The sequence below is a fragment of the Oryctolagus cuniculus genome, chromosome 14 (assembly GCF_051225735.1).
Source record: "Oryctolagus cuniculus isolate XC-2025 breed Fujian yellow rabbit chromosome 14, ASM5122573v1, whole genome shotgun sequence".
Lineage (NCBI taxonomy): Eukaryota > Metazoa > Chordata > Mammalia > Lagomorpha > Leporidae > Oryctolagus > Oryctolagus cuniculus.
Genome location: NC_142880.1, coordinates 22833101 through 22977279, shown reverse-complemented (window position 1 = coordinate 22977279; position 144179 = coordinate 22833101). Strand labels below are relative to the sequence as shown.

The 144179-nt window shown below is 38.7% G+C and overlaps 1 protein-coding gene and 1 long non-coding RNA gene across 4 annotated transcripts; one reads left to right on the top strand and one right to left on the bottom strand.

The window, feature by feature from the left end:
- Positions 1 to 25127: 25127 nt before the first annotated feature.
- Positions 25128 to 119355, top strand: LOC127492774 (uncharacterized). 3 transcript variants are annotated; one of them, XR_007922531.3, is made up of 4 exons: positions 25190 to 25296; positions 41082 to 41182; positions 76887 to 77001; positions 104260 to 105396. It is a non-coding gene; the product is annotated as an uncharacterized LOC127492774 (long non-coding RNA). The 3 variants fall into 3 exon arrangements; XR_007922529.3 differs by lacking the exon at positions 41082 to 41182 and having other exon boundaries at positions 25128 to 25296; XR_016220556.1 differs by lacking the exons at positions 41082 to 41182; positions 104260 to 105396 and adding an exon at positions 118978 to 119355 and having other exon boundaries at positions 25162 to 25296.
- Positions 49254 to 76861, bottom strand: LOC149122262 (uncharacterized). The gene is made up of 3 exons (XM_089313346.1): positions 76841 to 76861; positions 49569 to 50597; positions 49254 to 49494 (listed from the first exon to the last, which is right to left on the bottom strand). Exons 1-2 carry the CDS (start codon positions 76859 to 76861, stop codon positions 49743 to 49745), a joined length of 876 nt encoding a protein of 291 aa, XP_089169472.1. The 3' UTR covers positions 49254 to 49494; positions 49569 to 49742.
- Positions 119356 to 144179: the final 24824 nt, after the last annotated feature.

The window sequence follows — 144179 nt, the reverse complement described above, 5'->3', positions numbered from 1 at the left end:
CATAATACAGACCAAATTTGATCATTGTTACAAGGTGATTATTCAAATGTTTGAAAATAAGCACATATTTAAATAACCCACAGCTCTTAATAAAAACTCAGCTGTTTTAAGCAATTAGAATTTAACTGAGACATCAAGAGAACATAATAGATTATTTTACATCATTGCTTTAACAGAAAATCAGATTCTACTTCTATGTCAAAGAGAAATAGATTAGTATACTTGTGATGTTTTCCATCTGCCAGTGTCTTTGATTTACATTTTGAAATAACCTGTTTAAAAATCTCCAAATTAAGATAACATTTCTAAATAAGTAACACATCAAATTTCAGCCTGAGTTACTTTAAGCAGTGTTGAACTATTTTTCATAGTTTATGAAAACATATTCATTAAACCAACCCAAATAGTTTCCTATAGACTATAGCATGCTGAGTACCAAAGTTTACATTTAGATGCATTTATCTCATTTGCCTTTACCCAATTTAAATTAGCAGTTACACCTAAGTGACTTAAGAGGCTTATATTACATTATATCTCTTTGTGAGATCTTCCTAGATTTGAGAGAGAAATTCCTTCAAACTCAATGTCTAGTTACAGTTGCGTTTTTCTTAAGAACACCTTAGGCCCATGACATCATAGTCAACACTCAGCCTCGTGGGGCTGCTTCTGAAACAAAAGTTCAGACAGCTGCCAAACAGTTCCCAAAGGTGACAATGGGCCAGAGTTCAAGGCACCAAGGACAAGAAGTGGAGGTCAGAAGAACTGATTTTCCTGTCTGGCTTAAAGTGAGCATTTCTTGATTCAATGAACATGGGGAGATTAGAATATCTAAGGAAATGGACTAGTTCATTAGAAATAATAATGTTTAAAACAGCTAAATTTATGGAAATGAACTTGTCATTTATTTGTTAAAGTGTCATTTGTCCTACAAAATTACCCAAATTCTGGATTTTGCTGATTACTTCTTCATGATGGCAATTTGTTTGTTTCTCCACCCCTGATGTTTCCTATAAAATGGTATTTAGATTTAGATCTTTCATATCTGGCAATGCTAAGATCAAACAGTGGGTTCTGATGTTAATCTGGTTTAACCATCATAAATTCACAATTGACCTTTCGCATATGGTTTTAGCATTTGTCATTGACAGTTAAGACCATTTTATATAACTCTGTCTAATTATACACGTCCTTTTAATACATTTGCAGACATTTTTCAAAATTATTTCAATTGGCAAGTAATAATTCTATACTTGTATGTATTATGTGGTACAATATAATGTTTAAATAGATGTATACAGATGATCCTTTCTGGGGTTACAACTCAACAAACTCATAACAAGTTGAAAATCTTATAAGCCAAGTATTTAACACACTTAACCTACTGAACAAAACTTAGCCTAATCTGCCTTAAATGTGTTAAAAACATTCACATTACTTTTTGGAACATTTATTTATTTTTATTTATTTGAAAGGCAGAGTGACACAGAGACAGAGACAGAGTTCTTCCATCTGCTGTTTCACTCCATCAGCCCTATCAGGGTCTCCCACATAAGTGCCAGTGACCCAGGTACTTCAACTGTCATCTGCTGCTTCCAAGGCCCATCAGCAGAGAGCTGGATCAGAAGTGGAGCAGCTGAGACTTGAACTAGCACCCCGTTATTGGAAATCATTGTCTCAACTGGGACTTAACCCATCGAGCCACAATGTACCTACCTATTTGCATGGGTTTTCAGTTAGGCAAACTAATCTTTTTTTTTTTTTTTTTTTTTTGACAGGAAGAGTGGACAGTGAGAGAGAGACAGAGAGACAGAGAGAAAGGTCTTCCTTTTCCATTGGTTCACACCCCAGTGGCCACTGTGGTCAGTGCACTGCGCTGATCCGAAGCCAGGAGCCAGGTAATTCTCCTGGTCTCCCATTCGGGTGCAGGGCCCAAGCACTTGGGCCATCCTCCACTGCACTCCCGGGCCATAGCAGAGGGCTGGCCTGGCAGAGGGGTAACCGGGACAGAATCCGGATCCCGGACTTGGACAAGAACCCTGTGTGCCTGTGCCACAAGTCGGAGGATTAGCCTATTGAGCCATGGCTATGGCTTTTATTTTTTAGCTTTGTCCCTTATCCAATATGATTTGTAAATGCCTATTATAATTTTGGAGTTTTCTATTTAGTCTATGAGTAGCTTTCTTTGCTGTATAAAAGGTTTTAGGTTGACACAATTTCAATTGTCTATTTTTGGTTTTGTTGTCTGTACTTATGGGGTCATATGCTAAAATTCTCAGCCCAAATCAAAGAGCATTTCTTGCAGGCAGCACTGTGGTGTAGTGGGTAAAGCAGCCACCTGTAATGCCAGCATCCCATATGGGTGTCAGTTAGAGTCCCTGCTGCTCCACTTCTGATCCAGCTCTCTGCTATGGAGTGGGAAAGCAGTAGAAAATGTCCCAAGTCCTTAGGGCCCTGTACTCATTTCGGGGACCTGGAAGAAACTCCAGGCTGCTGGCTTCGGATGGGCCCAACTCCAGCCATTGTGACCTTTTGGGAGAGTGGACCAGCAGAGAGAAGCCCTCTCTTTCTTTCTTTCTCTCTCTGCCTCCCACTTCTCTGTAACTCTGCCTTTCAAATAAATAAATAAATCTTGGGGCTGGTGCTGTGACGCAGTGGGTTAACACCCTGGCATGAAGTGCCGGCATCCCATATGGGCGTCGGTTCTAGTCCTGGCTGCTCCTCTTCTGATGGAGCTCTCTGCTAAGGCCTGTGAAAGCAGTAGAAGATGGCCGAAGTCCTTGGGCCCTTGCACCCATGTGGGAGACCCGGAAGAAGCTCCTGACTCCTGGCTTCAGATCAGCGCAGCTCTGGCAGTTGTGACCATCTGGGGAGTGAACCAGTGGATGCAAGACCTCTCTCTCTGTCTCTATCTCTCTCTGTAACTCTGTCTTTAAAATCTTAAAAATAAATAAAGAAATATTTAAAAAGAGCATTTCTTTTGAGTTGATTCTTCTATAAGGGTTAATATGAAGATCTGATTTCATTGTACCACATTTCAATAGATAATTTCTCCTTTAAGGATGTACTACATTTTGATAAACAGTTTGTTCAATGCAACTTATTGAAAAGACTGTTTTCTCCTTGGTGTGTTCTTGGCACTTTTTTCAGAAGTCAACTCACTGTAGACGTCTGGGTTTATTTCTGGGTTTTCTATCCTATTCCACTGATCAGTGCATCTGGTTCTACGCCAGCAGTATGCTTTTCTGATTCTGTATCCTCAAACTTTACTCAATTGTTAAATCAATGTGTGCTCATTGATCTCTTCTTTATAATTTTCTGTATTCGAATTACTTTCTAAATTTTAATTTTAATTAGTTATTTAGCAGTTTCAATGTGATTTGTAGATACAGTTCAAAGAACATAATGATATTCCCTTCCTCCCTCCATAACTCCTACTCTCTTTCCCTATCCCTTTCTCTCTGTCTTTTCTAAGTTTTTGAGATAACATATTTTAAATTGACATTTCAGTAAAAAGGCTTAATACTTCATCAGATAAGAAGTTTAACAAGTGAAAAGCAAAAAGACCCTATTTTAGTAGGAATACAGACAATGACTATAAATAATAACTGAATAAAAAATGACCGTTTCAACCATATAAGGTAAATTTTAAAGTAATCACAGGTCATTAAAACTAAAGTAGTATAACTTTCTTAACCATTGGTTTGACAAAGGTATAAAACAAAGTCCTACAACATTTTATTTACACACATATATATATATATAACATAAATAAGGAAGAACATGCAGTATTTGTCTTTCTGTGTCAAGCTTTTTTGACTCAACATGATGTCCTCCAGCTGTGTCCATTTTGCTGCAAATGGTAGAACCTCATTCTTTTTTATAGCTGAATTTGCCCATTTCTCTGGGTTTTCCCATTTTTGGCATGTTTGTAGTATTCTCTGACTTAATCAAGATTGTAACATAAATAGGTAATCATGGAAGAAAGGTCTTACGAGGAATCGGGTGTATAGTCATCTACTTTGTAATGTCTTTGTCTTCTTTACTACTGTGAAAGAAATTGGCTCAGGTTGCCGCTCAGGAAAAGACTAAACTCTTTGATGACTTAGAGTTATTGTTTAGGCAAATTTTAAATGGTAAGTGGATAAGTCCAGATATCATTTTTTTTTACTGTGTTCTTCTTTGTGTACCTTGAATTTAGTCATGTTTCACAATCCCTGTGTGTGTGTAGCCTTTTTTTTTTTCTTTCTTCCTTTCCTTTTTTTGTTATTGTTGATTCTGTATTAGTAGAAGCTTTTATTGGTTAATCATCATAAGCAGGTGCAGCATAAACGTATTCATTGGTAATTTGTTCTTGGGCTCACAGGGTAGTTAAAATCTTACTGAAATGCTGCTGTGGAGAAACGTATTTCTAATGTGTGTGTGTGTTTCTGTCTGAAGAGGATCACTAATGCAGTGCTTGCCTTACTTTGCTCAGAGCTCTTCTGATCTGCCTCAGCTAACATATTGGGTGAAGGTGAATGCAGATCACAGAAAGTCTAGCAGCCTTAGTTGGTGAATTTGGTTTTTTGTGCTGTTAGTTCTCCCAAAGCTGCAAGGGAAGGAGGATAAGTACTATAAATATTCAATTTTTTTCTTCACATGTCTAAATGTTACTTATGAAAACTCATGTTGAGTTATGAATATAAGGAGACATATGGGTATGAAGAAATGTACCTCTTTAAAACCCTAAGATTTAGCCATTAAAGTTAAGGTTCATTTGCATGTATATAAATAGAACATTCATTTTATTACAAATATAATAAAGGTACACAAACCACCAAAAAAATCCATCACACTTCAGTGTTATCATTGTAAGGTTTCCGCTTTCATTCTTATTGTTAATTAGAGTCTTCTGTTTTTACACTAACAAAGCATTTTTAAATTTTGCTTAGGTTTTAAAAAAACAAACTCTTAGTTTTGCTCATCATCTCTATTGTTTTTCTTTTTCTTTTTTTTAATTTATTTTATTTACTTGAAAGAGTTACAGACAGAGGTAGAGATAGAGAGGTCTTCCATGTGCTAAGTAACTCCCCAAATGGCTGTAATGGCAGGAGCTGAGCTGATCTGAAGCCAGGAGCCAGGAGCTTCTGTCGGGTCTCCTACTTGGGTACAGGGGCCCAAGGACTTGGGTCATGTTCTACTGCGTTCCTGGACACGTTGGCAGGGAGTTGGATCAGAAAAGGAGGAGCTGGGACTTACAACAGCATCTATATGGGATGCCAGCACAGCAGACCAGGGCTTTGACCCGATGCGCCACAGTGACACCCCCTCCATATTGTTTTCTTAGTCTCTGTTAATTTCTTTCTGTTCTGATCTTGCATCTATGTATATTCTTTCATACTGCTAAACCCTCCCCCATTTTTGGGTCTTTTTTCCCCTAGTTTCCTGAGGTGTAATATTAAGTTGTTTCTTTAAGATTTTCTTCTCTTTTGATGCAGGCTTTAATGTTACATACTGCCCTGTTAGAACTGCTTTTCCTGAGTTCCCTAGATTTTGGTATGTTGTGTTTTCATTTTCATTTGCCTCATGATTTTTTTAAATTAATTTATTTATTTGACAGGCAGAGTTACAGAAAGGCAGAGGAAGAGAGAGAGAGAGGTCTTCCATCCAATGGTTCATTCCCCAATTGGCTGCAACTGCCTGAGCTTCACCTAACCAAAGCCAGGAGCCTGGAGCTTCCTCTGGGTCTCCTATGCAGGAGCAGGTGCCCAAGGACTTGAACCATCGTCTACTGCTTTCCCAGGCCATAGCAGAGAGCTGCAATGGAAATGGAGCAGCTGGGACTCAAATGGTCGCCCATATGGGATGCCGGCACTGCGGGCGGGGGCTTTACCTGCTATACCACAGTGCCGGCCCAGCCCCTCATGATGTATTTTTAAAATTTCTTGGGGCCATCGCTTTGGTGCAGTGGGTTAACACCCTGGCCTGAGGCGCCTGCATCCCATATGGGTGCCGGTTTGAGACCCGGCTGCTCCACTTCCTATCCAGCTCTCTGCTATGGCCTGGGAAAGCAGAAGATGGCCCAAGTCCTTGGGCCTCTGCACCTGTATGGGAGACCCAGAAGAAGTTCCTGGCTCCTAGCTTCGGATCCACGCAGCTCCGGCCGTTGCTGCCAATTGGGCAATGAACCAGCGGATGGAAGACCTCTCTCTCTCTCTCTCTCTCTCTCTCTCTGCCTCTCCTCTCTCTGCGTAACTCTGACTTTCAAATAAATAAATGTATTTTTTTTTTAATTTCTCTTAATGTCTTCTATGATCTAAAGTTATTTAGGAAAATATTTTTTAATTTTATTTATTTTAAAGGGAGAGCTACAGAGAGAGATAGAGGGAGAGACAGAGAGATCTTCCATCTGCCAGTTCACTTTCCAAATGGCTACAATGTCTGGATCTGGGCTGGTCTGAAATGAGGAGACAGGACCTTCTTCCATATCTCCTGTGTGTAAGTGGCAGGAGCCCAAGGATCTCCCGCTGCTTTCCTAGGCATGTCTGCAGGGAGCTGGATCTGAAGTGGAGAAGCTGGTACTTGAACCCGTGCATATTCAGAATGCTGGCATCGCAGGCGGTGACTTTACCCACTACACCACAACACTGGCCTCAGGAACATATTATTTAGTTTCTACATATTTGTGAACTTTGCTTGGTTCTTCCTGTTATTATTTCTAGTTTTGTACCATCATGGTTTAAAAGAATAGTTGAGGGGACGGCGCTGTGGCTCACTTGGCTAATCCTCCGCCTGCAGTGTCGGCATCCCATATGGGAGCTGGGTTCTAGTCCTGGTTGCTCCTCTCCCAGGCCAGCTCTCTGCTGTGACCCGGGAAGGCAGTGGAGGATGGCCCAAGTGCTTGAGCCCCTGCACCTACATGGGAGACCTGGATGAAGCTCCTGGCTTCTGGCTTTGGATCGGCACAGCTCCGGCCGTTCTGGCCATTTGGAGAATAAACCAACAGAAGGAAGACCTTTCTCTCTGTCTCTCTCTCTCTCCCTCTGTCTCTCTCTCTCTCTCTCTCACTGTCTATAACTCTACCTGTCAAAATCAAATAAATAAATAAATAAATAGAATAGAATAGTTGATATGATTTCAGTCTTCCTAAATTTGTTAAAACTAGCTTTTCTCTCTCTCTCTTATTTTTTAAGACTTGCTCATTTGAAAAACAGAGAGAGGAAGAAGGAGAAGGAAAGGGAGAGAGAGCGCTTCCATCTGTTGGTTCACTCCACCAATGACAGCAAGGGCCAAAACTGCACCTATCTGAAGGTAGAGACAGGGCTCCCACGTGGGTACTGGGGTCCAAGCACTTGTGTCATCCTCCACTGCTTTCCCAGGCACAGTAGCAGGGAGCTTGGGATAGAAGTGGAGCATATGCAATGCTGGTGCCACAAGTAGTGGCTTTACCTGCTATGCCACAGTGCTGGCCCCTTTACGTAGTTTTGTAGCCCAACACATGATGTTAGGATGGGATATTTTACATATATTTATCAGATCCATTTGTCCAAAATGTGGGTCATGTTCTAAATTTCCTTACTGGTTTTCTACCTAGATGACCTGGCTTTTGTTGTTGTTGAAAGTGGAACATGGATGGCTGGTGCCACGGCTCAGTAGGCTAATCCTCTGCCTGCGGCACCAGCACACCGGGTTCTAGTCCTGGTCGGGGCGCCGGATTCTGTCCCGGTTGCTCCTCTTCCAGTCCAGCTCTCTGCTGTGGCCTGGGAGTGCAGTGGAGGATGGCCCAAGTCCTTGGGCCCTGCACCCGCATGGAAGACCAGGATAAGTACCTGGCTCCTGCCACAGCAGCCATTGGAAGGTGAACCAATAGTAAAGGAAGACCTTTCTCTCTGTCTCTCTCTGTCTCACTGTCCACTCTGTCTGTCAAAAAAAAAATAAATAAATAAAATAAAATAAAATAAAATAAAATAAAAAAGAAAGTGGAACATGGAAATTCCCCACTAATATTTTGTTAGTGTATTATTCCCTTCAAATCTCTGAATGTTTGCTTTAAATATTTAGGTGCTCAGATATTGGTTGCACATAATTATTGTATCCTCTTGATAAATTGGTCATTTAACCACTTTGGTAATGACCTTGTTTTCTTTTTACTTTTTGACCTAAAGTCTATTTTGTCTAAGCATACCTGTTCTGCTCTCTTTTGGTTTTTACTTCTGTAAAATATGTTTTCCTTCCCATCACTTTCAGACTGTGAATGCCTTTTATGTAAAATGAGTCTCTTCATAATTTATAGCTTGTTTTTTAATTTACCCAGCCACTCTTTATCTTTTAAATAAATAATTTAATCAATCAACATTAAAAATGAGTATCAATAGGTAGGGGCTTCCTAGTGCCATACTGTTCATTGATTTCTGATTGTTTTGAAGAACCTTGACTGTTTATCCTCTTCTATTTTTCTCCCTTTGTCATTTAAGAAGTTTTGGTAGTGGTTTTCCTTAAATCTTTTATTTTTATCTCCTTTGTAGGGATTATAGGGTTTTGTCTTGTGGTAACACTGAGATATACATAACAAATATTGCTTGAGGTATATTCAAAAAGTTAATTTGAAAGTGAATAGTATATATAAACTGTGCATGCATTTCAAAGTTTTTGAAACTACCTCTTAATTCCATTTTCTATAAACTTTTTAAATTACCTTCATACTTACAACAAGTGATTTTAACCTAATAACACTTGATTTCGATTCATACACAAATTGGACTTTTAGTCTCCTTTACTCCATGTTATTTTTTTGTCATAATTTACATTTTAATAATTTGTATCCCTTGACAATTGTAAAAGCTGTTGTTTTAATCAATATATCTTTTAACCTCTATACTATACATATGATTTACCAGTAACCATTACTGTCTTAGTGTTTGAATTTAAAAATGAACTTACTTTAACCAAAGAGTTTTGTTTTTTCATATGTTTTTATTTTATTAATTAGCTCCTTTGCCTTAAGTTTGAAGAACTCCCTTTAGCATGTTTTAAGGCAGGTCTAGTAATGACTCCTTTAAGTTTTGTTTATCTAAGAAAGTGTCTCCCTTTACTTTGTGAAAGACAAAATTGCTGGGCAGGAGTTTGAAGGGATTTTTGTTTTTTTTTTTTGTTTTTTTTTTTTTTTTTTTTTTTTTTAAGCTTCTGCATATTTTAACCCATTTCTGGCCTGCAATATTTCTCTTGAAAAAGGATCACATGATGTCATGGGAGTTTCTTTGTACATAACAAATTGTTTTTTTCATTCCTACTTTCAAAATTCTCTCTTTGTGTTTCACATTTGACTATTTGGTTATGATGTGCTTTGGTGTGGGTCTCTGGATGTATCTTATTTGATTCTATGTTACCTTCAAGTGCAGTGGGATGGAACACATGTGGTTTGCAAATCCATATCTCTTTGTTTCACTTTTATGCTACATTAAAAGTTGAGATCTTAGTGTACCCTGTGTTACTCTTCTGGGAACACAGGAAAATCAAGACATAAATAGGAGTGGGGGGATGCTTCATCTACGACTAACTGCAAGAACCAGCCTAAGATTGGGCTTGTGCCCTCTTTTCTACCCAACCTGTTTCTAACATTTTGGGCAACTGAGTTTGTGATAATTTATTAAGTGACAATAGCAATTTAATATACCAGATTTCTATATTTTGTGTTTTATTTTCAGATACTATTAGTGTTGTCACAAAATAGTGCTATGTTAATAAACAGACACAATGTAATGCAAATTTAATGTCATATTAAACTTACACTAATTATTCTAATCCCATGTGGGTTCATTTGCATTATAGAACCATGTAATACTGGAGAAGATCCTGATCTCAATATTGATATTTAAAAATATCACTAATTAAAAATCACCTGAAAAATATTAAGCAAATAGAAAAGGCAAGATAGATGAATTATAGAGAGAAGGTTGAGCCATCTAGAGTGGCTTGGAAAGAAGGGACTTAGTGTGATACGGGTAGACAATTGTGTCAGTGTGCGCATTCATGCTGCACTTCTTATCTGCTCCCTGCTAATGCTCCTGGAAAAGCAGAGGAGCTCCTGACTCCTGGCTTCAGTCTGGCCCAGCTCCAGCCATTGCAGCCTTTTGGGCAGTGAACTAGCAGGTGGAGGATCTCTCTCTATCTCTGCTTCTGTCTTTAACTCTGCCTAGCAAGTAAATTAAATAAATCATTTTCTAAAGTTATATATATAAAATATTTTCTAAAATTGTTTATTAATTAAGTAGAAATACTTCAATTTAGATATTTGATGTGTTTCATTTTACTTCAAAACTATCTTATTTGACTTACAGTATATATATATGACATTTTAAAATCATGGAAATGAGTACTAGATTTTCTTGATAAACATCTCCTGTTATATAAACATTTCAAAATATTTAATATCTATATATAATTGGTTGATTCATTTTATTTTAATTAGCTCACTGACCGTTGCTTAGATTTCTGTATGTTTAATGAAGTGTTTCTGCATGTAAAAATTTAATCGTAACAGCAGAAACTATTAATCGTCTTGTAATATATTGTGATATGAAGGAATAAACAAATGTGTTCAAACTTGCTTATTGTAAGGGATGCCATTGTGGAAATTAGGTGAGCAGAGGAGTAGGCTCACATGTCCCTCTACACATGTGTCTCAGTAACAGTGATGCTAAAGGGTGCCTGATACTGAAAGACTTTTCACTCGTGACTGCAAGCTACATCTTGTTTTCAATTTGAATTGTTTCCAATCATTGTAATATTTTAAGATTCTAAGAATGATACTCCAAAATTCTAATAACTTAAACTTTTATATCATTTTTATTAAGTTTCCTTTTTTCCATGTACTTATAATTTAGATCTTTGTAATCTTTATTCTGTAAGCTAAATTTTAATTTAAACGTAATAGAGCATGTTTACAGACTTATGAACTACTTAGGTTTTAATCAGTTACCTTATTGACTGTGGTAGTTAGAAGAAAAATCAGTAAGAAAAGTATCCACATTCCTTAGAATTGCCACAAGTATTTATGTGAATATTTCATAAACATAAAATTCTTCTAACAAAATGAGATGGTAAATGTGAATAAATTTACTCTGAGGTTTATATCACAAACTTATAGATGACAATTAATAATACTATGTATGCCAACATGGAGCAATGGATGGCAACCTATTTAAACACAGTAAACAGGGAGATTTCTCTCTCTTTCATGCAAATGATCAAAATATTCTTCCACATGTCAGCTACAATATGGGTCCAAAAATGGGTAATAAAATTGGTGCGATATTCCAAATGAGGATTGCTAAAACCATACACAGATGAGCAATGAAGTGTCTTTTCACCAAATGTATATGAAGCTCATCTGACTCGTGGTGGCTGTTTTTTAAAGACAAATAAAATCCTGTGTTTAATCTGGATGATTTTATTTTCCATCTTCCTCTTTCCTGCATCCAAATTTATAGTTTCATTATATTGTGCTATTCTAAATTAAACACAATACATAAAGCAAACTTTCCGACATAGTTACCTCATGAAAATATATTCCTTTAACAGTAGAATGAAGGTAAATAACAGTAACACTCTCGGTTGAATTCCAAAGAGCAAAATATCCCAGAAGCTGTGAATGATTACAGAATATTTCTATTCATGGCATTCTATGTGATATCATATTACTGTGAATTTCCTAAGGTTGCTTTTGAAAAAAGAAGGAACTGCAGTCTTTCATTTTGTAACCACCAAAATATGTCAGGTTTGCCATTTTAAATGGTGAATAGAAGCCATATATAAAGGCAGAAAGATGATGTTGAGTTTGTGTACTTTATATGTAATGACAATTTTAGTCAAGAACAAGGCCCTCTGTATTTATATCATATAAATGGAGTATTTGTTTCAAAATCAAAAGTATCCTCTCAAGTCATATTTAAGGGAGCAAAGGTTTATAGCCATATGAAGTCACTAGGTTTAAAACAGATGTTTTTCAAAGTTCTCGTACAGTTTTATGATACAGTCATGAATACATTTTCCTGTGTTCTCAGTGTTAGAATTTGTGTTGAGTTGCTCAGTAGAGTGTGACAAAGAACTAAAGATACAAAATAATAACGTGAATTACCTATTTCAATGGAGAGTCATTTTGAAATTATAGGATTCCAGAATCCATTTAACTATTTCATTTCCTCCTTCTACGCCACTCAAAACAAAAACTAGAATAACATCCATGAAAGAGAAAAGGATTTTTAGTGAAAACCATCTAGGCTTGAGCTAGCCTTTGTTTATCACAGGTTTGTTATTTTTGACAAATGCTTTCCTACTTCTGAGTTCCATTTATTATGTCTGTAAAGTGGGGATAATGCTAGTGTGTCATGGTTGGGAAACAATTCTCCACAATTATTTTTTTAATGTATGTGCATGGTCTAAGCTTGCTGAGAAATGCTCTGAAGCTATTTATTTATTTATTTATTTATTTGACAGGTAGAGTTAGACCCTGAGAGAGAGAGACAGAGAGAAAGATCTTCCTTCTGTTGGTTCACTCCCCAAATGGCTGCTACAGCCGGCACTGCACCCATCTGAAGTCAGGAGCCAGGTGCCCCTTCCTGGTCTCCCATGCGGGTACAGGGGCTCAAGCACTTGGGACATCCTCCACTGCCCTCCCAGGCCACAACAGAGAGATGGACTGGAAGAGGGGCAACTGGGACTAGAACCCAGCGCCCACATGGGATGCCGACGCTGCAGGTGGAGATTAACCAAGTGAGCCACGGCACCAACCCCTCTGGAGCTATTTAGACTGATCCCTTTGAGCCTGTTGCTGACATTGCTGCATTAACAAGCCTAATACCTGCCCCTGCTGTCCCAAGCACAGATTCCTTTGCCTTGCAGCAGGAAGGCCTCTCTCTCCAGGCAGAGGAGGGAGGGACAGATGTATCAAGGACTGTTTACACCTCTGACTCTTCCTAAATCCGAGGTTTCTCTTCGGTGGTGAAACCCCGCTGCAAGTCAGAGTAATGTCAGGTTGTCACTTGTCACCCACTGGATGGGAGCTTGGGGAATTAGGTTTGAGATGACTGTGCACATATCATGATCTGTTCATGAACCTGGAGAACTTGTATACCCTGTCAGAACAAATATAAATTTGAAGTCTAAACAGCCATTTACCATCTTTCTTTGAGATGAGGACTCAGAATTTGTTCAGCAGCAATGTGTCCACCTCCAGAAGGTAAAGAAGATTTGCAGGGTCAGAACAGCCTTAGATAGACCGGTCCCCTTTTCCAATGGTCAATTTAAAGATAGGCCAAACATGGCCAAAGCCACTAAAAGAGTGGACTGCCAAGTCAGTAATATTTCTATGAAATATTTTGCTTCTGTGTGAGAGCGTCATGTTAAGGGAATCATTTTTCCTTCCCAGTTCTTTGTACTTCGGAACTTGTTCTATGAGGATGCAGTGAATGAATTAGCAGCAGAAGTGTTGTAAACATTAAGAGGAAGTCTGAAGAGGCAAGAAACATGCTGAGAAGTGGGAGGGCAGAGAATGGCAGAGGAGAACGGTACTGCTGACATTTTTCAGTTGCTAAATGAACCCTGACTCATTGCTCTGAATCTACTTTTGTGTATGCAATAACTACTCCCTACAATCTAAGAAACCCTTTAAGTTTTAATTTACTTAGGACTAAAAGCATTCTAAGGCAAGAATCTGCCTGAATGAATTCTTATGAAGATTAAATGAATTGAGAGATAAATTGACCATAGCAATCTAGATGATGCTCAAATAGGAAAAAAAAAATTGGATATATTTTTGCTTCTGCTGCTGATAGTGCAGATGGTGTCAGTCCAACTACTTGTTGGTTTATTGCTTAACTATAAGAGCTCCCATTGGGGGAAGTTTGTGAGGGTTTGTGAATAGAGGTTTATTCAAGCACCAGGGCAGATAGGATGGTGTATTATTCAGACTTGCATAGCTACAAGGAAATGCCTAAGACAAGCCACTCAAGAGGGAAGGAGATTGATTCTGGTTCATGGTTTTAGTGGCTGACAGTCCAAGATCAGTTAGCCCCATGGTTTTAGCCATCAAGTGAGAGTGACAGATGGCCAAAACATACTGTATGTGTGGAGGAAGGATCACAGTGAGCCAGGAAAAGAGAGAACCTGTGGGCTCAACCCAAGCCTTTCAAGAGGGCCTTCCAGTGAGCTAAGAACCTCCCATTTAGGCCCATCCCTGGACACCATAACTGGTTTAAGTGTCCACTCTCTTAGTACCATTAACTTATTATGAATTTGGGGTTTAACCATCTTCATTAATTTGGGTGCCATAGCCTATTAAACTATAGCAGATGGAATCTATGAGTTAATGATAGGACCATTAGGATAAAATAAAAATAGGTAAAAATTTAGTTAGAACAAGTATTCTCATAGGGAAATTCTTTATACTCTTAACAATTTGTAGATTTCTGAAGAGCTTTGCTTAGGTGAGTTATCTACATCAATGTTTACTGCACTGTATTTTTTAAATATTTATTTTGAAAAAACAAAAATAAGTAAATAAAAGAAAGTCAGAGTTATGGAGAGAGGAGAGACAGAGAGGGAGAGAGAGATCCCATCCACAGGTTACTCCCCAAATGGCCATGACAGCTAGGGCTCGGCCAAGCTGAAGCCAGGAGCCAGGAGATTCATCCAAGTCTCCCACGTGTGTGGCAGGGGCCCACGCACTTGGGCTATCTTCTGCTGCTTTTCCTAAGCCGTTAGGATGGAGCTGGATTGGTAGTGGCGCATCCAGGGCATGACCGGCGCTCATATGGGTGGCCTGTGTCACCGGAGTCAGCTCTATCTGCTATGCCAAAATGTCAGCCCATGCATTAGAATTTAAAACTCAGAAAATTTGAAATACTTGATTACTTAATTTTAACATAATTTATTTGAAATTATATTTTAACATATCTTAATTTTTTTCCAAAATTAAAAAATATTGAAGAAAATGGAAGTGTTTATGCTTTATGCATATCACTTGAATGTCTGGATTCCCATATCTACACCTGCAGTCAAAGTGGTCTGATGGAAGCCTTAGGAAGAAGTTTTGGTTTTACACAGGTATGTAGTTAGAAAAGGGAGGAGTCTTAGAGTCACATTTTGAAATAATTGTGATATTTTTTAACTACATGATGCGATCATTTACAATTTCTTTTTTGAAGTTTTTATTTTATTTACTTGAAAAGTTGAGAGAGACAGAGGAAGAGAGAGAGAGAGAGAGACAAAGAGACACACAAAGTAGAAGAGATAAAGGGAGACAGAAGGAGAGAGGGAGCACCTTAAAAATGCCAGCAGCAGTCAAGCCTGGAACATGTCGATCCAGGAGTCAGGAACTCAGTCCAGGTCTCCTGCAGGGGAGACAGGTACCTACTGTTTGGGCTGTTACTTGCTGCTTCGCAGCATGTGCATTGGTGGGAAGCTGAAACAGGTAGCCAGAGGAAGGAATTGAAGCTAAGAACTTCAGTCTGGGATGCAGGCGTCTCAAGAGACGTTTTAACTCTGCCAAAGGGCCAATCCTTATGATTTCTTTAAAACTGATTGCAAGGTACAAACTTAATCCACAACAACAAATATTTAATATAAATATGATTTCTGTTAATGTTTCATGCTTGAATTATTTTCACTCATTCATAATTTGGTAGCATCATCTATTGATTATTTGAAAAATATTGGTTGAGTCATGCCTATCTTGCACATATTGAAATATATCATTACCACATTTGCTATCTTCGCTGATGTTCTCATCAGAATGTTATTTAAATATCCAGAAATTGCCAAGTTTGTGGTAGCAGACATATATTTTCCAAAATTCTAATTTTTGAAAGCTTGAAATTTATCATTTTAACAAATGCTGTCAGTTGTTTTCCTTGAGATGACAGTTTCGCTTCGTTAATTTTTGACACGATGTCTATCAAATCTGTCTGAATAATTATAGTATATCTGTCAGTTGTGTTTTTGGGTAAGAATGGAGTTCTACTAAAAAAAGATACACACACACCTAATTAGGTTTGCCTATTAATAATTACATTAGTGTTTTACTCTAGACAGCCATCACACTTAAGAATATATCATAAATGTTTAATGGGCTTTTCCCATTCTTTATACAGACTTTTAAAAAGATACATATGCAAAGCTCAAAATTTAATCAACTTGGGGCCCAGCACTGTGGTGTAGCAGGTTAAGCCACTGCCTGCAGAGCCAGCATCCCATGTGGGTTTCAGTTTGAAAGATGGCCCAAGCCCGTGGATCCCTGCCACTCACATGAGAGACTTGGAAAAAGTCTATGGCTCCTGGCTCCTGGCTTCAGCCTGACCCAGCCCTGGTCATTGTGGCCATTTGGGAAGTTAATCACTGGATGGAAGATCTCTTTTCTTCTTTGTTTCTTCCTCTCTCTCTCTGTATCTCTGCCTTCCAAATAAATAAATATATCAACAATTTTTTTAATTATATTAATCTCTTCACTGCTTTTTTCAAGGACTGTGCTGTAAAAATTTGGATATTTTATTTTATTGAATTATGAGTATTTTAAAAAGAAATGCAATGACTGTTGGAATCATGGCATTATTCAATGCTGCTTCCTTGGTTCATGTTAAGGTGACAGCAGTTTTGCTGTCATTGCTTTTGCACCATTAATGTATATGTCAACTCAGTGAAAAGGGTAAATTATCCAGGCATCAGTTGATGGACATTTGGGTTGATTCTATATCAGCTATTGTGAATTGAGTTGCAATGAACATGGGAGTACAGATAACTCATAAGATTAACCCTACAGTAAGTAAAGAGTTCAACAAATATTGTGAGGGAAAAACACCAAAAAAAAAAAAAAAAAAACACCACTTTTCCTCAACAGTAAAGACAAGAGCTATAAACAGTCATCAAATCTCAAAAAAGGTCAATTACACTCCTATACATTACATTTTTGATGGAAAACATATGGCATTTGTCTTTTGGGGACTGGCTAATTTCCAGTTGCATCCATCTGGTTGCAAAAGACAGGATTTTTGTTTTACCACTGAGTAGTATCCTATGGTGTGTATATTCCACAGAGTATAAAGTAAATTGAAAATAGATCTTTGTAAAAATTAAGAGTGGGAATAGGAGAGAGAGGAGGAAGAAGGGTAGGAGCGTGGATGGAGAGGATATGGTGAGATGAATCACTGTGTTCCTAAATCTGAGTATATTAAATGCATGAAATTTGTATACCTTAAATAAAATTAAAAAATAAAAGGGTAAATTATGTGCTAGTGTTATTGAAAAAATAATATTGACCTCAATGACACCTTGAAAAATCTTTAGGGCTGTTTGGAATCCACCTACCACTCCTTGATAATGAGTAAGTCAAGGAACAAAGGGGTAGAGGGACATGTAACAAAATATCACAAATATCTCTAATTACTGATATATGCTAACAAAAGGAAGGCTTCACAGCACTCTCACCAAAAGAAAGAACTTTATTTGGCTTCACGAACCATCTATTGAAATAGCCTCCATTCTTGATCCCAAAGGTAGATACTGTTATGATATGACACTTTGAAAAGTCTTTTTCCATTTGGGTGGGTATTGTTGGAGTGGTTGAGGGTTGTGAATCTTTAGTCATAGGTTAATTGTATCTGGGTCTCCTGAGGTAGTTGATTGGGGAAACCAAGATGCTGTTGGCTTTCTTCCAGAGTATTTACTGCAGCAGATTAAGGCTACGACTGTGGGGGGGGGTTCGTCTTTTCCTTGTGTTATCATTGCTTCTCTGTTTTCAGATTCAGAGTTTGGGTGCCTATTTGTCCTCCACCAAGACTGTTATGTTAGAAGCAAGCAGGCTTATTTTTGTATAATTCTCATGTAACACCTGCTATATGAGACAGGGAATAATTCTTGTTGACTCAACTATTTTATCTTGCTTAGTGAGATAAAGTTTAGTAATAGCTAAAGCTAAAACATTTTTGTGGTCAGCAGTTACCGGCTGGTACAAGGTTACTACTTTTATTTACTTATCACAGTACTTTCAGTTCATGAACTGCTGACATTTCCTGTCCTTATCCAAAGCTGTGAAAATCACATGCAAAGCTGTAAGACCTCTGCTTGATATAGCACGGAAGGTTAGGATGCATTTTTAGGGGCTAGAGAATGTACATTTATCCAAAGCATAATGGTATCCACTGATATATTCCAACATCATTTTTTAAAGATTTTTTTTTTTAATTTGAAAGGCAAAATGACAGCAAAAATGAGACAGAGAAACACATCTTCTATCCACTGGCTCACCCACAAATGACCGCAATGGCCGGGTCTGTTCCAGGCCAAAACCAGGTGCCAGGAACTCCAGGTGGGTCTCCCACGTGTTTGGCAGGGACCCACGTACATTGGACCATCTTCTGCTGTCTTCCCAGGTGCATTAACAGGGAGCTGGATTGGAAGCAGTGTAGCCAAGACTTAAACTGTTGTCTAATATGGGATGTTGCTGTCACAGGAGGTGGCTTAACCTACTGTGTCACAACACCACCCTCCCCCCAACACGTTTTGTGAATGTTAATAATGTGGTATTAATTTTTATGCTGGTTTAAATATTTATTTCATTTTTGCATATCTGTTTTTCTTCTTATCTACTATTATTTAATGCTATCTTATTATACTTTATTGACACTTATAAGCCATTGTGCATTATTTTTAAAGAAGATATCATTTAATAAATACATACACAAAAAGCAAATGAATAAATACAGTGTGATCTCACAATTACTTCTCATATGGTAGTCTCCCCAGATTTTCATTTGAGCTGAACTTTTTCTTTGAATGGGGATTTTCAGTGGCACAAAGTATTTAGGGTTGCATCTCTAATAGCTTAAATATAAAGATTCATGTACAAGACCATGAGGCTCATAGTTGTGTGGGATCGCTGAAACTAAAACAGACAGTAGCCTATGGAGGATAATTTATTGGGCAGGCCATGATAATATGAAATAGAACTACGAGGAATCCTCCAGGAAATTAACCCATGGAGCATGAAATTCTAGTCACCATTCACATAAACTTTTTCTTTCATGTGAGAATAAGCAGAGAACACTAATAACGTTTAGAAAATTAGTCTCAAGCAATGTATGTTGGAGGTATTGAAAAGGACATCTCCCTTTTCTACCAAGGTACATTTGTGATGCTTTTAAGAATTACATATTTCTTTGGAGTTGCAAATATCTGAATATAAGATTTCAGAGTTCAGTGGCACTCTCCTTGTATAAGACTGAATTTTAATTTAAAAAATGCCTCCCAAATGTTGCACAGTTTAAGCAAATTCTGAAGTAATTTTGAACTAAGGATTAGACATCCTTACATTGGGATGTGGCAAGTATAGGCTGTAGCACAGGGAAATATATTTAGCCTCCTTTCATGTATTTCTTATGTCCTCCATACTGCTGGTCTCACACAGCTAATGCTTTCTAGAATGTAGTAACTGGAGGATGAAACATAATTTGGGAGAGGGAAATAGCATCATAAAAAAATCTCTCCAACGTGTGTGAAGAGCCTTCTCTAGGTGGTCATTCATATGGGAAGAACATATTTGAGGAACCTAGGTACAAATCTGGAAATCTCTGAAGGGTACAGGATCCACAGAGTGGAGTCTTTCCCTTTGTTCATCTTTCTGGGAACCAGTAACTGAAACGTGATGTTAGCCAAATATGCTTGTTCTTCATTTTTAAGGAATGATACACAGAGAAAAAAACTAACCATTTATAAGATATAATGATTCTCATATTAAAATGGGAATCCAATAATTCTTTCAGATATTTCCCATTATTGCTGCTATTATACAAAATGACTTAAGATATGTAAATGAGAGATATAGAATAAATATTTTGTAAAGAAGTCATTGCTTTCTAATTATTAGAATAAAACAATTCTCAGGATTTTTCTTGGTAAATGCTGCTTTGCTCTTCAAGTAGGATAAGTATAACTTTCTGACACTATGACAACTTATGCTGTCTTCTGCTTATAGTAGGTAAGGAGAGAAGCTCATTTTTGCTATTTGCTGTATTTCTGTGTAGCACTCCGACTTTATTCTGAACCTATCTGTAATTTGTAGGGAAAAAGTCATGCTACTACCCTCAAAAGTGGATAGAGGAGTGCAGAGAGCCCAACACGATGTGGTTATTATATCTACCATTCTTTGTCTATAAAAGCTGAGTTGAGATTATTTGTGAATAGCCTTACCCGATGACCTTATTGAGATGACTCCCTGGCCAGATCTATGACAACTGCACAAACATAAAATTGAGGTCCTATATCTGGATAATTCTAACTCTTTGCTGTCTAAATTTCTGCTCAACATTATTCTGACTATGCCCCAAATAATACAGGGGCATGTGAATATTTCCAAGAGTGAAATTGCCATTTCATTTATGTATTTTGATGCCTGTAGCTATACCAGAAATATTAACCGAATATTTGCAACAGGAGTTTGAATCATTTTTCATCAGATTTTTTTAGATGTATTTCAAATGTTATCCCTTTGGTCCTAAAATGGCCTAAGGTTATCACATGTAGGGATATTTGCCCTAATGTTGATAACCATATAGTAGAATGGACAACAGTTTTGTGATTTCTCTTTCTACTATCCCAAGATAATAGCTACTGGACCTGGTCTTCCATTACAAAAAAACTGAAAAACTGGAAAAAATATTAAATAGCTTCCAGACATTGCATAATATGTACCAAGCCTCTGAACACTGACAGAAAGGAGATAATGTGCATTAGCCACATGATTGCTCTGGTTTTCTGCCTGAATGCTTGTTACTGACGACAGTTCAAGGAGAAAAGCCCAACACTGATCACACTAAGCAGAAGAGTAAAGGCTTGGAGTGTGAGGCTATTGAGGTGGGTGGACTTTTCAGAGCAGAGTATCAAAGAGAAGCTACCTGTAAGTTGCCTTGGATCTTTGCTAACTGAACATGTGCAAGTTGAGACTTCCAGAGGCCAGATAAAGAATGACTACCAGAGATAGCACAAGCATTAGGGAGCTATGAGCTAAAAAAAACAGCAGCAAAGAACAAATGGTTTGATTCCAACCAGATTCTATCATTTAGTACAATAAGTAGCAGGGAGGCAGATCTTTATGGTAGGTCCATTCTAGTCTTCAAGTGAATTCTTTCCTTTGTCAAGGAAAACAGCAAATCTCAACAATCAAGATAACATTCATAATGCCCATTATATAGTGAAAAATAGACATGCAGGAAGTAAAGAGACCCATAATTAGGAGAAATATCAATCAGTAATGAGAATGTCAGAGATATGAGAATTGTCAAATGATTTAACAGCTATTAAAATTAGTTCAAGTTTTAAAGCACAACTCAATCATAATGAGGAAAAAGGGAATCTCTATAGAGAAATAAGAACTATTCCACAAAATGGAAAAGTCTAGAATGGGAAGAACAGATTATCTAAAAAAAAAAAAAAAGAACGTTATACCAGAGTAGACACTTAAGAGGAAAAGAACAGTGAAGCTGAAACAAGTAAAAAGAAACCACATAAATGGGAAAACAGAAAAATGAATGCTGAAGAAAATTAGAACAAGCTTTATTGACATGTGATACAGTATTAGGAGGTTAATTATATGCATAATTGGAGTACTAGGAGATATGAAAAATTGGGTCAGCAAAAAACAAAAGAAAACAAAAAATAATTGAAGAAATGTTAAACATGTATTGATTAAACATATTCCTGGGTTCATTAAATAAATAAAGGTACAAATCTAAGCATTTTAATTAATCCAAGAAGAATCAACATCACTGTATAATATATATTTATAAATGTATATGCATATATTTTCTTCCTTTATGAGGTGTCTGCTAAAATCTTTTGCCTAATTTAAAAATTTTTTCTTACTTGAGATTTTAGTTTTTTTATATAACCTTGATACATATTCTTTTTTCACATGAAATATGTGATATAAAAATATTTTGTTTCTATCAATGGCTTCTTCTTTTATTATGTTAAATACTTTTCAAAGAGAAAAATATATTAATGTAAATGAAATGCAGCTTATTTATTTTTATTTTTTAAAATATTTATTTATTTGAAAGGCAGAGTTAGAGAGAGGCATAGAGAGAGAGAGAGAGAGGTTCACTGCCCAAATGGTTGCAATGGCTAGACCTGCACTTATCCAAAGCCAGGAGCCAGGAGCTTCTTCTGGGTCTCCCATGTGGGTGCAGGGGCCCAAGGACTTGGGCCATTTTCCACTGCTTTCCCAGGCTGTAGCAGGGAGCTGGATCAGAAGTGGGACAGCCAGAACTTGAACGGGCACCCATATGCAATGCCAACACAGCAGGCGGTGGCTTTACCAATTCACAGCGCCAGCCCCATTCTTTTATTTTTTATTGGACCAAAACTGTGCTGTAGTATTTAAGAAATTGACTAAAGTCACAAGGATGATTTTCTTCTTTAACTTAAGAGTTTACTTACATAATTCATTTTCAGAAGGTCAATTTCTGTGTTATTTAAATCAACATACAAGTTTCTTGACAGATTGTTGATGTGTCAGATTCACTTTTTTTTTTTTTTTTTTTTTTGACAGGCAGAGTGGACAGTGAGAGAAGAGACAGAGAGAAAGGTCTTCCTTTTTCTGCTGGTTCACCCTCCAATGGCTGCCACGGCCCGCGCGCTGCGGCCGGCGCACCACGCTGATCTGATGGCAGGAGCCAGGTACTTATCCTGGTCTCCCATGGGGTGCAGGGCCCAAGCACTTGGGCCATCCTCCACTGCACTCCCTGGCCACAGCAGAGAGCTGGCCTGAAAGAGGGGCAACCGGGACAGAATCCGGCGCCCCGACCGGGACTAGAACCAGGTGTGCCGGCGCCACAAGGCGGAGGATTAGCCTAGTGAGCCGTGGCACCGGCCCAGATTCACTCTTTCTTTAATTGTACTTTAATAATTACTAGGGACTTTTGCTGTGTTTTATGCTGCTTTTGGTGTTAGAGACTGGATAGAAAGCATACTAGCTATATTACAGATGGAGAAAAGGGTGTAATAGTGACACTGAATTCCAGGTTTATTTACTGAATTAATCTCTGTGTGTATGCTAGGAGGACAGTGAAATAATACGAATGGCGTGGGTGGAGCAGTCATCTCAGGGTCATGAGCTCTGGGTATGTGCAAAGTGGGAGGTAGGAGACTGCTGCTTCCTTAGCTGCTATGTTGGCCTCATGCCTCATCAGTGTTCGTGTTATAGGACTGAGATTTATTCTCTGCTTGCAGTTCTACATAAGATTAAAAACAATGAATTCACAATATAAGCAAATAATTTTATCTGGAACATATTTGAATAAAATGTGATCAGAAGCAGTAATGGGCAATGAGAGAATTTTCAAGGTCAATTTTGACTTTAAAATTTAACCTTCCATATGCGATGAAACTGTTGTGAAACTCATGTTAAATAAGTAGCTGGCAAATATAAATAAACAGCTCACACCCACATACACAAAAATATTTTTGGCTAATAGGTGAACATTTGAATATTCTAGATAGGAGAAATGTCAGAGGGTAGAGAGCCAATCGACCTGTTCTGTAAGATTGGTTTTATGGGTGGTGAATTTGAAATTGAAGCATTAGATGACTATTAAAGAGCCATTTGACATGGATTTTGAAACTAGGCTAATGGTTGATTTAGCTGCAGCCAAGGAGTACAGATCAAATGATTGCCACTCAAGGCTCAGAGTCACCACTCTAGGACAGGACATAACCATTTTCAACAGTGCATTAAAACAAATGTCCTATGTATGTTTCTGTATTATTTTTCAATATATTAGGAGGGAGTGCCAACCATTTCGATCTTAACACTGATTCCACTTTGAAGCACACATTTTACTATTACACTTTTAACAATCACATATTTAAAGTTAATTAAAATATCTTGAAATTTCAAGTTATATATATAGCTGCTTATCTAATTGAGTCAGGATTTCACCTATGCTGTGCAACAAAAACAAAACAAAGTTAGATGTTGGGTTCATGTGCAATAGCAACTGTCCTTTGATCATCTATGTTTTCAAAGTTTTTTGTTTATGTAATCATCTTCAATTGTTTCACTGATTGAAATTATAATAAATAGGTTTTTAATAAATTTATTCTAACCAGTGGCCACATTTACATGCAGAGTTCATGTAATGTTTATTTAGAAAAAAAGTGTTAATTCGTTGTAGGTATTGGTTGAAGAGAAAACCTAGAAAAGAGAGGTAGCACTGACAATGGCTAGTAATTCTCTGCCAATTTGTCTAATTTTATACATTTAGAATGTGATACAATAATATTAACTTATATTGTAAAATAGGTTTACAAGTTTACATTATTGGTTCTCAATAAATGTGGATTTAGAAGCTGGCATTGTGGTACAGAAGGTTAAGTCTCTGCCTGTGATGCAGGCATCCCACATGAGCACTGGTTCCACTGCGAATCCAGCTCCCTGCTAATGCACCTGGAAAAGCAGCAGAAGATGGCTCAAATATTTTGACCACCGTCACCCGTGTCGGAGATCTAGTTGAAGTTCCTGAGTCCTGGGTCCGGGCTTTGGCCTGGACCAGCCCCAGCCTTTGCAGCTACTTGGTTAATGAACCATAGGATGGAAGCTATCTCTTCCTCTCTCTCTCTCTCTCTCTCTCTCTGTGTGTGTGTGTGTGTCACTGTCTCTTTTCACTCTATCATGCTTTCAAATAAATAAATCTTTTTAAATGAGTGGATATAGAAGACTGTTCCAAAGAAGTAAGACAGAAAAATAACAGGCAAGTCTTACAGTCTTTTCCCAATAAAAAAAAAGGAGAAATTACAAAGTATATGCATATTGAAAAATTTATCTCATAAAATCCAATTTGTAAATACAGTTTTATTAACATATTTTTCATTCATCTGAAATTTGAATATAATTAACACAAATATGTACTGTTTTGAAAACCCCAGTACAATGTGCCATTGTTTTTCTTCCCATTAAGAAATGATTCTATTTCTTTAGCCCTTTGAATCTGGCTTTAACAAACAGAATTTGGCAGAAAATGTGGTGTACAACGTCTGAGCCAAAGGGTAAGAAGATCTTGCACTCTCTTACAAGGCAGAGCAGATGGGAGGAAGCCCAGCCTACATCTAGTTTCCTGTAAAATAAGACACCCATGTAAAAGGCTCAGACATCCTGTAGATTACAGCTGAACTTAACCTCAGCCAATCCCTGTGTGGACGTAGCAGTATGAAGGAGCACAAGTGAAAATAGCAGAGGACTCAAGCAACTGGACCCAACATTTATGAGAACTGGTAAATTGTGATTTTAATATACTATACTTCAGAGTAGCAACATGTGAAGGACACTGTGGGCAAGGCAGGCTCTTTGTGTTGTCCATGCCACTTAATTCAGATTCACACATGTCATAACCACAACTCTGTGGTTTGATGAATAATTCATTAATGTTCAGCTTTTCTAGGGTATTTGCAATTAGCAGAAAAACTAACGGCTATTCACTCCCTTTCTGTATAAATGCATATTATTTGACATTACTCAGTTTAGGGATCAACTCAATTTTCTGGTAGAAAGAACACATGATTTAAGATATAGGAACCAATTTACAGCATTTTAAGAATAATTCACTAACTGCATGATTGGGTGATTTTGGTCAAGTTATTTTACCCTTTGTGATCTTTATTTCCTCATTTGGTTAAAAAGAATTTGACGATTGATAAGTTCTGAGTTTTTGAATATATATTCATTCTTTTTTTTTTTTTGCCTGTTTCCAAAGTTATAGCTCCGTAGCTTTCCTTGGAAATTGTTGCCAGTATTTTATTTTGTATTTAACATAATGTATGGTTTAATCTAAATTACAAACAGATTACTACATAACTATTTCCAAATGTTTTACCAGAGAATATTTTGATGATTGGAACAAGTGTCACAACAGGTTACCTGTTTCAATAGTAATTTATAATGGCAGTTTATTCACATTAATATTAATAGAAATATAATCTGAAAATTAAATAAATGAAACTAATATGATCTCTGTGACACTGAAATCCACTAACTAATGCTGTGAATGAGTAAATAGATGAAGGCAAGAGAAAAATATAAAGCATTTATTTGCATTTGTTAAATAATAGCGTATTAATTGTGGTAAAAAATCTCTGCAACAGACTTCTGGCTGTCACATTTTTATTCACTTATTGCTGGCATGTTGATCAATCATATTTTGACATACATGGTAAGTCACATGTGGTAGAAAATAAAATGTCCTAAGATACTTAAATTATACACATGTAAGAAGATTTGTTCACAAATGAATGATACCAGATCTTAATATTGACAATTTGATGAATTATCATATATCATTCATAAACTCTGATTTTTCTCTAATTTTAGTCATTAAAATGTTTAATGTCATTAAAATGGTTAATGTGTAATTCAATTTGTATGACAAAAACATTTATACAGTACATGTAGTATATTCTAAGTTCTCACACATTAGTTTCGAATTTTTATTGGAAAATTCAGAGAATAAAGAACTTTAAAATAATGAAAGTAGCAGTTTATGCTGCTTTTGGAACACAATTATGGTCTCCCTAAACTACTTCTGAATGAATTCTAAAGTATTATCAATCTAGGATTGCTTTTGTTTTCTTATACCATTTGAGGTATTTGGAGATATTTTAAAGTATTTTAAAACTATGGTTGTCAACTAGTGACAAAGGATAATAAATTAAAATAACTTTTTAAAAAATATATGTCAAGGATTTTTTGCTAAAAGCAATTGAGATTGATAATAGTAAGGAGTTGAATAGAAACAATTAGTCTCAAAATAATCCAGTTTTTTTAATAAGGCTCATTTTTCATCTCTTAATTAACTATGTTAGTCATATGCATCAACTTCAATCTGATTATATTGAAATCGTGGAATTCATTTTCGTATATGCATTGGTATTTCTCACTTAAGTCTACAAAAAATAACTGAAGAGAAAATAGAAGTTTACTCTTAATTCCCTGACACATTTTCTAATATTCCCAGGTTACTATATGTTTGTAAATTTTTTCTACAAATTTATTTAGTAAAAAGATTTCTTCACTGGAAACCACCATTTCTAGAGAGTTATGAGCATATTTTTCTCTTAATAAGGTTTGCTAATATTTGGGAAACTTTTCTTACATTAGATTAGAAAAATAGATCACTCAGTTTAATCAATAGTTTTCATTCTTAAGGTCAATGAGATTATAGTCAATCAATGATATGGGCTAGTTTATAAATCACATGTACATTTAATATATTCCTTTATCAATTATTAAAACCTGATTGGATAGAATAAAAGAGTAGAAAAATCCCTCCAAACCATGGAGAGTATTCATGGGACGTTAGGCAACAGCTCCCTGATTAGGACAGGGCCCACTGCTGTGAGATTCATCACCTAAGAAAGCCCAAAGACTGCTACCCTCAAGCCAGTGTTTACCAACGGAGCATCTATATTTGCTCCGGCATCAGGTGGAGACCCCCAATCTGGGAGAAGTGGATTCATTATTGCATGGATAACCACCACCTTCAAATGAGTCTAGCACAGTGCATGGTGACAGTGATGGCCAGGGGTGATCCAGCTTAGAGGCAGTCAGGGTGGCAAAGAGGCTGCCTTATCACCCCTCCGTGAACCTTGGGCAGACAGCAGAGGACCACAGCTCTGTGTTTGGGGATTCAGTGACAAGTTGGTAAAATTCAACAGCTGACAGACCTTAATGGTTCATATTCCTAGGTCAGTATCTGTATGTGGAACTTCTAGATTTGCCCTAGCATCAGGTGGAGGCCTGTACCATGATGGGATGAACTTGTTTCGGTAGGTATCACTGCCAGCCCACAAGGGCTTTGCATGGCACCCCAAGATTGTGCAAGAATGAGTGACAGAAACCCAGGTATGATCCAGCAAGCTATTGGAACTGTGATTTAGGAGTTGATGCTGCACTAGAAAAACCCAGCTGTGGATATATCATAACAGTCTTTGTCTGTAGGCCAGTGTCTGTGGAAGGAGCCTCTGGGCCTGCTCCAGTGCCAGGTAGATTCCCATGACCCCAGATGAGCATCTTTAAATTGCAGAAAGCATCACTGGTGGCTGGTAGCAACAGCCTTGGGCTGGAAGTACACCTCAGCCACAGAGAGAGCTTCAATCATATCCATCCTGATCGAGTAATGTGGTATTGGTAAAGGACTAGGCATTGAGACCTATTGCATTCATAGGAGGAGACTTTTGGAACAGAGTGATCATTTTAAAATATTTTCCTAATTCATTCTGATCAACACATCAACTGCAGGTTTGCGATGATTCTGAGATTGGGGCGTTTTCTAGAATTGAAGCATTGAAAACACACCAACACTGGATTTGCAGCAAACCTTGACTTAGGGCACCTTCTGGTGATGAAGTGGGAGATGTATAGGATCAGAGAAAATAGGCAAAGTGCTTAGAATTCCCAGGACAGACACAAATGAAGCCAGATTACTATAGCTGATCTTTTCCTTCCTTCCTTCCTTCCTTATTGACTGCAATGGCTGGAGCTGTGCCGATTCGAAGCCAGTAGCAAAGAGCTTTTTCTGGGTCTCCCATGCGTGTGCAGGGGTCCAAGGACTTGGGCCATCTTCTACTGCTTTCCCAGGCCATAGCAGAGAGCTGGATCGGAAGTGGGGCAGCCAGACCTCGAACCCGCATCCACATGGGATGCCAGTGCCTCAGGCCAGGGTGTTAACCCGCTGTGCCACAGTTATGGCCCACATAGCTGATCTTTCAATTCACAGATTATGTCATACACTAATAAAATAAAAATTTTCAGGAAAGCTTGAGCTCAGCTAAAGAAAAAGTAAGGGCCCAGAAACCAACCACTTAGGAAGTGGAACTTTTCTATGCTGAAAAGCAGTCAAAATAGCTGTTTTAAGGAAACCCAACAAGCTCCAGGAGGACGCAGAGAAATAATTTAATATTCTAGCAAGAAACTTCAGAGACAGAAGGAAGTAATAACAAAGAGAATTGTTTCAAAGAGTAAGCTAAGCCAAATAAAAAGTATGATAGACATTATTAATAAAATAATAGTTTAAAACAAAGGAAGAGTAAGTGAGTTCAAAACAGGCTATCTGAAAACACTGCATGAGAGAAGTATAAAAAAAAAAAAAAAAGATTTGTGTAAGAGATAACCTCAGTGACTCAAATAACCAGGGCAGGATTAAAACACAATGGGATCACCTAAGCTTCAAACAATGATGGCTAACTTATAAAGCATGCATCAATCTCCAAGATTTCTTGATTGAACAGATTCCATTATCTTGATAAAAAGGCCTGATTCTACTTTTTAAAACACTTGAATACAGCATTCAAGTGAATTTATTGTAAGGTGTAGTTTAAAGAAAGCTACAAGGAAAGCCTGAATTGTAAACAAAAGTTTAAAGTTTATAAGCCTGGGCATTTGTCACAGCTGTTAGCATGCCTGTATCTCATATCAACCTGAATTCAAGTCACACCTCTGCTTCTAATCTAGCTTCCTACTAATGCACATGCTGGCAGGCAGTAGGTGATTACTTAACTAAGCTTGCCACCCACATGAGATGTGTCCCAGGGTCTTGGGTTTGGTGTGGCCAAACCCCAGATTTTAGAGGTATTTGCGGAGGGACCACTGGATGGAAGATCTCTGTCTCTCTGCTTTTCAAATTAAGAGAAAGAAAGCAAAACCAAAATATTTTCAAAATAAGTGAAGCTTAACTATGAATTAGAGAAAATAATTTCTCAAAACTAGTGAGCCATGGAAGAAGGAGCGTTCTTTTTTGAGGAATACTTTGATAAAGGTGATTTATTTCATTCTCTACATAATGCAACAGAAACAATGATAGGAATTAAACTTCTGTTGAAAAATAAGTCCCTTTTTTTCAGGGACCAAAAAAAATTAATATTTTAAAGAACTAGTGAAAAAGGAAATTTTCTAACCTATAAATATGCATGCAGAAAAAATATCCGTCAAAAATGAAGTAATAATATCAATTTTTTTTTTTGTTTATTTGAGAGACAAAGAGAGAAAAAGCCCTCATCTGCTGGTTCACTCCCCAAATATGTGCAATGGTCTGGTCAAAGCCAGAGCTGAGAACTCAATCTAGGCCTATCACACGGGTTGAAAGAACTTGATTATTTGAGCCATCATTGCTTCCTTTCAGGGTCTGCATTCATTGGAAGCCTGAGCTACACACCAGAGGGGGTCATGATTCCCAGGGATGAGTGCATGAGAAGTGGACACCTAAACCAGCATGTTAAATGCCGGGCCATATGCCTGCCCCATAAAGATATTTTTAGATAAATACTGAGTCTGTTTTGAGATCCCAGTCATGAGAAAAGCTAAAGGAAATTCTTTAAACTTTGAAGAATGTAGTATAATAAAGGTACTCATATGTTTAGGCAAATATGAGAAATCAATACATGTGCAGAATTATAATTCACTTGGTTAAATGCTGGAGGTCATGTAATTTGGTCTTTGTCAGAGGCGAAACATAAAAATAAATTCAGAGTATGTTTATTGGCATTCAACATTAGAAATTTTATAAGAATATCAAAGGCCAGAGGCCAAGAAATTAAAGATAATATAAAATACTTTGGAGAAGACATCCAGGAAAATTTTGAACACCTCATATTCATTGAAACATGTAAATGTATGGTTTTGTCAACAATTTTACAGACAGAATGAAACCATGTGATCATGGTTGTTGAAAAGGTAAATACTTTTGGTTTGTTTGTTTGTTTGTTTGTGTTCATTTCCTAAAGTCTCTTAAGGCCTGGGCTTTACTAGAGTCTTTGGAATGATTTATGTCATCATTAGCAAAATGGTTTCATGGTACACCTTAAAAGAAGTCCACATATTTAACACAGAGAGAATATAGGATAAATGAAATATTATTTCAGGCTTAAAACATGGTAGTATTAGATTTATATTATAAAGACTTTTTGAGCTAACATTTTAAAAAATGAAAGAAATTCTGTCATTCATAAAAAAAGAGAACTTTTTTAGAATTATATAATTTACTGAAGAAAGCATGGTATTGCAAATGCTAGGGTATTTGTGAATAAAATTATCATTTATAAGTTCTATGTAAAATTTTATGGACTTAGGAAGATATGTTCTAGAAATTGTTCATAATAACTCACATATAAATAAGGAGCCAATTTTCAAATGTACTACTATGCATTCATTTTTAGAAGTTATAAAAATAATAGTAAACTAAGTTCAAAGAATGGAGCAGGAATTAAATAATTAAAGTGACATAGAAACAGTGAGTGATGAAATGACAAGAAGATTATATAGATAAATGCATACTATTTCATTTATTATTTAAGATAAAACTGCTAGAAGATGATATAGCAGAATATCTTCACGCCTTGGGATAAAGGATAATCTTATAAAGTCCAAAATTTAAAATGTGCTAACAATAAAGGAAAAAATTGGGTTAAAGTGAAAATAAGGGACTGGTATTATGGCATAGTGGGTAAAGCTACTGCCTGTGAGGCCAGCTTCCCATACGGGTGCCTGTTCATACCCCAGCTGCTCCACTTCCAATCCAGCTCCCTGCCTGAGAAAAGCAGAGGAACGTGACCCAAGAGATTGGGCTCCTGCCACCCATATAGGAGACCTAGAAAATGTTCCTGACTTCTGGCTTCAGCCTAGCCCAGTGGTGGCTGTGTGTGCGTTTGGTGGGTAAACCAGCAAGTGGAAGATTTTTTCTCTCTCTCCCTCTTTCCCTCCCTCCCTCCCCATTGCTCTTACAAGTGGATGACAATAAATAAATAAACATATTTTTTAAAACATGGGAACAACTCTAATGTCCATCAATCACAGAATGGAAAAATAAATCATGATACAGTCAAGCATTAAACTACAGAAAAGGGGATGAATGATTTACAGTTACCTGCAACAACATTAAAGAATCTCACAAATATAAATAAATTGAGCAAAAAGTCATTCAAAAATAATATTATGCCATTTATATAAAGCTCAATAAAAGATAAAATGCTATAGTATTAAATGTTAAGATAGTAGTTATATTTTTGCAGGGGAAGAGTTAAAGTCTAAGAGTTCCAGAATCTTGTGAATTCTGGCAATGTTTCAATTCTTGATCTGAGTAGTGGTAACCAGGTATTTGCTTTGTGGTAATTTCTGAAATGTATATGTTTTGCACAATCTTCTATATTTCTATACTGCTTTAAGAAATAGTAAACAATAACCAAAAATGTAGGAAATACCATTTTTATACCTGATAACCACCTGAAAGACCAAGCCTTGTTCAAATCCTCCAAAATATTATTTAAACGAAATCTTCTCAAGTTAAAAGTAGATTCAAGTTTTCTAGGTAGTATAGTTAGATATATAGGAGGCATATATACAACAGTACTTCAAAATATTCTGGAAAAAAATGGAATCAAAATATAAATATAGGATACCAGTGCCGTGGCATAATAGGCTAAGCCTTCACTCGCGGCACCTGCATCCCATATGGGTGCCGGTTCAAGTTCAGCTGCTCCTCTTCTGATCCAGCTCTCTGCTAATGTGCCTGGAAAAGCAGTGGAAGATGGCCCAAGTTCTTGGGCTGCTGCACTTGTGTGGGAGACCCAGAGGAAGCTCCTAGCTCCTGGTTTTGGATCGGCGCAGCTCTGGCTATTGCAGCCATTTGGGGAGTGAGCCAGTGGATGAAAGACCTTTCTTTCTGACTCCTCTCTCTGTAATGTTGGCTCTCTAATAAATAAATAAAATCTTTAAATATATATATATATAAATTTAACATATGTAAAAATTGAAGTCCTTGTATATGGGGGTCTTCAGTAAGTTCATAGGAAATGTGAATGATGAAAATCAATTAGTGTATTTCAAACTTTTTTTGCACCAAGATAAATTTATCTTTATTTTCATTTTCCAATGAACTTCCTGTAGTACACTTATATATTTTTAATATTTGATATTTTCAGCATGACATAGATTCTCAGAATGAAATCAAGAAAAACAAAGCATAGTACAAATTTTAAGATAATATTCCAAAGTGTATGAATAAACACAATATATGGCTTTTTGGTGAAGACTCTCATTGTAATATACTTGCTAAAAAGAGCTTAGAACCACAATTTTTTAAAAGTTTTTTGTGATAATACAAATTCTATCACTGTCTTTTTAATAGTGTATGTGGAATTATATACATATGAAAAAACTCCATGTCTCATTAACTTGTAGGAAAGGAGTAACAAAATAGCTCAGAAACTTTATTTCATAAAGAAAATTTCAGAAAGGTAATATAGAGCACAAAGCACAATGTAATTCACTTTAACAAATGTATTTCTAAATAGAGTCACAGAATCTTAATAGTGAATTATAGTGTCTTCTAGAATATCTTTGAGAAGCTTAAAGAGCCATCATCAAAATTTAAAAATCAAATAAAACTTTCTGATATAATACAATTCTGTTTGTCCTAAGCATCCTTCAACTTCATACTTGAGAGCTCAGATAAACTACTCAAGACTATTCAGGGATTTATTTCAATGGCGTTTGAAAATTTTAAGCCATACATAAAAATTCTTAAACTGATATTTTAGCACCAAGTTTTAAAATGAATATTTATCATTCATACTGCAAGTAAATCCAATACATATGAAATGCTGATGCGCATAGCTACTTAAAAACCCTGCTTCACATTTTTGTATGATGCAGTTTAAAGAATTGTTGATCATGAATGCCATTTTTGGCAAACTCTTTCCCACATAAATGTCATACTTTGAAAAACTATACATAACTGATACCTTCCTCCAACTTCATTCTCACTAATTAGTCTTGTAAGACATGCAAAACCTGTTATTTCAACTTTAAAGATAGGGAAAAAGACAATGAATTTTAGTGATAGAATTGGAATCAAAATTCTGTTATCTTTATTCTATTTCTTTTCAGTATGCCAAGGTAGCTCTTCATGCTTAAAATATAATGGAGTAGGAAATTTTCAAAGGATTTTGATTTTTATGTTTCTTGCTACTATTTTCTCATAGAAATACTTAATGTAGCCATTAGCTATAAATACATTTTCTAAGATTATATAAAATCATATGTAGATAAGAATTTCTCATTTAAGAAATTATAATTTTATGAATTTAATTTTTAAAATATATAAACTTTCATTTTCATTTTAATGTTGAAATATTGAAAACATTTTATTGATCCTTGGAGTGATAATTATATTGTATATTGTGATTATAAGCAATGAGTTTATTTTTATAGAAGTTAGAATATAACTGAATCACACAATGGCAGAACAAGCCTCCATGTCACTCTCATGTCATTTCTGGATTAAGGCATCCAGCCTCATTCAGATCATCCTTCCATGTATTTTCATGATCAGAATTGCAATGTCCTTCATTCTAAATGTGCAGTTTGTGTTATTATTGTTATTTTAGGATATTAGGAAACATTATATTTTTAAATGACATATAATGTTTGTAAATTTATGGGGTACCATACAATAATTTAATACATGAACATAATGTATGATGATCAAAGCATGGTAATCAGAATTTCTATCTTCTCAAACATTTATCATTTCCATGTGTTGGGACCCTTTGAACTCTCCTAGTTATTTTGAAATATATGATCTGCTGTAGACTATAGTAATCCTAGTATGCTATAGAACACTAAAACTAATTCCTCCTATCAATGCATTTTACTGCCTATTGTCTAATTTCTCTCTGCTTTCTCCCTAGCCTTCTTAGTCTTTATTGATCACTTCTTTTTTTTCTTCTACAAAATCAACTACTTTAGCTCTTATAAATGAGTGAAATCATGTGGATATTAGGCTTTCTCTGCCTATTATTATTAGATTATTATTCAAATATATTATAATATTAGAATATTATTATATTAGTTATATCCATATGGAAACAAATAACAGGATTTCATTCTTTTTGTGGCTGAAAAATATCTCATTGTGTATCATCTTTTTTTTTCCCCAAAGAAACCTTGTATTTAAGGAATACAAACTTCATGCATTTCATAGTACAACTTTAGGAATATAGTGATTCTTCCCATCATACCTGCCTTAACACCCACGCTCCCAACCCTCCTCCTACTCCCTTTCCCATTCCCCATACCATTCTCCACTAAGATCCATTTTTTATTAACGTTATAAACAAAAGACCAACTTTTTACTAAGAGTTCAAAAATTTGCACAATAAAGTGAAAAAAAAAAAAAACAAACAACAAAACCGTTCCTCAACAGTAGACAAGGGCTTTTCAGAGTCATTGCATCTTGAAGTTAATTCCACTTTTTTTTTTTTTTTAATTTTTGACAGGCAGAGTGGACAGTGAGAGAGAGAGACAGAGAGAAAGGTCTTCCTTTTGCCTTTGGTTCACCCTCCAATGGCCGCTGCGGCCAGCGCGCTGCGGCCGGCGCACCGCGCTGATCCAATGGCAGGAGCCAGGTACTTATCCTGGTCTCCCATGAGGTGCAGGGCCCAAGGACTTGGGCCATCCTCCACTGCACTCCCTGGCCACAGCAGAGAGCTGGCCTGGAAGAGGGGCAACCGGGACAGAATCCGGCGCCCCGACTGAGACTAGAACCCGGTGTGCCGGCGCCTTGTGGCGCCGGATTAGCCTAGTGAGCCGCCTAATTCCACTTCTTTTTATTTTTTTAGAAACTTAATTAACTTTAAAGAAGCACCCAAGAATGATATATGTTTTGCAAGCACTTAGACATAATTATAATACAACTCTTTGAATACAGAGGTCCTGGACGGGAAGTTACTGCACAGTGACTCCTGTTGTTAATTTAATAATTAACACTATGTATGATGTCAGTGATCACCAACGCTCTTGTCATGAGCTGCCTAGGGTATGGAAGCCTTTTGCATCCACAAAATTCATCAGTATTTAGACAAGGCCATAAGCAAAGTGGAAGCTCTCTTCCCTTCAGAGAAAGGTCCCTCTTTCTTTGATGACCACTCCTTTCTGCTGGGGTCCTTCATGTAGGACATTTTTTGCCACAGTGTTTTGGATTTTCATGCCTGAAATACTCTCATGGGCTTTTCAGTGTATCATCCTTAATTTTTAAAAAGTATAATATTAATTGAGTTCTTGAAATTCTTATGGTATAATATTGATCTGGATTTGAAGTTGCTCAATTAATTAAAATAGCTACATTGAGATATAACTCACATAAGATTCATTAATTTAAAATATAGGTCCTTAGTCTGTTCACTTTTCTTCAATGTTCTTTCTTCAGTGTTCTTCAGACTTGATTATTTCCATCAAATGCTGACTCCTCAGTCTGCTCATATATGATTTTGAATCCTCTCTGATGAGTTTTTCTTTCTTTCTTTCTTTTTTTTTTTTTTTTTTTTTTTTTTGACAGGCAGAGTGGACAGTGAGAGAGAGAGACAGAGAGAGTAAGGTCTTCCTTTGCCATTGGTTCACCCTCCAATGGCCGCCGCGGCTGGCGCACTGCAGCCGGCGCACCGCGCTGATCCGATGGCAGGAGCCAGGTCCTTATCCTGGTCTCCCATGGGGTGCAGGGCCCAAGGACTTGGGCCATCCTCCACTGCACTCCCTGGCCACAGCAGAGAGCTGGCCTGGAAGAGGGGCAACTGGGACAGAATCCGGTGCCTCGGTGGGGACTAGAATCCGGTGTGCCGGCGCTGCAAGGCGGAGGATTAGCCTAGTGACCCGTGGCGCCGGCGAATTTTTCATTTTAATTACTGAAATGTACAGCTACAGAATTTCACTTGGTTTCTTTTTAGATTTTCTGCTTCTCTATCAATAATCAAATTTTGTTTGTAAATTGTTTTTTTGATTTTCTCTATCTTTTCATTTAGTTCTTTGAGAATCATTTACAATAATGTTTTTAAAAATCTAATATATTTGCCATAAAATCTTATTTTAGGGATTTCTTTTGGTGAATATTTTTTTTTCTTTGAGTGGACCATAAATTCCTATTCCTCTCTATGCTTTGAGATCTTGTTTTGTTGAAAACTGGAATTCTGAATCAAATATGACTATCTCTGGTTATTAGATCCTCCCCCATATTCACCATCAATACTTTGGTTTTGCTGTTGTTTTTTGTTTATTGATTGATCTTCTCTGTCCATATGCTGAGGATAAGTCTGGGGTGTGAACTCAATATCTTTTTCAGATCTTTTCTGAACTTTCACTTTTCTTTGTGTGTGTGCATTGACTTTCTAATTTCCCTTTTATATGAGATTACTTTTGAAGGTACTAGTCTTTAATGTCTGGCTCTTAAAACAAGAAAAAGGAAGAGAGGGTGTCACTGATTTCAATCTTCTGGAAGTCTGTTCAACCCGAGGAGAGGGTCTTATAGCCATAGATGTGACTCGTTGTCTTCATCTCTGTGATGAGAAGCAGCCATTAGTAATGAGAGCATACGTTCATGGTATTTTGAGGATAGGGAAAGCTCTTGTACACCCTGACTCCTAAAAGCTACTCCAGGAACAGATAACATGGAGCTGGGGGTAAAGGGTAAACAATTGCAACTATGATGAGTTTAAACTGCTCAAAATTAACCATAATTTACTAAATCTTTCTATGGAATTTGCAAGCTTTTTAATAGACTTAAGAGTTCCAAATAGCTACTTCAGAAAGAATCTGCCGGTGCAATGCTTGTAGAACTTGGAAAACAGATTCCTATTTCTTCCTACTCAACACCTTTCAGAATCCTAAGTGGAATAATTTGATTTTTATGTAACATTCTAGAAAGGATATAACAAAAATTTAAAGCTAGTAAGAATAGGTAAATTACACATGAATTTCTTCTTACTTCATTAATTTAAAAAAGGAAATATTGGACTGAAAGATACTAAATTTATGTATGTATATATGTAAGGGGATAAGAGAGAGAGAGAAAAAGAGAGAGAGATTCGCTGTCTGCTGGTTCACTCCCAAATGCCCTCAGTGCTCAGCTGGGGCAGACTGAAGCAGGCAGCTTGCAGCTCAATTCAGGTTTCCCACAGGTGAAGCAGCAATCCAAGTGTTCGGACCACATTCTGCGGCTTCCCAGGTTGTGCACTAACAGGAAGCTGGAATCTGAATCATATCCAGGACTCAACCCAGGCACTCTGATATGGAATAAGTTAATGTCTACGCTGAAACTATATCTAGATATGTTACCATCACTAGGCTTTAAAACCAGTGACAAAGATAGGTTGAACTTTATTTTATGTCTTAAAAAATTCTTTCACTCATGGATGGGGCCAGCGCTGTGGCACAGTAGGTTAACACCCTGGCCTGAAGCGCCCGCATCCCATATGGGCGCTGGTTCAAGACCCAGCTGCTCCACTTCCTGTCCAGCTCTCTGCTATGGCCTGGGAAAGTAGTAAAAGATGGCCTAAGTGCTTGGGCCCCTGCACCCATGGGGGAGACCAGGAAGAAGCTCCTGGCTCCTGGCTCCTGGCTTTGGATCAGCACAGCTCCGGCCATTGCAGCCATCTGGGGAGTTAACCATCAGTTGGAGGACCTCTCTCTCTCTCTTTCTCTCTCTGCCTCTCCTCTCTCTGTGTAACTCTGACTTTCAAATAAATAAATAAATCTTTAAAAAAATTCTTTTACTCATGAGAATTGCATTCCTTAGGGTGTGTATCATGCTTAGGTCATGTTTTCAGATGAATCTTTGCTACTTGTTCACTTCATGTTGTTTCTTCCTTGAAAACATTCTGCTTACATAAACTTCAAAGTATTCAGATTGTATAGCCAGGTTTTTTGTTTGTTCTTCCACCAGAAACCATCTAACAAATATTTCTTTAGTATTTTCTTATTGCCAGAGAATGTTTTAAGTGCTAGTGACTAAGAAAAATGATAAGTAAAACAAAGTTTTTCTCAAGGAATCTACAGTCTCTGATCACTGACAAATACAAAAAAAAAAAAAGCCAAGTAACTCTGCATTGTTTATTGGCTATATCAATAGATACATATTTAAGATATAAAATTATGAAAATAATATTGAAATAAAGCTCTACACATCACAGTAAAAATTAATGCAATGTACAAATATAAAAATACAGAGAAGATACAAATGAAGAGAGAAATTGGGAAAAATATCTAGGCTAAATTGTTGAAGATGATAGATGTCCATAAAGTAAATAAATATAAAGGATATTCACATACATAAGCATGGGATGAAGAGACAGAGTAGTGTATATAAGTAAGTGCTGCTAATTATGTATTGCTGACCTGTGATGTCCAAAGGTCAGAAAATAGCAAGGTTTGAAGAAAGGAGATAATTTAAGAAGCCAAGGCAATAATCCAAGCAAAAGAGCTAAGAGGATCAGAGCTAGGTTAGTGGCAGCAAGCTAGGAAGGTAAAAGTATATCAAAGAGTACTTAAGGAACAGAATATTTTGAATTTGATGATTATTGCAAAATAGAGTATATTTTAAGTACTTTTTCCTTTATTTGGAAGGTGTTATGAAAACAAATATTATTCTTAACTGTTCATGTGATAGTCATTATATTTATGCACTTTGCATCTAAACGTATAGACTATTAATTACATTTTCCTTATTCAACCAAATATTGTATTGATGAATACACAGAGAGATACAGCTAACAATTACATTAAAATTAAAGATTTTAAATTTAGAATGTTAATTTATTTAACCCCTAAAGTTATTTGATTGGTGTAAAATGGTGCTTCTATGATATGTAAATGTTCTAAATCATCTGTTCTATTTTGAGAACATGCTTCAAAAATGTCCCACAAACCTCTGCTATTAGTCAACCAATGTAAAAGAAAAAATTAGCAATTCCTTTCTGGCAGAGAAAAGACATGGATATTTGTTCCTTTTCTTATAAATACAACATCCCAGCAAGTTTTCTTTCTTTGATGTGCGCATTTTTTAATATCTCCATCTGTGTCCACTTCTACAATATAGCTAATTAAATTTTGTTTTCTCATACAGTATAAATGCAGCTGTAGTGTCCTGGTTACTAAAAATGGCTGAAGTAATGTAATTCTTTTTGGAACTCATTGATTACAAACTTCCTCACTGAGATCAAGAAATAGCAACTTTTTCTTGGGGGAAAAGAGCAAATAGTTTAATTTTTAAAATGTGTACAAAATATTCCATTGTTCAGTAATGGTATCTGCTGGGCTTACTTTTAACAGTCGTTACGTTGCTAAAAAAGAAAAGAAGGAATTTATAATTAAGAAATATACAAAGAGGGGCTGGGCACTTGGTATAATGGTTATACTACTTTGTGGGTCACTCATATCCCATATCAGACTGTCTGGGTTACAGTCTCACTCTACCTCCAATTCCAGCTTTCTGCTAATACACACTCTGAGGGGCAGTAGCAACTGGCTAGGTACTGGGGTCCCTGCCACCCACGTGGGATACTTGGATTGAATTTTGGACTCCTGGCTTTGGCATGGCCCAGCCACATGTGTTATCACATTTGGAGAGAGAAAACCAAATAATGGAATGTATCCCTTCTTGTCTGTCTCTACTCTCTCCCTCTGTCTCTCTGCCTTTCTCATAAATGCATATTTTTAAAGATTGATTTATTTATTTGCAAGGCAGTTAGGAGAGAGAGAGAGAGAGAGAGAGAGAAAGAGAGAGAGAGAGAATCTTCCATTTGCTTATTTACTCTCCACAAATGGCCACCATGGTTCAGGGCAGAGCTAGGCCAAAAGCAAGAGCCAGGAGCTTCATCTAGGTCTCCATATGAGTACAAGGGCCCATGTACTTGGGCCATCTGCCACTGCTTTCTCAGGTGCATTAGCAAGGATCCGGATCAGAAGTGGAGCAGCCTGAACTAGAACTGATGCCCATATGGGATGCCAGTTTCCCAAGCAATGGCATTGATAACTGCCACAACACTAGCCCCAGTAAATGTTTGAAAAATTTTTTTTAAAATACAAAAACAATTTATAGCTTCCTTCTAAAATATAGCAGATATCTAGTAATATATATGAACTTTAGATTTTATACACACATGTATACATGTACATATATATGTATACATGGATATTGGGTATAATTGATAAGCATACTTATTGACTATCTGTTGCCACTTAACAGACATCTTCCCCATCTGGCAAGATGGTGGGTGAAAAAGCTCCAGCTCCGAAACTGGACACTAAGAAGCCACCTCCGGGCAAGAAGGCAGACAACAAGGCAAGGTTAGAAAGAATAACCTCAAAGACAAAAAGCCCAAGAAGGGGTAGCTCCACTGCTGCTGAAGCCCTGTCTTAGGGAGAGGAATGGACAGTAACTCCTGATCTGTTAGGTATTACATCAATGCCATGCATAAGAGGAAGTACTTAGCTCCTAAATAAAAGGAAAATGTTCTTGAAACTATCATAAAACTAGTTGGTGGTGACAACAATGATGGCACCGTGATGGGTAAGCTTTGTAAAATGCCTAGATATTATCCCATTGAAGATGGGCCTCAAGAGCTGTTGAGCCATGGCAAAAAGCCCTTCTGCCAGTGGCTGAGGAAGCTATTGAGTGGGACCATGGTGAGATCTTCCCCATGGAGAAAGAGAAACTGAAGATTACAGAGCAGTGCAAGGTTGATCAGAAAGCTGTGGACTGGCACATTTTACCAAAAATCAGAGCTATTCCTCAGCTCTTGGGCTACCTGCAACCTTTTCCGGTTCTAACAAGTGACATTTCCCCTCACAATCCTCTGAATTTCTTAGGAAGAATCTAATTAAATAACTGATAGAAAACAATACCTAATGGTTTTAAACAACTTTTTTTTGTTGTTGTTCATAATTGTGTTGCTCATCAATTAGGATTGAGCTCAGCAAGAAGTTTCAGGATGATCTAGCCTGGACCTTCTCTTGTACCACTCAGTTGTTAGCTCCTGGCCAGGTGGGAACATATGCTGTAACAGGTTGACTGACTATTGAGTGGGGCCATGGGAGTCAGTAGGTTTTGAGTCTCTTATCACCTCTTGGGCTAGTCCAGGTATATTGCCATGGAGATTATAGGATTCAAGTATGGGGACAAAGTAGGCTCCAATGCTTAATCACCATTCAAGCCTCTGCTCATGACATGTTTGCTACTGTGAATTTGGCAAAGCAAGTTACATAGCCAAGGATAAAGTCAGTGTAGGTTGAAACTTCCCAAGGGAGTAGGGCTAGAGGGAAACATGAAGATCCTAAAAATTGGTGGTTATCACACTCATAAATGAGTGTACTCTGAAAGTATTCCTCCACCCACTGTCTATCATCTGAGACTGTCTATCATCAAGAGACTAAACAAGTAAGGTCAGCTCTTACATTTAACAATAGAGTCACTAGCATGAATTGAAAGAAAAAATATGGAGAGACAGCATTATATCATATGATCTCTCCATATAGCAATTTTTATTTTATAAACCTGATTAATATGGAAATCTATGAGATTTTGCTAATAGCAATAGCAGACAGGCCTTTAGGTAACACCAATGGTTCTAGTATTTTGATCTTCATGCCTTGTATAATCCCCTCCCTCTGATGCATAGGCTGTGGCCAACAGGATGTCATTTCATGATTGAATACATTGTATAAAACTGTCTTGCTAGCAATCTATCCCATTACCCTGTTCGTCTTGAATAAGTAAATGGCCATGGTGTGAACTCCTACTGAGGAAGATGTCTTGACAAGGAACTGCAAATGACCTCCAGGGGCTGAAGCTGGCCAGTGAGAATTCAAGGCTCTCTATCATAGCTTGGAAGTCAATTCTTTCCCAATTAAGCCTCCAGAAGGAAATAGGAAATGCAGCTCTGACTGACATCTTGAATACAGACTTACAGAATCCTCTACAGAAGATCCAGTTAAACTGTGCCTGCACACAGAAACTCCGAGCTAAGTAATTTTTTTGACAGGCAGAGTGGACAGTGAGAGAGAGAGAGAGAGAAAGGTATTCCTTTTCCATTGGTTCACCCCCAAAACGGCTGCCACGGCCAGCTTGCTTTGCCAATCCAAAGCCAGGAGCCCGGTGCCTCCTCCTGGTCTCCCATGCGGGTGCAGGGCCCAAGCACTTGGACCATCCTCCACTGCCTCCCCAAGCCACAGCAGAGAGCTGGACTGAAAGAGGAGCAACCGGGACTAGAACCCGGGGTGCCGGCACCACAGGTGGAGGATTAGCCAAGTGAGCTGTGGCATCGGCCAAGCTAAGTAATTTGTAATACAGAAATAGAAAACTAATATGAGCAAACCTCCACTTGAGTTAATTTTCACATTGAAAAAATACTTAAATTTGGCTTTTGTTGTTTCATTTATGGATTGATTTCTAAATTTAAAAATTTTAAACTGGAAGTAGGGGCAAAGGGGTGCAAGAAGGGAAGGTGGACCAGGCTGAAGCCTGTATCTGGGAATTCAATCCAGATCTCCCATATGGGTGCTGGAGACACAGCTACTTAAATCACCACCATTGCCTGCGCCGTGGCTCACTAGGCTAATCCTCCGCCTTGCGGCGCTAGCACACCGGGTTCTAGTCCCAGTCGGGGCGCTGGATTCTGTCCCGATTGCCCCTCTTCCAGGCCAGCTCTCTGCTGTGGCCAGGGAGTGCAGTGGAGGATGGCCCAAGTCCTTGGGCCCTGCACCTCATGGAAGACCAGGATAAGTACCTGGCTCCTGCCATCGGATCAGCGCAGGATGCCGGCTGCAGTGCGCCGGCCGTGGCGGCCATTGGAGGGTGAACCAACGGCAAAGGAAGACCTTTCTCTCTGCCTCTCTCTCTCTCACTGTCCACTCTGCCTGTCAAAAAAAAAAAAAAATCACCACCATTGCCTCCCAAGATGTGCATTAGCAGGAAGCTGAAACTCGAACTCAGGCTCTCTAATAGGCAATGAAGCTATCTCCACTGGAGTTTTAACTGCTCCACCAAAGGCTTGCCTCATGTTTATGAATATTTTTTTACAAAAGCCTATAAAAGAAAAGTTGTTTTGTGATTAAATAGAAATGTATAGATTTCTTGCATTACACATTTTTCAGACTAAGCAAACAGCTTTTCATATATTAAACTTCAGATCAAGGAGGAATCCTATTAGATTTGGGATCAGAAGTCTTAATTAACACAGTTTTAAAATTGTTATACCCTCATTGTGTTCAGCATTTAGCTATGACATAGCATATGTAATTATAATTTTATTATATTCCAAATTTGTGGGAAATACTTAGTTGCATTATTATTGCATAAAGTTCTGTGAATTTACAATAATCAATGTCACCACATTAATTTTTGTATTTGAAGCAAAACCATTTTAAATGTATACAAACTTATTCATAATTTTCTGTCAAAGATATGAGTTTGGTTCAAATATCTGAGACCAGTTGAGTGGAAGAAAGATTTGGGTCACTTTTTGTTATTTGGGGAATGAAAGAAAAATAAAAAATAATCCTAAGAGCTTATACAGAGAGATTTTTATAGAAAATATTTGTTCCTTTTAGTTTATCAAAAGATGATTATAAATACATAGTTGTATTTTCTGGCACATAATTAAGGGAAAACTGTTCTTAACATATTTTATTTTCAGCTTCTATAAATTGCTCATTTCACTGTTGTATGAAATGAGTACCAGCTGGTGAAAGATCATTTTGTTGTTGTTTTACCTACAAGACTCCCTAAGGCAGATCGTGGCACAGTGAGTAAGACTGGGTTTCAGTCTTGCCCTTTCTCCTGACTCAGGCTTCCTAATAATGTGCATCCTGGGAGGCAGCAGTGGTGATGGTGACGTAAGGAACTGGGTCTCTGCCAGCAATATGGAGACCTGGACTGAGCTGTGTGCTCCTGACTTCAGTCTGGCTTAGTCCTGGATGCTGTAGGCATGCAGGGAGAGAACAGGCGAATGGAAGACCTCTCTCTCTCTCTCTTTCTCTCTTTCAAATAAAGAAAAATTAAAAAAAAAAAAAAAACTTCTGTCCCTGCTTTTTTTACTTTCTTTCCAAAATTAACATATCTGTTTGAAATGAGATTCCAAGGTGGCAGAAGAGGGAATGATGTACTGTGCTATAGTGTAGGCGTTGGCATCCCTAGCTTGCTAAATGCTGGCTCCGCTTCTGTACTCCGGCTGCTTGCTTGCCTGCTATGCTCCCCTGGGATTTATGACCTCCTGCTCCCCACCAACTCCCCTGGGATTTATGGCCCAGTGCTTCCCACCAGTGCCTCCCCGTGCCATCTCCTTTGTGTGGCCTTCCCGCCACATAACATATATAGCCTTTACGTTTAAATAAACCAATGAACATGTTAGGTCCCAATACCTTGCCATATAGAGAATAAGAAGGCAGCTTACGTAGGAGATGACCTGCACCCTTGTAAGTGTGAGGCTATAAAAACCTCTCTTAAGCAAACGAGGGGGCCTTTTGCCTGTGTACTGCTAAATGGCTGTGTGTGGGTAGGGAGTCCCAGCCGGCTGGTGACAGATAAACCTCTGCTTTTACATCCGCGACTGGACTTTTTTTTTTTTTTTTAATTTATTTTTTGCCAGGCAGAGTGGACAGTGAGAGAGAGAGAGACAGAGAGAAAGGTCTTCCTTTGCCGTTGATTCACCCTCCAATAGCTGTTGCGGCGGGCGCACCGCGCTGATCCAATGGCAGGAGCCAGGTACTTATCCTGGTCTCCCATAGGGTGCAGGGCCCAAGCACTTGGGCCATCCTCCACTGCACTCCCTGGCCACAGCAGAGAGCTGGCCTGGAAGAGGGGCAATCGGGACAGAATCCGGCGCCCCGACCGGGACTAGAACCCGGTGTGCTGGCGCCGCAAGGCGGAGGATTAGCCTAGTGAGCCACGGTGCCGGCCTGTGCTTTTGCATTGATTGGGAAATTCGGACACAACACTAGGCTAGGGATACATAGTTTAAAAACCAAAAAGGAATATAGGGAGTGTACGCTCAGGTGAGAATTAGAGAGAAAGCCACACTGAAATTCTACAAAAGGAAGAGGAATGCTGTGGACTTTTGCAGAAGGTGTTCACTCGCAGCCTGAACACAGACACAACACATGACTGCAGCAGCCAAGAGCCAGAGCAGGCAGCAGCTTAGAGATGGAGGTGAGACAAGACTTCAGCAACTTGTGCTGATATAGCCCAAGGGAAAACGAGGTGAGAGTCCAGACTGGAGCCCTAGGTGCTAGGGGTTACCTTTGGACCTAGTGGAAGTAGAATGGACATGTTTATCTGAGTCCCTCTTCCCCACAACAGTGCCCACTGCCTGGCTGAGAAGGGGGGTGGTGCGGGGGGCCATTTTGGGCTTGGGCAGCAGCTCTAGAAGTCTTTGTGAATGCACACAGCAACTGGCTGAGACAGGATGCCATCTTGGCAGTACTAGAGGCAGTGCCGGGGAAAGGCCAACATTCCGCCAGTGGCTCTTGTTTACTCTGGTGAGCCAGAGATTCTGGTGGAGGGAAAAATCCTCAGACTCCAATCTCTTTGAGCCTGACTTGGAGGACTGACAGGTAACTGGCACCCACATAAGACTGTAAGACACCCCAGCCTAACATACCACAGGCTGTGGGACTCAAGACGCCTAGGTGGAGCTGGCTTGGGGAACTTCTGCCTCTCTGTTGACTGGACAGGCTGGCAGGGCAGAGTGGACCCTCTGGACCCAGCAACTTTGGGAGCCTTGTGTGCTGAAACTGCAGGGACTCGGTGGCTACACAAAGGGGTGCCAGGTGTGGCTTGGTCTCTGGGCAGTCACTGGGTATGGCTCCACTGCTTGGAGCTCCTTGGTTGCGTGGGGTGGGTCATTGCAGCAGGAAATGTGCTCATAGCAAGCACTGCATATCGTTTGAGTGGTTCATATGGGGGCACAGATGAGTGTTGAACGCCCTGGGAACTAATACCCAGGCATTGCTGAGCTTAGAGAAGAGGAGGTGAGGGGGTGATCGCACAAACAGAGGTGACCATTCTCCTCTTCTATTAGCAAGAGAAGATCTATACCATGCCTTGGATACTCGCCCCACCCTGGAGCACTGTCAGAGCTGGCCACACCCAGCACAAACCTCTTGGTGATCACTGAAAGTGTAGTCATTCCACCGAGCCCCCCACCATCATAGTTAAGATAAAAGCCATCAGAGGAAAAAACCAAAAAATTAACTCTTCAAATGCCTAAAAATAAGTGCAGAAATTCAAGAAAGAAGAATAAGGAAGATACCATGAACCCCTTGAAAGAACATAACAACATTTCAATATTAGAACATGAAGATGAAGAGATTGTTGAAATGGAAATTTCAAAATTAAGCCCTGTGATGCTATAAAGTAGCAGAAGTTAGTAGGCTTTAAAAGGAACATGTGTTTTAAAGAAAAAAAAATATTTTTGTTGTCTTCCAAAGTTGCTAGGAAGACAATGAAAGCATAGGGAGTAAGGGACAAGTGCTAATGATGACAGCACTGTGCACACAACTCACAGATTTTATTTGGGGATGACAGTCACTCCATGTCGCAGGTAGCTGCAGGACTGAAAACTTCCTTAGGTTAGTTTGAAGATACTGTTTAAATGTTATGTTGCAGAGGTAGGTAAAAAATAGCAAGAATGGAAGAATGCAGATTAGATTGAAACTTCATGGTTTTTCCTCCAAAAGACCATTATGTGTGTGATTTTAAAAATAAGCTGTCTACAAAATAAACACAATGATGAATAATATCAAGTGTTGTGCCTGGAAGGAGTTTTCATGGGTGTGAGTAAGAATAAGCCAATGTCAGTTTGCATTTTTCCAAAGCCTATAGGGCTGATTAAACAGAGGGAAATTCATGATTATATTACATATAGCATTCCACATTGCATTCCACATTTTCATGCATTTTTCTGAATCATTTACTTGAGGAGCGATTTCAGCAAATGCTAGTATATCTTGTTTCATTTAGGATGCCAAGATGGTGTGACATTTTTGCATTTGAGATAGTATTGGTAGAATAACACAATTCAATACTTGATAAATATCATTTTTCTTGGCTGAATTGAATTAAATTTGAGTGTCACAAAATCCATCGCAGAACAAAAAGACAAAAAAGTAGACACATGGTGGATAGAGAGTATTCAGTTTTCAAGAAGCAATCATTCGAGGGCAGTGAGCAAGTTCCTAATTCTGGCTTCCTGGTAATGCAGCTCCTAGGTGGCAGCAGATGATGGCTGAGGTAATTGGATTCCTGGATTGGTTTCCTGGCTCCAGGATCTTGACTTTGGCATGGAGGTTTTGAGAGTAAACTAGATAGGAGCTCTCTTTGTCTGTTCTGCTTCTCTGTCTTTATGGCACTCAAATCAATATATTTATTAAATTAAAAAGAGGTATGCAATCAGTGAAGTCAGTTAAAATGTCACTGTATTCTTTCAAAAAATACAAGATCAGCAGAGGCATTTGAACGAAACAAACAATAGCATTTTCAAGAGGCTTTTTTTTTTCACTCAAAATATTGAGTATCAATATGTGGTAAAGTTTTTTTGTTTAGACAACCTTCCTAAGGAATGGAACTCAAATCATGAATCTGTGAAATAATTTTAGATCTCATAGAATACATGAAAGGGAAGAGAATTCAGAAATGAATGAAAGTTTTCATTGTATAAATGAATAAAATGAGGCCAAGGAAATTCAGTGACTCACTAAAAATTAGTAGCTATAGCAGAGTCAAAACAAGGATTCTGGACATTTGAACTTAACTTTTTCTTCTTAGTCTATGTTTTGATGCAATAATTATTTCATATTTTTTCTCCTGAAATACTTGGATTTTTCTGGCACTCAGTTTAATACTTATATATCAGGGTATATTTTGAATTATTTTGTGAGCATGTATAAGGAAACCTGTTTTTTATTATTATAGAGCTATGTCTACTATAAATACAGACAAGTCCAAACATTGTAGGAACCATGGATCTTTAAATCAAATAATGTTTTTAAAGTGATTCATTATATAAGGTTACTAGTTTTAAGATGTAAACAAAAATATTTATTGAATAGACAAATGACACTATGTGGCTGTGTTTGCTCTATTTACTTTCCAAATTATCACACGGTAGCCTACATTTGAGGTAGATTGTGGGGAGCAATCCGGACTAGACTAAGTTACTCGAATTAGGACTTATTCTATGCATCTGCTCTCCCACAATATGGCGCTGGGAGAGAAGTAAACAGCTTCCGCACAGCTGCCTCCAGTTCAACCAATTAACTGTAGGACTTGCTCCTGATTGGAGAGCAGCGTACTCGGCGTGTGGGCAGCCGAGTTGGGATTGGCAGAGAAGGACTATAAAGGAGGAGAGAAACGGCATGCACCGGGAACATCTATGGGGAACATCTAGCTGAAGGGAACCCGTGCAGCCCCCAAGAGAACCGGCCGGCGGTGTGCCGCTCCCCTGCGGAAGTGGGGAATGCGGCCAGGGGGAACTGCCCTTCCACGGAGGTGGAAGGGATAGTAGCCAACCCGGGAAGAACCAGCAGCAAACCCGGGGAGGGCCGAGCAGACGAAAGAACAGCGCAGGGTCCTGTGTCGTTCCTCCACGAAGAGGGGGAGCGACCTAATGGTGCCGTGACTCGGATATGAAGCCTAGGCAGGGCTTAGTGTTGCTCCTCCACGAAGAGGGGGAGCGACATAATGGTGCCGTGACTCGGATAGGAAACATGACTCGGATTAGGAAACATAGGACGGATATGAAACTTAGGAGGGAAGAAACGGGAAGAACTGGGAAAATGCCAGAGAGAGAGACTAGCAAACAGCCTAGGGAAAAGCCAGACGAAAAAGGTGCCAGAAGAAGCTATTGAAAGCCTAGGCATAGACTCGGATACGGACTGTGGGAAAGAAGTTAGGATTTAAAGTGAAAGCAAGAAGAAACTTAGACTCAGATACGGACTGCAGGTTGAAAGTGAAAGTGAAACCTATAAGAAACTTAGACTTGGATACGGACTGTGGGGAGAGGCCAGGAGAAATGAGAGGAATATTGTTGGAAGAAAACTTAAGGAAATATACCGGGTAGAGAAAAATGTTAGGGAGGATGAAGCCGCGAGTGCAGGCCGAGGCGGAGACTTTATAAGCCACCTTGGAATTCTTCAAGTCACCCCGGGGAGCAAGAGGCGAAGATCTGGAACCAGAGGCAGAGACGTGGGCCGCCAGGTTGGAATTCTCCAGGTTAGTCCGGGGAACTTGGACTGAATGCCGGTGGTGGCGGAAACATTCGCGAAAGCCGCCGCGTGCAGAGAGAGCACGGGGCGTTGGCGCGAGGCCGTGGTGCGGGCGCGAAGTGCGTGGAGACCGCGGAGCGTGCGCGCAGAGCCGGGAACCCGCCGGCGGGGCGAGGCGCCGGGAAGCCGCGCAGAGCCGTGAAGCCGCCGCGGGGCGGGCGCCGGCGGCGGGGCGAGGCGCCGGGAAGCCGCGCAAAGCCGGGAAGCTGCGCAGATGAGAGAGGCGCGGGCTGAAGTGGCTCAGCCGGGAAGCCGCCGAGAAGCAGCCTCGGGGCGGGCGCAGCCGGGAAGCCGCGGGGATAAGAATGAGAGCGGGAAGCCGCAGGGATAAGAGAAACAGAAGTTTAGAAGATGAGAGAAATAGGAATGCTGGAAGATAGAAGTAAAATGGGAGAAATAAGAATGCCCGGAGATAGAGAAATAGAGAAATAAAAAGGCCTCCCTACAACACTGCAATGTGAGAGCTTGGATTCGGTCTGCCTAATCAAGTGAGGCGATGAGCACCTGCGGGCAGCTAGCAGCTTATGCGCCGCAGGTCACCGAAGACAGGCACGAATTAACATCAGTAAGGCTTCCCCACAATACAACAATATTAAGCTTGGATTCGGTCTGCCTGATTTAAGGCGGTAAGCGCCAGCAAAGCTCGACCAGAGTATGAGCCGCAGGTCACCGAAGACAGGCACGAATTAACATCAGTAAGGCCTCCCCACAAAAAGGCAATGAGAAGGCTTGGATTCGGTTTGCCTGATAGGTTTTGTAAACACCTGCAGGCAGTTCTAGCAGAGCAGAGCATGCGCTGCAGGGCACCGAACACAGGCACGCATCAGCGCCTAAAAACCTCCTCACAACATGGCGAAGAGAGGACCCGGATTCGGTTTTGCCTGATGGATAGGACTTGTAAGAGCCTGTGGCAACTCTAGCAAGTAGAGCAGAGTGTGTACCGCGGGACACCGAAGACAGGCGTGTATCAACGCTAAAAAATAAAAAGAAAGGGGGATCTGTGGGGAGCAATCCGGACTAGACTAAGTTACTCGAATTAGGACTTATTCTATGCATCTGCTCTCCCACAATATGGCGCTGGGAGAGAAGTAAACAGCTTCCGCACAGCTGCCTCCAGTTCAACCAATTAACTGTAGGACTTGCTCCTGATTGGAGAGCAGCGTACTCGGCGTGTGGGCAGCCGAGTTGGGATTGGCAGAGAAGGACTATAAAGGAGGAGAGAAACGGCATGCACCGGGAACATCTATGGGGAACATCTAGCTGAAGGGAACCCGTGCAGCCCCCAAGAGAACCGGCCGGCGGTGTGCCGCTCCCCTGCGGAAGTGGGGAATGCGGCCAGGGGGAACTGCCCTTCCACGGAGGTGGAAGGGATAGTAGCCAACCCGGGAAGAACCAGCAGCAAACCCGGGGAGGGCCGAGCAGACGAAAGAACAGCGCAGGGTCCTGTGTTGCTCCTCCACGAAGAGGGGGAGCGACATAATGGTGCCGTGACTCGGATATGAAGCCTAGGCAGGGTTTAGTGTCGTTCCTCCACGAAGAGGGGGAGCGACATAATGGTGCCGTGACTCGGATATGAAGCCTAGGCAGGGCTTAGTGTTGCTCCTCCACGAAGAGGGGGAGCGACAGTAGATAACCCTCATGTATCAAATTAGAACACTAGGTTGATTAGTAACTTATTATACAATTTTGTTCAGAATTTCCTGAAGGTTATTCCTGTAAAAAAAAAAGTTTATAATGGTGTAAAGCTCTGTCCACAACTCTTACTTGTTTTTGGTGAATTATTTGAGGATTTACACATGATGACCAAATTTTGTTAGACTATTTCTCAAGATAATAGTTATTTATTAGTATCAAGAGCAGAATTCAGAAATGTCATAGCAGAGGAAAAAACTGAATTTGATGAAATATGTGTTATAAGAAATAAACAAAGACCATCTTTCTTCAGAAAAAAATTCAAATAAAAATATCAGGACCAGAATTTATACAAAATGTGTACATGTTAGTCATCAATTAAGATGGGACATTTAAGTGAATTATTAATCTAATATCAGAGAAATTTTTTGCTAAGTCCTCAATTAACAGAGTAGTAAATGAAAATTAGAGAACACTAAGAGCTATGTACCAGTAAAATGAGGTTTTCCACATGGTTGTTGAAATTCAGTGTGATATTACATGAGAATGTATCGTACACATTTTTATCAGCTTCTTGTTTACTGGGTATTTTTAAAATATTTTATGTATGTATTTCCAAACAGTGGATACTGTCTCCTGTCACCCTTTTAGGAGATGTAGAAAACACTAGTTAGTTTACAAAATGTCTCCAGGCTTCTGTCAATGCTTTATCCACTGCTTGCCTTCCCAAGATGATAAACAGAGATGGCCAGTGAGATGGCCATTTGAGAAATGGACATCCTTCACTATTTGTGAAGGTTTGATGAAGTGTAAGATGTGCAGAGCCTTCATGCCGTCTTACAACTTTTAAGACAAGTATTTCACATGATTGTTCTATCTCTGTAATTTATAGGAATCATCTCACTGGAAGGTGAGTCTATACCTGCCTTTGCCATTTTCTCCCAGTATGAGGTTTTTGGTCCTTGGGGGATGCCCTGGGAGGGTGGGTCGCATGACAGGATTGACTATTTGAGTTCAGGTCTGGCCTAGCTGCTGCCCCCAACCCCTGCTTCTTGGCTCACCCCGTGATCACTCATGACCAGCCTCCACAGAGACAAACTATGGGGCTGTCTGATCCGGAAATGTGACCTACAAATTTTAATCTGAAATTAACCTTTCCTTTCCCAAGAAGATCCACTCAGTTATTTTAGTTAAAGTAACAAAAAATGGATTAATACACATGGAGAAGTCTGTAGCTGATATAGGCACTCTCGAGATTTGAAATTTTCTAATTATGGAAAGGGTTTATACAAACATTTGCTAGTCATTTGTCCAGATGTTGGTTTCTTAGTAATGAAGATGCTTTTCTTTTAAGCCCGGAAATTCTACTTTCTGTGAATATGTTTCTTGGTACTGTTATTCATGCACTGTTAGAGGTTAGATGGCTATTTATATACTGTTAAACTGTAATTCTTACTTATTAAGAAGTATAACACACCCACAGGGGAAAAGTTGAGATAAATATATTCTGAACATTTAAAATGAAAATATCCCACCTGATTATTCATGTTATACATGATTCTCTCTTATATGTTTCTTTATATCATGTATACACCTGGAAATCTGTACTAGTTTGTAAAGCAGAGAGTGGTGAGCAAAGGATTCCCTTATAAGTAGTAATCCCTCTCCCCTTCTGTGGAATCTAGGAGGCATTACATACTTGAAGAGGTATTTCCTGATGACATTTTGCATTGATTTTCCTTATTTTAACCCAATGTATCTGTTGATTCAATGCCTTATTAATTTCCTCAGTGGAATGCTCAATAATTCCCTGTCCTCTGTGCTATGATGTTTCACATTTTCACAGGCTTTTATCATCTTTCTTTTTGTCATTCTTTTGTACAGCTACAGACTTCAATTGTTTAAACTTCCTTTGTCATTCAAACTTCTGCTCCTTCATCATTCCTGTTATGCTTCCCTGAACTTCCTTCTCAACTCTTTTATCTACAGTATTCTGGAACTGATATATCTAAAACCAAGGCTTTAATAGAAAGTAAAAAAATTGTAAGTGTCACAAACCTGGTCTTGGATATAAACAGTCTCTGTTTCTTCTCTAATGTTTTGTTCTATAAAGTATAGAAGTATCTCAAGTTTCCTCAGAAACTCTTAGTCAGAGAGAGAATCTGCAGTAATAACAAGGGAATATTTTTTTTTTCCTTTACAGAAACTGGCCCATTCTGCTGTAGTGAGAGTATTATTCATGCTTTCTCATTCTAAATTTATGATCAGTGTTTAAATTTCTTCAAATTTTAATGCTTCCTTTCCTGTTATTTAGCAGTCTTTATTTATAATTATAATTTATTTTAAGATTTATCCATCTGAAAGGCAGAGAGAAAGAAACAGAGAAGGGAAAGGGAGAGAGAGAGACAGAGAGAATCATTTCATCAGCTGGTTTATTTCCCAAATGTCCACAACAGTAAAGTCTGGGCCAGCCTGAAGCCAGGAGTCAGGAACTCCACCCCGTACTCCCAGGTGCATGGAAGGAGACCAAGTACTTGGGCCATCTTCTACTGCCTTCTTAGGCCCAATAGGAGAAAGTTGGATTAGAGGCTGAGAAGCTGGGACTCAAAGGGCAATCTGATATGGAATTCTGGCTTTGCAAGTGGTGGCATAAGTGGCTGTGCCACAATGCCAACCCCAAATTATAATTTTGATTCAAACATCTTATAAAGTGATATCTAACTGTATCTGATAAAGTGTGGAATGTGGGAATGTTCAGAATGAAAAATATCGATATCTTCAAGAAGCAACATTTAACCATAATCTGAATTTTAAGCATATTTAAATAGGTGTCTTCAAGTTTAAAATTCCTTTTTTGGACTCTATAGCTGGAAGAAGTAAGGCTGCCATTTTTCCATTTCTCATAAGCTGGTCCCTGAATTTCAGTCCCAATTTCCTCAATTGTCATCAGCTCACACATCCTAGAGCCATTGTTTCATGTGATCAGGGGCTGTTTTCTTCTCTGCCCCATAAACAAATCATGTCTACACTGGTTTTTGATCTCAGAGAGACGGCAGTGTCTTTGCTGGGAACTTGACCTCTCCCACCAGAGACCGTTTTCACTTCTCCATTTCTTTTTGGCTGTGGGGTGAGAAATGAGTTCAAGGTTTGGGGACTTTTTTCTTTGGCTCAGAGGTCTGAAGGTGACTAAGTCCCCAAATCTTGAACTCAATGGGTAATTGGAAAGCTGATTCTTCTTCTTCAAGTAAAAGAAGAATTTTCTTCATTTATTTTATAGCTGTCCATTGGAACTTTAACTCCCCAAGCAGTTCTTGGTATGCAAAGAAAGCACAGTTTCTTGAATGATAGAATTTGCAATATGCTAAAAACTATAGTCAACGTGTACATGAATCATGATGTTTATATTGCAAATAACTTAATTCACCGCATGCAAAGATGTCAATCATGAGCTGAAGCAGACATTGTAAAACTTATTTTAAAATTTATTTTCATTTTATCCGATACACTCACACGAACACACACATACACACAGAGACAGAGACCAGAGAATCTTCTGTGTGCTGATTTACTCCTCAAATGCCTACAATAGCCATGGCTAATCCAGGCCAAAGTCATGAGCCCCAAACTCAGTCCGGATCTCCCATGTGGGTTGCAGGGCTATGAGCAATTTGAACCATCTCCTGTATAGCAGAATTGTATGTACTTTTTCTTCTAACCCAAGAGGAATGACATAACCAGTATCAATCCTTTTTTTAAAAAAGATTTATTTATTTTTATTTGAAAGTCAGAGTTACACACATAGAGAGAGAGAGGTCTTCCATCCGATGGTTCACTCCCCAGTTGGCTGCAATGGCAGGGGCTGCGCCAATCGAAGCCAGGAGCTTCTTCCGGGTCTCCCATGTGGGTGCAGGAACCCAAGGATGTGGGCCATCTTCTGCTGCCTTCCCAGGCCATAGCAGAGAGCTAGATTGGAAGAGGAGCAGCCAGGTCTCGAACCAGCACCCATATGGGATGCTGGCACTTCAAGCCAGGGCGTTAACCCACTGCACCACAGCTCCAACCCCATCCAGTGTCAATCCTTAAGGTCAATCATCCATAATTGCTCTTTTTTATTTATTTATTTTATTTTTTTATTTTTGACAGGCAGAGTGGACAGTGAGAGAGAGAGAGACAGAGAGAAAGGTCTTCCTTTGCCGTTGGTTCACCCTCCAATGGCCGCTGCAGCCGGCGCACCGCGCTGATCCGATGGCAGGAGCCAGGTGCTTCTCCTGGTCTCCCATGGGGTGCAGGGCCCAAGCACTTGGGCCATCCTCCACTGCACTCCCGGGCCACAGCAGAGAGCTGGCCTGGAAGAGGGGCAACCGGGACAGAATCCGGCGCCCCGACCGGGACTAGAACCCGGTGTGCCGGCGCCACAAGGCGGAGGATTAGCCTAGTGAGCCACGGCACCGGCCCCCATAATTGCTCTTTATACAACTCAAGATGTCTGGATAATGATAAATAATTGTTCTGGAAAAAAAGTAGACCGGCTTCCATTTTGAAACCATAATGTGTAACTACAGCTATAGCTATGCTTTGTAATGCACAAACTTTACAAGTCGTATTTAATACACATACACACCCCAAGGGTTAAACAAATTCAGAGCAGGCAGTGCATCAGGTAATTAGGACTAATACGTTGTTTGGAATTAAAGTCAAATTTTTTTTTTAATTGGCACATCTCAGTGGGAATAGAAATACAAACTTGTAATTAGGTGATTGGCCTGATAATCAAAGCCTCATTGACATAGACTGTGCAGAGAAAGTCACTTTTTTGGCATCGGTTTCTTAAGCAATTATAGCATGATATGGGAGATGTATTGAATAGCTATAATAGAATGTTGATGTTGCCTGGAATGAGCAAATGTATACAAACTGGGATAATATAAACCAGCCAAGGCTATTTCACAAGTGTATATAGGTCAAAATCAGTATATTTTATTTCAGAGATGAGAGAGAGAGAGAGAGAGAGAATAAAGAGACTCTTAGAGACAGACCAAGCTGGTTCACCCTCCAGATGCCCTCAACGGCAGAGGTGGTGTCAGGCCAGTGCTTCATCCAGAAATTTCACCCAGGTTTCCACGTGGATGGCAGAAATCCAACCACTGTAGCCATCACCTGTCGCCACCAGGGTGGGCATGATCAGAAAGCTAGAATATGGAGAAGTGGAGCTGGGACTCGAATCCAGGAACTTCCGTATGGCAGTGTATTCACTGCAAGGGCAAAAAACTGGTGCAAGAGCAAGTATTAAAAAAAGAAAGAAAAGATCACTGTTATCTGAATGAAATAACCTACTTTATTTATAATTTGTAATCAGTTAAAGACACTAAACTGAAGCCTTTGCCAATTAAGTGGGCCTGATTGGGTTTGCCATTATGAGGAACCCAGAAATTTCAACTCTGATCTAAACTCAGGAGTCCAACCACGTTACTATGGGACATGCAGGTGGAGGCCAATATAGGAGAATCCTTCTTTTTAATCAAATGTAACAGCCCATGGGGGAAACCTCTGAAAGTTAAACATCTATACACAATCAATAACTCACTGTACATTGTTCACATGAATGTTTTATGCCCTTATTTAAAAATACACAATTGCCATTTTCTCCCCCTGAAACCCCTTTTCTGTTTGATTGATGGCAGAAATGAGGACCTCAATAGATAAAGACCTCAATAGATAGATAGATTTAAAAACTGTGACACAGAAGCCCTAAATCATTCCATGAACATCACTGAAGCCTTCTAAATTAGGAATTTGTGGTAACATAAAGGGGATCTGGGCTGAAGTTTCTCTTTTTAAGGAAATGAATTGTAAAAATTAGCAAGAGTTCCCATAAAATCTTAAAGAATATGTTGAGATTTTTAAGAGCATATACTATCTCAAGCACTTTAAGAAGCTCATTTGCATTTAATTCCAAAGCTATTTAAGAATTATTTTTAACTTCTGGAAATGCTGTTTGTATATTCTATCTTCCGTTACTATATATAGCTGACTCTGATTGTTATATAAATGTGTATGTGTGTGAGTGTGTTGACTCAAACTACCATTCCTACAAATAAGAAGAGTTCTATGGTCTATAAAGAAATTAGATTAGATGAAAACATGGAGGATGAAATTAAAATGTGAGTACGTTATTTTCCTTGTCAGATACATTGAAGGGTAGTATTATCATTTTCAAGGGACCACAGAGGACTCTCTTTAAAAAAAAAAAAAAAAAGAAAGCACAGGGAGTATAAAGTCTTATTTATTGTATTTATGCTGCATAGGCAGGTGTTCTGGGTGAGATAGATGCTACCTCAACCCCAATCATTCACATTGACTCTCCAGGCAAGCAAAGACTATTAATATTGTAAAGACTGTTATTTTATTATGGAAATCGGGCACTAATGCTTTGTATAAAATCCTCTACTTCATTGAAAACAATGGTAATAGATATACCAGTAAAAGGTGCAAATGAACTTGGACTGCAGTTGGGTTAAAAGGTCACCTCGGGAAAAGATAATCCTTTTCTATTAAGGCTCAGACCACTGCGCACTTCACTGAACTACATGGAAGGACACAGTGTCTTATTAGAAGATTAGTTTATATTATGGGCTGACATGAATGGCTTGTAAAGTGTGATTCATGCTCTGGAACAGTGCAGGAAAGATAATTTCTCTTTTGTCTCTCCTGCAGGAATGAAAATAAGCTAGAGACTACATACTGGACTACACAGGTCCAAAAGCGTGCAAGAGAATCAGGTCGTCCCATGCCCCCATTGTCACACCACACTCATATTTACCGTCATAACCCCTTTAATTCTGTACCACATTTGCATAGAAGAGGGAAGAGGAACAGCTGTTTAGTTTGCAAGAATCCTTTATTATTTCCAGAATAAGCTATCAAGCACCACGAGATAGGAGAGAAACTGCCATTTAATAGGTCTGTAAATTTAACCTAAAATTCATATATTGTTCTATACAGGGTAAGAATGATATTGCCCTGTGTAGAACAATTTAAGAAGTAATCAAGATCAAATAACATAGGGTTATTAAAATATTAAACAAATATTGAAATCATATAAAAATACCATGATCCTTGTGATTGATCAGGATATAGTCTGGAAGGCTATCTAGTTATATATGTATCATTAACACTTATATAATATTCATTCTACAGATGATCTAGAAGTCAAGAGGAAGAAATTTACAACCTTCCTTCCCAGTACAAAAATTTTCCAGGGGCTGGTATTTTGATGTAGCCAGTTCGGCCTCCGCCTGCCCTGCCAGCATCCCTGGGGTGCTGGCTTGTGTCCTGGATGCTCCTTTTCCAACCCAGCTCCCTGTTAATGCACCTGTGAAGGCTGCAGCTGATGGCTCAAGTACATGAACCCCTGCCACTCATGTGAGGGACCCAGATGGAGCTCCAGGCTTCTGGCTTCGGCCTGGCCCAGCTCTGGCTGTTGCAGGCATTTCGAGAGTGAACCAGCAGATGGAAGATCTCTCTCTGTCTCTCTGTCTCTTCCTATCATATGTAACTCTGACTTTCAAAAACATAACTAAACCATTTAAAAAGTTTCCAAATAGCAAGAGGAATAATAATGATGAATTGTCAGATTCAAAGTTACTACAAAATTACTTGGGTTATTCTAGAATTACTGTATGATTAAATAAATATTAATTAAATAATAATAATTAATAATTAAATAAATAAATAATTATATTTATAAATATAATTTAAATATTAAATAGAATATGCCTTGATTAAGACATATAGTATTATTTGTCTTATTATTTCCTGCATAGTATATTCTATCACATAATACATATCTGTTTATAATGCATTAGTTTTTACTGCTGAAACAAATCTTAGTGACTTTTTAAGTTTTTTTTTCTTAAATGAAAGGTAGAATGACACAGAGAGAGGCAGAAAAAAGAGATCTTTCACCCTTTGGTTTACTCTCCAAATGGCAGCAATGGCACCTGCTAGGCTAGGCCAAAGGCAGGAGCTGGGAACTCCATCCCAGTCTCCCACATAGTTGCAGAGACTCAAGTATTTGGGCCATCTTCTACTGGTTTCCCAGGCACATTAGCGGGGAGCTGGATTGTAAGTGGAGCATTTGGGACTCAAACTGACACTCCAATATAGGATGCTGACATTGTAAACTGTGGTTTAACCCACTGCACCATAACACTACCCTCTGTCTCCTGCCCCTCCTCAAGTTATTCTTAAATCCAAAATTTAAGTGCTGTAATGGTTAATTTAAGGTGCCAAATAACTGGATTAAGTGATGTTCAGGTAGCTGGTTGTGTCTTGAGCATGTTTCCAGAACAGGTTGGCATTGGAGTCCATCTACAAGGAAGATTCATCCTCACCCAGTCTGGGCAGGTTTCATCCAACCGTCTGAGAACCCAGATAAAACGAATGAGTGGGACACAGTAGAATTCACTGTCTCTACTAGAGCTGGGACATCCATCTTTTTTCTGATCTTGTACATTACAGCTCTGGGTCCTCTGGCCCTTGGACCTAGAACTGCACTAGTGGCTGCACATGTTCTCAGGCCTTCATTCCAGAAGTAAGAATTACACCATCAGCTTACCTGGTTCTGAAACTTTCAGAGCCATGCCACCAACTTGCTGGTTCTACAGCTTTCACATGGGCTATTGTGGATCTTCCCAGATACCATAATTGAATGATACAATTCTTCTAATTAACCTCCTCTCGGTATATACCTATATATCTATTCCTGTATCTGTATCTATCATCTATTATGTACACACACACACACACACACACACACACATATATATATATGTTTGTGTATATGTATCTATCAAGTTGATTCTGTGCTCTAGACAAACTTGACCATTGCAAATTTCATCTTATTAATAGAAATTTCTCTGATCCATCCTCAGACATAATCCTCTGCGTTTCAAACAGATTTTTATTATGCATTCTCCACTAAATTCCAATAATCTAGCTACATGCAGCCTCTGTTCATAGATCTTGAACTTACAAAAATAATTGATCCAACACCCTCATAAGGGAAATAAACTATTGGTTATATACTACAAGATCTCTTGAAAGAAAATATGATAATATGGCAAATTCCCTGAGAGAAAACACATTGGAAAGAAATTACCAGCATCAGAAGTAGAAGTTACAGGGCAGAGGTATGGTTTGATCTCTTTTCAAGGAGCTATAAGCATTCACATGTGCCTTAATGCACATAGTCCTAAGGAGGACTTACTTAGTTGTCTGGCCCTATTAGTGGGAATGTGTGGTGTAATGAGAAGGACATGCCAAGATGGCCACTGGCGAGTGTCAGTTACTCAGGAGTGGCTTCAGAAACCCCTGGGAAACCTCCTGGGAAACCACCTGGCAACAGAGCCTGCCTGGCAATAGGCTGTGATTGGATGGCTTTGGAAACCACATGGCAAACGGAGTCTGCCTGCCAACAGGCTGTGATTGGATGGCTTCAGATACTGCCTGGCAACAGGCTGTGATTGGTTATGGCATAGACCTCCCATTGACCCGATTGGCTGCCTTGGCTATATAAGCTGTTATACCAACTGAAATAAATGAGTCTGTGGGCTGCTCGCCTCTGGCCTGCTTTCACCTGACTCCTGGGGTCTGATTGGTGACTTGGCGCCTCTTGCCCCCACCACGATTCTCCTCTCAGAACGAATTCAACCTCAACAGGAATGCACACTGAGTTTGTCACTGTGACTAGGAAAAGGCTGCCTGTGTGGTTACATAGCGCCTTAGAAGGCATAAGGAGTGGCAGGTCTTTTCTCTGTGCCGTAAGCAAGAACTCACAGTTTGCCTGTCATTTACCTCTGACCAACCAGTACAAAACTCTGTGACTCCCTCCACTTACTGATTTGCCAGTGTTTGAGACACCTCACCAGTCCAGCTCGAGTAAGTGTTATGGGAACACCACATTGTAAGTAATCTAAAGAAAAATACAACCATTATCAAAGAGTGAAGAATCTCAAAGTAGAGTCTGCTGAGGCAGCATTGATGCAGGAAACAGAGGAGAATGTCATAAAAATATTAATATGTTCAAACAGAAGATAGAGTCTCCTCCTTACAAAAAAACCATTGGGAATCAGAAAATATGATTTCTGAATTGAAAAAAATCAACAAAGTAAGACTACAATTACTGTTGAGGGAGAAATGCTATTAAATGGAAGGAAAAATAAACAGCGTAGAGATTTAGAGTATATTTTCTCAATTGCTGGACTTTGCCAAGTTGTTAAGCAGCTGGCCGGGTATGAAAGGGTTGAAACATTTGATTCCTCAAAAGCATACGGGTCAACCATGAAGGCACTACCCTACTGCACATGCCACTGAGGCTCTGGACAGGGAGAGACTGGATGTCTTGGTTCAGAAAGTAGGTTCAAGAGCGGTCATGCATGAAAACTCAAATTTCTCAAAGAAGAGTTAAAAAGATAGTGAAGAAATAATGGGGGGGGAATCCTATCAAAATAAAGTAGAATTGAAAAATCTCACAAAGATGCAGACAGTGCAAGGAAGAAAACACAAATGCAGAGAACTGGAAAATGGAATGTGACGTAGCAAGTTAAGACACTGCTTGGCCACCCACATCCCCTCTGAGAATGCTGATTCAAGTCCTGGCTATTCCAATTCTGATTCAGTTTCTTGCTGCTGCATCCTGAGAGGTAACAGATATTGGCTCAAGTGCTTGGACTCCTGCCACCCATTTGGGAGCTCCAGATGGAATTCCTGGTTTCTGGCTTCAGTTAGACCCAACCCTGGCTGTTGGGGGACATTTGGGGAATGCAGCAGTGGATGGAATCTCCTCTCACTCTTTCTCTGCCTTTCAAGTAGATTAAAATAAATATACTTTTAAAGCAAAGTTCAAGGAAAATGGAATTAAAAGAGTTTATTTGGTGCACAAATTTTTGAAATCCATGTAAATGTATTTAACCCTGTGTTTTCCCTACTGTTAGGACAATGCCCTGTACAAACATCTTGTATTCTGCAAAGCCATTAGTAGCACTTTTTGCCAATTCTAGCATAATTTACTTTCTTCTAGCTGTCTCCTAGGTTTATTTCTAACCTCTTTTAAATCAAAGCTATAATCTTCTCTGGTATGGACAATGAAGTTGTTTTCTGTCTTTAAATGTTATTAGCAATAAAATATCTTGAGTATGGCTACTAAATTAATGTGATAAATTTAAAAATAGGTTGATTCGAAATCACAATATAAAATAAATTACATCCCAGGATTCTTTTTTCCATTTATAGTTGAGATTTAAGGTTACCTAATTCCAAAAATAAGTCTTCTGTCCTAATTATTTAGGCTTTAGGCCTGGTGTTCAAAATAGTTACCTTTCCCCAGCCCCCCAGTTTTCTTTCCTTTCCTTTTTCTATCCAAGATAAGCATCAGGCCAATGAATACAATCACACTATCTTCATACCTTTAATATCCTCCATGATATCTGAACTCATTGCATTGGAGGGTATAAGGTAAAACTAAAATTTTGTCCCTGTTTCTGAAGATTTTGGAAGACAAACATTAGTGATTGTTGCTTATCCCTACTTGGTGAATGAGGACTAAATGAGCCAATTACTAAGCCTTGGAAACATGCTGAGAGATTGCTGCACCACAGTAGCAGAGTCAAGAACTGTATGTTTACTTTTGAATGTTTCCTTGCACATTTAAGAAGGTACAAGAATATTTAAGAGCATAGAATAAATAGAATTGTATTTTGCATAATCTTTGGAGATGCCCTTTTTTTCCCCACTTTATTGTTTGGCTTTCCCGCTTTCAACTCCTTTCCCGCTTTCAACTCCTATCGTTACCAATTATTGATAACCAATATTCAGTTAACCAACAATTCAAATCACCACCCTAGAAAACATTTTTTTTCTTATTCTTCTCCATGGTTGTCTGATGCACACATCCTGCTTTTTTCACTCAACTATACCTTGTACAATACTTCTGAGTCAACTGGATTAGTCCTGTTACATTTTTTAATGGCTATGAATATTTAAAGGCAGTGATCCAATATAATTTGGTGATTACTCTGTTAAGGGTCATTCCACTTTTTATATTTTTAAATTTTTGTTTGTCTCTGATCACTGAAAGCAATGCTGTAATTAACAATGTTTTAATTACAACCATACCTCCTAGTGGCTACAAATGCACACACACACCCTCCTATATATATTGCTCTGTGCTACTTCTATGATAGGCTGTAACAATTCACAGTTTCAATCAGCAGTGTGTGTGGATGTTTTCCAAAGCACTACTTCCAGGAATAGGGGTTACAAATTTACCACATACATAAAAGATGTCAGCATCATGTAAAAGGTATTGAGTATTTTCTATGTCTCTGGGGCTGAGGTAAAGTAGTTAACATGGCCATGGTGATCCCTGCCTTGATAGCGCTTACAGGTAAGCAGCAGAGAGAGACTCAGTGACATGATGTAACAATGATAGAAGTGTCATGCCATTAGAAATAAGTAGAAGTGATGCCTTACATGAACTTAGGAACAAGGAATGTTTGCCTGGAAGCGACACCTAACCCGAGATCTAAAGCATGAGTGCTAAGTACACATGGAGGCAAGGATTCCAAGAGGAGGCACAGGCACCTAGAAAATAGAAGAACCTAAAGAGAGAATTTTCAGGTATCAAAAGATGTTCTCGGTGCAGTCTTAGAATTATAAAGGGGGGCCAGCACCGTGGCTCACTAGGTTAATCCTCCACCTGCGGCGCTGGCATCCCATATGTGCACCATGTTCTAGTCCTGGGTGCTCCTCTTCCAGTCCAGCTCTCTTCTGTGGCCCAGGAAGGCAGTGGAGAATGGCCCAAGTGTTTGGGCCCCTGCACCCGCATGGGAGACCAGGAAGAAGTACCTGGCTCCTGGCTTCAGCTCGGCACAGCGCCAGCCGTAGCGGCCATTTGGGGAGTGACCCAATGGAAGGAAGACCTTTCTCTCTGTCTCTCTCACTGTCTAAATCTATCTGTCAAATAAATAAATAAAAGAATTATAAAGGGAGAAATAGCAAGGAATGAGATGGCAGTGAGAGAGGCATGGGATGATAAAAGAGCATTGTTAGTCATGTTGAGAACATTCTGGGACAGCAAGAAGTGACAGATATTTTAAGAAATGCAACAATATGATGGAATATCATATTTTAAGCAACACTATGTTAAATCCTCCCTGATCTTTGGCCAAGTCACTTGACATTCATTTGGAAATTAATGTCCAATACTGAAATCTGATTTTCTTCCTGGGTTTTCACTTGGCTGAGGGGAATATCATTCTCTTTAGGTATAAGTTATTTAAAATTTTGGTGATAAATCTTTTCTGTACTGATCTATCCATTTAAAATGTTCATAGTATCATTTAACATTTCACATAATTCTATTTTATTCCATTTATTATTTGTATCATTATGCCACTGGGGAAAAATCATCAATGTTAGAGGTCATAATGATATAGATTAATTGAAACTCCTAGAGTCTATTCAACAAAGTTACATCTGTTACCAAAGGACTGAAAAGAAATTCAGTGGGAAGACATATCTACTATAGTTCTTCTAAGTATAAAGCAATTTAAATGTTAGGATAATAAAATTTTATGAATACTCCCCCCAAGGGCATCCAGTAAGTTATGTTTATTCCTCTCTCCTCATGTGACTGTAGAATCCAAGGGGATGATTTAGATCATATCACTGTGTAAATTGATAAGTACTCTTTAAATATTATTGATCATCCCTATTAAAATCCTTGTTACAAACAAATTATTTCCTTTTGCTGACAAAGTCAAAGCCAGGTTGACTAAGATCAGTCTCACTAGCAGCAGATTTTTAGATAAATAGATGTGTCACTGTTTTTAAAGTGTCTTATTTTAACACCACAGCACAATTAAAATCTAGCCCCAATAATATTATCTGTATATAAACTAATGGAACTTTCTATTATTTGCCTATGTTGCCTTTTGCACGAAAATACTACACTATGTTTGTTTTGCAAATCTCCTTTTTTTACGGATAAATCCAAGTTAGAAACCCATACATATAAGCGTACAAAGAACTTAAGTTTTCTTTTTTTACTATATGTTATGTTCAATCATATGTGAGAATCATAGTTTCTCACCTTCCTATTGATAGATTCAGTCTGTTTCCAGTTCTTTACTAATGCAGACAGTGCTGCAACAAGTAGCATCTATACTTTTCACACATATTGCACACATTCAAGCATATAGGTAGGCTGGTTTCTTAAACTGAGATTTCTTGGTCACAGGTATTCACCTTTGAATAAATTTATAAATAACTGTAATCCTTCATAGATACTCTATTTTTATATTTTTGTCATTTTTCTATGTGAAATTTAAATTTTATTTCACATATAGTGGCTGGCATGAGCCTTGATTCACATGTTGAATATTTTGCACATTATTTTCAATTAAATAAATGTAACTATTACATGTATTCTTTTAATACAAGTTGCAATCCTGCCTTGAAAATTTTTCTAAGTTTAAGGAGAAAAAAGAAGACCCGAGAGTGTTAAAAAACTAAGTGATACATAATAATATCGAGGAAAAAGGGGGTATTATAGGAATATAATTCTTCCCCAGCTATGAAATATGACAAAATCAATAATATTATAATCAATATATCTGTAAAATAATATTGTGGTACATTTTATAACAAAATTTCAGTTAATAAAACCCTCTCATTTTTTCTTCCTTATAAAATTTCAGTTTGTTCAAGCATGAACACTAATCGTTTTGCTTTGATTCCTTTGAGAGTAGATTCTATTTTTAATGTTCAGTGGATATTTCTATTTAATTAATGCAATCTTTGGGAATGTATTTCCCTTTTAGAACTTGGAATTTTCCACTTAGCGCTTAGCCAGTGTACATGTGAGACAGCAGTTCTCTGATTCAGAAATTTATCTGTACCAAGAATTATGGTAGCATTAATACAATTGTCCTTGAAAACAATGTAGATCATACCTCTGTTGATGTAGCACTAGCAACTAATTTTGCCCAAGTGTGGTGCCTTAGTGTGGATTCTCCAGAGAAATAGAACCAGCAGGTGAATCAATAAAAGGAGATTTGTTCTGGTCAGGCAGCTATGGAGGTGAAGTCCCACAATCTTGCATCTGTAAGAGGGAGAATTGGAGCAGCAGGTGGTACAGTTCAAAGAGCCTGCACCTGAAGACCTGAGCACCTTGGAGGCTGCGGTGTGAGTCCCAGCTCCAGGGTAAAGGCCTGATAACTGAGATGACTTCAGGTGCATGTCTTGGAGTTGAAGGCCTGGAAACCAGGAGCTCTTTGATCTGAGCGTGAAGAAGATGAATGTTGTAGTTCAAGAAAAGAAAGTGAATTTGTCCTTCCTCTATTTTTGGTTCTACTCCTCAACTGATTGGATGATGCCCACACACAAGGAGAGCACAGATCCCCTCTACTGAGTCCTTCCGGAACACTCTCATCCACACACGCAGAGATGGTGTTTCAACTGCTCTCCCGGTATCCTTTCAGCCGTCAAGTTGACAGAATTAATCATGACATGATGCAATGGTACAATCCATGTTTGGGGCATGTAGAGTATGGAGTCCTTTACCAGAATGTTCTCTGGACACTTCTGCATTTGCCTATTTCAACATCTTAAGATGCTGCTTCTGGTTCAGACTGAGAAATGCCATTTTAGAGTAAATTGCTGCATTAACGATGGCCAGTGAAAAAAATTACCAACAAATTTTTAAGATTACTATTTACTAAGAAATGCTATGTTCCATATGTTTTGTTTTATCTCTAATCATATGACAGTCTTGAGTTCTTCAAATAAAATTTAACTATCTTGCTTCATTTCATATAGATTCATAATAGAAATGGAATTAAAATTGTGTCATTCTAATCCTTAAACCATTTATTCATTCCATCATGACTGTCCTAGTATGTTTTGACTGAGGTAAGATTCAATACTATACATGCAAGTATATTAGGTTAAATTTCAAAGTGAAGTAATTGTATCTGCCATCTGTATTTTAAAACAATTATAAGTGAGGGCATTATCAGTTTGCTTTTTCTTATGGAATAATAAAATGCATAATTTTCTTAATATATTCTTTGATGTGAAAAGTGTTTTTTCTTTAGACTTTTTACAAGGCAGAGTTTGGCAGGTAACAGAATTCATTAGGGTGATTTAAATAAAGGTATTTTGACAAGGTAGCAGCATTAGGAAAATAAACAAGGGCTGCTGAGGCATCTAAGGACCAGCAGCAGAGGATCATATCGTACTACCCTTGGAGGAAGAAAGAGTGAAGGGGAGGAAATGTGGGAAGTGGAGCCAGGGATGCAGAGTTGCTTAGTGGGAAGAGATGTAGTCACCAACAGAGAAATATTTGAGGTAGTGAGGGGCCAGGGAAGAAGTGTTACAGAGTCTCTCTTTTAATCTTATGCTGACTTTCATTGGCTAGCCCTAATTCTAAGTCAGGTGGTCAAAGAGCCCATATGAGTTAGTCTATTGGTCTCAATTTCTTAATGAGTAAAGCAGTGCAAAGATGGGTGGAGAATAGATGAGACATTGTATGCAGAGCAGGAGGATTCAAACAAAGAATAACCAGGCCAAGCTTTAACATTGATGGCAAAGACGTGCCTAAAATCATTTTCCTGTTTGTTTTAGTTAGTATAAAACTTTCAGATAAAATTATTTATCTGGTTGTAATAATTAAATTTTATCTCAGCTGTCTTCTGTTATTTGTATATACTTCTACTTTCTTAATTTTCCTTCTAATTAACTGTTTTTAAAAATATTTATTTATTTATTTATTTATTTGAAATACAGAGTGACATGGAGGGGGAGAGATCTTCCATCCACTAGTTCATTCCCCAAGTGCCTGCAAAAGCCAGGGCTGGGCCAGGTGAGGTCTGGAGCCAAAACTCCATCCAGGTCTCCCATATTGGGGGCAGAGGTCCAAGTGCATGGGCCATCTTCAACTGCCTTCCCAGGTGCACTAGACAGAAGCTGGATGTGAAGCAATATAGCTGATGTTGCAGGTGGTGACTTAACTGGCCATGTCACATTGCCGGCCTCCTAAATGACCATCTTTATGTTGCATTGATTCTAGAAAATGTTGTAAGTGTCCCCTTAGTATTTGCAAAACATAACAAAAAACTAATAATGCTATAAAATAAAAATAAATGATAATATAAAATGATATGTATAACGTAAAACTAATATTTTGCATGTTTTACTAAAAGGTTAAATTTTTCACATAATATTACATATTAGTATAAATATATTGAAAATCTTAAATGCTTTTTTATATTTTGGAAAATTAATTAAAAATCTATAATATTCATAAGTGGTAAAATATTCATCATTGTCTTCCTTTTTCTATTTCACTAAATGAATGTCATTAGTAACTCTCATTGAAATAAAACCACCAAGCCACCTGTTAAATGAAGCATTCGCATGGTCTTGGAGAAAAGACAAGCAAAAGACAAACATAGACTGATAAATATAGCACACAACACCAGTTTTAACAAATCAGGAAACTGAGATCCAGACTGAGATCAGAACTTTTGTTGGCTTTTCTGTTCCTTTGCCTTAAGTCTAAAAGACTTTTAATATGTAAATAATATTTTTTCTAGTGCTCACTCAGTATAAAAATCCATAAACAAGGTCCCAAAGGGTTAAAGGGTATCTCAGATTTGTATTCTGCATTTATAGTTTAATATGGCAGATTCTTAGAATTCTTGTGGAAAATTTTCAAGAAATAAGAGTACAACTGTGTCGTAGTGCAGTAGGTTAATCCTCTTCCTGCAGCATCGGCATCCCATATGGATGCCGGTTCTAGTCCCTGCGGCCCCTCTTCCAATCCAGCTCTTTGCTATGGCCTGGGAAAGCAGTAGAAGATGACTCAAGTCCTTGGGCCCCTGCACCTGTGTGAGAGACCAGAAGAAGCTCCTGGCTCCTGGCTCCTGGCTTCAGATTGGCACATTTCTGGCTGTTGTGGCCATTTGGGGAGTGAGCCAATGGATGGAAGACCTTTTTCTCTGTCTCTCCCTCTTTCTGTCTGTAACTCTATCTCTCAAATAAATAAATAAATAAAATCTTTAAAAAAAGAGAGACTTGGACTCTCTCCATTCTCTAGAATCCTGTAGGGTTTCTGATAATAAACCAGCTGTGAGTCTAATTGGAGATCCTCTGATGCTAATCTGGAATTTCTCTTGTGAACGTTTTAGAATCTTTGTTTTACTGTTGAAAGCTTGACTAGAATGTTTCATGGTAAATATTTTTCTGATCGTGTCTATTAGGAGTTCTATGTATGTCCTGTACTTAGATGTCACTTTCTCCAAATTACAGAAATTTTCTGCTGCCATTTCACTCAATAAACCTTCTAATACATTATCTATTTCCACATCTTAGGTAACTACTAAGACCTGTATGTTGGGTCATTTGATTATAGCCCATAAATCTTGAATAGTATTTTCCGTTTTCATAATTCTTTCTTTCCCTCCCTCCTTCCTCCCTCCCTCCCTCCCTTCCTTCCTCCCTTCTTCCCTCCCTTCCTTCCTTCCTTCTTTCCTTCCTTCCTCCCTCCCTCCCTCCTTCCCTCCCTCCCTTCCTTCCTATTTCCTGACTGAGATATTTTCAAGTATTCTTCCTCTAGCTCAGATATTCTTTATTCTACCTCACCAAGTCTGTTGTTTAGGCTTTCCACTATATGTTCTTTTTTTTGTGATTAAATGTTCAAATTCTTTTTTTTAACTTTTATTTAATGAATATAAATTTCCAAAGTACAGCTTATGGATTACAATGGCTTCCCCTCATAATGTCCCTCCCACCCGCAACCCTCCCCTTTCCCACTCCCTCTCCCCTTCCATTCACATCTAGATTCATTTTTGATTCTCTTTATATACAGAAGATCAGTTTAGCATACATTAAGTACAGATTTCAACAGTTTGCTCCCACACACAAACATAAAGTGAAAAATACTGTTTGAGTACTAGTTATAGCATTAAATCTCAATGTACAGCACACTAAGGACAAAGATCCTACATGAGGAGTAAGTGCAAAGTGACTCCTGTTGTTGACTTAACAAATTGACACTCTTGTTTATGGCATCAGTAATCACCCTAGGCTCTTGTCATGAGCTGCCAAGGCTATGGAAGCCCCCTGAGTTCACTGACTCTGATCATATTTAGACAAGGCCATGGTCAAAGTGGAAGTTCTCTCCTCCCTTCAGAGAAAGGTACCTCCTTCTTTGATGACCCGTTCTTTCCACTGGGATCTCACTCACAGAGATCTTTCATTTAGGGTTTTTTTTTGTTGTTGTTGTTGTTTTTGTTTTCCCCCAGAGTGCCTTGGCTTTCCATGCCTGAAATACTCTCATGGGCTTTTCAGCCAGATCCGCATGCCTTAAGGGCTGATTCTGAGGCCAGAGTGCTGTTTAGGACATCTGCCATTCTATGGGTCTGCTGTGTATCTCACTTCCAATGTTGGATCGTTCTCTCCCTTTTTTTATTCTATCAGCTAGTATTTGCAGACACTATTCTTGTTTATGTGATCCCTTTGGTTCTTAGTCCTATCATTATGATCAATTGTAAACAGAAATTCATCACTTGGACTAGTGAGATGGCATTGGTACATGCCACCTTGATGGGGTTGAATTCGAATCCCCTGGTATGTTTCTAACTCTACCGTTTGAGGTAAGTCAGCTTGAGCATGTCCCGAATTGCACATCTCTTCCCTCTCTTATTCCCACTCTTATATTGAACAACGATCACTTTTCAGTTAAGTTTCAGCACTTAAGAAGAATTGTGTATTGATTACAGTATTCAACCAAAAGTATTAAGTAGAACAAACAAAAAAAATACTAAGAGGGATAACATATTAAGTTGCTCATCAACAGTCAGGGTGAGGGCTGATCAAGTCACCGTTTCTCACAGTGTTCATTTCACTTTAACAGGTTTCCTTTTTGGTGCTCAGTTAGTTGTCACCTATCAGGGAGAACAAGTGGTATTTGTCCCTTTGGGATTGGCTTATTTCACTCAGCATAATGTTTTCCAAATTCCTAACAGGGATCACTTTTTTATTTTCTTTTTTTTTTAAGATTTATTTTATTTATTTGAAAGAGTTACAGAGAGAGGTAGAGACAGAGAGGTCATCCTTCTGCTGGCTCACTCCCCAGATAGCCACAACAGCCGGAGCTGTGCTGATCTGAAGCCAGGAGCCAGGAGCTTCCTCTAGGTCTCCCATGTGGGTGCAGGGGCCCAAGGACCTGGGCCATCTTCTACTGCTTTCCCAGGCCATACCAGAGAGCTGGCTTGGAAGAGGAGCAGCCGAGACTAGAACTGGCACCCATATGGGATGCCGGCGCTTCAGGCCAGGGCTTTAACCCACTGTGCTACAGCGCTGGCCCCTCTACTATATTTTCTATTTGATATATATATTGGTTTCTTCATTTCTAATATATCTTTATGATTTCTCTTCCATATCTCTGTCTCTGGGCAAAATTTTCCATCCATATCATGCATGGTTTTCTTTATCTCATAAATTTGTTTCTGTGTGTTTTTGAGCAATCTTATGATCATTCATTTGAATTCCTTTTCAGGCATATCAATCTCTTTATCTTCACATTCTAATATTAAATATTGTGTTCCCTTGGGGAGTCATGTTGTCTTCCTTGTTCCTGTTTCTTATACTTCTTTGTTTATTTTTTGACATTGTGGAAACATTTTTTGTCTCCTCTGATAGATTATATCTTTGAATTATGCTTCTGTGGCTTAGCAGAGGGGCTGCTTCATCGGTGGATATACAGATGTAAATGCAGGGGGGAGCCAATGAGCCTGGTCAGTGCTCAAGGGTGGGGAGAGAGTACACAGTAAACACCCAAGCTGGGTATGGTAGATCTCCTCTATTGTCAACAATGAATAGGGCATGATCACATCTGCTAGAGTTATCACAACTTCACCTCCTCTCTTCCAAGCTGATCAATGCCTGCAGTTATCCCACAGTGGCTACAACCCCCACCAATACAAAGGAACCACACAAAGGATCTGTGCAGTCCTAAATGTGAGCGCAAACCTTCCGGAATGACCCATCCCAGGCACTCAGGAAACTTGGAGCCTCTGAAGCCAGACACAGTGATTGCCTAGAGACCCAGCCATGCCCCATACCCTATTGTACAGTCACAGAATTCCCACAATATAGTGCACAAGGCTCCCACAGTCACAAGGAGCAGAGGATTCACTCCGCCCTGTGAGCCTGCCCTGTCCATGGAGAGAGCATAGGCGATCCCAGAGCCAGCTGCCTATGGGTCCTCCACCTTGTGTTTTTTGGTCCCCAAAGCCTTGAAAGTTTGGTCTCCAGAGCCTATGATAGGGTGGGGGTATGGGAGCACCTCACAGTCCTACATGCGTGCCCACTCCCTTGCCAATCCATCAAGCCAGACTCAACATCAGTGAGGAGCATGGATTTTTCCCTCTGATAAAATCCCCTGGTTAGCTGTGAGAGAGTCGTCACAGCCTCTACAGTTGTTAAGATGATGCTTTCTCCCTGCTGGTTGCCGGGTGCCCTTGTGGGAGGCTCGGGAGAAAGAAATGTGCTCTTCCTTCATGGGTAAGGTTGGTACCCTGCCTGCCACTAAGGCTGCAGTCCAGACTCAAAGTCAGTGTGGTCTGCAAGGTTCTCACTGAGGCAAAGTCACCACTGATATGGGTTGCTGCAGTCTGCTCTCTCCTCGCTCTCAGCAGCTGGCATCTCCTCCAGCCCCCAGGTGTTGGAGTCGCCAGTGGTGTCCCACTCACTGCTGTGTGTTTGTACTGTCTATGCTGCTCCACGGAATCTCTTCTTTCTGTAGAATTTCCACTTAAAACTCCTCTCCAACTGTCCCCTGGGAATTAACTTCCTCTGCTGTTCTTCTGTTAACTTCCCCTGATCATAATTAGCACATCTTTTCCCTATTCAGCCATCTTGGAATCCCCTGAAGTATTTCCTCAATTGCTGTTAACACAGAAATATATCCTCATGATTGCTCCTAATACTAAATAAAGGAAATTGAGAAAATTTATCATTTGAGCAGATATTGCTGCTCAGCTGAAAGATTAAAGTCTAGTTCAATTCCCCTCCCCCAAAGTTATGGGAAATGCATTTCTTTCTAATGCTTAGTTCCTAATTTATTTTTCAATGTTTTTGATGTCTTTGATGTTTTTTTTCTTCTATTTTAAAAGAATTTTCATTAATATGTACTACCTTCCCATTGTTAGGGGGCACAGTGCTCTGATTTTTATTTAAAAAGTGATACATTGGGGCCGGCATTATGGTTACAAGTCTGCTTAAGCTATAGCATATAGTACTGGCATCTCATATTATAGGGCCAGTTTGAGTACCAATTGCTCAGCTTCCAATACAGCTTTTGCTAATGCATCTGGAAGAGCGGCAGAAGACTAAAGTAACTGGATCCAGCTGGCGCCGCAGCTCAATAGGCTAATCCTCCACCTGTGACGCCAGCACACAGGGTTCTAGTCCCGGTCAGGGCGCCGGATTCTGTCCCGGTTGCCCCTCTTTCAGGCCAGCTCTCTGCTGTGGCCAGGGAGTGCAGTGGAGGATGGCCCAAGTGATTGGGCCCTGCACCCCATGGGAGACCAGGAAAAGCACCTGGCTCCTGGCTTGGGATCAGCGCAGTGCGCCGGCCGCAGCGCGCCAGCCGCGGCGGCCATTGGAGGGTGAACCAATGGCAAAAGGAAGACCTTTCTCTCTGTCTCTCTCTCTCACTGTCCACTCTGCCTGTCAAAAAAAAAAAAAAAAAAAAAAAAGCAACTGGATCCCTGCCACCTACATGGGAGACCCTGGTGGAGTTCTGGGTGCCTGGCCCCAGCCTGGCCCCATCCCAGCCATTGCAGCCATTTAGGGAGTGAACCAGTGTATAGAAGATCTCTCTCTCTCTCTCACACACACCTCCTCACTCCCTGCCTCTCCCTCTCTCCCTTCTCTCCCTCTCTGTCACTCTGCCTTTCAAATAAATGAATAAATCTTCAAAAAAAAAATAAAATGACAAATTGACTAAAATATTTCCATTTAGTATTTATATTCTGATCTTTGAAAATATTTTGAATAGTTACTATCATTTGATGATGTTTTTGAGGGTGTGAATTTAGCAGATGAAAAAAACTATGTTCTTAAAGAATTACAAATCAAGCTATTTCATTTCAAATATTATAGAAGTTTTGATAAATGAGAATATCTTCCCTCACATATTGGGAATGAGATAATTAAAACAATAAGAAAAATGGCTGAAAGGACAGCATTTTATTTCATTTTGATCCTCAGTCTCTGTCAACTTGTTCATAAAATTCCCACAGAGACAGAATGAAGTGATGAAAACAGCTAATATTAACAGTGACAATCAAACATTTATCAGAATTCAGGATGGATCTACCCTGGGTACGAGACACACAGAGCTACTTGCTGCTGTGGGTGTGTTGTCTGCTGCTTGTATGAGAGTCAGACCCTTGCCTTACCGTTAAACTAGAGGATATTACCTCCCCAGTTACCTAGGTTCTAGCTTATGGGGTTGGTACAATCTATCCAAAAAAAAAAAAAAAAAAAAAACTAAAGTGCCAACTCTGTACCATGGGAGATAATTCTGGTGCTACCTTTATTATTTTATCTGAATACAGTAGAAATTAAATATATGCTTTCAGATTACCCTATGTGCTAGACAATGTGTGAAAACAACATTATCTGATTTCATAGAATTTGTAACTTAATAGAAGATACAGATAAATAAGCAAGTAATTATAATGCTATTTTTGATGATGTGTTACTAATAAATTAGTAAGAATAAGAGGAGTATCATTCAGGAAGCACCTCACCCACTCTGAAGCTTCACAGAGAAACTAATATCTAAATCTGGATTTTCTGTCATATAATTGGGCAGTCATTGGTTGGAAGCAGAGGAGAGGTAAAATCAGATCTAGAAGGACCTGCAATGTCTCAACAATTGTTGAAACATTAATAACCATATTTACAATCAAGTTAAGAGTTTAGTTCACAATATTACCATTTGACTAGCAACATAAGAAGCAAGCAAATAAGTAAACAAAGGCAGTAATTCTCAATTTCCATGTATATAAACTCAACGTGAAGAAGAGTTTGAATGTTTGATTATGTTAAGATAAGCACTGTGATCTAGAATTTTAGTTATTGTTTCTCATATCTACTATAACCATATTTTCTGCTTTGCCTGGACCAGCTGGTTGCTCTCAAAGTGTCCTTTTGACCCAAATATGTGGTCACCTTTATAAAAAAACCCAAATCACCATGATGAAAGCCATATGTGCTCCATTCTGAGTTGAGTCAGAAATCAGGAACTGAATCAAACATTTCAACATGAGAGAATTTTCTATAAAACTATTTTAACTAAATTATCAAAAAATAATGATTACAGATAACAACTAAAATTCTTAAGACTGGCTAATCATAGGGAAGAGATTACAATTATTATAGTTCAGTAACTTGGAGAAGGCTCCCCAAGAAGATGAATATCAGATTTGAGAGAAATGGTGTTAACAAGTAGGTGCTGATATCTGTGAGAGTCTGATATGGGGCTGATTCTGTAAGAGGTGTGAAAAAATGTAAATTTCATTCATTTGTTCACTGTGAAATACTGCACACTCGCTGCTCATTTACTGGCACACTGGAGAACGTTTAAATAAAAAAAAACCATATATTTGTATTTGATTTTAATATCAGATTACAATCATTAATAGTATTTTTTCTTAAAAACCTGTATTAAAATGCATAATTCAAAAATATATCAAATATTGGATTAGACATTATGGAGCAGGTAAATACTTCTTATTGGTCTCTGAAGACAAATTTATTTGATCAGTTTTTCCCTATATGAAATAATTTAAGTGTATTAGATGCATGTAAGCATTCTGCTTTCACAACATTAAAATTTGCTCTGCTCTGTTTTTAAGGCAGATATACATTTTTACACACATAGTATAACATTAGTAAAGCTGATTGAATTTTTACCTTATTGGCAAGCATGGTCATGTTTCTTCCTTTGCATGTCCTTCAGGCCTCATCAGAGAACAAAGTTCCAAGTGACTTCAAAGGGTTTTCTACACTCAGAGCAGCTCTATGGGGCATGGAGAAAGAAGAGAAATGAACCGACACCAAAGGTGCAATGAAAGGTAAAAATCTCAGCATCACCACTGCTCTTGGGCTCAGCAGCAGCTAAATGACTGCACCTGGATATATGAATCTCATAAGTTCATGAAGAAAACGATGGTAGGCATTTAACGCAGAAAATAAACCCGAGTTCATTCACTGGGGCAGGGATTATTTTTCCTAAGAAAAGTAGCAAATATTTCATTATTACTGTGGAAACATGCCAGTTTTCATGTTTAGAGAAGGAAATAAATAAATGAAGTATAAAATGCCAAGGCAGTATATCAAGCTAGCTCACAGAAGATGCTCCATCTATGCTAGTTTGATAAAAACAGAAACAGCCCCCCTCACGCTCCAACACGGTTTTAATACTTATATTTACAGAGGTATGAGTTCTAGGGTTTATGAAGAATTAAAGGCAAACTGAGAAACATTTAAAAGATGTGCTATATATCCATTTGTACCAGCCTCTCTCTTTTCTGAAAATTGGCTTTGCGAAAGGGAAGAAAGAATAGGCACAAAATGAAGAATGGACTTAGGTCCTCTGCTTTAGAGAGGAAAATTGAAAATGTGACCTAGAGTTTACATGCATGCCAGTGTTAAAAAGAACACAATATCTGACAACGAAGTGATTTATAATTTCATGTAGATGATATGTGCGATTGATAACAAATTAACAGAAGCTTGATTTCGGGAACTTAATTATTTGAGTAATGTTGATTTGATATTGACTGATTTGAAATTTATTCTCTCCCAATTAAGAAAAATTAGGCTTTTCATCTCTACCAATTCAAATATTTGCACTTCTGGATTTCTCAGTTCTCCCATTATTTGCCTGAGGGTTCCTTCCTCATCAGTATGGTTAGTGTTCCCACTGAGAATGACATGGAACTAGGAATCATTCTAAATCCCCTGAAACAGGAACAAGTTTTCCTTCTGCTTTGTGATTGGATATCTGCTGCCCAGGAATACTTGAGAGCAGTCAACACTTCATTCTTCATGCTCATCCTCTACAAAGTTCCCTGCTGGAATGTCACTTGTTCTGGGATGTGTCTTAACAACATTGACAATGAAGACTGATATTTATGTAAATCAATAAAACACACTGTCGCTCCCCCTCTTCGTGGAGGAACGACACAGGACCCTGCGCTGTTCTTTCGTCTGCTCGGCCCTCCCCGGGTTTGCTGCTGGTTCTTCCCGGGTTGGCTACTGTCCCTTCCACCTCCGTGGAAGGGCAGTTCCCCCTGGCCACATTCCCCACTTCCGCAGGGGAGTGGCACACCGCCGGCCGGCTCTTCTCGGGGGCTGCACAGGTGTTCCTTCAGCTAGATGTTCCCCTTAGATGTTCCTCTTAGATGTTCCCTGGTGCATGCCGTCTCTCTCCTCCTTTATAGTCCTCCTCTGCCAATCCCAACTCGGCTGCCCACACGCCGAGTACGCTGCTCTCCAATCAGGAGCAAGTCCTACAGTTTATTGGTTGAACTGGAGGCAGCTGTGCGGAAGCTGTTTACTTCTCTCCCAGCGCCATGTTGTGGGAGAGCAGATGCATAGAATAAGTCTTAATTCCAGTAACTTAGTCTAGTCCGAGTTGCTCCCCACAACACTGAAATTATTATTTCTTCAGTCATTTCTAAAATGATTGTTTATATAGTAAAATTAGATGGACATGTTCTCTTAAAACCACCATGTTCCCAAGGTCTTTGTCAATATCAACTTGCTTCCTCTACATTGTTTTAGAACCATTCTGTTCATTTTATGTATCTTGCATTCTACTTCTATCCCCATTAACAGGCTCCACTTTAACAAGAGATTTAGATATTACCAGCCTCTGAGAATAAAATTACATGATTAGAAGAAAAGATTTGCAATGGATTTCCTCCTTCAGAATATTAACTTTTTGCCTTAATTTCTGGGATGTGCCTCCTGGATATTGCTAAGTGTACTAGTGTTCTTTGTCTCTGACCATTTTCCAGATGTCCAGCAACTCAGCTGTGTTCTCATGACAGCGGTTGCTGCTAGCATCTTCTTCACCCTTCACTATTTTGTATTTAAAAATATGCTTATTTGAACAGCAGAGTGATGGGATGTGTGTGTGTGTGTGTGTGTGTGTAGAGAAAGGGAGAGAGAGAAAGAGAAAGAGGAGAGAGGAGAGAGAGTAAGAGATGGGGCTTTCATCTAGTGGTTCATTTCCCAAATGCCTGCAACAGCCAGGCTAAATCTGGGACCTAGAAACTCCACCTTCATCTTCTATATGGGTGGAGCAGGGAGCCATGTACTTGAACCATCAACTATTGCTCTCCCAGGTGCATTATTAGAAGCTGGATCTGAAGTGGCCCAGCTGAGATTCAAACCAGAACTGTCATAAAGGATGCAGGTGTCACAAGTGGGCGTTGAACCCATTGTTCCACAAAGCTATTCCCTCAACCTTCACTTCTTGAAACTTCCTTCTCTCCAGTTTCTGATCCACTTGTTTGAGAACATATGCTTTCTTTTTTTTCAAAAAGATTTATTTTATTTATGTGAAAGAGTTACAGAGAGAGGTAGAGACAGAGAGAGCGGTCTCCCATCCGCTCCCATCCACTCATCAGATGGCCGCAATGGCTGGAGCTGTGCCAATCTGAAGCCAAGAGCCAGGAGCTTCTTCCAGGTCTCCCACGTGGGTGCAGGGGCCCAAGCACTTGGGCCATCTTCTACTGCTTTCCCAGGCACATTAGCAGAGAGCTGGATCAGAAGAGGAGCAGCCAAGACTAGAACCAGCGCTCATATGGGATGCCGGCGCTTCAGGCCAGGGCTTTAACTCACTGTGCCACAGCGCTGGCCCCAGAAAATATGCTTTCACAGCTCAGCATTTGACTCAAAATCCATATCACCAGTTCTGATCCCTCTGGTCTATGTTCCATTATTTCTGCTTGAATAACCTACTTTCACTGTGAAATTTAGTGTCTGAAACTTTGAAGAGGCAGTGCTAAACATGCGGCCTAAGGACAACATATTTGATGAGAAGAGAATTTTAAGTTGAAAACACTGAAATTGTTTTCCAGTCTTGTTTTCTAATAAATAAATCCAAGAAAAAAGAAGCGCACAAAAAGAAGGGGAAATGAAAGAAAGGAAGAAGGAAGGGAGATTTGAGGAAAGGAAAGGAAAGGAAAAAGAGGCAGAGGAAGAGAAAGAAGGAAGGTGGGAGCAGTGTTGTAATTGTAAGGTCACTGTGAGGATAAGGCAACAGCCATTCAGGTGCCTCAGCAGCAACAAGAGTCAAGCAATCGCATTGGCTTGTGTTTTTCAGACGTCCTTTGTTAGCAGTCTTGGCACAATTATTGACAACATTAGTGGGGTTATCAATACATTCAAAACAAATTAACAAAAACAGCTCCTTCCACAGAGGCTAGCAAACATTTCAATGATCTATGTCAGAAAACATAGTAGTTTTAAAAACTGGTAGTGCCAGCACCGTAGCTCACTAGGCTAATTCTCCACCTGCGGCGCCAGCACCCTGGGTTCTAGTCCTAGTCGGGGCACGGGATTCTGTTCCGGTTGCTCCTCTTCCAGTCCAGCTCTCTGCTGTGGCCCGGGGGGTGCAGTGGAGGATGGCCCAATTCCTTGGGCCCCGCACCTGCAATGGAGACCAGGAGGAAGCACCTGGCTCCTGGCTTCGGATCAGCACAGTATGCCAGCTGCAGCGGCCACTTAGGGGGTGAACCAACAGAAAAGGAAGACCTTTCTCTCTGTCTGTCTGTCTGTCTGTCTCTCTCTCTCTCTCACTGTCTAACTCTGCCTGTCAAAAAAAAAAAAAAAAAAGCTGGTAGTGATCTCAGAAATGACCCCCTAAAATCTATATAAAAATATGGCCCCTTAAAGTTCCCCAGAAGTCCCATTTGGGGTGCCACATATGTTACCGGAATTTGGGATGCCATACAATGTCACCATACACTTATTAATAATTCCCCAATATTAATAAGCCCTAGAGGGTTCTTGCCTAATATTTAAAGAAGAATTCTAAATACCCGCATCAATAAGCGAGGCAGCATGGTACATTTTAGGCTTTTATTTAGTGAGAAAGATGCATAGGAGAGTGAGAGCTTTATCTAAGAGAAGAGGGGTAAATCTGATTCATACTGAGTGCCAGTAACTAGCCACGTGGAGGAACATCTAGGCCAGAAAGCCTAGGGTGTTTGGCTACAGCCAGCCCCCTCTTTGCAAGAAACCAGGAAAAATAAGAGAGTAGACACACCGTGGTACGTGTCCCATGTCCCAGGCTTTTAACCCACTTCCAAAAGGGAGTGGTTAATTAACTTGATTGGCTGGTGGGCACCCAGGTGTGGCCAGGTAGGAGCATGAGGTCACACAGGGGCGTGGTGAAGGTGTGGTCTTCCACAAACCTAATTGATTTTAACCTGAATGCCTGCCTAACTCATTAGCAACTGAAGAAAATGATAGAGGTCCTGTGACATAATTAGCAATAGATTTTGGAGCACAAAACCCTCTAGGAACTTGCAGAACTGGGAAGAAACTGAAAGACACAGGGGGAGTGCCTGTAAAATGTGTAGGAATAGAGTGGAAAGGATACCACATTGTAGGACTTACTGTGTCTCCATATTTGCTTCTTATCCAGTGTACCTTGGGAGACACAAGCTACGTGAAATTCTGATAGCTGTGTAGTCTTTCATTCTTGGTTTTCTTGCTGTGATGGGACATAGATACTCAGCAGGATTTAATTTCTCTGGGAAGAACAAGTGTCTCAAGTTGTTAATTTATTCATCTAAGTTCCTCACGGTGGGTGATCTTTGCTTCATGTTGTAATGGTTAATATGAGTCATTTCCTCATGGTCTTCACCTAAAATTGCTGTCCTTAACACTGATATTCCTTCTTAACTCCCCCAAGTCTGTATGACACAATCATTTTAGTATTCCAGGCTAAAATTTTTAGAATCAGTTGTGGCTATCTAATGTGAATTTGCACTCACATGTAGGAAACTCAGGATATGTCAGTGTTCTACCTGATAACCATCCTTCCTCTAAGGTGGGGAGATGCCAGCCAGGCTTCCTCCTGTCTGATAACTTCAGAGGGAAAACTCAGAAAGGAATTTTTCGTATTTACATCCAAAAAGTCCTTTGTTCCAGGAGGAGAAGAGATGGGAAGAAAACTCATCCCCTTAAAGACCCCTGGCCTCAATGGGACTGCGCACTCAGCCCTCTGCCTCTCTGCTGAGCCACCCACCTGGCCTGCCCAGGTGTATTCTCTCCACTCAATCACATAACCTCGCTCTCCCCCAGTCTGAGCAACTGGGCATTCTCTCTCAGGACCTGTCTGGAGAGATGCCTATCTGTGGGGAGCAACTGAGACTAGACTAAGTTACTGGAATTAAGACTTATTCTATGCATCTGCTCTCCCACAATATGGCGCTGGGGAGGAGTAAACTTCTACGAAGCTGCCTTTCTCCAATTTGACTAATGAGCTGCAGGAGCTGATCCTGCTCCTGATTGGAGGAGAGCAGCGTACTCGGCGTGTGGGTAGCAGAGTTGGGATTGGTGGAAGAGGACTATAAAGGAGGAGAGAGACAACACGCACCAGGAACATCTGAAGGAACACCTGAGGAACATCTGAGCAGCCCACGAGAGAGCCGGCCGCGGTGTGCCGCTCCTCCGCGGAAGCGGGGAAAGTGGCAGGGGGTGCCGCCCCTCCACGGAGGTGGAGGGGCCGGCAGCCAACCCAGGAAGGACCAGCAGCAAACTCGGGAAGGGCCGAGCAGACAAAAGAACAGCGCAGGGTCCTGCGTTGTTCCTCCGCGAATGAGGAGCGACACCTATCCGTTCTTATGGATGTCCCTTCCCTAATAAACCTTGCTATTTTGCTTTCCACTACTCTCTGTCTCACACCTGAATGCTTTCTTGTGCAGAGACAGGAACCCTTGCCTTCTCCAGTAACATGTCCACTGCCATTTAATGAGACAACTGCTGTGCAAGCTTCATAGTAGTTATAGAAATTCTGATGCACAGTTTACAACCTCTGATGATTGCCTACAACGTTGTCCTTACCAATATCAAACTCCCTTACAAAGTTTAGTCCATGTAGAATTTAATGAAATTCAAATGTCATGGTTTTGTTTTGATTTTGTATAACCAATCTTCAATCTACTTTTCCAAATTTTATTTTCTAATGAAACCAACTATTGTTAACATAAAAACACCTTATGTTTTAGCTCTCAATATCAAAATACTGTCACTACTTTTGAAGCATATTCTCACATTTAGTTTGTTTTTGGTATTATTACCGGTGAATGGCAGGGTTCTTGTCTTCGCGCAAGAAAGAATTCAGGCATGAGACAGAGAGTAGTGGAAAAGTAAAATAGCAAGGTTTATTAGGGAAGGGACATCCGTAAGAATGGATGGGCACCTCTCCAGAAAGGACCTGAGAGAGTGCTCAGTCGCTCAGATTGGGGTGGGGGTGGGGGCTATGTTACATGGTTGAATGGAAAGATTGCACCTGACCAGGTCAGGCGGGTGGCTCAGCAGAGAGGCAGAGTGCTGAGCGCGCAGTCCAGTTGAAGCCAGGGGTTTTTAAGGAGATGGGTCTTTGTCTTCACACATCTCCACCTGAAACAAAGGATTTTATGGATGTAAATATTAACAAGCTCCTGAGTTTTCCCTTGAAGGTATCAGACAGGAGGAAGACTAGCTGGCCCATCCTGGGTTTAGAGGAAGGGTGAGCTGAGCGGGGACCCCCTAGAGAATGGGGATCCAGAGCAGGGTGTTTGAAATGCAGATACTGGGCTGCATCTGGGAGATTGTGGAAGATTTGTCAGGCAGAAGGGGTGGGGACCTCCACCTGGCAGGTTATCAGGTAGAAGGAGGCAGGGCAGAATGTGAATTCTGGGCTGCCCCTGAAACATTATCAGGATGACTTTGAGATTCAGATGCATATGCTGGACATAGATGTCTTCTCTTTAGGCCTGTTACACACACATAAGCTCATATCTGACTTCCTACCTAACAGTACTATATTGGGAAATGTGCTGATTCTTTTAAAAAATACTGTAACATGTTAAATTCATTGCTTTTAATCCATAGAGAATATTTTTCTTCCTCACTATGCAATCAAGCAATTGCTGTTTTATTGACAGGTAATACCTAACATGTCAAACACCAAATTCATTATTTTCAGCCAGCCTATTCCTTGTTTCCCAAATACTCCAAATTTCTCAAATAATATACTCTTTCTCTTTCAGATAACTTGATGGATAATGGTCTTCTGTGGAGATTTTAAAATGAGAAATTTCATATATTTATAAAATGTAACTTATATAGTATAGAGACGTAAGAAAATCCCCATTGTTTCCACTGAACATTAGTTAATGATATCTGGTCTCTAAATGGACATAAGAATCTGTCTCTTTAAGTAGCAGTATGTATACATGAGATTGCCAATTCTACCAAGTGGTGACTGAAAACAAGTAGTTTAACAATATTGGTTTTCTGTTCTCTCAGTTGTAAAATCAAGTGTTGAAGCATATCTCAGAGTTCTTTTTAGCTTTGAAACTGCCATCATTAGTCCAGTGGGTGGTGGGATGTCTATGAGGTTCATTCATTCTATAGCGGAGCAATCATACATAACCAATAAAGGACATGTTGCACCCCCTCAACCCCCCACCCCCATTTCTTCCCTTTTGTTGAGTGCCTAACCAGACCTTTCTCAACTCCTTGCAATGCAAATGGAAAGCAGATAAGTTGCACAAGGCAGCTATGAAACAGATAAGAGGAAAGTTCCCTGAGGCTTCAAACAGCCCCTAACCTTCCACCAGCTGCCTTCTACCCCACCACACACACACCTCCTCACCCCCCAACCTAGTGGCAAATTCCCTACTTAACTGGATAAAAAACAGTCCATCACCTGTCTGGCCTCTGTCTCCTTTTTCCATCTCTCCTTTTCTGGGGGTACAAAAGGCCGGAACCCCAAGCTATTCTATACCTAATAATCAATATTTTGATTTCTAGTAATGATACTGTCCACAAATGCTGGTTTATCTTACAAGATTTTTTGCCACCTTGCATCTAAATTTTATATTGCTAAATTGAGAAAATAGCAACTTTAATCATAGTACTCTGAGATCCACTTACACTATTTATTATATAAATGCTGAGAATTATAATTAGCATTTCTCTTCAATAGCATTTGAATTTTCTCTGAATTCAGTCTCCTTTCTACTAGTGTGGAATAGGAGAACCATTTTATTCTCTGAAAATAGAATGCATTTAGAAATGGGGAGAGAAACTGTTCTCCTCTGGCAAGATCCCCCGGGCTAAGATCCCAGCTTCATTTGTCTCCATTGTTTAGTGCTAATTTGGTTCAGCTTTGTTTGCTGCCAGTACAGTGTCATTTGAAATCCAGAAAACACAAAAAGAAATTACACCCTAGTAATTCAATGTATTTGGCACTTGGGAAATTCTAGACTCCTGGAAGCTTGATAAACTATTTCTATTTATGATATAACTAGTGGAAAAATAGCATTTTAATATAAAAATATTGAGTATATTTCTGTGACATCTCCCATGTAATGCTAAATGCTATGCGTACCTAACTCAAATTCATAGCTATCCTTTTTTTAGTCTTCTCATGTGGAATTCTGAAAAATAAGGAAAATCTGCCAAATCTATGCTTACACAGAAGAAATGATTCTATTTTTATAAGTAGCTATTGAAATTGAAATATATAAGCACATAATTATTTTGGCATGGATTCTACAATAGATTTCCATGGAAAACATATAAAAGGATATACTATTAGTAAAATTATCTTCTGCACATAATTGATGTATAAAAAAAAAGTTATTATAGTGGTGTTTCCACTAATGAGCTGTTTGGTTTACTACCAGATAAGAATAAGATTCTGTTTGGGGCTTTTATTTCAGTTGCATGCAATTTCTTTCAGTGTTGGATTCATTTTTAAAAAGTTTCTTGAAGAATAAACATTTTTTGAAGAAACTCTACCATTTAGATACATTTTTTCTGATACTATATTTGTTCATGATAATGTGATATTAGTACAAAGAGAATACATTTGATGTAGTTCATAGATATAATTTTAAATATATATATTATATATATACATATTCCCTCTCTCTCTTTTTCTCTATTTCTTCTTTCTTTCTTTCTTTTTATTTTTTTTAATTTAACTTTTTTTTTTTTTTGACAGGCAGAGTGGACAGTGAGAGAGAAAGACAGAGAGAAAGGTCTTCCTTTGCCGTTGGTTCACCCTCCAATGGCCGCCGTGGCTGACACGCTGCGGCCGGCTCACCACACTGATCCGATGGCAGGAGCCAGGTACTTATCCTGGTCTCCCATAGGGTGCAGGGCCCAAGGACTTGGGCCATCCTCCACTGCACTCCCTGGCCACAGCAGAGAGCTGACCTGGAAGAGGGGCACCCGGGACAGAATCCAGCGCCCCGACTGGGACTAGAACCTGGTGTGCCGGCGCCACAAGGCGGAGGATTAGCCTAGTGAGCCACGGCGCAGGTCTTTCTTTCTTTCTTTCTTTCTTTCTTTCTTTCTTTCTTTCTTTCTTTCTTTCTTTCTTTCTTTCTTTCCTTCCTTCCTTCCTTCCTTCCTTCCTTCCTTCCTTCCTTCCTTCCTTCCTTCCTTCCTTCCTTCCTTCCCTCTTTCTTTCTTTCTTTCTTTCTTTCTTTCTTTCTTTCTTTCTTTCTTTCTTTCTTTCTTTCTTTCTTTCTTTCCAGCTGTCTTTCTTTCCAGCTGTCTTTCTTTCCAGCTGTCTTTCTTTCCAGCTGTCTTTCTTTCCAGCTGTCTTTCTTAATAATGTATTTTTAATTAACATTTTGAAGAGACAGCAATCCCATATGGGTACCAATTCCTGTCCCATCTGCTTCGCTTCTGGGCACCAATTCCTGTTCTGTCTACTTCACTTCTGGTAGAGCTCCCTGTAATGCTCTGGGAAAGCAGCCAAAAATGGCCCAAGTGCTTGGGACCCTTTCTTCACACATGGGAGACCTGGATGAAGCTATTGACTTCTGGCTCCTGGCTGCAGCCTGGCCCAGTTCTGGCCATTGCCGGGAGTAAACCAGCAAATGGAACATCCTCTCTCTGTCTCTCTCTCTCTCTCTTTCTGTAACTCTGACTTCCCAATGATAAAGAAGTAGATCTTTTTTTTTTTTTTTTAAATAGCATATCCAAGCTATGGAAGATATGAAGATACAAAAGGGAATTCTCATTTTGATCTATTAATTGAACATTATTAGGTACAAAGACATCATGCTTTGTTAGAACAAAGAAATTTTTAAAATATACATCTTTTAGGAAGTCAGATATGAGCTTATGTGTGTGCGACAAAGGCTTAAAGAGTTAACATCTAGGTCCAGCATATGCATCTCAAAGCCACCCCTATAACCTTCCAGTAAAATTATCCAGGTGGGAGTCCTGCCCCTTCCTCTTCTGCCTGATAACCTTCCAGGGTGCAGCCCAGTATCTGCACTTCAAACATCCTCTGGATCTTCCAGGGGGTCCTGCCCATCCTGCCTCTCACTTGGGTCATGCAAGCCAGGCTTCCTCCTGTCTGATAACTTCAGGGGGAAAACTCAGATAAGAATTTTTCATATTTACATCCAAAAAGTCCTTTGTTCCAGGAGAAGCAGAGGCAGGAAGGCAAGACCCATCCCCTTAAAAACCCCTGGCCTCATCCGGGCTGCACGCTCAGGCCTCTGCCTCTCTGCTGAGTCGCCCAGGTGTACTCTCTCCACTCAACCATGTAACCTCACCCTCCCCCAGTCTGAGCGACTGGACACTCTCTCAGGTTCTGTCTGGAGAGGTGCCCATCTGTTCTTCTGTTCTTATGGATGTCCCTTCCCTAATAAACCTTGCTATTTTGCTTTCCACTAATCTGTCTCACGCCTGAATGCTTTCTTGTGCGAAGACAAGGACCCTGCCATTCTCCGGGAACACATCCACATCTTAATTTGATGTTTTACATGATTTTACTGAAATGGAAAAACAATGGAGGTGAAGATATACTAGTATCCTTGAGGACAGCTGAGGAAGAGATATAGCCCCGACAGGAGAAATACACAACTTACAGTGGCCCACCCAGATAGAAGTCAATGATAAAATCCATGTATGAAACATGTTTGGTAATTAATAAGAAAATCAGACACAATCACAAAGAAAATGAGTTAAGAGATCTTACACTGAGATGTTCAAGTTCATCTGGGAGACAAGAAAGAGGATTTTGAATGGAATCAGAGCTGGTGTGCTCACCACACTTCTACAGAGTACCTCAAAGCACTGGTTCTCAATGTGTGTTTTGGACTAGAAGCATTGGCATCACATGGGAATTTGTTAGAAACACAGTTATATAATGCAGCCCAGAATCATTAAATGAGAATTTTACCCACTCCCCAGAAAATTAGTAAACACTCTGACATTTGAGGAGCACTACCTTAGTCTGTGGCTGATGAACTGACATCAGAACTTGTAATGTATCTTTCCATACCAGCAACGATTCATAGAGAAGTGTAGTCAGTTCCTATTTCAAAAATTCTTTGTTATAGACAAAGTCCATTTTAATGAAAGCAGTAAGAATTATAAACCCAAAAATATTTAAAAAAAATTTTAGTTAAGGCATACAAATTTCCTGTATGTCATATATACAGATTTAGGAACATACTGATACATCCCACCCTACCCTTCTTCCCACCTATGCTCCCATCCTTCTTCCTCTTTCCTCTCCTATTCCCATTCTTAATTTTTTCAAAGATCTATTTTCAGTTTACTTTATACTCATAAGGTTAACTCTACACTAAGTAAAGAGTTCAACAAATATTATGAAGAAAAAAACATTGTCCCTCAACAGTGGAGACAAGGGCTGTAAATTATCATCAAATCTCAAAATGTAAATTTCACTCTTATATATTATATTTTAGGTACTCTATTAGTTACCACAGATCTGGGAAAGCATATGGTATCTGTCTTTTGGGGACTGGCTTATTTCACTTGATACATTGGTTTCCAGTAGCACCATTTTGTTACAAGATGAGATTTCTTTTTTATGGCTGAGTAGTATTCTACAGTGTTTATATGCCATAATGTCTTTATCTACTCATCAGTTGATGGATATCTGGGTTGATTACATATCTTAGCTATTGTGAATTGAACTGCAATGGACATGGGATACAGTTTCCACTTTCATATGCTGATTTCATTTTTTTGGTAAATTCCCAGGAGTGGGATTACTGGGACACACGGTATATCTATGTTCAGCTGTCCAAGGTATCTCTATACTATCTTCCACAATGGCTGCACCAGTTTACATTCCACCAATAGTGGATTAGGATACCTTTTTCCCCACATCCTCACCAGCATTTATTGTGCTATAGAAATATATATCATAAACCTAATACGTTTTTATTCAGTCTTTTTTAAAAATATTTTATTTATTTATTTGAGAGGTAGAGTTACAGACAGTGAGAAGCAGAGACAGAGAGAGAGGTCCTCCTTCCGCTGGTTCACTCCCCAGATGACCGCATCGGCTGGAGCTGCGCCTATCCGAAGCCAGGAGCCAGGAGCTTCCTTGGGGTCTCCAACACGGGTGCAGGGGCCCAAGCACTTGGGCCATCTTTTACTGCTTTCCCAGGTTTATTCAGTCTTAGTAAAAAATAAAGAATATGTCACATTTTTTATTTGCAAAAATACCATTGCTTTTTAAATGTTTTTATTTATTTGAGGGAGAGTGAGTGACCTCTCACCCACTGGTTCAGTCTGCATCTGTTCACAGCAGCCAGTTTGGGAGGGGTAAGCTGGGAGCTCATTCAGGATTTTCCATATGTGTAGTAGGTACCCGACCTCTTGAATAATCACCACTGCATCTGAGGGTGTGCATTAGCAAGAAGCAAGAAGCAAGAAGCAGGAGCTGGAGCCAAGGATCTAACCCAGTAATTTTGATGCAGGAAGCAGACACCTGAAACTGGCATCCAACTGCTAAGCCAAATGCCCACCCCTCAAAATAGAATCTTACTTAGATGAGGCACTAGACCTAGATGTTGTAACACAAAGCCTTTATTGTCCTCACAATTTATAAGAATTAATCCTGGGCCAGTTATAGGCAGCAGGATGGAGGGCATTAAAGGAAAGGGAAAAGCCTTTTTTATTTCAATATACTGTTCTGAAGTTATACACACCACTTTCAAATACATTTTATGGCTAGAATTTAATAATATGGCAACATCATGCTATAAAAGAGGCTGCCAGATACAGTCTTTATTTTGAGTAGCCATATGTCTAGCTAATGTTAGGGAGTTATTACCATAAAAAAGGAAGAATAGATTTTAGCCTAAATTTAGCAAAGAATATTAGGTGAGTGAATCCAAATCTCAGTGAGCAGATGACGAAATTATTGTCTAAATAAGCTTATTGCCTTGTAACTCCATTAGAAAATGGGAATCAGCACTGGACCCTGAAATAGTAGCTGTTTTTCCTGCCTTCTCATAGATTAAATTCAGTACTGAGTAAATTCAAGTGACAGATTTAGAATTGAGATATTAAAATGTTTTCCATAGTAGTTGATGATCAATACAAATGTGAAATTTGGTATTTGTGAAATACAAATTTGTATTTGTATGTTCTGGAAAAATTTTTGAAAACTTTGAGACTAAGCATTTCTAATACCATGATATAATATACTTTCCTAAACTTTTTCAAAATAAATAAATACAAGCTAGGTTAATATGCTGATGGAGATGCCAGCATCTCATGAGTGTTGCTTCATGTCCTGGCTGCTCCACTTCAGATCCAGTTCCCTGCTAAAATGCCTGAGAAAGCATTGTTCAGTGGCACAAGTGCTTGGGTCTCAGCAACCCTTGTGGGAGACCCAGGTGGAGTTCCAAGCTCCTGGATTTGGCCCGGCCCAATCCTGGTCATTGAAGCCATTTGTGGAGTGAAACTGCAGATTAAAGATCTCTCTCTCTCCCTCTCTCTCTCTCTGCCTTCCTCCACCATGTGTTTCTTCTACCTTTCTATCACTTTCTTTCTATCACTCTGCCTTTCAAATGAATCATATATGTTTTCCAAAAACAAAGAAAAATAGAAATTCTTATTTATATAAAATCGGCACCTTCTAAATGAAGTATGCTAAAAAAAGTAAGCTCAAATATTTTCTAGGGGCTGGCACTGTAGTATATCAGATTTAGCAGCTGTCTGCAGTGCCACCATCCCATATGAGTACCAGTTCAAGTCCCAGCTGCTCCACTTCTGATATAGCTCTCTGCTAATGACCTGGGAAAGCAGTGGAAGATGGCCCAGGTCCTTGGACTCTTGCATCTACAGGGGAGACCTGGAACAAGCTCTAGGCCCTTGGTTTTGGCCTGGCCCAGCACTAGCAGTTGTGGTCATTTAGGGAGTGAACCAGTAGATGAAAGATACTCATCTCTCTCTCTCCCTCTGTCTCTCTTTCTTCCTCCCTTCCTCCCTCCCTCTCTGTATCACTTAAACTCTGCCTCTCAAATAAATATATAAATCATAAAAAATAATTTCTGAAAACCTCACTTAAATATACCATATTAAAATATTATTTTATTAATTACACTTCATGGTCTTATATGCTCCCTTTGCTCCCATCTCTCTCTGTCTCTCTCTCACACACATATTTATTCCTTCAGATTACTATTTAAGAACTCAGTTTTGGGCAATGGGATGAACATTAATGCTCTAGAGAATTTCTGTTCCAGCTAGAATAGAACCTACAGAAAACCTCCATTTCTTGCCATTTTCAAGCATAATTTTTCAGGAACAATGATCTTAGAAAAGATTTTTTCTGGCTTGTTATTGTCTTCTTTGGAGCAGAGAAAAATCTAATCAAAGATGGGCTTGCAGCTGTCTGGAGTGTGTTGAATCATCAAACATTTTTCCCAAAGTGCACATTTCACAAATTTGTCATGAGGTTTATAATTCCCATTTTTTGTCAGTGAATTCTTTGTTTATTTTTTAAGCTCATTTCTTAGGTTAAAGATTATGTTTTTAATATATCACTGCCAAGAATATGTTAAATGCAAAATGTATTGTTATTAATAGAAAATAATCTCTTAAACACAAGTAGTATATCAAATAATATATCAATTCTATTAAAGGAAGGCTAGGTATTGACAAACAGCAATAGAATTCAGAAGGGTCCGAGTATGGTACATAATCCAAAGAAGGAAATACTTTATGGGATGGCACATGTATACCTTACGCCAACATTGAATGGTGATGTTGCTCTCACAAAAGTGAAGGAAACACATGGAGCTTAATGAAAAGCCTTGTTTTGTCTACAGTTTTGTCTGAGAAATTTCCAGGGAAAAGTGGGTAAACTCTTGCTCCTATTATGCAAAATATAACAGTAGTTTAATTTTTCTGCACATCTTTGTGATCCCACCTCTAACCCATGGGTCATGGATTCTTTTGCTTGTTTGTTTAGGTTGTCATTTTAATTTTTAATTAGTTTTTAACAGATTCAGTGTGATTTGTAGACTGAATTCTAGGAACATAATGATATTCCCTTTTCCCCTTCTCTCTGTCTCCCACCCTGTTTCCTTCTTTTCTTTACTTTTTACTGAGTTTTTGAGATAACAGAATTTAAATTTACATTACAGTAAAAAAGGCTTAATACTTCCCTGGGAAAGAAGTTTAACGAATAAAAAGCAAAAAGATTCTAGTTTGGAAGGAACATAGGTAACAGTGATAAACAATAATTGAGTGGGAGGGAGGGGTTCCAAGATGGCAGCATAGCAAAAGGGCGGTCTGATCTAGGCTAAGTGAAATCAATAGAAAAGAAGTGGAGAAAGCACAGTCTCAGGGTAAAGCTGCAGGGGAAACTGCAGTGGGAAGTCCTGTTAGAGCAGTAGAAATGGCCCAGACTTGTGTGGAAGGTGCAAAAGTGCCCACCCTGGCAAATCAAGTGAGATCGAAGGTCAAGGACTCACACCACTATTGATATAGCTGGAGGGAGAGCCTTGTGGACTCCACCGTTTTTGAGTCCAGCCTGGATCCTCGGGGCAGTGCGGCAACTGCTCACCCAGGGGATGATTTGGGGGGAAAGCAATGCATCTCTCTCTCCCCTTCTCCCTCTTCATCAGCAACCTGTGGCCAACTGTGGAAGGGCTGCTGCCATTTTTGGAGCATAAGCAAGTAGCAGCTGCTCCAGCTCTTGTGCGCACATCCAGCAACTCTCAGGGACACTCCACCTAGTCAACAGGGGCAACAACACCAGTTCAAAAGCAACGAGCGGGGACGGTCTCCACTACAGCAGCTGCATCCACCAGCAACTGGGCAACTGGTGGGGAGGGAGAGCCATTCCTGTGGACTCTCCTATGTCTCAAACACAATTGTGAAGCCAGCAGGCTTGTGGCCCATGAGTATTGTGCATGCCTGTGGCCCAGAGATTTTACCAGAGAGAAAAACCCATGTTCCCCACTGTCGCTCCCCGTCTTCGTGGAGGAACGACACAGGACCCTGCGCTGTTCTTTTGTCTGCTCGGCCCTCCCCGGGTTTGCTGCTGGTTTTTCCCGGGTTGGCTACCGACCCTTCCACCTCCGTGGAAGGGCGGTTCCCCCTGCCACATTCCCCACTTCCGCGGGGGAGCGGCACATTGCCGGCCGGCTCTCTCGGGGGCTGCACAGGTGTTCCTCTTAGATGTTCCCCTTAGATGTTCCTGGTGCATGCCGTCTCTCTCCTCCTTTATAGTCCTCCTCCACCAATCCCAACTCGGCTGCCCACACGCCGAGTACGCTGCTCTCCTCCAATCAGGAGCAGGATCAGCTCCTGGAGGTCATCACTCAAGTTGGCAAGAGGCAGCTGCGTAGAAGCTGTTTTCTCCTCTCCCAGCGCCATATTGTGGGAGAGCAGATGCATAGAATAAGTCTTAATTCCAGTAACTCAGTCCAGTCCGGGTTGCTCCCCACACCCACTGATTTTGAGCCTGGCTGAGAGGATTGGGCTCAATCCAGTGGGGTGGAACACACACAAACAGCAGCTCTGGGAACACCTCAGTCTTCCTGCTCTCGCAGCACTGGACGGGCTAGCGGGTGGAGTAGTCCCTCTTGCACTCCTTGACTGAGAGCTCCCTGGGTGCTGACACTGAGAAAATATTGTGACTGTGTGAGAGGAGGCAGAGCGTAACTGGGGTTTCTGAGCAATCACTGAGTGCTGGTGTATACTCCCAGAGCTCCTTGATTGCATAGAGCAGCTCACAGCAGAGGGAGCCATGTTCACAGAGATGACTGTGAAGATCACGTGTGTGGTTCGTACAGTTGTGTGGATGAGTGTTGAACACACTGGGGACTGACAACTGGGCAATCCTCAGCTTGGAGGAGAGAAGATGAGGGGTTGATCACACCAACAGAGGTGACTATCCCTCTCCATCCTGTTAACCAGAGGAGAGCTACAACACCCAACTTGAGTGTTATCCTGGACACTTACCCCACCCTAGAGCACTCTCCAGAGCTCCCTGGACACACCCACCACATGCTTCTTAGTAATCACTGTTAGTACAGACATTCCAGTAAGCCACAGAAGCATATCTCAAAGATAAAAGCCGGCAGAGGAAAAAAATTTAATTCTACAAGAAAAAGGAAAACACCATGAACCCCCCCAAAAGATCACAACATTTCTTTTCTTTCTTTCTTTCTTCCTTTCTTTTTTTTTTTTGACAGGCAGAGTGGACAGCGAGAGAGAGAAAGACAGAGAGAAAGGTCTTCCTTTGCCGTTGGTTCACCCTCCAATGTCCGCCGCGGCCAGCACGCTGCAGCCGGTGCACCGTGCTGATCCAATGGCAGGAGCCAGGTACTTCTCCTGGTCTCCCATGGGGTGCAGGGCCCAAGTACTTGGGCCATCCTCCACTGCACTCCCTGGCCACAGCAGAGAGCTGGCCTGGAAGAGGGGCAACCGGGACAGAATCCAGCGCCCTGATCAGGACTAGAACCTGGTGTGCCAGCGCCGCAAGGTGGAAAATTAGCCTAGTGAGCCGCAGCGCTGGCCAAGAACACAACATTTCAATATCAGAATATAAAGATGAAGAAATTGAGGAAATGCCAGAAATGAAAATCAAAAAACTGATTATATGATTATTCAAACACAATCAGAAGGAAATCCACAAACCAAAGATAACCGTACCTGTTATGAATGAAAATTTTCCCATGAAATTGAGATTTTAAAGAGAAATCAAAATGAAATATTAGAAATGAAGAATTCAATAGATCAAATTAAAAATGCAATGAAAAGCCTTAACCACAGAGTTGATGAGGCAGAAGAAAGAATATCTGAGCTAAAAGACAAATCTCTGGAAATTTTACAATCAGAGCAAAAACAACAAGAAGAAATTAGAAAACATAAAAACAGAGTTGGAGATATATGATATAGTATCAACTAACCCAACATATGACTCTTAGGAGCACTTGAAGGTGTTGAAAGAGAGAAGTGACTAGAAGGCCTACTTAGCAAAATAATTATAGAAAACTTCCCTAATTTGGAGAAAGAAAGGAATGACCAAGTACAGGAAACACTAAAACTCCTAACAGACATGACCAGAACAGATGGTCACCATGACACATTGTAGTCAAACTTTCCACAGTAATGCATAAAGAAAAATTCTAAAATATGCTTGAGAGAAATTTCAGATTACTTTCAGAGGATCTCCAATAGATGCATAGCTGACTTCTCATCTGAAACCCTACAGGCTAGAAGACAATGGTAAGATCTAGTTCAAGTTTTAAGAGAAAAAAAAAAAAACACCTTTCAATCCAGAATATTTTACTCTGCAAAGCACTCACTTATGAATGAAGGTGAAATAAAGACCTTTTATAACAAACAGAAATTGAAAGAATTCGTCACCACTCATCCAGGCTTACAAAAGATGTTAAAAGATGTGTGACGCATGGAAACACAGAAAGAAAGCAATCATCATGAAAGAATGTGAAGGCACAAAATCCCCTAGAGAAAGTAAAAAGAAATACAAAGTATATGATAGGATAGGATAGGAATATTCACAGAAAAATGGTAAGGTCATATAGTTACTTATCAATAGTTACCTTGAACATAAATGGCCTCAACTTTCCAGTTAAAACGGATAGACTGGCAGAATGGATTAAAAAACAAGACCCATCTATTTGCTGCCTACAAGAAACACATCTCACCAACAAAGATACACATAGGCTGAAAGTGAAAGCATAGAAAAAGTTATTCCATGCTAATGGAAAGAAAAAAAGGGCAGGTATAGCCATTCTAATATCAGAAAAAAATAGACTTTTAAACAAAAACTGTTAAAAGAGACAGAGAAGGGCACTATATAATGAATAAGGAATCAATACAACAGGAAGATGTGACTATAATAAATGTATACACACTCAATTACAGGCCACATGGATATTTAAATAAAACTGTTAATAGAACTAAATGGAGACTTAGACTCCAATACAGTAGTAACATAGACTTCAACACCCCACTTTCATCACTGGATAGATCAACCAGACAGAAATCAACAAAGAAACAACAGAGCTAATTGACACTATGGACCAAATCGACCTAATTGATATCAACAGATTTTCACCACACAGTTGCAGAATATACATTTTTAGCAGAGTACAGAGCTTTCTCTAGGATAGGCCATAAACTAGGCCATAAAGCAAATCTCAGCAAATTAAAAAAAAATCAAAATCATACCATGCACTTTCTCTGATCACAATGGACTGAAGCTTGAAATCAACAACTGAAGAATCTCTAGATCATATGCAAACTCATGGAGACTGAACAACATGCTCCTAAATGAACAGTAGCTCATAGAAGAAATCAAAGGAGAAATAAAAAAATTCTAGAAATGAATGAAAATAACAATATGTCATATCAAAACTTATAGAATATGGTGAAAGCAGTGTTAAGAGGGAAGTTTACAGCAATTGGTGCCTACATCAACAAACTGGAAAGTCACCAAATAAATGAGCTGTCAATGCATCTCAAGGACCTAGGAGAAAACAGCAAACCAAACCCCAAATTATTAGGAGGAAAGAAATAATTAAAATTAGAGGAGGAATAAACAAAATTGACACTGAAAAAATACAAAATATCAATTAAATGAACACTTATTTTTTTGAAATTTACTCACCATTAGTCTATCTAACCAAAAAAGAAAAAAAAGATGGAGAAGACCCAGATCAATAAAATCATAGATGAAAAAGGAAATGTAGCAACAGATACCACAGAAATAAAAAGAATCATCAGGAATTACTACAAAGAGCTGAATGCCAAAAAATTGGGAAACCTAGAAGAAATGGATAAATTCCTGGACACATGCAATCTACCAAAGTTATGTCATGAAGACAGAGCACCTGAACTGACCAATAATCCAGATGATGTTGAATCAGTAATGAAGACCCTGCCAATAAAGAAAAGCCCAGGGCCTGAAAGCTTCACAGCTGAATTCTACCAAACATTTAAAGAAGAACTAGTTCCAATTCTTCTCAAAATACTCAAAGCAATGTAAAGGGAAGGTATCCTCCCAAACTCCTTCCACAAAACCAGCATTACCTTAATTCCTAAACCAGAAAAAGAAGCACAGAAAAAGAGAATTATAGACCAATATGTTCTATGATGAACATAGCCACAACAATCCTCAAGAAAAGACTGGTCTATCAAATCCAACAAGACATCAGAAAGATCATCTAGGAAAAAAAAAAAAAAAACTTGAAGTAGAGGCCATCAAAGCCAAAATTAACAAATGGGATTACATCAAGCTAAGAAGTGTTTGCACTGAAAAAGAAACACTCAGCAAAGTAAAGAAGCAACTGGCAGAATGGGAGAAAATACTTGCAAAGTATGCAAGTGATAGAGGATTAATATTCAGAATCTGTAAAGAGCTCAAGAAACTCAACAACAATGAAACAAATAACCTAGTTAAGAAATGGACAAAGGACCTGAACAGATATTTTTCTAGAGAGGAAATCCAAATGGCCAACAGACACTTGTGAAAATGCTCAGGATGGCTAGCTGTCATTGAAATAAAAACCACAATGAAGTTTCATCTCAATCCTGTTAGAATGGTGCTCATACAGAAATCAACATACATCAAATGCTGGCACGGATATGGGGTGAAGGGTACCCTAATCCACTCTTGATAGGAATATAAAGTGGTACAGCCATTGCAAAAGACAGTATGAAGATACTTCAGAAAGCTGACTATAGGCCTACCACATGACCCAGCCATCTCACTCCTGGGAATGTATCCAAAGGAAATGTAATCAGCATATGAAAGAGTGATGTGTAGCCCATGTTCATTTACGTTCAATTTACAATAGCTAAGATACGGAATCAACCCAGATGTCCATCAACTGAAGACTGTATAAAGAAATTATGGCCTTTGGGTCAGTGCCGCAGCTCAATAGGCTAATCCTCCACCTGTGGCGCCAGCACACCAGGTACTAGTCCCGGTTGGGGCACCGGATTCTGTCCTGGTTGTCCCTCTTCCAGGCAGCTCTCTGCTATGGCCTGGGAGTGCAGTGGAGGATGGCCCGAGTGCTTGGGCCCTGCACCCCAAGGGAGACCAGGAGAAGCACCTGGCTCCTGGCTTTGGATCAGCATGGTGCACCAGCCGTGGCGGCCATTGGAGGGTGAACCAACAGCAAAGGAAGACCTTTCTCTCTGTCTCTCTCTCTCACTATCCACTCTGCCTGTCAAAAAAAAAAAAGAAAGAAATTATGGTCTTTATACACTATGGAATACTACACAGCAGTAAAAATAAAAGAGAAGTCCTGTCATTTTCAATATAAAATGGATGCAGCTGGAAACCATTATACCTAATAAATAAGCTAGTCACAAAAAGAGAAATACTATATGATCTCTCTGATCTATGGTAACTAACAGAATACCTATAATGTAATCTGTAGGAGTGAAACTGACACCATGAGATGAGATGATTTTGAACAGCTCTTGACATGGATTGTTGTGGAACAATTTATTCCTTGTTCATTTGTTTATTTTCATACCATTTGGGGAACTCTTTACTTAGTGTAGGGTTAATCTTGTGGGTATAAAATTAACTGAAAACTTACCTCTGTGAAAAATAAGAATGGGAAAGGGAGAAGAAGGTGGAAGAAGGGTTGGAGTATGAGTGGGAGGAAGGGGTGGAGGAAGAATCACCATGTTTACCAAATTTGTATTTATTAAATGCATGAAGTTTGTATTCCTTAAATAAAATTTTCAAAAAAAGAAAGGCAAAGGGATTCTGAGAAATGAAACAGAAAGGCATCAGCACATTTTTCATAGTGATTTTCAGAGAAAAGTATATGGGGAACTCCTTATAGAAAACTGGTTCAAGGGAGAGGACATTTGTTTCATTCTGTGGTGATGGTATAATTTATGTCTCAGAATTTGAGAACACTTGAACACATATTTCTGTAATAGTTATTCCTCAAAGTGTATTTAAAATACAATTTTATGTATATATAAAATTCTCACAAGAGTAACTATGTATATATATGCATACTTTTGAAATGTCATATACATAACCTAGCTCAGAGATTGCTAATCTTTTATCCAATTTAAATTTACCCCATAAAACTCAACCTGAAAATCCTGCTTTCAAAATCAGATATAAATGTGAATTTTTAAAAAATCAATAATTGAGTAGAAGAAATGACCATTTCACCTCATAGAGTGTATTTTATTTTATTGCTTTTAAAGATTTATTATTTATTTGAAAGTCAGAGTTACACAGAGAGAGAAGGAGAGGCAGAGAGAGAGAGAGAGAGAGAGGTCTCCCATCTGCTGGTTCACTCCCCAATTGGCCCCAATGATTAGCGCTGAACCGATCTGAAGCCAGGAGCCAGAAGCTTCTTCCGAGTCTCCCACACAGGTGCAGGGGCTGAAGGACTTGGCCATCTTCCACTGCTTTCCCAGGCCATAGCAGAGAGCTGGATTGGAAGTGGAGCAGCTGGATCACAAACTGGTGCCCATATTGGATGCCGGCACTACAGGTGGCGACTTAACCTGCTGTGCCACAGAGCCGGCCCCATAGAGTATATTTTAAAGTAATCACAGATGATTAAAACTACAGTAGTATACAATTCTTAACCATTGATCTGACAATATTGATACATACAAACCTTTCTCTTTTTTGTGGTGTGTGTATATGTGTGTTTAAAATTTAGCTCCCACATATAAGGAGAACATGTGATATTTGTCTTTCTGACTTCAGCACCCCACTGGCATCAATATATAAATTATTCTCATCAACAGATGGAATATTTTCTAGTATAGACCAGATACTAGTTCACAAATCAAGTCTAAGCAAATTTTAAAAGGTTGAAATTAGTACCTGTACTATTTCATAGTGGATAAAGCTGCCACCTGCAGTGCTGGCATCCCATTGAGCATTGGTTCTAGTCCCGGCTGCTCCACTTCCTATCCAGCCTGCTAATGTGTCTGGGAAAGCAGCAGAAGATGGTCCAGGAGTTTAGGCCCTGCCACCCATGTGGGAGAACCGGAAGAAGCTCCTGGCTCCTTGCTTTGGATCAGCCTAGCTCCCACAATTGCAGCCTTTTGGGGAGTAAACTGTGCATAGAAGATCTATCTGTCTGTCTCTCTCTCTCTCTCTCTAACTCTCTCTCTCTCTCTCTGTAACTCTTACTTTCAAACAAATTAATAGATCTTTAAAAAGGTTGAAATCACAGTATGTATCTTCTCAGACTATAAAGGAATAAAAGTGGAAATCAATAACAAGAACAATAGAAAACTCATAAAAACTTGGAAATTAAACAACATGCTACTTAATGATCAATAGGTCATTGAAGAAATTAGAAATGAAATTAAAAACTTTCATGAAATAAATGAAAATGAATACAAAACACATCAAAGCCTGTGGGAAATAATAAAAGCAGTATTAAGAGGGAAGTTTATAGCATGAAGTGCTTACATTAAAAAAAGAGAAATGTCTTCAAAGAAGACCTAATGATGCATCTTAAAGACTTAGAAAAACAAGAACAAACCAAACTCAAAATCAATAGTAGGTGAGAAATAATAAGGATTGGAGCAGAAATGAATGCAATTGAAACTAAAAAAAAATCAATGAAACAAAAAGTTGTTTTTTTGAGAAGATAAACAGATAAACCTCCAGCCAAACTAACAAAGAAAAAAAAAGAGCCAAGAGTCAAATAAATAAAAATTGGATATGAAAAAGGAGACATTATAACTGACACTGGTGAAACACAAATGATAATAAGAAACTACTATAAAGAACTATGTACTGATAAACTGGAAAATCTCAAAGGAATGGATAAATTCATGGACTCATGTAACCTACCAAGATTAAATCAAGAAGATATAGACAACCCAAGCAGATTCACAAAAAGCAATGAGATTGAAGCACTAATCAAAAGTCTTCCATCAAGGAAAAGTCCAGGCCCTGATCGCTTTACTACTGAATTTACTTTATTTACTACTGAATTCTACAAAGCATTCCAAGAGGAAATAACTCCAATATTCTTCATAGTATCCCAAAATATTTTACAGGATGGAATTCGACCAAACTCTTTTTATGAGGTCAGCATTACTTTGATACCAAAAGAAAATAAATACACGACATGGATCATGGATTCCAACTCATGCAACGAATACAGTTTTTAAAACTGTGGTTTTGGATGGATGTTTAAGGTAGTACTAGATTTCCTTGGATTTATAAGGGAAAAAATAGAAAATACATGTTTATTTCATTTCAGTATTATATTGAAATGAAAAAAATATTTGAATGACTTTTTGTCCGATAAGTTAAAAGACTGGATTTGATAGTTCTCAAAATCTTATGACTTATCTATCACCAGTATAATTCTAGGACTTGGGAAATTCATTTTATTTATTGAAACTGTTTCCTTATTTTATAAAATGAAGTCTCAGCATGTAATCTTAGAGAATGACATGAGTAAGTAACATTAATATGAAGTTTCAGTTTTCTCAGTAACATGTAAGTTTTCTTCAAAATCTTTCATAATGCAAAAATATTATTTTCACAGGATATTGCATTAGGGACATTTAAGACCATTTAAAGAAAATATATGTAACTAGGAAAAAAATGATGTCTTTTGTAGGACCACACAACTCTATAAAAGGAATACATTTAGAGCTATATGGGACAAAATTCAAATCCTAAAATTTTCACTTTTGCTCTTGCAAGGTAATGAAGTCAAATATAACAGAACCATTTGTTCAGGATGGGCTCTGGAATCCAAAGACTTGTCATCAGATCCAGGTTGCGTTCTTATAAATTCTTTGGCCATGAGAATATTTATTTAGTTCTTGGTTAACTTTTAATCTGGTATAAAATGTGCATTATGAGAATGGAATGATTTACTGTATATACCGTGCTTAATGGGGTGCTTATTTGCTACTATCTCTGCTTTATTTCTCAATGCTAAACTATTAGCACACTATTCCAAAAGAAGAACAGATATTTGTCATTCAAAAGAAATATTGAGCCCTACTATAGATTCTCAGACAAATCAGTTAAGATTCTTTTTTATAGATGGTGTTTCTGAAGTGATTTCAAAAGTATAAAACCTATATTAGAGAACCCATTGTGCTGGTATTTGGGGACAAGAGATAATAGATTGAGTTTTATTAGGGAATACGTCTTAAAATGCAGTTTTTAGTTTTCAGATATGAAAAGACCAGGTCACTGAAACTCTGGGCCTAAAAAAAACTGAAATATATTCTCAGTGTCACTTGAGGGAGTGAAAATGTCACGAACCTGGTAACAGACTGGACCAAGGAGAGAGCTGTCCAGGAGAAACCCTGCATGGCAAAGGATCGCCAGGACCCCTCAGTGTCAGTAGTGGTGATGTTCAGTTTAACATTACATTATGACCTGTCCTCTATTATCTAATGCCTTTTTTAAGGGAGATTTGTTTATTTGTTTTGAAAGGTGGAGTTACAGAGAGGCAGAGAGAGAGAGAGAGGTCTTCTATCTGCTGGTTCACTCCCCAAATCACTGCAATGACCAGAGCCAGGCTGATCCAAAGCCAGGAGCCTGGAGCTTCTTCCAGGTCTCCCAAGCAGGTGCAGGTTCCCAAGGACTTGGGCTGTCTTATACTGCTTTCCCAGGTCACAACAGACAACTGGAAAGGAAATGGAGCAGCTGAGACTCGAACTAGCTTTACCTGCTACCCCACAGCACCAGCCCCTATCTAACATCTTTACCATGTGGGAAAAGACTGCTAGACACAACAGACTTGTTAGTTGATGGTTGAGGACAAAAAGACAGACTATGCCATCAAATCCCATGTCCTTCATTCTATTCTTAAGAGGGTAATGGAAGTACACATAAGCATGCTGTGAGGGTGAAGTTGCCATTACCCCAACAGTTGAGCTTTGAACCAGAGGAAACAATACAGAACAAGAATTGGTAGATAGCGTTAGAAATATAAACCTTCCTACCACTCTCCTCAGTCAGCACGTTCAAACTGAAACCTAGAGAAATATCCAGGGGATTTGAAGACTTGGGTATTTTAATTTATGAATAAAGAATAATTTTAACTATGTACCTGAAGGACATATAAGTTCTTATGGGAAAAATGCAAAAATCTCTAACAAGTGTAATGTCTTCAGTGAAACAAACTACTTCTAATACCATATTTTAATAACATCTGAAGTGGGTGTTGTGATGCAGTGGGCTAAGCCACCATTGGAGATGCCTGAATCTCAGAGCAGAGTGCCTGGGATAGGGGATGGCGTTTCACCTGTACTTCAGCTGCAGCTGCCTGCCATTGTGCACCCTGGGAAGCGTCAGGTGATGACTCAAGAATCTGAATGCCTGCCATCCACGTAGGAGACCCTGACGGAGTTCTGGCTCTTGGCTTCTACCTGGCCCACCCCTGGCTTTGTGGGTACTTGGGAAGTGAACCAGTGGATACAAGATATTGTGGACTCCCTTTCTCTCTCTCTCTCTTTGTATCTCTCCCCTCTCTTCTTCTCTACCTTTCAAATATTCAAATAAATAAACCAGTAAAAGAAAAAGGAAATAGAAAAACATATATTCTTTGAGATAAAGCTCCATGAAAGCTAGTGTTCTGTTTTATTTACTACTGTGACCATGGTACTAGAACATTGCCTATACAAAGTAGATACTCAACAAATATCTGTAAATAAGTGAGTGAATGAATTCTTTATAATCTTCACAAGTAAACGATTTGTAGTTTGTTAGAATATTTTTGATAATGTAATAGAAATTTATATTGTAGTGCTTAACTGCTTTTTTTTTTTTTTTTTGACAGGCAGAGTGGATAGTGAGAAAGAGAGACAGAGAGAAAGGTCTTTCTTTTTGCCGTTGGTTCACACTGCAATGGCTGCCACGTCCGGCGTATCGCGCTGATCCGAAGCCAGGAGCCAGGTGCTTCTCCAGGTCTCTCATGGGGGTGCAAGGCCCAAGGACCAGGGCCATCCTCCACTGCACTCCCAGGTCACAGCAGAGAGCTGGCCTGGAAGAGGGGCAACCGAGACAGAATCCGACACCGCGACTGGAGCTAGAACTCGGTGTGCCGGCGCCACAGGCAGAGTATTAGCCTATTGAGCCACGGCGCCGGCCAACTGCTTTCAAATATTGAATTTTGCAAATACTTTTCAATATATGTCAGCCTATATTTAGGATGTGCAGATTTATCTCTTCGCAAATGTCATTACCTTTAAATCTATGTGTAATTAAATCACACTAAAATTGAGAGTATAATTGTTAAAGAATATGAGCAAGAATGTATACAAGTGATTCCTAAGTGAAGAATATTTTGTGAAGGAAATAATTCAATTTCACTTTTTTGTGTTTGCCTGAACATTTGAATGTTATTATAGGCTCCACAATGAGTATTTGCACTGTTCCTTTTTCTCCTGGGAGACATGTTTCTTCCATAGTTGACTGAGCAGAAATTTAAAAGCTTTATCAGAAAGCAACTACAAAAAATGAATTCTTTTTGGGAAACGAGGCTGCATTTCCTCTTTGAAGCCCAGCCAGGTTTAGTTAATGCTAAGGAGATGGGACAATGCTTCTGCTGCTCACACATACAGCATTTGCCACAAGCTAGGAACTCAGCCTGGCATTTCCAGTTCTATTGCTGTCAGCTGAGAGGTACAGACCCAAGGGAAAGCGGATGGCAGAGTAGCTATTGCTGTCTCTTCCTTGGGCCAGAATTTTGAAGAACAACCAGGAAGAAGTTTTCTTTTCCATTTATATGCACACTCATAATGGGGTTCAAGGAAATGAAGTGCACAAATGCAAATTAAGATTTTGTTTTTAATGTGAAGTTGCTTGATATCAGTTTCTTCTCTTCCGACAGATGGATTCTCTTTGGCAGATGATTATGAAACTGTGCCTTTCATGCCTGTCTACATGAAATGTATTCTATAAACACGTTGAAGCATTGTGTTCTTCTGAGTCTGCAGTGTTTGAGGCTGTATTGGCATCGCGATGACTAGAACTATAGGATTCAAAGTGTCTGTGAGTGGAACCTGGGGAATGACTTGTGTGATTGCTTCGGTTCTGCCATGGGCCTTGATAGATAATAAGGTGGTTCCCTTGAAATTTGACACAGAGCATTTTCATGCCCAAGGAAAAGAAATGAACTCACAGATAATAGGGGGAAATCCCAAGCAACTTCAAATGTGTGTTTTAACAGATATTGGAAAATGAATGCATTTGGAAAGTAATGTTCAGAAAATTTAAGATTCATGACAAAAGCTCACAGGGATTCTTCTGCCTCTCAAGTTTTAATTATCAGGGTCACACTTCCTCTTGACTTAATAGCTTTTCAATGATTACCTTAATACTTTGAATACAAAGAGATTTCACCCCTAAAATTTCTGTGATTAAGATAAGAGCTAACTCAGTTGTACTTTCACAACCCAAGCTTTAGCAGAAAATTACCATGGGCACATGCACACAGATCTGTATTTCAAGATAGAAAATCAGATTGCTTCAACTGATCCAGAGGTAATTCATGTGAGCTAACCAGAAAATTGGCCCACAAGCCTCTGGTATTCTTGACTTCTATTACTACGTAATTACATCCTCTTTAATAGTAAAGCTAGAAGAACAGGATTAGTAATTAATTTATTCAATAAATATGCACTAGGCTATGCATATTGAAGATTGCTCCAAGTGAAAGAAATATAACAAAAAATCAGGCAAATAATTTTCCATATTTTATAGTACTTGTGTTCAATTCATGGTGGGAGTAGGTACATATATTGTATAAGCACTTAAAGAAATGTTTAAAAATATAATAAGGTAGTTTTGAGAATGTAATGATACCTTGGACTGGGAATTCTTATGATACTGCACTTAAGTGAGTAATAGTTGAACATAAACCATTTCTGGATTGTGTGAAGATAATTCCACGAAGAATGGAGAGGAAACACTATATTGTGAGACTTCTGGGGCACCAATGGTCTATTGCTCTGAAAGAATGCAGAATACGGTGGTTTGCAGAGGTATTTTATTTTGCTCCTGACTTTGTGGATGAGGAACACTGTAAGGGCTCTGTTGTGTGCACATCTGTCCTCTGTGTGCTATAAGTGGAAGTGACTCAACTACAGCTGGAGGGGGAATTACTCGCAAATCTGATGGACTGAAACTGGTTAATAACCAGGAGCCTAGCTAGGGGTCTTGGTTTGTGGCCTCAATTCTTTCCAATGTGTTCTCCTTAGTGCATGACAGCTGGCATCCAGCAGTGAATGTTCCAAGAGATGGGAACTGAAAGTTTCCATTCTTGATCCTTTAGTTCTGCCATACTCAATGTAGTCAGAATCCACAGATTCAAAGAAAATCCAGTGAGAGACGTGTAAAAAATGTATGATCACATTCAATCTGTCACAGTCAATCATATGGCCAAAATTTATTTACATCATTCCCGCACAAAAAATACTCTCTTCCGAGAGTCCAGAGGTTTCTTTGCAAACTGGTGTCACTTTCAAGCTCAGAATAGAGGACTTAAAAGTCAAAGTCAGGTTTAGGAGTTGAGGAAACTTTTCTTATAAAATAGAAGGTTGATATTGACTTCTGGCTACGAGCTTAGCCAGGCTAGTCCTCTCTGTTAGGCTGCTCTGGCTTACTTACAAGATGGTGGCTGACTTCCAAAAGTGAATGGTTCATAAAACATGGAAGTGGAACCACCAGTCTCTAAAGGCCTGGAGTTAGAAAAAGACATAGCAGAACTTCAGTATGTTCTATTAGTGAAGACGTTTATGGAGACTACTCACTTGATGGGAGGAGTATCAGTGAATTTGTGTTCAGTTTGCACATCAAGACGTTTATGGAGACTACCTGATGGGAGCAGTATCAGTGAATTTGTGGCTCAGTTTGCACATCAAGTATATTCACAGGAAGATGAATACCTGGGAAGTACACCATACAGTGGTTTGTGTACTTCAAATTTAAAATCAAATCCTTTTAAGAGTTCCAAATGTGGGCCAGCACTGTGGCACAGTGGATTAAAGCCCTGGCCTGAAGCGCCGGCATCCCACGTGGGCGCCGGTTTTAGTCCCGGCTGCTCCTCTTCTGATCCAGCTCTCTGCTGTGGCCTGGGAAAGCAGTAGAAGATGGCCCAAGTCCTTGGGCCCCTGCACCTGTGTGGGAGACCTGGAAGAAGCTCCTGACTCCTGGCTTCGGATCATTGCAGCTCTGGCCATGCAGCCATCTGGGGAGTGAACCAGCAGAAGGAAGACCTCTCTCTCTCTGTTTCTGCCTCTCTCTGTAACTCTGACTTTCAAATAAATAAAATAAATCTTTTAAAAAAAGAAAAATAATAAGTATTCCAAATGTAGGTAGTATTCTAAATGGTATACTTGAAGACAACTTCAGCAGATATCTATAGACATAAAGTTACTTTAGAGCTAACTCATTTCAGGGGGTCAGTCAAGCAAATAGACAGTACAAACACAGAAGAGGAAATGCGCTGAATCAACATTGTGAAGAGCAAGAGAGAGAACAAGGCTTCAGTACTGGGGTTGTCATCGTAGCACAGGGACTTAAACCACCACCTGCAATGCCAGCATCTCATGTGTGCACCAGTCTGAGTCCTGGCTGCTCCACCTCCTGTACAGCTCCTTGCTACTGTGCCCAGGAAAGCAGTGGAAAATGGCCTAAGTACTTGGGCCCCTGCCACTCACATGCAAGACCCAGATGAAACGTCTGTCTCCCGGCCCAGCCCTGGCTCTTTGTGACCATTTGGGGAGTGAACCAACAGACGGAGTGTCTCTCTCTCTCTTCGTGTGTGTGTGTGTGTGTGTGTGTGTGTCTCCCTCCTCTCTGTAACTCTGCCTTTTAAATTAAATAAATAAATTTTCTTTAAAAAGAGTTCAGTACTTAGATGAAAGCAGAAATTAGAGGCATCCAACTTAAGAATTCACTGGGAGGTGAGTAAGGAGTAGACCACAGATTGAGCTAAAAATTCATTTAGTGGCCAGGTTTAAGTGCAACACATTGGGAAGGAACAACAAAGGAGAACAGAAATCATGGAAATCTAGTTCATTTTCCTGAGCAAGGCTGTACCACCAGCTTCCTAATACTACCTACTCATTCTACCATGAATGATTACTTAAGCCTCTTTGAAAAAGTGGGCAGAAAGAAACAATGCATGGTTTTCTTCCCATGAACATTAAAAGCAGAATAATTGTGTATTATTTGGAGTGGAACACTTATTCGAATAGTTGATGGAAAAGATAGATTACCAAACTCTAAAATATTTACAAGTACTTTGGGGATCCAATGGGGTAACTGATTTGTTACTTTGAAGGGTATGCTTTATAGTTTTTATGGCATCTCACTCCCTCACAGTCCTTTTCATGCACTTAGAAATATAAGATTGGGAAGAAGAAACTCAAGCACTAATCACAGTGAATAGCACAATCTATTTTTGAAAATGGCCATGGCCAGGATGATTATAATTGCCTCTCCTTTGCAAGTGCAAAGAAGGATCAGCATGGCTCTAAGTCCTACTCGTCCTTCAAGACAACCGCTTTTCTTTCCATTTGAAATTTTTCCGTGATGTTTTAAGCTGAGTTACAGCATCGTCTGTGCTCCAATAATCACCGTGTGTTCACTATTATGCTTTCTGAAGCATAACTAAGAATTATGCTTGCTTCCCTCAATATTATAAATTACTAGTAGAGTAACTCTGTCATAGGTATGCTCTATTCAGCATGGCTGTACTAGATAAAAATGGCTGTTGTTTAGATTTAAATATAAGATATTTAAAATTAAATAAAATTAATTTCTTCAATTGCACCAGCCACATCTTTGGTGCATGATAGCCATGTGTGGATTGTAGCATATGGTTTGGCAGGCATAGCTAAAGAACATATCCATTATCACAATAATTTTATTAGTGCCTCTCAAGATTTTTAAAAATTTTTTTAAGTAAAGGAAAATATCTGTGACTCAACATTATTACAGTAACTTTATTTCTGGTAGAAAATGGGGAAAATAGATATAACACATATATAATTGTGAAAATATCTATAAATATATGTGAAGTATTGAGCTTCAGTTTTCTTGGCATGGCATTGTAAAGAAATGTAAAGAAATATAAACAAAATATAGTCAATATAAATTAACTCACAAAATGTATATTAAAACTTGGAGTGCTAAATAAAGTGTTCCATTCACAGAAATGGTTAATGACTATATGCAGCTGTAAATTCTATTAGAGTCAAAGGTTTTTGGATAGTCTGGCTTAGTTAGTCTCTATGATAAACTCTTGAACTCTTTCATTGGCAATACTATAGATCCATTCATGGTCCACACTATGGGAAATAAGTGGGTAAAAAATAATCTAAGAATCAATAGAGTAATCTTCATACAGAAATCAACAAACAACAAATGCTGAAGAGGATATGGAGAAAAGGACACCCTTACCCACTGTTGGTGGGAATGTAAACCGGTAAAATCACTGTGGAAAACAGTATGGAGATACCTCAAAAATCTGAATATAGACCTACCATATGACCCAGCCATCCCACTCCTGGAAATTTACCCAAGGCAAATGAAATCATTAAACAAAAGAGCTATTTGCACCTCCATGTTTATTGCAGCTCAATTCACAATAGCTAAAACATGGAAGCAATTTAAATACCCATCAACCAAATACTGGATAAAGAAATTGTGGGATATGTACACTATGGAATACTACACAGTAATAAAAAAGGATGAAATGCAATCATTTGCAACAAAATGGAGCAAGCTGGAAAAACCACATAACTTAGTGAAATAACCCAGTCCCAAAGAGACAAATACCATATATTCTCCCTGATTTGGCAGAATTAATAGCACTCCTAAAATGAAAGCTGTAGAGGTGAAATTGACACTTTTAGAATCAATGACTGAATAGTCCTTGACCTGACTGTTGAGGGACAGTTTACCATTGTGACTTTTTATTTTGTATATCCTTTTTGTTTTCTTTCTTTCTTTCTTTTTTTCTCTTCTTCATACAGCACGTTGAACTCTTTATGTAACATAGAGTTAATCGTATATATATTAAGTCAATTGGAAAAAGATACCAGTAAAAAAACAGAGGGAAGAAGAGAGGGAGGAGATAGTGTATAACTGTAAAGCAGTATAATTCTGCATACAGTCCTACAGACTTACTTTTTAGGGTACAACCTAAAAACTCGTCATGGCTCTCTAAACACATAAAAACCAGTAGTATAAATGACAACTGTTAAAATGATCATATTAAACGTTAAAGTCAACATAAAGATAGGTTTAAGTATAAAATTGATCATATAAATAACATCAAATGCCTGGTAATAATAATATAATTAAAAAGGAAGGGAAGTCCAAAATAGGAAGCAGCCTACACAGCAGACTCCTAGAATGACACTCACTGTAAATAACACTCTGACCTCAGAATCAACCCTTAAGGCTTCTTGCTCTGGTTGAAAGACCTGCAAGAGCATTTCAGGTATGGAAAGCCAAGACTCTATGGCAAAAAATATCCAAGTGGAGGATCCCTGTGAGACCTCAGTGGAAAGAAAGGGTCAGCAAAGAATGATGTACTCTTCTCTGAAGGGAGGAGAGAACATCCACTTTGCTTATGGCCGTGTCCAAATACCGATGGAGTCTATGGTCACAAAAGGTTTCCATAGCCTTGGCAACCCATGGCAAGAGCCTCAGGTGATCACTGACATCATAAATAAGAGTGTTATTAAATGAACAACGGAAGTCACTGTGCACTTACTCCTCATGTAGGACCTCCATCCTTAATGAGTTGTTCTATGAGAATCAACTGCAAAACTTGTTCTTCTTCTTCTGTATACAAAATCAAACTAAAAATGAATGATAATGAAGAAGGAGATGGGAGAGAGAGAGGGAGGTTAGATGGAAGTTGGGGTTGGAGGGCGGGTATGGAGGAAAGAACCACTATATTCCTAAAGTTGTATATATGAAATAATGCATTCATTAAATAAAAACTTTAAAAAAATCAATACTATGCCAAACCTTAACACACAATGAAGGATAGCTTGATATTTAAACATATTCTAACAATTAGCTTGAGTGATAGAATGCTTTCATGAGGCACAGAGATGATGACATAACAAAAACTGGGCTCAGAGTTACAAAAACATGAAGCTTTTCAGACACAAAGCTATCTCAATTATACTAAACAGACAGCTACAAATCAGTAACTAAGGGGAAAAGTTTTCTAGTGGTCTTATTTTTAGCTGTTTGGAAAAATTACAGAAATGATATTTTAAGTTGTTTTCCTCATTGACCCACATAAATAAGACAGTGATGATAAAACTGTTGAAGGAGTATGCTCATTAGTCCTCAGTGCAACCTGTGTTCTTTCTCAGTGACTTGAGACTTAGGCATTTAGCTTGTTCAGCTATAAAAGAATCACAGACTCTCAATTCTAAATGAAAGAGGGGAGAGGAAACTCCTAAGCTTTCAAAAATGTGAGAAAGAAAATTAAGTATTGACTGAAGAGTGAAATTTTTAATTGGATGGTAAAAGTTAATTCCTTGTGGAATAGAAAATGAGACAATATCTCAAAATGGTTTCAGATACATGACCATTTATTCTTAGTATTTCCCACTATGGGTTGTCATGTGTAGTAGGGTAAATCTTTCATTTTCCTTATGCAGGTTCTCCTGTTTTGCATGCTTTCTTTTGTAAATAGTCTGAGGAGAGTATACCTCTGGTTAAATATGTACAGAGCAACTATCTCCACGTTTCATAACTATACAAGCAAAATATTGCTTTTGCTTGCATTTGATGGACACTCATACATTGAAGTCTTTATTTTGCTTCATATATTTTCAACTCTTATTGTCTTTTCCTTCTTCATAGCTTGGATGTTTGCCTAGGTCTTCTTTTCTATCTACCCACATAAACTTTAGACTCTCCCAACAGAGCTACAAATTAATCTTTAGCCATATTTTTAAATTTTCTTCCTTTATAAGGCAACCTGATGTGAGCATTTGGGTGCTGGAATAATTATTTGAAGATCCTCAGTGTAGAAGAGAAAAATCAGTACAATGTCATTTGTCCTAATGTAAAAGCCAAGGCCTAACTTTGGGAAACAACAATATTCATAATGGAACAGAAATAAGATATTCTCTACCATTCTTTGTACCAGGATTATTGTATGTTAAAACTTCATGCAATCTTAAAAATTTGACTATGCCTAAGTATTAGTAAAATCTATAATTAGACCACTATTCACTTAGTTATTTGTGTAAAATACTTCATTCTCAAGTTCCAAATGTTGGAATTTGTCCAACTTTAGTTCCTTACAACATACTGCTGAAACAGAATTAAAATCTGCAAGCATTATAATCATCATGATAAATTTTAATTGGCCTTCATCATCAACTCTGATTTTGCACACAGATGGAATAATTCTAGTATAAACTTTGCATGTCATTAATAATGGTTTTCTTCTGCATTCTGGCCTCACCAAAATTTTGTTAAGGTCATCTTCTATCACAGCATATTTGAGAGCACATGCAACTAGATATTTGGATGGTGAATAGTTATCTTAAAGAAATACAGGTTTTTATTTATTGTAGGTGGATCTAAGTTGAAACTTGAGGAAAGCCCAGTAGCTCTTTGAGTCATCTTCAAATTCCAGTCGCAATATTTCTGAAGTACAAATATAATGTGAGCCTATCATTACTACATTTACAAACCCCCATATTTTAGCACCCCTAACAGAAATTTTAACTTACTCCCCATGGTTTACAAGTTTCAAATGCGCTGCCTAATTACTTCTCCAACCTTATCTCCCTCTGTCCTCTGCCACTCATCCTATACTCATAGTAAGATAACCTGCCATCCTCTAAATCACCACCCTTTCTTCATTTAGGTCTTGGCATGTATGCTCTTCTCATTGCCTTGACATCTCATTCACCACATCCTTTGTCCACCCTAAATACCTAGATTCTGTTCTTTGAATTGATTTGCATTGTTGACTCAGCTTTTTTACCCTCTGTGTTGAACTCTCTGACAAACCTGTCCTCCCCACAACAATCAATTCATTAGTATCTCTTTCATGGAACTAGGATGGTTAGAGAGGAAAGAAAGGGATGTTGTCTCGATACAAAATAAAAATCCATTATTATTATATCTGGGTAAGATACAATTCCAATTATATATGTCTATCATGACTTATTCTACTAGAGAAGTTGTCATCACATTATCTTTATGGTGGATATAGGGTTACCTTGTCTACGTATCCTTCCTAAGATGTCTTGCTGTCCAAGGTCACAGAATGTGGTCAGCACACAATCTCCATTTCGAATTTCTTGCGAATTTGTCTTTGCTATAGAAAGTCACCCAGTGTGAGTCCTCACATAACTTGGGCATCCTGTCTAGTGATTGTGTGTGGTACAGCTATAAAGACCAAGCTCTGGCCAGCGCTGCGGCTCACTAGGTTAATCCTCCGCCTTGCGGCGCTGGCACACCGGGTTCTAGTCCCGGTCGGGGCGCTGGATCCTGTCCCGGTTGCCCCTCTTCCAGGCCAGCTCTCTGCTGTGGCCAGGGAGTGCAGTGGAGGATGGCCCAAGTCCTTGGGCCCTGCACCCCGTGGGAGACCAGGATAAGTACCTGGCTCCTGCCATCAGATTAGCGCGGTGCGCAGGCCGCAGCGCGCTGGCCGCGGTGGCCATTGGAGGGTGAACCAACAGCAAAGGAAGACCTTTCTCTCTCTCTCTCACTGTCCACTCTGCCTGTCCAAAAAAAAAAAAAAATACCAAGCTCTTACTTAAAAACTGTACGCTAAGGAAAGGGGAATAATCAGGTTTGAAGATCAACACATATGGGTACAGTGTGAGAAGATGTCTTTGCATGGCTTATTAGTGTCCACCAGGAGGCATTCACCCCAGAAGAGTCTCTACATAGCCAAGGGGACAAAATGGACAATCGAGTGATTCCAGCTTATGTCTGTCATTGGCTCTCTTAATGCCAATGCAATAAACATATACATGATGTGGCCGTGGTGATGGTTATGGAGACTATACAGGAACCAATTAATATACACTCCACTAAGTTCAATCTACCAAGAGCCAGCCTCAGGTAAAATGCTGAGTTCCTGACAGAGACATTTACTCCCAGAGAAGACGTGGCCACTCATGTGAAGTTGACTATATGCTTCCCCTTGTATCAAGGAAGGGCCAGTGAATCAATAGAGTAACAAACTCACATTCTGGGCATAAATCCACTTGTCCTCAGCATCTTAGCCAGTACTATTATTTGTAGATTGACTGAATGTTTAAATGACTGATACTAGATCCCACATAACATCATGTCAGACAAAGTGATCCAGTTTATAAAAGGAGTTCTAGGAAAGAAGCCCTCATTCACTGCCATTGTCATTCTGCCAGCATGATAGAGTATTACAAAGGTCTGCTGAAGACCCAAAAGGAGAAGCAGCCTGTCAGCAGTATGTGCATGCTTCAACCACTGAGTGTCGTTTGTCAGTATTCAGAGCATGCAGTGAATGTTCCCTTGGCTCTGCTATTGTAAAAAAGGAAGAATATATGACTCCAGTATCCCAAAATAAAAATCAGAGTCACTCCCTTACTTTCACTCCAGCAGTTCACTAGGTGATGCAATGATGGGTTGGATACCTGAGATTTATAAAGGGAATATTTTCCCAGGCAACAGCACTACAAAAGTCCCAGAAATTATATACCAAAACTACGATCTATGCACTTTCAGTTCCTGTGTTCATGGATCAACAGTCAAGATTTGGAGGCATTGTACTTATAGAGGTAATTGACTTTGATCACCAGGATGAGGTAATGCTACAAATCCACAATAGGATAATGAAGGATATTTGTGGAAAACTCGCCTTATTCAGTTGAGTACCTTTTTATACATCCCTTGCTTAATTTTTACTTTATATGGACAATGACAGCTAACGCTAACAGAGAATGTCTTGCTGATTGGGGCCTCAATATCTTATGGAATGTTCCATAAGATAAGCCACCAAAGCAAACAAATATAATAGATGAGGGTACAGAGATGCGTGAATGGGTAAAAGAAGGAGACTTGTTAACAATTATGCCCTGAGACCAATGGTAGTAGCAATCCTTCCCTCTAACCTTCTTTTTATTTTATTTTATTTTTTGACAGGCGGGGTTAGGCAGTGAGAGAGAGACAGAGAGACAGAGAGAAAGGTCTTCCTTTTTCCGTTGGTTCACCCCTCAAGTGGCTGCTATGGCCCGCACGTTGCAGCCAGCGTGCTGCACTGATCTGAAGCCAGAAACCAGGTGCTTCCTCCTGGTCTCCCATGCGGGTGCAGGGCCCAAGGACCTGGGCAATCCTCCACTGCACTCCCAGGCCACAGCAGAGAGCTAGTCTGGAAGAGGAGCAACAGGGACAGAATCTGGCACCCGGACCAGGACTAGAACCCGGGGTGCTGGCACCGCAACTCAATAGGCTAATCCTCCACCTGCAGCCCCCTCTAACCTTCTCATCTGAGCAGCTCCCTCTGACGCTCTATGGAGGAAAGGATCTATACGTAGCACAATGGGTTGCATATGGTAGATATTCAGATGTGTCACCCACATCCTCCTCTACATGAAGTTTGCTGTCCAGCAACCTGGCATACCATCAGGGAAGTGGTCTATCTGTCATCCTCCGGGGGCTGACTCAGCTACGGATGGCACCCATATTCAAGGTTATATCCTCTCTTGGGCACTCTGCATCTGGTGATAGGCGGGCTGAAATGTAAATTTCTGGCCATTTCACTTTGATGCACAGCACTTGTTCCAAAGATCCCTACTGACTTAACCATATCTTGGATGGGCTGGTATTTACAGTTCAAATGTCCCTAACATTCAATCCTATTATCTCTTTATTTGCTTCATAGATGTGAACCTCTAATGAATGTCTATATATACCTGAAATTCTGTATTACTGTCTACATATTCAGAATCCAACCTGTGACAATATTGCTATCATTTTTGCCCTTTCTACATTACCTACTTTGAGGCAGGTGAAGATGTATTGTCTTTACCAGTTGTACTGTCTATAGAAACCAGAATAATGTGTGGATAAATAATAAAAATTTTGTAAATATTTGTGAAAGCTAAGACACATATATATGTGATAATGCAATCCTAAACTATAATTCTAAGAAAAGTATAATATAGTGCTACACATAGATGTAAAACTATACATAGATGTAAAATTATTTTAAAATGTCTAAACAACCATACGACATAAATTATTTTGTTTGTAGATGTATGTTACTCCATAATTTTCTTGAATGTATATTGTAATTACATAGCAATAGATTTCTGTAAAATTTTATAATACCTCAGTGATAACCCTGCTGTGTTGAGATCCTTTATATTTTTAACTAATTAGGGGAAAGGACTATTTAAAATAAAGCCACAAAAAAGAACTACCATGTTTATAGCAACTCAACTTACAATAGCTAAGATATGGAATCAACCCAGATGTCTGTCAACTGATGACTAGATATAGGAATTGTGTTATGTATACACGATGGAATACCATTCAGCTATCAAAAAGGATAAAATCCTGTCTTTTGTAAATAAAGTACAAAAATATAATGTATATGAGTAAAATTGACACTTTGAGCTTTAATTATTGTTTATAGCCATTGTCTATATTCTGAAGAAACAGTGGCTTTTCTACTTACTATTTGTTGAATTCTTCATTTGGTGGAGGGTTAAGCTTGTGACTATGAAGATAAATGAAAGTATGTCACTGTAAAAATTAAAAGAAAAATAATAAAAGAAGGAGGGAGAGTTGGAATGAGGGAGTGGGAAGAGAGGGTATGGTAGAAAGTATCATTTGCTTTTAAAACTGTATTTATGGGGATGGGGACTGGCACTGTGGTGCAGCAGGTTAAAGCCACCATCTGAAGTGCCAGTATCCCGTATGGGCGCTGGTTCATATCCCAGCTGCTCCACTTCCGATCCAGCTCTCTGCTATGGCCTGGGAAAGCAGTAGAAGATGGCCCAAGTCCTTAGGCCCCTGCACCCACATGGGAGACCTGGGATCATCTCAGCTCTAGCCGTTGTGGTCGTTTGGGGAGTGAACCAGCGTAATGGAATACTTCTCTCTCTCTCTCTCTCTGACCCTACCTTTCTCTGTAACTCTGTATTTCAAGTAAATAAAATAATTCTTTAAAAAAATGTATATATGGGGGCTGGTGCTGTGGCATAGTGGGTAAAGCTGCCGCCTGCAGTGCCGGCATCCCATATGGGTGCCGGTTCAAGTTCTGGCTGCTCCACATCCGATCCAGTTCTCTGCTATGGCCTGGGGAAATAACAGAAGATGTCCCAAGACCTTGGGCTCCTGCACACATGTGGGAGAGCTGGAAGAAGCTCCTGGCTGCTGGCTCTTGATCAGCTCAGCTCCAGCCATTGCGGCCATCTGGGGATTGAGCCAGCAGATGAAAGATTTTCTCTCTCTCTGCCTCTGCCTTTCTTTAACTCTGCCTTTCAAATAAATAAATAAATAAATCTTAAAAAACTGTATATATGAAATATAAAAAAGAGTTATTGCCAAAATTGAAGGAAAGGAGGAAGGTGGTTTAAGGGAGGGAGGATGGGAAGGTAATATCTTCTTAGAATTATATATATGAAATACATGAAATCTGTTATCTTTATATTAAAATAGATAAAATGATAAGATCACTTTAAATTTCTGCATTTGATTTTTTACTAATATTTCTTATTCTAAAATGTAGGATATCACAACAAGGAAACTAGCATCTTTTATCACTGTCAGCAAACCCAAATGCTTTGAATTTGAATTTTTAAATGTAATTCTGCATGATATAGCTTACTATAGCAAAATTTCTTCATAGTAGAGAAAGACAGGTACTGTCACTCTTTGATAATTTATGACAAATTTATGGTAAAACTAGAGATTTATACATTTCTTCAATAAGATCTCTTGGGAAAAGTGATTTTAAAAATGTACAAGGAATATCAGTGCTGAAATATCCTGCTGTGTTTAGAAAACAGAAGACAAGTTGATTTGATAAGTGAATAAAATTTTTCAAATACTAGTTTTTTTATAATTCTATAACAAAAATTATTTTTAATGAAAAAATAAACAGTGTGTTGCAATTTATATTTAATCATTTAATAAAATGAATTGGTAAAACATATGTTTTAAACTAAAATATCAAAATGCTAATATAAAAAAGTTACCTCTAAAATAGCTTAACCAAAGGACAAATACACTATAATTACAAGAAATGACAATTATCTCAGTTTATTGTGGTTTCTATAGAATAAAATTTATTTTTTCTTTTTATTTAAAAGGCAAGAAATAGAGAGAAAGGGGGAGAGAGAGAGAGAGAGAGAGTGAGAGAGAGAGAGATTCTATTCACTGATTCTCAAGTTTACAATAGCCAGGGCTGGGTCAGGGCAAAACCATGAGCCCAGAACTTGATCTGGGTAGCAGGGATACAAATACTAGAGCAATCACTTTTGCCTTCCTTGGTATACTTTAGCAGGAAGCTGAATCAGAAATGGAAGAGCCAGGACTGAAATGGTACTTCAAGATTAGAAGCGTGTATCCCACACTGCAACTTAAGCTCTGCCACACGCTCACCCCAGACGTATCTTTTGGAGCACAGACTACGTATTCCCAGGATGGAGGTATTTTAGAAGTAAAAAGTACAATCTTTACCCTTAGGAACTCTGTATCTTAGTATGATGTCTATACAGTATCCTGGGAAGGCACAGTTTTTGTGTGAAAGAAGGAACACAAGGGATCGAATCTTTGCATAGCCAATTCCTAGAAATAACACTAGGGACAAATAGCTGATTTTTTCTGGGATCAGGGTCTTCTCCTGAATAAATGGGGAATAAAACTGTATACGTTTGAATATCTTTGTTGTGTTTTTTTTTTTTTTCCTCAGCTTCTTAAATAGGTTTCTCTGTGTCAAATTACAACACACAGAAGTAGGTTTGTTTCTTACACATCCTTGGTCCTTTACTTTGTCTATCCTCACATATGTGTGGGCAAATTCCACCCGCTCATGGTAGTATTAAAGACTATGAATATCAATGTTAAGTCCTCAGGCTGCATGTTTCTCTGAGTTTCTAACTTTTCTGCTGGACATATTCACTGGGTGTTTCCACAGCCACCTTGACAAAACCCATCATTCAGTTCCTAACCTTTTGTCTCCATTGTACCAATATCATGGCCATCACTTTCCCAGGATGATCTCCTCAAATCAGATTTTATCCCCAGCAATCTCTGTACTCTAGCTCTTCCTTCACCGTCCTCAACCACGCACTTTCATGGAATATCCAAATGCCCTCCTACAGCTTTTCACCTATGTAAACTGGAAATCAAATCGTCAGTTGTCTGAGTCATAATTTTCAATATTGCCTACATCCAGAAATACATTTATATCCCCATTAGTTTGGCAGATAATGATTTATATAAGTTGGCGCCTGCTGACATCAGTAGCTCAAGACACATCTCCTCTCTCTTTTTGCAGTCTGATAATATATCCTTATAGTATTGCTTTGATTTTTATCAAAACCATACTGATTCATGCCTGAGCCTGTTCCTTCTAGTTGAGATACCCAGGGATTCAATTAAAATTTCTAGTGTTTCAGGAGACCTCTCTGAGGCTCTAGGTTGAGCTTAGTTCTTCTCCTTTTAGCATCTATCACATTTAAAATATTTACTTATATACCTGCTGTCACTCCAATCCTACACATGTGTGTTTACAGTACTGAACAGGTAGTTATCATCCTCTTATGTATCCATTGAGTATACAGCAAAGCACCTCTCAGTAATTGGTAGCACTGGGCACTCTAACAAGTTGTTGGCATTAGGGGTTTTATTCAATGCTATTTCCATTGCTTCCTTTCAAAAATAACTCCAATAAATATATAAATTGAATGAAAATATTTGTTTACTAGGCAAAAGTAGCCTGTTGATAAATCACTTATCCCCAACCTTCAAACACAATATAACCTATATACTTTGGAGATAGAATTTGCTAACCACTAAATATGAATTATAATTATTTATACTAAAGCAAAAATGCTTCAAATAAGATAAAGTTGCATTTTTAAGAGGCCAGCTGCTTTTATCATAATTATTATTGCACTGAGACTTGCCATTGCTTGAAATTGCGAATTGTTTCTAATCACATTTTTAAAGGCAAAGAACAGGCACTATACAAAACAGTAAGACGTTTTCCCACTCATAACACTTACCCATTCAGATGACATTTATGAAGATGTTCCCTTGTTCATAATTTAAATACTGGTCTACTGTCATAAAAATCCCCCAGCATATAGATAAGAAAATAACAGCACAGTGGAAGAAAAGTGGAGAGTTTAATAGCCTTGAAATTCTGAACTTAAATTACTTTCTTCTATGCTTGCAGTTTATTTTTGGATAATCACATTTCACTTTAGGAAATATTAATAAACATCTGTTGAGATAATAGTATGTAAAATGCATAGATTCATAATGTTTGAGTCAAAACATATTTTGTTTCAATGTGATGGTGTAAACATGAGAATAAAATAGCATCTATTCTCTTTTTTAGTTACTTTCTAATGTCTCATCAAAGGGAATTTTTCAAAGCCTTAATACTTTCTAATGGGTCATTTCATTCTATTAAGTAAAATCATCCATACACTTATAGGACACTTTCCGAACCCGCTGTGATTTCCTTAAATATCCCTAAATGAATTCACAACTTGCTCTAAGCCCATCTCAGCTATTCTGAGGTAGGCACTTATTACAGGACCAGGCTCTACTTAGGATGTGATTCATGTACCTGAGGATCCCAATTATAAGAAGATGTCAGCTAGCATCTCCAAACCAATTACTCGGAAAAAGGGAATAGCATAATTTTAACAGCAGGAGAGAAGAAAAAGAGGAAGTAATTATTATGGTCCTAGAGTGCTTGTCTTGGTTGTAAAGAACAATCTGTTAGCTGCTGTGTGATAGTGTGTCATGTTTACTTCATTCCTAATGGGAAGATGTTAATATATCTGAATTCTTGCCGAGGAACACAATCTTAGTGATACTGAAACAAATGACGATTGGTCAACATTAATGACTCCATTGAAGGCACAATTACTTGATTTCAAAGAACTAATTAGAGTTGATGATAAAAATCATTAAAATGTTTATGTATGTAGATAATTGTAATCATTTTATACAGAAAACATTAAAATAATTAAACATTTGGATACAGCATTCGTCAATAGCAATGCTTTTTTTTTTTTTTTGGATGATGTATTTATTCATTTGGGAGGTAGAGCTACAGAGAGAGGGAGGGACACAGAGAAAGGTCTTCCATCCACTGGTTCACTCCCCAAATGGCTGCAATGGCCAGTGCTGGGCTGATCCTAAGCCAGGAGCCACAGCTTCTTCCAGGTCTCCCACAGGGTGCAGGGGCACAACCGCTTGGGCCACTTCCTCTGCTTTCCCAGGCCATCAGCAGAGAGTTAGATTGGAAGAGGAGCAGGCAGGACATGAACTGGCACCCATATGGGATGTCGGCACTGCAGGCAAAGGCTTAACCTAGTATGCCACAGCACCGACCCCCCAATAGGAATGCTTTTCAAAATCTAGGTTGACATTACAAATGAGGACTAGGCCAGTTGTTTTAAAAGGCAGTATACTCTAACAAGGAACGATCTCAAACTTACATCATTTCTGAAAAATGAAATGATATGATTTAAAATGTCAGGCTTTAGATGTATGAACAAGTTTCCATAATCCATCATCCAAAATAACCTGTATTATTTAGGAACTTTGTGAAGGCAGACAAGCTAAAATCATGTTTCATAAATGAAAGGGTTTACACTAAAGTGTTTGTCAAGAGCACAAAATGATTTTAAAGGATGTGCATGTGGGCTGTTGCTTTTTGTTTAGTGCTGCCAAAATGCCTTCATATTTTCAAACTGTGCTCCAATTTCCACTGAAATCACCTCGCCAGTTAAAAATCATGGGACTGGGGGGGGCCGGTGCCGTGGCTCACTTTGTTGGTCCTCCCCTGCGGTGCCAGCATCCCATGTGGGCACTAGGTTCTAGTCCTGGTTGCTCCTGTTCTGGTCCAGATCTCTGCTGTGGCCCAGAAGGGCAGTGGAGGATGGCCCAAGTGCTTGGGCCCCTGCACCCACATGGGAGACCAGGAGGAGGCACCTGGCTCCTGGCTTCAGATTGGCATAGCTCCAGCCATGGAGGCCATTTAGGGGGTGAACCAACAGAGGGAGGACCTTTCTCTCTGTCTCTCTCACTAACTCTATCTGTCAAATAAAAAAAAAAAAAATTCATGGGACTGGCTCTGTGGTGTAGTGGGATGCAATGCTGGCATCCCCTATGGATGCAGGTTTGATTTCCAGCTGCTCACTTCCAATCCAGCTCCCTGCCAATGTGTCTGGATAAGCAATGGAAGATGGCCCAAGTGCTTGAGTCCCTACACCCAGGTGGGAGACTTGGATGAAGTTCCTGGCTCCTGGCTTCCATCTGGTCCAACTCTGGCTATTGTAACCATTTGGGGAGTGAACCAGAAGATGGAAGAGCTCTCTCTCTCTGTATCTCCCTCTCCCTCTGAAACTCTGCCGTTCAAAATAATAAAAATAAATAAATAAATCTAAAAAAAGAAAAAGAAAATTCAGGGGAATCTACATAAACAGTGTCTATGAAAGAAAAAGATTATATATGTGTGTGTGTGTGTATATATATATATATATATACACACTTTCAAGAGGACTTCAGAAGGTTAGTGGAAGATGCATTTTATGATGAAAGTATACACAAATTTCAAAAACTTTTTGCAGTACAGTAAATATACTTTAATTCTGTTTTTCCATGGAAATTTTTGATGTATTCTCATATATGATTGGATTTCATTTTAGATATCTCCATGACTTTTACATTTTTAAGAGGCTCCAGTAATTTATTACTTCTGAAATTTGGCAAAATCCATATATTTTAAAAATGAAAACCCTATGTATAAACAGATACCAACATGCACTGCTTCTTAGTGGGATCTTTCTTTGCCATTCTTTCTAAAATGCACCCCCTTCATAGAGCCCTCCTTTCTAGCTTCCTAATCTTCTTCTTAGCACTTTGTGATTGGTGGAAAAATACTTATTTTACCTTGTATCTTATTTATTTTCTGGCCTCTCATAAAGAACAAAATTCAATGGAGCAAAAACTTGTATCTGCTTATTCACTGCTGAATTTCCATGACCAAAAATAGGACACATAATTGGAGGGTACTCAATAAGTTTTAAGTGAAAGAATGAATATAGATAATTTTGTTTATCAATTTATTCAGAATTACATACATGTGCATACTAATATATACATATGTATTACATAGATTCTCAGTTCCCTACTTTTGTCTGTTCTGGTTGCCATTCAAAGAAGGAGAAACATGATATAAAAAGGACAAAAATTTCAAAATTTCATGAAGTATGCTATTTATCTAGATTACTGCTATTTTAGGTAATGTGACAAAGTCAAAAATGTATTCTATGAGACTAGTTGAAAAGTAATTATTGAAACACTATAAGAGTACATGAATTTGGTATATTTATGATTCTAAACATAAGTATGATTGCCACCTATGGATAGAGTTGAATTTTAACAATTCATTTCATACCTGTTACAACCTTTGAAAACTAAGGAGTTTTCCTTGATGTGTGCACTGTTTGAGTCCTGCTGAGGAAGAATGGGTATCCAAAAAAAAAAAAAAAATGCTAGACCTCAGGGTGGTTGCCCTTTCTCAGAGTCCTGCTAAAATTAAACCATGAAATTACTTGATTCACAAATACCATTTATCTGTTAACGAAATTAAAATGTTATGATGAGTAATTTGAAGTCAGAGTCACAGGGTGACCTTTATATGTGGATATGAAAAAAAGATGATGCATGATTTTCTGTCCTTGCTAGAGCATGGTATTTGAAAAGTTTAGTGAAAAATTAAGAACCTACTACATATAAGACACTGTGATAAACCCTAGGGAAGCATACAGAAATGAACACCATATGGTATCTCCCCAATAATAGCACAGCACCATCCATAAAACTTGTCATTTATTGAGCACCTATCATATGTCAGAGACTAGATAAAGCTCATTGTTTTTACACATACTTGAGTTTCTTGCATACTCCTCTGGGCAATGTATTATAATAATCATTTTACAAAGGAAGAAACTGACATTCAGGGAGGTTATTTGTTTCAAAATTATTAGAGAATATTCCTCTTTTTATGAGAACTGCTTAATTCCCTTAATTTCTGTTACACCTGCCTGGTAGGTAAGACATGGTCTTTTCTCAAATATAATTTGTTGGACAAGAAATAGTCATTGGCGTCCATCCAGGGTATTAGTGTTCTCTTAGGGATGTGAAGCTGGATTGAGAGGGTCCAGATAATTCATTTGCCTAGAATACAAAAATTACTTGAAATAATCTCAGGATCTTTTGGATGACACTTCATTTGCAAAGAGAAGCAGAAAGCGCAAATCTATAAAGAGAAGAATGCAGCAAGAATTTAAAGCAAAGAAGTAATCAGCCTTCTGCAAGGATTTGTCAAGGGAAGTTGCCTTTAATTTCTTGGACACTTTCCTCTTTTAAGAAATATCTGCGAAAAATTATGCAACTCAACAATCATCTGAAACCACATAGTAGTAATTGCTAGAATGCCAATTAAGCATTCAGTCTAGTGTTCGATTGATCTATATGCAATTACTGGTGATTTTAATAAGGAATTGTTATATTTAACAAGCATATTCTTTTTTCACTTTGTTGATACATGTCTGTGATTGCTAATTTTCTTTTTATTTGATTTATTTTGCTTATTTCAAAGATAGAGTTACAGAGAGAGAAAGGGAGAGAGAAACAAAAGAGAGATCTTCCATCTACTGGTTCACTCCCCGAATGGTCATAACTGCCAAAGATAGGACAGACTGAAATCAGGAGCGAGGAACTTCTTCCGAGTGTTCCATGTGTGTGTGGGGCTCCAAGGTCTTGGGCCATCCTCTGCTGCTTTCCCAGGTGCATTAGCAAGGAGCTGGATCAGAAGTGGAGCAGCCAGAACCAGAACCGGTGCCCACATGGGATGCCAGTATCCCAGGCGGTGGCTTTACCTGCTACACTACAATACTGTACCCGCTAGTTTATTTTTTTTTAGTTTTGCCATAAAGAGGCATTCAGGTACAATAAGCAGATCATTGAATTTTGTGTTTAGTTCTTTCTTCTACAGTATAATTTTAATATGCCATTTTTGATTCAACAGTCATCATATGTGTAACTTACTCATTGTTACAAAAACTCAGTGTTATAAAACTTACTCATTTTATACATATATATATATTTATATTTATATATTTGGAAGGGCCATTTTTATTGGCTAGGAAATTAAATGGAAAAAATATATTTTAGGTTTCAGTTATACTGAAGACATAATCTCATAATACATGGTGGAGAAATGCAACTGAAATTCTATCACTGGGGTCTAGAATTGTGTTGCAAAAGGCTAAGCAGCTGCTTTTGTCACCTGCATCACATCTTGGAGTGTAGGTTCGAGTCCTGTGTGCCTGGGAAAACCACAGGAGATGTCCCAAGTTCTCACTTCAAGCCACCCATGAAGGAGCCCTGGATAGAGTTCTGGGCTCCTGGCTTTGGCCTGGATCAGCCCTTGCTGTCGTGGCCATTTGGGGAGTGAACCAGCAGATGGAAGATTCATTCTCTCTCTCTCTCTCTCTCTCTCTTTCTCTCTCTCTCTCTTTCTATCACTCTGCCTTTCAAAATAAATAAGTAAACCTTTTTTTAAAATATTATCATTACTTCTTACTATCTATTGCTACTTCAATTTATATTAACACTCTTACTAAATTATTATTACTATCTTGTTAACATTCACATAATACTCTGTATCAATTCTTACAGAAATTAACTCAGATCTCTGGCATAAAATCAGACAGCAATAGTTCAGGCAGTTTGCATCTCGAATTAGTTCCATATTGTCTTTGAGTTCAGCAAGTTATTGAAACGATTTAAGAAAAATGTTCCTGATCAGTAAAATTTTAGAAGTCTTAAAATATGGAAATGAGATTATATAGATGAACATGCTTCCAGAAATATAACATTATGTTATTTGTACTGTACTATAAGTATCTACTATTAAGATTAAAATCATAAAGAAATATACACTCCTGATAATTGGAAATTCAAAACTAATCATATAAATTATCTTACAGCTCTCAATTATGAACAAAAATTTCTTCTGTTTCAGTCTTCTTTCATGGTTATTTTTCATTCAGTAGAGTAGCCAGACAATAATTATGGCCATATGTTAAATAATTATTTTCATTTTAATATTTTTTACATATGTGATAGCGCTTTTGAATCTTCATTTCTATCATTCTGTTCAAAGTTGACATTTGGTGTTATGGATGCCCAAGTTTCTTCAATATGTTCCACATCTATTCACATGAAAAAAGCAGCTCTGTTCTGTAATTAATGGTGTAGTATACTTTTAAATAAGGATTTTATCAGCCCATAAAACTAATGACAGAGTCACCCAAATGACCAGTTGGCATCATTAAATTTACCAACTACAGTGCTATCATCAATTCCAATTAAATCCAAGTATATCTCTCACCAACATGTAAACACATTTTCTAATTGGAAAGTACCATCATGAGTAAATTCATTGGTGCCAAGTTGGCCATTTGATTGATTTAGTGGAAAATCCTCTGGCTTTGAAGGTGTTCCTTTTTTTTTATTCCTCACATTTGTTGTGATTGGTAATATCCATATAGCAAAGTTTGCTGGAGAAACTGATATTAGCCTCAACTAAAACACACTGCAGTTGGCAGTGGCCCTAGGTGCTTCCATAGAGGGTGCGTTAGCACAGCAGCTGAACTGACATTAAGAATCCCCAGATGGAGATGCTAAATAGTTATTAGCAAGTTATAATATGATAGGATAGGATAAGTGACATAATTAGGAATTTGATTGGAAATTGAACCTAGATGTATAAAAAAGTTTGGATAGCCCCTGACAATTCCTTTTTTCTTAACTTACTCTCAGCAGCTGGAATGCTGTTACATGAACAATCCATGGAGGTCGGTCAGTGATAGTGTCCTTCTCTGTGTTGAAGCACAGAAAGGAATACAAATAAAAATAATAGCACCTGATGCTTATTGCGCTAATAATGCTGCAGAGTCTAGAATAAAAAACTTTTCACATATTGTATAGTTCAGTATTCAACTCTCCGAAAAATGTAATCAACCAAGATTTGGGACAGAAACCAGAAAAAAACCTTAGGTATATGAAGTGAGGGGGAATAGGTTACATGTAAAGAAGCAGATTTTTCCCATGTTGGAGGTTGGGTTCGGGATGCCCTGCAGGATTGACTGCCACTGGAAGCAAATCCTACCTCCAAAGTGTCACCAACCACTCTGCCAGTCGCCTGCCTTCAACAAGCTCCAAACTGGGGCGTCTGACACAGTTCTATCTGCAGCTTCACTGGCCAGGGAAAACAGTCAAAGCTGGAAGATCATCTCTGCGATAATGAACTAGCAAGTTCTAGTGTTCAATAGCGCAGTAAAGTGAGTACAGTTCACAACAATTTGTTATATATTCTATGAAGAACTGGAAGAGACTAACTGGTAGGCTAACAAAGTGATCATATCCACAGCTGAAAGTAGTTTGATGGGTTTCAACCTCTTTCTGATAAATAGCAAATTTATTTCTTTTAGCTTATTTATTCTTTTAGTTATTTTCTTTATTTCTTTTAGTTTAATGATCTCCAGCTCTCTCCATTTGTTACAATAGTCAGAATCTCACTCTTTTTTATGGCTGAGCAATATTCCATTGTGTATGTGTATGTTGAAGAGACTGGTCTTCTTTCAGGGAATGATGTTAGCTCATTTGCCAAAGATTAGTTAGTTGAAGACACTTGGATTAATTTCTGGGGTTTCTATTTTGTTCCATTGGTCTACATGTCTATTTTTATGTTAGTACCAGGCTGTTTTGACTATAGCTCCTATGTAATATGTCTTGAAATCTGGTATTATTTTTATGGATTTATTTATTTGAAAAGTAGAGTGACAGAGGGGAAGACAGAGAAAAAAAACATCTTCCATCTGCTGATTCACTTCCCAAATAGCTGCGATGGCCAAGGTTAGGCCAGGCTGAAGTCATGAGTGAAGAATTCCATCTAGGTCTCCCATGCGGGTAGCAGGAGCCAAGCACTTATGACATCTTCTGCTGCTTTCCTAGGGGGCATCAGCAGGTAACTGGATTGGAAGCAGAGCATCTGGGACTGGAACTGGGACTGGAACTGGTACTGTTATATGGGATGCTTGCATTGCAATTGACATCTTAGCTCACTGTAGCACAATGCTGGCCCCTGGGCTGAGAAATTTTTATATGGATTAAAACACTTTTTATAACTACGTTATGATTTAGTTACTCTTTCTATCGCCATTTCGAAGAGGGACATTTATTATTTAAAGAGCACGAAGCTCAAGGTCATGGTCAGTGTGAGTTAGAGCAGGAATCTGAATCCAATCAGTCTCACATTAGGGCACTTAGCATTAACTGTGAGACCAAACCACATTCTTTCTGCCTGAAGAAAGAGAAATTCTATGATACAAATCTGAAACATTTTATTTTATGAAAGCTTTAATCATGAAAATTTATTGTTTAGTCAAAGATGCAAACTTGATTAATTCTGAAGAAATGATGGATAATGGCATCTATACAGACAGAGTGAAAGAAGAAAACAATTATTTGCCTAATATGGAGAAAGAAAACAAAATAATGCCACAAAGACAATTAATGTTTTTGTAATTTGCTGTGTCATTCATTGTTCTAAAAATTTCAGCATATATTATTTCCTGTAATCTTTCCAACAAAACTATTGATTGGATGATGATTAAATTGATGCTGAGACAGACAAACAGAATGTTTCAAAGATGAGAGGGGAATTATATTTATATAACACTAATTTTCAAGATAATGATAATGCATAAGCATTCCACTACGCCATTTATGAATCTGTAAGACCTTTTTATGTGGAGCTTAAAAGGACTAGATGATTTTACTTTGTAACTAGAATGTCAGAGAAAATATTTTATAGGATAGACTCACAAAGTGAGTCATAATAGTTTATCTCCAGAAATATGTATATCAAAAGTCAACATTTTTCTCATTTAACTTGCAAATACAAGAGATAGTCATCTTAGATAATATATTATTGAAACAAGTAACTTATATTTTAGTAATGCAACATAAATGTTATATATTTTTTGAAGTGGAAATGTGGTAGTAACTTCCCCAAATGAAATCAAGCTATTAGATTGTTGAATTATTTTTGGAATATTTTATGGTAATATCAAAATGTTCTAGAAGCTTTTTAGATTAATTTCATTTAATTGGAGTTAAAATTTTAATTCCTGATTATATGACATATAGCAGCAGTAACACAGAAAGTTTTATGTTGTTTTATAGAATATACTTCCAGGATCTAATTTTAGAATTAATAAGGGAGATGAGTCATATTTGTACTGAAAACGTTTTGGAAAAAATATTGATTATATGTGGCTCCAGGGGCGTAACTTGATCATTGACACACAATATGTGGCTATAGCTATTCAGAAATTTTGCAGCTTAAATGATTTCAACAAATACTCATTTTCCTAGTCTTCAACATCTTCAAAATCTTCTTTCAGACTAAACATTGTTACTGTTCCATTTTATTATTTTTAAAATCTTTATTGATTTTCATCTATATGAAAGGCAGAGCAACAGAGAGACATCTTTCATCTGATAGTTCACTCACCAAAGGCACAAAATAGCCAGTGCTGGGCCAGGGCAAAGCCAGGAGCCAGGAACTCCATCTGTGATTCCCAGTTGAATGGCAAGGGCACAAGCAATTGACCCATCATCTGCTGCTGTCCAGGATGCATCAGGAGGAACCTGGATCAGAAACACATAGCCAGTACGACTGGTGTCAGGTACTTGTAAGTGCTGTTAGAGTCAGACCCTTCTCCCAGAAGCCTAATCCTGTAATCCTTATTCTTAAAAATAGCTATCATAGGCATCAAAAACTTTTCATGCTTTCCTTTCTAAATGGACTCTGAGTGATTGATGGGCTAAGTTTGGTTTATATAAAGACTATCACATGCAAATGCCTCCATTAGACTGGCAGGAAGTGGCAACACAAATCAATGAAATGACTAGGTGCGGGAGAACATTGGAGTAAGGGGAGTGATTGTGTGATCATAGCAAACTTAAGTATTTTTTTATAGATTCACTTATGTATTGAAAGGCAGAGTTACAGAGATGAGGAAAGACAGAGAGAGAGAGGAGATCTTCCACCTGCTAGTTCACTCCCCAAATTGCTGTCATGGCCAGGGCTGGGCTAGGCTGAAGTCAGGGGTCAGGAGCTTCATTCAGGTCTCCTCTGTGGGTATAGGGTTGAAGTATTCAGGCCATCTTCTGCTGTTTTCCCAGGTGCATTAGCAGGGAGCTGGAAGGGAAGTGGAGCAGCTGAGACTCCAACCAGCACCGATATGCATTGCCAGTATTTTAGGCAGCATCTTAACCTGCTACACCACAATGCTAGCCCCAAGTTTAGGGTTAATTCTTTTTTAAAAAGATTGATTTTTATTTTACTTGAATGGCAGAGTTACAGAGAGAGAGAAAAGGAGAGGGAGATAACAGAGAGAGAGTGAGAGAGAGAGATCTTCCATCTGCTGGTTCACTCCCCAAATGGCCACGACAGCCAGAGCTGGGCCAGCCAAAGCCAGTAACCAGGAGCTTCATTCTGCTGTTCCACCTTGGTGCAGGAGCCCAAGGACTATGGCTACCTGCAGGTGCTTTCCCAGGTGCATTAGCAGGTAGCTGGTTTGGAAGTGGGGCAGGCAGGATTCAAATCAGCGTAGGCCATGGCTTAACCCAATAAGCAACAACACCAGCCCCAAGCATTAATTCTTAATTAAAAATAGAGCACCAGCATTCTATTCTTGTCCATTTTGAAACTTAGGGATGTTGAAAATTCACATTATCTGAGAACTTATGATTTTTCTAATACTGAGCAGAACTCACATAATATGCTTATTGTCACTGCCAAATTAAATTGACAATTTGGAAGCTTAGAAGATAGAAAGAGAAGGAGATAAGATAATTTTCTTGTTTCATCGTGCTAGTATTAACTACTAATCTAAATAATCTTATTAAGAAATTTAAATTTCAAAGTTGTATATGACGTTTTTTTCCAAGAAATGATTGTAAATTAACACCTGGATTTTTTTTAAAAGATTATTTATTTATTTTAAAGACTAAGTGACAGAGAGAGAGGTTGAAAGACTGATCTTCATCAGCTGGTGTACTTCCCAATAGGATCACAATAGCCAGGTCTTGTCCTGGGCTAAGCCAGGAGTCCAGAGCTCCATCTAAGGCTCCCACATGGTTGACAGGATCATAAGCACTTTAATCATTTTCTGCTGCATTCTCATTCACAATAACAAGGAGCTGGTTTGGAAGCAGAGCAGCCTGGACTCTAACCAGTGCTGAGATATGGAGTGTCAGTGTCTCAAGCAGCTACCTAACCTGCTGTGCCACAATGTGGGCCTCACTCCTGTGCATTCTTAAGGATTAATACTGGCCAGCGCCGCGGCTCACTAGGCTAATCCTCCGCCTTGTGGCGCCGGCATACCGGGTTCTAGTCCCGGTCGGGGCACCGGATTCTGTCCCTGTTGCCCCTCTTCCAGGCCAGCTCTCTGCTGTGGCCAGGGAGTGCAGTGGAGGATGGCCCAAGTCCTTGGGCCCTGCACCCCATGGGAGACCAGAAGTACCTGGCTCCTGCCATCAGATCAGCGCGGTGCGCTGGACGCAGCACGCCGGCCATGGCGGCCATTGGAGGGTGAACCAACGGCAAAGGAAGACCTTTCTCTCTGTCTCTCTCTCACTGTCCACTCTGCCTGTCAAAAAAAAAAAAAAAAAAAAAAAAAAAAAAGAAAAAAAAAAGATTAATGCCATTGAATTCCATTGTCATTTTTTTTTCCAGCACTGAATCGTTCTTTGGGGATAATTGAGGGGGGAAAATGGTCTCTGAGAAGACTCCTAATTTAAGGAGGGATTTAGGATGTACTTTAAAGGACAGGCTCCAAATAAAGTATAAACCCTTGTAACTTTTTTTGTTTAATTAGAAGAGCAAGTTGGGCATGTCATCTGCTTCTCTGACAAATATTAAGCACATTTATTTAGCCAGAGTATTACAAAGGACTACAGCCTGTAGATATGTGTTTTTTTTTTTTCTCATGAAGTGAAATAATTATCTCAGAGAACTATGAAAGAACCTGAATATTAGGTGTCTTCATGTGTAATCACAGAAAGGTAAGAAATCAAAATATTTAAAGTTATGCTACAAAGACGATCACACTTCCATTTTAAAGGCCACTTTCCTGATATTAACAGTAAAATTACTGCATTTAGTCAGGCTTTTGAGATTTGACTTTTCTTAATGCATGGTATATTGTGTCAAGAAAAAAAATAAAAAAAACAACTAAAACCACAAAGAAAGCAAGCCAAGAAACAAGGGAGAAAAGGAATAGATAATTCAAAAGATGGAATAGAGATTAAAGTAACTCATTTTTTAATGTTTGTGAGCTAATATGTATTTAGAACCTATTTTTTTTTTTTTTTGACAGGCAGAGTTAGACAGTGAGAGAGAGAGAGAGACAGAGAGAAAGGTCTTCCTTTGCCGTTGGTTCACCCCCCAAGTGGCCGCTATGGCCAGAGCGTTGCTGCGCCGATCTCAAGCCAGGAGCCAAGTGCTTCCTCCTGGTCTCCCATGCAGGTGCAGGGCCCAAGGACCTGGGCCATCCTCCACTGCACTCCTGGGCCACAGCAGAGAGCTGGACTGGAAGAGGAGCAACCGGGACAGAATCCGGTGCCCTGACCAGGACTAGAACCCCGGGGTGCCGGCGCCGTACTTGGAGGATTAGCCTAGTGAGCCGTGGCGCGGGCGAGAACCTATTCTTTAGCAAGCAGCCTGTTTGGCATAACTAAATATTATTCTATGAAATTTCTAATTATGGAAATGACTACAGTATGAGTAATAGGGTAAACTTTAGACAATAATGAATTTCTTAACATTGGTCAAGTTGTGGAGAGTACTTGGGATCCTCTTCTGAAAGCAGTGTGTGTTTACATAGAACTTGGCTTTCCGATCACTTTCTCTAGATAGGAAACTGACACATATTTCAATGGGAAGAAAAATGCAAACGCCTGTATTAGTAGGCATAAAATTTACTGTATAGCCATAAAGCAAAACTTACTGGTCGTAGAATCCTAAAAACAAATCATTAACCATTACATGGAATTCAAATTTTCTTTTGGTAGAACACAAAGAGCTCTCACATATATGGAAACCAAGAATGTTTCTTTGTGTGTCTGTGTATGATACATCCAGTGTTACTGTTTAATACTAATGCATATTATTTACTGAACATGCACTGAAGATGCCTTGAGAACACTGCATGACTTGTTACTCCTTTGAGGCCACTTGGACCTGGATTTAGCTTCTTACTTAGCTGACATATGAAATGGTAAAAATTCTCAGGGCTAGGGCAACTGACAAACTTAAAGATTTTAAAATGCATTTAAAGTTTTATATTAATGAAATCTTTATTTTTTATAAGTTCAACTGTAATTAGATGTTAGAAATGGAATGTTAGTGTGGCATTTATTAAATTAGATTTGAATGCACTATCCTTTCATGTTATTAAAAGATGAAGTACAATAATTCAGAAATTGTCAGATGGTAAAATGTTTTATTTTCTTGTTTTGAAATGGATTTAAACACTTTCTATGTTAATTAATAAAAGATGTAATTCACATTATTGAATTCTAAAGACAACATACATATAGAATCATAAAGCAAGCAAAAACATATATACACATATTTCTTTTCAAGGTATAGTGGATATTAAGTTGGACATTGTTTTGCTTGTCACAAATAGGCTGATAAAAGCACCCCAGTTAGGGGCTGGTGCTGTGGCACAGCAGGTAAAGCTGCTGCATAACACTGGCATCCCATACGGGAACAGATTCATGTCTTGGTTGCTCTACCTCTGATCCAGCTCTCTGCTATGGCCTGGGAAAGCAGTGGAAGATGGCCCACATGCTTGGGCCCCTGCACCTGTGTGGGAGACCTAGAGGAGGCTCTTGGCTCCTGGTTTCTGATCGGCCCACCTCCAACCATTGCAAACATTTGGGGAGTGAACCAGCAGATGAAAGATCTCTCTGCCTCTGCCTCTGTGTAGCTCACTGAGTGTGTCACTGTTTAAATATATGACATGTACAAGCCTGAAAACGCAGTGGGCAGTCATAGTCATAGTACCTACAACAAAGTGTTCTCTGAAGTTTTTACTTTTGTATTTCTATCAATAAACTGAGCACACTTTATAAGCAAACATGCATACCCACATACCACATACACACACACACACACACACGCACACACAGAGCTAGTTCTGAGAAAAACAGGGGCAAGTCTATTCAAAAGGGAACTGGGTGGCTATTAGTACCAAAATGAGATCTTTTTGCAGTAAGAGTTCATATTGCACAGCTGAGGATCCTGATTGGAACTGTGAATTGTTATTTATCAACCAACAATCTGTAATGTAGGTAGAGTAGGCATCTATTTTATTAGATGAGAAAGCTGAGTCAACAGAAAATCAACATCTCATCCAAAAACAAACATTATTTTATGGCTGGACTCTGCATTCCTAGCCCTAAGATTCCTTTTTTAAAAAGGTTTATTTATTTATTTGAAAAACCCAGTGACAGAGAGATATCTTCCATCTGTTAGTTCACTTGCTAAATGGCCACAATGGCTGCGTATGGGTCAGGCTGAAGCCAGGAGACTGGAAATGCTTGCAGATCTTGCATGTGAGTGGCAGGGGCCCAAGAACTTGGACCATCTTCTGTTGCTTTCCCAGGTGCATTAGCAGGGAGAAGATCAGAAGTGGAGTAGCCAGGACTTTAATTCACCCTTGTATGAGATGCCTGCATCGCAGATGACAGCTTAACCTGCTGAGCCACAATGTCGGAACCCCAACATTCTATCATATTATGTTTTATATCAACAGATATGATGATAATCAGATTATGAAACTACATTCCTGTTCAATAATTATAAGAATGCAAAATGTATAGGAGATAATTTTTCTTTGGCTATGATGAATGATATTGGCTTCTATTTGATGACTGTTTACAACTATTGTCTCTTATGTTGAAGAACAGTGTTTTTTCTTTTTTTCTTCATACTATTTGTTGAACTCTTTTACTTTGCATAGGGTTAACTTTATGATTATTAAGTAAACTAAATGCAGATCTTTGTGAAAATTAAGAGTGGGGATGGGAGAGGGAGGAGGAAGAAAGGTTGGAGTGTGGGTGGCAGGGAGCGTGTTCCTAAAATATATGAAACTTTTATACCTTAAATAAAATTAAAAAATCAATTACGCAGGAGAAAAAATGTATTGGCTTGTATAACAATGACTTCAATTTGTAATGATTTCACTACACTAGTCATGATTTAACTTATTGCTCTAGCATAATAAAACACACACGTAAATATTGTATAAAATTAAGTTAAAATAAATTACTCTTTATCTAGGTTATCCTGAGCTGGTTTAATTGTCTTTATTAATAAAGATAATTTGTAATAATTGTTAAGGATGAATGTGTGTTGCCTAATTTTTCATCATGAACATTTAACCAGAGCTTTAGTTTAATATTTTGATGTAATGATAAAAATAAGTCAGGGCAAATGTGTAATTATGTTATAAATGTGCAGATAATAAAAATTAAAATAATAGATAATTTGAAATACTATATTTTAAAAATATATGACTGACACCTTGAGGAATTTTTGCTTTAAGTATATGCTTAATTATACACTCAGAAATGACAGAAAGCAAATCAATAGAAAAATGACAAAAGAACAACCTATAAATTACATAAAAATCCAGACAAGTAATAGGAGTGAGGTGAGAAATAGGATAAGAAATCAACTGTTTCCTCCTTGTTAATCTAATCTACATTTGGGTGGGAGAAGAAGGGAGAGGACAGCAGAAAGTCATTTTGCTTGTGAGTGAAAGTAAATATAAAAGACTTCATCTTTTAATATTGTGAATTTTAAGTAGTATAATTAATTCAAACTCTGGCCAATCCTCCTACCGTAAAATTTTCAATTGGTTTTTGAAAATAGAATTTATTGGCAAGTTGAGTTCAACTGAAACATCTCTTATAATGGAAAAAAATACATTCTCCTACCATAATAGTGGAGAGCCATTGTAGATTACAGAATATCTTCTTCTTCCCTACCAGGTCTAGACTACATAGTAAAAGACGTCTTAAAAATATAAACTGTAGTAGACTAAGCTAAATGCAAAGTTAAGTTTTTCTTTTTTTTTTTTTTTTTTTTTTTTTTTTTTTAATTTTTGACAGGCAGAGTGGACAGTGAGAGAGAGAGACAGAGAGAGAAAGGTCTTCCTTTTGCCGTTGGTTCACCCTCCAATGGCCGCCGCTGCAGCCGGCGCACCGTGCTGATCCGATGGCAGGAGCCAGGATCCAGGTGCTTTTTTCCTGGTCTCCCATGGGGTGCAGGGCCCAAGCACCTGGGCCATCCTCCACTGCACTCCCTGGCCATAGCAGAGAGCTGGCCTGGAAGAGGGGCAACCGGGACAGAATCCGGCGCCCCGACCGGGACTAGAACCCGGTGTGCCGGCGCCGCAAGGTGGAGGATTAGCCTATTGAGCCACGGCGCCGGCTCAAAGTTAAGTTTTTCCCCAAAGTTATGATAACAGCGTACAAAAATCTGCATAAGCAGAGTATTCTGTTAACATATCTCAGGAGTTTTTCTAAACTCTTTCTGAAATACATACATACATATATATGCCTTTTCAATTTATTCTAAGACACTGTATATGTTTGCTTATTCTTATTTTTGTATATCAGTTACTTTCTATTATTCTCTTTTTAAATGATATTCAATATCACACATTTATTTTGTACTCAAAAATCCTCTTCTCAATGAACCTGTTGCCAACTCAGAAGCCATTATGATCCTCATGTTTATCTAATACTACAGCATATCCTCATGTTTATCTAATACTACAGCATGCTTTTGTGTTAACTATAACCCACTGATGCTGTGTAAAGTTGAAGTCTTATTTCCTCCACATGCAACTTCCAAATGCAAATGTTAGCCATTGGACAACTCTGGACTAGAGGTGTTTAAAAAGTTTATGGAAAGTGTGTAGTATGAATAAACTATGCAAAGATTTCAGGATTTGTTTGGCAATATAATCAACTATTCTTTTAATTCCATTTTTCCACAATTTTTTTTTTTTTGAAATACCTCTTACCTGGATCAGCTTCTGAAGGTTCAATTTCCAGTTTTCAACATTGAAGATCCAGGTTTCAAGCTTTCTTTTTTTTTTTTTTTCATTCTTTATATTCTTTTGCTTGTTAATTAATATAATCAAGTGATTGTCTTTGCCAATTAAAGTTTTTCAAGCCTGGATAAATTAAATGGGAATTGCTTATAGGGTGGGCATTAGGACACACCAGGTTATGCAGCTGCTTGCATCAGCTCCACCCAGTATTGGACTGCGGATTTGAGTCCTGACTATGGTGTTTCCAATCCAGCACCCTGATAATGATGCATCACTAAAGAACCTGCCTCTTTATAGGGGACTCACATGGAGTTTGTGACTCCTTGCTTCAGTCTGGCCCCGCCTGTGTTATTGCAGCAATTTGGACAGTGAACCAGTAGATGAAAGACCTTTCTCCCCCTCCCTCTTCCGCTCTCCAACACTCAGTCTTTCAAAGAAATAAATACATTTTTTAAAAAAGAATTACTCTTACTGTTTGTAAGAAATGTTGAAACATGGACAAATATAGAAATATGGCTGCTACAAATATAAGTATATACTGGGAACATTCAAATATGTCTACTGAGAACAGTGAATTTTCTTTAAAATACACTATAAAATCATTGCTGATATACTGTGTCACGATGTGAACTATTTTCCATAGTATATCTTCCAAGGATTCCTAAATTTTTCTCATTGATTTCCTTTTTGTTTGTACATTGCCTATATTATGACACATACAGCATATTGAGCAAATAATGTTGTGTATTATAACTCCAAAAATTTCACATTTTAAAAATAACCTTGCAAAATAATTCACACAGGATATTAGAAATCAGAGACATTTCCGATATTGCCTCAAGACACATGTTTATCTTCATCCATATCTCCAACCAGAAATATAATTTTGTTTGTATTAAGCTGTATGTGACTTTTGTTAGTGTTACATAATTTTGGAAAGAATGATGTTGTTAAACAAAGGATCATCTATTGAATCACTTAACTGTATGCTTTATGATCCAAGTTTTAAATGGGCAGTGATAATGAAAAATGTGTTGGAATGACAAAGTATTTTGAAAAATAATTTCTTTAAAAGATAGATTGATGATTTGGATGAGTTAATCATCTCAAAGTTCAACAATTCAATGTGGCTGATATAATAAGTAACAAATGATGAAGGAAGAGGATGCAGTGATAAATGGTAATGTGTTGGGGAGTTTAAAAGACAAAAGAATAGAACCAGATTTCCCCAAAGTTTGAGTTTTGTCCAAATAGGTGTTTTACTGGGTATCTTTAAAATGTATTGAACTATTATTCTGATAAAAGGGCTTGCTATTTACTTAAGACAGCTCTTTGAGAGTAGGAAAGATAGGGCTGACATCTAATAGCCATTCATCAAGTTCTAATGTGACGATCATTAAAACAGACTTACTTTGTGTTATACGTTATTTAATGATTCAATTATTTCCAATTACTGAAGGCTGTCAGGCAACCAATCAAACGTATTCAAACACATGGTTTATTTTATCCACAATAATTTCAACTCAAAGTCTAAATTAACAGTAACATGTATTTGCTCAGATTCTACACAAAGTAATAGAATACATTGTATATTTAATACTAAAGACAGAATAACTTTCTATGATAATCTGGCATATTTGATAATGTACTAGTAGATTTGTTACCATCAAATATTTGTTGCCTTCAAAATATTGGCAAGATATAAAATGTCTTTGGTGTAATGGGAATGAGGGGGCATCGGTTTCAGGTTGAAATTCTGTTTCCCACCCTGTATATGATAAGAAAAAGCTCATTTAGGTAAAATTCATTTACCCCATCGCCCTCTATGGTTTATTAGGGTGGAGGATTTTTTTTTAATTATTTAGTTGGAAGTCAGAGCTACAGAGAGAGGGAGAAAGAGAGACACAGAGAGATCTTCCATCTGCTGGTTTACTCTCCAGATGGACACAATAAGCCAGCGCTGAGCCATGCCCAAGCCAGGAGCCAGGAGCTTCTTCCAGGTCTCCCACATTGGTGGCAGAGGCAGAAGCACTAGGGTCATCTTCTACTGCTTTCCCAGGTCATTCGCAGGGAGATGGGTTGAAAGCAGAGCAGCCAGGACACAAACGGGTGTCCATATGAGATGCCAGCATTGCAGGCTGTGGCTTTACCCACTACATCACAACACAGGCCCCTAAGATGTATTTTTTTAAACCAAAGTTCTCTAAGAGAATCTATATTCATACTAGATGAACACACCTGTAAGCATACACTTGGATCTGTGGGTGAAAAATAAAAGCAGGGGCGCAGTTTGTTAAACTGCCGCCTGTGATGCCAGCATCTCATATGAGCACCAATTTGAGTCCCAGCTGCTCTGTTTCCACCACAGCTGGCTTAATGTGCCTGGGAAAGTAGCAGTAGATGGCATAAGTGTTTGGGTCCCTGCCACCCACCCACAAGACCAAGGCTTCCTTTGTGGCCATTTGGAAAGTGAAACAATTGAATGATCTCCCTCTCTCCCCACCTCTGTCTCTCCTGCTCTCTCTATCTCTGCCTTTCAAATAAAGAAATCTTAAAAAAAAAAAGAAGCAAAACAACAAGACAAAAACCTGGGATTAAATTCTAGCATCTTTTCCAATTGGAAACTCAGTTCAAATGCTAATATAAACTTATCAGTGATAAATCAGACACTTTCAGTCAGATATGTCAAATATAGGATATATATTTTTATCTATAGCTATCTTTAATTTCTGTCATTAACTATGGTACAACTCCATCATTGAACAAATCACGCTGAGATCCTTTCCTTAAGGACCCAAAGATAATGAGCAACATCTGAAAGTGTAAATTAATTAATTATAAAAAGAATGGTAATTAATTTTTATTAATCAAATATTAACTTGGAAACTATTTAGTAAAATCTATACCTGCTGATTATGTCTGAAAGGCTGTATTTCTTCACAGATTAGACTTATTAAATATATTAGTTTTGTAATGGATTGATAACTTTATATAGGAAGATCATCAGTTTGATTCAAATAAAATAATCTCCAATTCAGTTATTTTGAATATAATAATTAAACTATGTAACATATTTCCCTCATTATATTAGCCAAATTTATTTCTGTTGTATTTCTGTTCATATGCCAACAAATCAGTTTCATATTCCTGAGCCCTATCTCATAAATTATATTAGCCTTGAATGTGTCAGCATAAGATGAATAATAGATTCCATAGGAAGATGCTTCTCTTTAAAGAAAAGGCAAATGTGCATACATTTTTAGATGCTGTACTGACAAACTGCACACTTTCAATTGTAAAATTTGAAAGTTTTACAGATGCATACACTCAAGAAGACATCACCTCAATGATGGTGAGCAATACCTCCATTGTCCCAAGTTTTCAAGGTCTTTTGCAATCTCTACACCCAGTTTCTCTACCAACCACATCTCAGGGACAACTGGTCTACTTTCTGTCTTGCAGTTTAATTTGCATTTACTAGAACTCAATGTAAATGAAATCACACAGCACACATGATTTTTGTATGATTTATTTCATTTAGGAAAATTATTTTGACCTTCAGCCATGTTATAGTATATAATCATCAATCTTTTTGCTAACTGATTGAATCAGTATGCAGCAATGTATTTATTGTATTGGACTTGCTTTCAGTTGCTGGCTATTATAAAGGAACCCACTATGAAAATTTATGCATTAACCTTCTAGCAGACACATTCTTTAATATATGAGGGGCTAACTACATAGTATAACAATGGCTGAATCAATGGATAGATATATTTTTAATTCTTTAAGAAACTGCCAGTATTTTTTTTAGACTTTTATTTAATGAATATAAATTTCCAAAGTACGATTTATGGATTACAATGGCTTCCCCCCCATACCGTCCCTCCCACCCACAACCCTCCCCTTTCCCACTCCCTCTCCCCTTCCATTCACATCAAGATTCATTTTCGATGATCTTAATATACAGAAGATCAGCTTAGTATACATTAAGTATGGATTTCAACAGTTTGCTCCCACACAGAAACATAAAGTGAAAAATAATCGATGATTTTTTTTAAATGATGATGAAATCAGATCAGACCTATTGTCATGTTTAATCCCAGTGAGAGTCAAGTTGGGAGTTGATAATTTCTTTTTTTTTTTTTTTTTACAGAGGATCAGTTTAGTATACATTAAGTAAAGATTTCAACAGTTTGCACCCCCATAGAAACACAAAGTGAAATATATTGTTTGAGTACTCGTTATAGCATTAAATCTCAATGCACAGCACATTAAGGACAGAGATCCTACATGAGGAGTAAGTGCACAGTGACTCCTGTTGTTGACTTTACCAATTGACACTCCTGTCTATGGCATCAGTAATCTCCCTATGCTCCAGTCATGAGTTTCCAAGGCTATGGAAGCCCTCTGAGTTCTCCGATTCTTATCTTGTTTAGACAAGGTCATAGTCAAAGTGGAGGTTCTCTCCTCCCTTCAGAGAAAGGTACCTCCTTCTTTGAAGACCTGTTCTTTCCACTGGGATCTCACTCACAGAGATCTTTTGCCAGAGTGTCTTGGCTTTCCATGCCTGAAATACTCTCATGAGCTTTTCAGCCAGCTCCGAATGCCTTTAGGGCTGATTCTGAGGCCAGAGTGCTATTTAGGACATCTGCCATTCTATGAGTCTGCTGAATATCTCACTTCCCATGTTGGATCACTCTTCCCTTTATTTATTCTATCGGTTAGTGTTAGCAGGTACTAGACTTGTTTATGTGCTCCCTTTGACTCTTAGTCCTTTCATTATGATCAATTGTGAACTGAAATTGATCACTTGGACTAGTGAGATGGCATTGGTACATGCCACCTTGATGGGATTGAATTGGAATCCCCTGGTATGTTTCTAACTCTACCATTTGGGGCAAGTTAGCTTGAGCATGTCCCATATTATACATCTCTTCCCTCTCTTATTCCCACTCTTATGTTTAACAGGGATCACATTTCAGTTAATTTTCAACACTTAAGAATAACTGTGTATTAATTACAGAATTAAACCAGTCATATTAAGTAGAACAGACAAAATAACTACTAAGAGGGATAATGTATTAAGTTGTTCATTAACAGTCAGGGCTATGCTGATCAAGTCACCAAAAAGGAAACCTCCTGAAGTGAAATGGACACTATGGGAAACGGTGACTTGATCAACTGCCAGTATTTTTTGAAGTGACTATGCCATTGTATTTTCCCACTAATAGTGTATAAGTATTCTAGTTCCTCTACATCTCTATTTTTTCACATCTTCAACAATTATAGCTGTCCTTTACTTAATTTTAGCACTTTAATATCTCACTGCAATTTTAGTTTCCATTTGTCTAATGCCTAATCATGTTAATCATAATTTTATAATTTTAAACACAATTTATGATTCAGATTATCTTTTGGTGAATTGTCCATTCTCATATTTTGTTGAATTTTTTAAATTTGGTTTTCTTTAATTTTTAAGATTTATTTATTAATTTGAAAGGCAGAGTTACAGAGAGGCAGAGAGAGAGAGAGAGAGAGAGAGGGAGGGGTGAAGGGGGGGTCTTCCAACTGCTGGTTCACTCCCCCAAAATGACTGCAACAGTCAGAGATGGGTTCATCCAAAGCCAGGAGCCAGGAGCATCTTCTGGGTTTCCCACATGAGTACAGGGGCCCCAGGACTATGGCCATCTTTCACTGCTTTCCCAGACCATAGCAGAGAGCTGAATCAGAAGAGGAGCAACTGGGGTACAAACCAGCACCCATATGGTATGCTGGCGCTGCAGAAAGAAGCTTAGTCCACTATGCCACTGTGCTGGCCTGCAATTATTTCTTTCAAAAATTCAGACAACTTCTCTAACCATAAAAAGTTATTTATTCAAAGTCTTAGACAATATTACAATTTAATGGTTAAAAAACTTACTATTTTTTCATGAAGATCCAAAAATAGAAAGGTTTTATGTGTCAGCATGTCTGCTCAATATTGCATTGAACAATCTAGCCAGGGCAGTAAGGTAGGAAAAAAAAAAAAAAAACAAATAAAAAGCACCCAGAGTGGGAGGCAGAAGTAAAGTCATCTTTATTAATACATGATATGATCATCTTTGTGTAAACATGGTATAATCTGTAAAAACTGCAATAAACAATAAATGAGTTTCATAAATTACAGAACATAAAATAAATTTACACAATCAAATTATAGTTTATGTAATAGCAACAAATAATAAAAAGCTGAAAT

What these genes read in the sequence shown, in the direction of transcription:
- LOC149122262 (XM_089313346.1), bottom strand. Translation starts at nt 76,861, where the DNA reads ATGACCATGCTTGCCAATAAG. An exon ending in TGACCATGCTTGCCAATAAG is followed by an intron (nt 50,598 to 76,840) that starts GTAAAAATTCAA and finishes GCAGTGTTGTAG; the next exon opens with GGAGGCCTTTTTATTTCTCT.